Source organism: Carassius gibelio, chromosome A16 (genome assembly GCF_023724105.1).
Source record: "Carassius gibelio isolate Cgi1373 ecotype wild population from Czech Republic chromosome A16, carGib1.2-hapl.c, whole genome shotgun sequence".
In the NCBI taxonomy this organism is placed as follows: Eukaryota; Metazoa; Chordata; class Actinopteri; order Cypriniformes; family Cyprinidae; genus Carassius; species Carassius gibelio.
In genome coordinates, this window is record NC_068386.1 from 25474652 (window position 1) to 25595889 (window position 121238).

Sequence of the window (121238 nt, forward strand, 5' to 3'; positions counted from 1 at the left end):
ACACTGTAAAAACGCCTAAAATGAAATATGGTACAACATGAGCAAATCATTTACACTTTATTAGCAACAGATGTAATTTGTGCATATTTGTTTATATTATATTTGTTTGTGCAGTGGCATTTTTGTTCAATTTAGTGCCATTTTTATCCCCAAGACCCCTTGGCCAGGGGAACACATGCTCCGCCTATGTGGACATCATAACCTTTACCAAAATTAACCATGGTTTTATCGTAGTAAAACTGCTTAATTTTATTTCGTAGGTTTTCTGAATGCTTGAGACTATAAAATCAATCAGACAACTTTATTAACAAAATCATAACCATAAGTAAAAGTCGGGAGCTACAATTGTAATTTATAAATAATTCAGTTTAATTAGAATTTATTTATTTACTTTATTAGCGTTCTATTTTGAGCCCTTTAAAGTAGTGTAGTTTTTGTTTTTTGTTTTTTTTCACAGATCATAACTTTTTGACAGTTAAATACTAGTTTGGCCAGTCTGAGACTAGTTTAAACCAGCTTTTTGGGATGTTTTTTACCCGAGTCATAAACGGATGAACTGTCTTTCAATTCTTGTGGGCACACAAACAGAACTAAAACTATACTGTGAATGTGATTTACAGTAATGGTGTGCAGGCTGTCGGTCTGCAGAGATGCCTGACCAAACAGAAATACCAGTGTGTGCTAATGCACAGCAGAGAGATCGGAGTCAAGAGGCTGATAATGTCTGGCAGTAAAATTATGTTCATTATATTCCCACATGATTCTTTCTCAGATAAATAAAACACTATTTTCTTCTGAAAAGAATTGCACTGGTTTATAACGTTCAGCTTCGGATGCAAATGCTCAGAAGTCTCTTGTCTGTTCCAGCATGGCGTCCGGTGTGAGTTTTGCTTTACTGTTGCTGGGTAACACTGACCTTAGTCCAGGACGGATGGTGTATTTATCAGCCGACGACCCGTCTGTGACTCATGTTCCCATTGACCACAGGGTCTGGCTGACCACACCCTGATGTGGTATCAGACCATCCTGCTGACTCACTGGACGCACATGCCGTTTGCTTTGTGCTTTCTGCTGGGATATTTCAGAGTGCTGCGTTCACAAAACACTTTTTTTCTTATATTACTTAGCCAAGTTTTCCTATTATAGCTTGCATAGATATCAACCAACAACTGTAGCTGGTGCATAGAAACTGTAACTGTTTATTTGTAAGACTATGGCAACCAAAGGCAAAAAAAAAAGAATGACTCCTAAATATAGTCACGATTAACTATGTGCACGAGCGAGGAATGAGATTACACGCATAGTTGAGAAGTTTGCAATCACAATTCTGGACAAGGGAGAACAGAACGGGCTAAAACTCAAATTGGGCAAATAAAGAGGGGCAGACAGGTGAGGAGAATAACTAATAATAACAAACAACTGGAACAAATGGAGCTAAATGGGGACAGGGACAGGAACAGGAAGGACCACATAAAGACAAGGAAGGCACATGGGGAACAAAACACACACAGAACAAGAAACAGAGTCTTACAAATATCTGTTTATAATAATAGATTTTGTATGCGAGCACAGATTTTACTAAAATCATAATAATTTTTTCTACTCAAACCTTGATTTTGATTTCACAATGAATGTCACAGAAATGTATCTTAAACAGACTGAAATCTGAAGAATTTCAGTTGTGTTGTGGTGAATGACTTCCAGGTGTGTTTTTACACGTGAAGTTAAACTGCATATATATATAATTATTTTCTTGAATATTGAGATCATAACTATTTAACACCATTACTTGTAATAGCCTTAATTTCCAGGTCAGTTCTGATATGAGAAAAACAGAAATAATAAATGCAAACAAAAACTTGCACTCAACCATATAATTACAAATAGTCTGGATAGTACAATTCATAGAGGAGAAAACCCTTGCTTTCAGTCACACTTTACAGTATTTTTGTGTTATCTGTTGACAATATGAGTAGGCCTATGTATCATACACTATTTATCACTTGTTATATGTTGGTAAATGACACTTTTTTGCCTTTTTTTATGTATTTTTGTTGTATACAAAGCATGTTGGTACTATGATGGGGTCCATTGTAAAATCTGGGTGTTGAAGTGAAAACCAGTTGAGAATCAACAGCCTTTAAAATGTAAAGCTTTGCAAAGTTAGCACTGTAAACACCTTAAGAACAGCAATGTGCAAAGAAGCCTAAAGATGAGGCTTTTCAGGAATATCTAGCAAATAATCCTCTCATTGAAGACATAGAAAGCTCTTAACTTGATAAATGAGATTCAGGCAGTGGTAAATCAGGGAATGAGGTTGCTATGGGAAAGCCACAAAAGCCGCAATGCCTGCTCTCTAATAATGCATATAACCCACCCTATTATCCCAAACACGGCAGAAGCTGATCAGCCAGTGACTGGTTATTCGTTTTATCCTCCAAAATGCCTTGGCTAATGCTGGATATCAATCCTGCCTCTTAAAAACAGTTTTATTTGGATGTGCTGCCAATTCAGGCTCTGAAACGCCAGACAAGAGTCTGCTCTCTCTTTCACAACACACCAGTAAACCTAGCCCCATTGATTGCTGGCTGAATTTGTTGGTGTGGCAGAACAGGCCAGTGTTTGTGTAGAAGTAAGTGTTGCTGGGACTCTGGGAGAAACGCGACAGATTTATAGACTTTGTGTGTTTGTGGGAAGAACATGAAAAGAAGCTCTTGTTTCTCCACTGCGTGCCCCCCTCCGCTCTGCTTGCCCCGTCCTGTGTGTGATGGGGAAATGGGTTTCAGATGGGGTGGTGGTGTCCACATGGGGAAGACGTGGTGCTCAGACTGCTAGACATGCACCATCAGATGAGTCAAGATGTGGGCGATATTCTGGGAGACCGCTTCTGGCGCAGCAGCAAGAAAGGTAGGTGATGACCACGGTGTAGTGTATGGATGGACATTCACATCATCCCAGTTAAGGCTTTAAGCTTCATTTTCTTTAATTCAGCTTTCTTTACTGCTCTCCGGATGAACACGTGATTGCATCACGTGATTGTGTATTAATAGTGTTTACTAAAAATTGAAGGAAGTTGATTCATTTCCAGAGGCTGGAATATCATAGAGACTTGACGTTCGGCTCTTTTGACATGAAACCACCTAGCAACCACACAGACACCGTAGCAACCACCCAAAACAGCCCTGCATCTAGGGCTGGGCAATATGGCTAAAATAATATCAAAATATATATTTCATACATTTTTATACAGTTACTATTAATGGGCAAGGAAATAATTCAACCTAAATTCTGTTTTCTGTTTAATTTTTTTCTGATTTTTGTTTTATGATTTAATACAAATTTATCACCAACAATTGTCAAATGAAACAAACAAATAAAACTCTAACAACTTAATCATTTGTTTAAAGTGTATAATAATAAAAATGTAACAATAAATGTTCAACAAAAAGTTGCATTATTTATTTATTTATTCGGTCAAATAAGATGCTGCACAACAGAACTGTATAGATTAAAAATGGGTGAAAAATATCTTGAATGCATCTTCAATTTAAAAATGATTGTTACTTTGAGAAGTGCATGTATAAAATAGTGATATATTTCTGTCAAACCAAACTTTAATTTTGGCGGTTTGTCAGGAAGATCTTTGAGTTTCAGTGTGTATTTACTGTAATAGTATTTTTCTTAAATGAAACAGTGATTTTTAAATCACATGACATCGCTGTTTTCTGTCAGGCAGCTCTATAGAAGTATCAGATTTGTTTCATAATCGCTGAATTTCACTACATCAATTGAGTTATTGAGCTGAATTGAACTTGAGCAGAATAGGGACACAATAGTCTTTTAGAAGCTGAATATGAATTGGAGTTTGCAGGATTGATTTGGTTATTTTTCTGTTTAATACTGTGAAGCTGCTTTGTATTGTATTGAATTGTATCGGTATTGTATGAAGCGCTATTGAAACTATGACATTTGTAAAGACCGTCTCAGACTTCTGTGAAATCCCATGCTGGTTTATGATGGAGCCGCTCAACCAACATGATCTTTCTCATGATGCTGCTTGACTAAGTCTTGCTAGTTTGTTGGAGTCATGTGTGCTGTGACCAACCATAATGGTTTTTACTATGCTGTCATGAACTAATACTAATGACTATTAATCCTACAGATCAAATTGGTCTATCCGGTCTTTTTCTAATGGATCTGGATCTTTTCCTCTCCCACACGGATCTAACTCTCCTGCTGCGCACACGCAGGGGCAGCTGGGAAATCAGGCCTGTTTCACATTCCCAACAACCTCAATCTAGAGTTTTTCCTCTGGAGCTGTTTACTGCTTACGAAGCGTTCTTGCCATTTACTTCCACAGTATCATGTTCCAACTCCAAATCTGGGATTCATTAGGAGAAATGTAACCGAAGATTAGATTAGATTGTTGAAAATAGACTATAATAAGAGTGAATAAATAGTTTTGGATATGAGTATTGTTTTCCATAATGACTGGTGAGCTGCTGAAGCTCTGAGTGTTGGCCAGACGGTTGACGGCGCTTAAAGAGGAATAATCAGAGACTTTGTGTTTCTTTCCATTTAGGAAATGGACAAGCTGGGTTGATGCATGACTCATGCTGTGGAGAACACAAGGGAGACTTTTCATTTTTGAAATGTTACATAATTTTACTACTTTTCCATAGACACGTGTAGCCAATGAGAGAAGGAGCTTTCATTGCATCAGAAGTCAGAGCTGGTCTAAACGTGTGCCTCACCTACACATGAAGACATGCCCACAAACAGTGCTGTTCTAACTTTTCATGAGTCTTTCCTAAAACAATGTGGCTTTGTTTGAGCACGTGAGGAAAATGTTTTGGAGAAGATGACTAAAATTAAACCTGTATGGTTCAGGTACAATACAGTATGCTGGTTTCTACTGTTGCACCTCTTATATACTCTAGGGGCCCTATTTTAACGATCTGAAACGCAAGTGTCAAAGCGCGACTCGGAAGTAAGTTTGTGGGCGGGTCTCGGCGCTGTTGCTATTTTCCCGGCTGGATAAATGGCTCTTGCGCCCGGCGCAAATCTAAAATGGGTTGGTCTGAAGTAGCTTCATTATTCATAGGTGTGGTTTGGGCGTAACGTGAAATAAACCAATCAGAGCGTCACCCAACATTCCCTTTAAAGCAGGTGCGCAAGTTCCATTATGGATTGCTATTATTATGGCGTATTTACCAGGCGCATGCCAGGAGCGGTTCACAGCCGAGGAGACCGATGTTCTTGTAAGAGCAGTGAAAGACAGAGAAGTTGTGTTGTATGGGGATGGGAGAAACCCACCCAAAATAGTGTCGGTTAAACAGGCGTGGGAGGAAATAGCCACAATTGTTTCATCGATTTTTTTTCCTGGTTCTTGACGGACAAACCAATTTGTCAGATGTCCTTATATACATATATGTCTTGCCACTATTGGGCAAACAGGTCTGATCCTTAATTGCTACAATTAGCCTGAATAATTTGTAAACTAGATTTATGCCTATTTTTTCACATCTTCGTGGCACACCACAATGATTTCCGTCATCTCATGTGTTAATATTTTTTTAGTGTAACAATTTATGATTTGCAAAAATAACTGTTGCATCTGTGTAGATTACATGAGCAAAGTGTATGCGCGTTGTGCACGCTATACATTATGGTCAAGCATGCGCCCTTAAAATAGCATAATGAACAACGCGCAACGCGCCACTGACTTTAGACTAGGTTTTTTCAGGTCAGTGGCGCAATTGTTTAATGGAACAGCAAAATAGCACCAGGGATTGTTTGCGCCGGAACACGCCTCCTTTTTTGCGCTAACTGCCCAGGGAGCGCAAGTTCATTCACTAGTTTAGCGACACATGCGTCGGTGTACAAAGTCAATTGCGCTGGGTGCAAGATAGGGCCCTAGGTCTCAACTCAAGTTGCTTGTAGCTGGCAAAACTACTCACTCAACTACCTATGAATGCATTTATTATGAACACCTGAATCTCTCCCACGCCCCTATAAAGTGCAATCTTTTTTGGGGGGGAGAGGAAAAAAAATCTGTTTTTAAAATTTGTCAGCTTTTCACAAATATTTATGAGCTTCATTTTGGAATCAGCTCTTTGGCTTGGACCAGGTTTGGCAGGAAAAACTCCTGATCAGCATTTACTGGTTCTTATTCCTGCTCACAGGCCTGTATGATCAAGTCCTCTGGATCATAGAGCACACAACAAGTTCTGAGTATTTTAGCTTTAGAGAAAATGTAAAAAATGTGCTTTAGTACAGTTTCTCTTTTACTTGCTGGTAAAAATACTTGCTTGACGTTGATCTTATTGAAATGAACATGTCAAAGCATACCCTGGAGTGCTGGTTAGCCGTGCTTGTTCACATTGAGATGCTTCGAACAGATGAGCATCGTCTCTTTAGTGACGCTTTGTAAGCCAATAATAACTATCACTATTACTATAACTATAGCTATTACTGTATGCCTCGTTTAGCACCAAATGACTCTGAAATTGGTTGTTGCAAAAGGCAGTAAAGTACAGCCGGAAATTAAAAGAGCATGATAAGAAATGCTTGACCTCAGCTGGTTGAAGATGGTTCAACATAAACATATTCAGGGCAATGTTTACTTCCTTAAGATTATATGATAAGCTGTAGAACCAGATTTGGGAAGTTATTGGAGTTTTGAGCTCTCCAGATGTATCAGAACTCCATAGAAATTTTCTGATCAGCTGAGAACAGAGTGAGATTGGGTTTCCTCGGGTCGTGAACAGGTGCTGGAGGTGACACTATGGACACTGTCAGTGTTGCAAGGGACCGCTAAAGCCCTGTCTCCAACCTTTACGGCACTAGTCACAGGCTAAGAGCCTGAGCTTTTATAAGTCTGAATGTTAAAATGTTCTGCTTCCTGATTATAGTGTGCATAACTTCATTTATTTGAGTGAAGGCTGATCTAACGATCATGCAGCAGTTTTTCCTTGTTTAGACTAAATGAAAAAGTAAAAGCGACTTGTTGACTTTCCAGTGTTATAGATATGGCTATGAATGCTCAGTTGTGTAGTGTGTACTTTAGAGAGACTGTTAATTGAAGCGGTGTGTTCAGTGCACTCAGACTGATTCGCATTCTACATTAATATTGCAAATTATATTCAGCCCAACAGATCTGAAGAGTATTCAGTTCAGATTCTTCAGAAGATGAGCTGGATACAAATCAAACACAAACTCCAGCTCACTTTGTTCTCATGTACATATGGAGCTCTAGAGTGACAGATTCTCACAAGTGACTGCCAGTCATATCTGATTACATCGAGTTTTTCGAGTCACAATTTGAATATTTTTTTTTAGAAATGAAATTGAGTGGAAAGCGTCACGTGAAAGCTAAAATGAAATCTAATTTGAGGATGTTAAAAAAAGGACGAATTTCTTTAGTTATATCCCAGCTGGCTTGTCTATCTGTTGTCAGGGACACATGCAAATCTGACCTCTGGGGCACGTCGACCTTTGTCAGCAGGATGAAGGAGGAAGCCATGTGTTTCTGAGCACTAGTGAACACTTTACTGTGGGAAGACAGCCAGATCATGTCTATTCTAGGCAACACACACAAAGAGCTCAAATGATTCCTCACTAAGTTATTTCAGGTGACCTCAGATTCATTCTCCAGCCTCTTTATGGCTTGTCTTTTAATTCATGTTAAATAAAGAGGTTTTTTTACACTGAATACATCCATTACAACGTGAATGTAAATATGTCTAATGACTCACATACTGTAGGAATAAATGAGGAACAAATAACGATCAGTGAATCACCACTGTTTAGTCATTATGAAGAAATGTCACTTCTGGAGGATGTTTTTTTTCTCTCTCTCTCTAGGTAGAGATTATGTTTATTATGATTATGTGTCGTTGCTAACTCTCACTGATTACCTGAAGATGGATTTGAAACAGTCTTCAGCTCGTGAAACCTTTCAAACAAATGCTGGGACTTTTTTTGTGCACCTAGATACAAGTCTTGAAATGTATACTGTTATAAAATGGAGTACATCTTTTGTTTTACAGCCTCGGCTAATTATAAAACCATTAAAGTCATTCTGGCTGAGGCCGGACAGAACCTGACAGACTCATAATGCCAAGAAAAAGAGAGAGAGAGAGAGAGAGAGGAGAGAGAGAGAGAGAGAGAGAGAGAGAGATCCCTTATTGCTCTTCCTAGGTCTGCTTTTTTTCTAGGACAAGAATATGTTTTTAAAAAGACATTCAATTAATGACATTTTAAATAATGCATGTTCAAAAGTTTGGGGTCAGTAAGTGTTTTTTTTTTTTTTCAATGTTTTTGAAAGATGCATTTATTTGATTACAATTTAACATCACATATTCTTGTCCTACGAATAAATTATGTTATAATAAAATAAATTAAAATAGAAATTATAAACAAATAAATTTTTTTACTGGAAAAGCAGTTTAATAATGAGTCAGATAAATGATTTTCTCTACAGTGCCATACACACTGATTATGACAGATAGGTTAAGATTGCTGTGACTCCCACACAGCTGCCCAGAAGTTATTTTCATGGCGCTGGAGCGACGTGAATGAGGATATTTGAGTTCCCCGGCACTGTTTCCATGGTGATTAAAACAAAAACATTTGTCTGTTTGAGGTATGAAGTGCTGCGTATGGCATATCCTTACCACTTATTCCTACCCGATACACTCAGAAAATCGGTAACTGCAGCAGTCATAAAGTTGGATCTATGTCGTTTTTCCAGAAGGCATTAGAGACAATCAGTGCAACTCTACCCCTCTCCCTTTCTGCTCTCCGTATCTGCATCTGTCTGTGTCTATCCCTGCCTTACTCTCACTCTCAAATCACACACCACGTTCTTGGTTCCTTCGAAAGGTTAGCTGTAAAGCAGTTCTTTATTTAGTAGGCTCTGTCATAGGAAACTCAAATTCAGCAGCTATATTGAGACTGAGATATATAGAGCTGTAGATGAATTCTTCAACCGTTCTTTCAGTCTGTTGCATCGTGTCTCTGTACTGCCAGCAGTGTTTGTAAAAATGTGCTTAGCGTAAGACTGTGTGTGTGTGCAGTCTTTTAACATCTTTAAACACCATAATTAACCATGGATTTTATACAAATGTATCATTGTGCAAAACAATAACCAGCTGCTCATTTCAAATTAGCCATAGTTTAAAGTTAAACCGTAACACGTGTTTTGTGTTTGCACTTATAATAACATTAATAATGGACAGGATGTTCTTTTTTTTCACGAGTCTCTGCTGTCTCATGCTTTCTTCCTGTGCAGTATCCGCACTGATTCATCAGTTAAGTCAGTTATGCGTAGTCAAATTTTCTATGTCAACCTATTTATCTCCGATCCAAAGGACTTGCTGTAAGGACCGTTTTGAGGAATTCAAGTGCCTGTAGGGCAAAAGGAGTGTCCCATCACATGATATGAAGTTTGTGAACCTTGCTTGCCTGAGGCGGGTGTTAATAACTGTATCTTTCACCTATTGGATGACATACATGAAAGGTGCCTCCTTCATGTGATATGGCCCAACACACCCGGGGGGTGTGTAATGTGTGCTGTGCACCACTGTGGGTGGTTCCTCCTAGACTTTGCAATACATATGCCTCAGTGAGACATAGATTTGCTGAATGGGCACTTCTTTTTTTTCTGTTCTTAGAGTTCTATTTTTGCTCCCTGTACTTTTGGTGAATGTCTTTGCAAGTGCTTACTTCAAGCCATTCACAACTGTTAAGAGTCTGTCGACAAGGCAGTTTGATTCTAACAGTTTCATCCTTGCTTGCCTGAGGTGGGAGGAGCCGATGGGATCATAGTACTCTCCCTCTTTCTCTCTTTTACACACACCCCCTCTCATTGCAGCTCTGCCAGTCCAGACTGTGCTCACTTCCAAGGAAGGCTGAGTAAAGGAGAGCACAGCTTTCCTTTCCTAAGTTTTTTCTTTCCCTCTGAGAAGGTTTGAGAAGAAAGAAGAAACTCTTTTGATTAGGAGGAAAGTTCTGCGGACAAACACAGAATAGCAGGTTGTATTAACTTTTAGCGTCTTTTTTGATCAGATTGGTTGCACGTGGCTGCAGGCTGTGCCACAGGACTCTGGAGAGTGAGGTCACTCAGTAACTTGTTCTTCTTTGGCATAGCTGTTCTTGTGTATACAGACACCGCACGACTAAGAAAGCACAATGGTTGCAGGAATGGTAATGCCCCTGGACAACCTGAAGGCCATCTATGAGCATCTGTTTCGGGATGGTGTCATGGTGGCCAAGAAAGACAAACGGCCTCAGACCAAGCACCCTGAGATTCCTAGTGTGGATAACCTGCAGGTGATAAGAGCCATGGGTTCACTGAAGTCCAGGGGGTATGTGAAGGAGACCTTTGCATGGAGGCATTACTACTGGTACCTTACTAATGAAGGGGTTGTCTATTTGCGTGATTACCTGCATTTGCCTCCGGAGATCGTTCCCACACCTCTACAGAGAGTTCGACGGCCAGCTGCAACTCTGGCCATCACCCGCAGGGCAGAACATGTTCAAGCTATTCAGGGCCCAACTTCTTATGTTCCTAAACCAGGCAAGATGGGTTCAGAAAAGCAGGAGGCTTTGCTTGATCGACAGGAGTACCGTCGCAAAATGGCGAGCGTGGATGAGTCTGAAATGATTGAATACAGGGAGAGAACACCAAGATTTAGAGGTCGTCCAATGGCTAGCTCTCAGATCAAGCCCAAAGGATCATGGGAATCCAAAGAGCAGCCATTGCTTTCTGATACTCAAGATTACACCAAAGAGATTAAACCAAGTGTGAAGAGGAAGGTCGCTGTGCATCCCGTCTGCCATATGCCTCCGATTGAAACTTACCATGCCAAGCCAGTTGAACAGGAAAAGATGGTGGAACTCAAAGAATGCACCAAGACGGCATTCATTCAGAAAACGGTTAATGTGAGCCCAGATGTGGCAGCTATTTTTCCAAAGGTGGGTGAAACAGCAGCAGAATCAACATCCACAGCAACTGGCGAGAGCAAAATGGCTAAGGATGCTCATCATCCTACTACCTCAAAACCGAAGGTGGAGAAAAAAAAGAAAACTTTTGTGACAAAAAATGTGCAGGATGTGCCAGCTGTTTCATCAGTGGAGAGAACAATTGCAGTGAAATTCTCTCTATACTCTGTTCATGCTAAAGCAGTCAAAGAAAAGCCCAAGGAAGAGGTAGTCTTCCAGCAGACCTCATCCACAGTAACAGCTAAAGATGCTGCTCGATCTACTCCCTCAAAACCAAAGGTGGAGGAAACACAGAAAACTACTGTGGCCAGAAATGTGCAGGATGTTTCATCAACATCAGGTGCAACATCAGACGAATCCTCTGTGTCATCAGTTCCTGCTGAAGCAGCAAAACAAAAGTCTGAAGAAGAGGTGTTTATTAAGGTCTCTAAGAAAACCACATCCACAGCAGAAGATGATAGCAAAATGGCTGAAGATGCACTTTATCCTATTCCATCAGAACTGAAGATGGAGAAAACACACCAATCCTTGAAGACGAAAAAAGTGTCAGCTGTTTCATCAGCAGTGGAATTATCTGTCTCTTCTGAAGAAGTGTGTGTCAATGTCTCCAAGGAAACCACACCCAAAATTGATTGCAAAATAGATAAGGATGCTACTCGTCCTGTAGAGTCAAAACCTAAGGTGGAGAAAACACACCAAGCCCCTGCGGCCGAAAATATACAGGATGTGCCTATTGCTTCATCAGCAGTAGAGACAACTGCAGTGAAATCCTCTGTCTCTACTGAAGCAGTAAAAGAAAAGCCAAAGGAAGAAGTGTATGTCAAGGTCTCTCAAGCCGCACTCACAGGTGATAGCAAAAGAGATAAGAATGCTCCTCATCTCACTGCATCGAAAACAAAAGTGGAGAAAACACAGAAAACCACAAAGTCCAAAAATGTGCAGGATATATCAAATGTTTCGCCAAAAGCAGTGGAATCCTCTGTATTTCCTGTCTCTGCTGAAGCAGTCAAAGAAAAGTCCACAGAAGAGGTGTTTATGAAAGTCTCCCAGGAAACCACATTCACAGTCACTGGAGATATCAAAATGGCTAAGGATGCTTCTTATCCTACACCGAAGGTGGAGAAAACACAAAAAACTAGAAATGTGCAGGATGAGCCGGCCGTTTTATCAGCAGTAGAGACAACTGCAGTGAAATCCTCAATCTCTTCTGGTGCAGACACAGAGAAGCCTAAGGAAGAAATGCATGTCAGTGTCTCTCAAGAAATAGCATCCAATGGTGATAGCAAAAAGGATAAGAATGCTCCTTGTTCTGCTCCATTAAAACCAAAAGTGGAGAAAAAGCAGAAAACCACAAAGACAAAAAATGTGCAAGAAAAACCAATCAAGAATGAAAAAGCAGATGAGACCTACATTGCCGTTCATGCTGATGAGAAGAAGCCATCTACCTCCATTAGTGCCCGGGTGTCTGTCAAATCTGTAGAATCAGCAATCCCACTTCTACCTGAAAAGGACAAAGATTTGGCAATACACATTGCTGAAAAGAAATCCAAGATTAATCTGCCACTGCACCCTTCTGAGCTTCCTGTAGAGGAGACAGCAGTGCCGCCTACAGCATCTAGCACTGTTAAAATGATTGACAAACAGCAGAGAGCACCTGATTCCCAAAAAACAAAGGAAATCCAAGAAGCATCTAGAGATGACAACACTAGTCTGTTGAAAGTTCATGAAAAGGTGGAGATTCCGTGTGCCATTTCTACTGCCGAGGTCAAGGCGGAGGTCAAAGTTCACAAGCCTGATCTGAGTCATGAATCTCAGCCCCCATCTACAGCTGCTAAAGTAAAGACAACTACAGCTGACTCCAGCAAGATTTCACAAGTGGTTGTGCAAATGCCGAAGAAACTTGATTCTAATACAGATTCTGATTCTGTTAAACAAAAGCCATCACCCGCAAAACTAACTGAAGAACCTGTAGTCACAGGAGAGGTTACAGCTGCAACAGATGGAGATACAGAGGATGCCCCAAAGCCTTCAAAACAAAAGAAGAAAAAGCAGAAATCTGCAAACAAAACTTCAGCTGTAAAACCAGTCCCACCGCCTATAGCTGAGACAAAGGTGATAGAGGTAAAGACAGAGAATGATTGTCAGGTTGACCTTCTTAAGTTTGAGGGCCCTGAGAAAGTTGCAACAAATGATTCTGCAAAGACATCCCCTGAAGGAACGCACACTTTGGAGAGCGTGCAGCCAACAGCTGTACAGAATGAGGACCCGACTCACAAAGGGGAGGTGGAGCCTGCGCAGCCCTTGCCTGAAAAAAGGGAGGTTCTGAAAGGAAAAACATCCTCCTCGCAGGGACAGTGGGAAGCACCGGCAGCATCAGCGTCAGCAGCAGCAGCCTCGGCCCAGCTAACCCCCCTCCCCGAGCACGGGGAGCCTCCCAGCGCTTCACAACACACGCCTGCTCCTGACACACAGCAGAGCACAGAGAAACATAGCAGGCTCTCGGATAGCAAGGCCCCTGCACAGCCTGTCATCACTGGATCTCTTCCTGCTGATGAGAATTCCTGTGATGCGCAAGAGCAGTCCGTAGACGCCATGCGGAAGAAGATCGTTGTGGTAGAGGAAGTGATTGAAGTGCAACAGATTGCCAGTCCTGTTACAGGCCAACCTGTTACACCCCCAGTGCCAGAGATTGTAGAAGATGAGTTGGACTATGATGTCTTGGAAGAACTGGCCATAGAGCGTGGCCTCCTGCAGGGTGCCATTGAAGAGACTTCTACAGATCAAGAGCCAGAGGAAAAAACCTTCTCCAACTTCATAGAAGGTATGAGTCCTTTACAGTTCTACCATTCTGTCTTTCTCTGAAATGGTTCGACGTAGGTAGCACTGCTCCGATTTACATCTGTATTTGATGTGTGGGAGGTTCAAGGTGACTGGTGTAGTGTTGGAATATTTGTGCTGTCATTAGATGCTTGTGCATGCTTTGCTTGAGAGGCGCCAGCGTTTTATGTTGAGTGAATTAAGCATTAATAAGTAGGTTTATAAGTTTTGCAGGTTGTGCAGAGAAGCATATACTACAGTGCAGGAAGATTAATATAACGTTAACTTGCATTAAAACCGTGGAGCTTTTTTCATACATGTTTTGTCTATGCAACAATGCGCATGTCTTTTATTTGTTATATTTTTCAGTTTGTCCTGTTTGTCACTGCTGTTTTCCACAAGCAGAAATCTGGGCATAATTATTCCCAGTTATTTTGAGAAATTAATTTCGAGAAATTTACACCACATCCACACCTAAAACATCAAATTATGTGTACAATGTTTCACAACCACCCATTTGCACTGTAGGACTATCTAGTGATTTTGTTGCAGGTTTTCATTCTTCAAGGGGAACACCAGACTGCTGGTAATGAGCAGTTATGCAGCACTTGTGTTTCTGACAATGAAAAAATGTTTGGAGTCATTCTCCCTGCTGCCAAATTCAACCAATGCTATAGTTTTTCTGTTCTCTGAATAAAACAAGAGCGTTTTTAAAAATCTGTGCTGTGCTTAGATGACCCCATGTGCCACTTTTGCAGGAAGCTTGTGTGTTTGGTTATTTCCCCTTGTCTCTGGTTTCCACTGGACAACTATTAGATGGAGACTTCTGCTTTGTCACTTTGTGTATTATGCAATGGGAAATACCATAGATAAAGTTGTCCATCCCAAATTCCACCACTGTCTTCTTTCCCTAGTGCAACAGAGATCTCTGGGATGTTTGTATAGGTGTGCATTTCCGTTAATGCTGTTAGAAATTCAAAGACATTTAAAGGAACTATTGATTAGTGCTTCATTTTGTACACTGAAACGATCCACTTTTTGTAGAGTTGGGTCTATGCTTTGCAAGAAATGACAGCAACTATTTAAAGAGTTTGCAGAATCTAATGGGTGTGTTAAGTAAGTGTATCACAGAGGAACGATCCAAAAACAATTAGCCTTCTGTTTGAAGGTTTTTGTTAGTCACTTCGGCATGACCGGTCTTTTGGGAATCCACAGTTCTCATAGTTCCCAACCAAACGCAATTGGATTTAATGAGAAAAAAGAACTTAAACAATATTATGGTCTGACTAACTAACTTGAGTCAGATGTGCTTGAGGTTACATCTGTGTAATTTTCTGCTGCCCCCTACTGTATCTCTACAGATCTGTCTGTAGAAAGATCTTTTCGATACAAGTTCTGTCACATGTTTTTAAGTCATTTTAGCCTACAGCTAGTATGCAAATTATTATTTTTGTACCTAGTACCTGTTCTTCTGTATTGGCATAGAATCAATACTTTATTCACTAGTAATATTTGAGTAATTCTCTGGGAATATAGGAGCAGAAGTCTGAGCTCTCCATCTGCACTGTTCTCTGTTCTGTGTTGTGCAAGTGTCCGCCTCCACCATAAATTCCTGCATGCTTGTGACAGGCACTCTCTGATGTTCTCAATGCCACATGATTGTGGTGAAGTTCGTGAGTCATGCAGTTATTTCAGAGGAGCCAAATGAATCTGACTTTTAAGAAGTCTTATCGGACACATTCTAGTGTCTGGTGCTGTGACCGCTATCACTGGCCCTTTGCTGAGACCGCTCTATGTTCTTGGAATAGATGGAGGCTAGTTGTTGTAATTATGACTCCAGTGACATTTTCTGAGAGTAGGGTTGTATTTGAAAGTTCATTGTAAACGCATTTTAAAAAATATGATATTGGATTTTTTCGCATATACATTATATAATTGATACAATCTGTAACATTCTAAAACATGGTTAACATAAAACACACAATATTGCACACATTTGTATTGGTTCTATTTATAAGTATAATATTAGTCATTGTTAATTCTTAATGTTTCAAAATGTAAAAATATGTACTGTTAATGTAGAAAGTGTATTTAAAATGACATTAATTTCATAAACCCAGTTGTGCAATTGGACTTTTGACTCAAAATGTTTTAGTTACTGTTATACTAGGCATAGTTTCATCATTTGAAGACTAGCCCTGTCTCCCCTACATCTGCGTTCCTGTTTGATCTTTATGGATGGGCTACTCTGACACCTGGTTTGCTAATGACAGCTGTTTGCTAATGTTGACATGCATTCATATATGAAACAAGTAGCTCCATTTTATTCTTGCTTTATACTGTCTCACCTAAACCAAGAGATTATGCACTTGCTCGGAGATTAACTCTATGGAATAGGAAAACTAACTTGGAGATCTGATAAATAGCCTACTTCATGAAATAATTGTAATGGTTCCCGACATGCCCCAGTAAATCATCTGTACTTCTACAGGCAGCGATATGTAAAAGATTTATGAGACATTCCTCTGAAATAACAGTTGTTAGAGTCTTTTCTATCCACATCATTCAAACCCCCCAGGTGAATGTATAATGACACACAGTATAACCTTTCACAGAGGAACTGCTTTTCCTCTGCTGTATGAGCTGCTGTTTGTTTTGTTGGTTCACTGGCAAATGATTGCTTGAATCATAAAGTGACTCATAAAAGTGATTGTTTGAAGTCGTACGTAAAACAAAGATTACTTGAATACAGGAAAATACTGTTTCAGTCTTTCCACTTTCCACAAGCAGAAACATATGTACACATCGACAGGACCGGACCACCAAACACTGAACAGGGGAACGTTAATGAGGGTAATTGACAAATCAACACAATCAACACGAGACAGAAACTAGTTCACACAGAGAACATGAGGAATGAAAACAGTTCAGGAGTGTGACAACATCGCTCTGTTATTTATTTATTTCAGTGTTCAACAGGGGTCTCGGACTTTATAATACTGTCACCTACTGGTGTGGATGAAGCATCCTGGAAAAGTAAAAATGAGTTGCCATGATTTATTTATGCATTTAATTATTTATTTTTCTCTGAGGTCATACTATAAAAACGGAGTAGTATTTGATGTCATGTGATTGGCCAAAAAACATAGGTCAACATCTTGCATCTTTCATTAGTCTATCATTTGCATGCTCAAACAAGATGATTCATTTCAGTGCACATTATTTAAGAGGAAAGCTGACCCACTCATTTTTTGACATATTTATAGTGTATCAAACCGCCTCAGTGGAGTCAGACTGGGACTGATTACTAGTTTTGATCAGTCACTACTCATCTTATTTTCTAAATAGTTCACATGCCAAGTCTTGCATATAAGATGCCTACAAATACTTAAAATTGAAGCATGGTCATAAGCGCTGTAAACATGTGAGGTAAATGAAATTGACCCTCTGTCAACACCGTAATTCACAATGCCATATGGTAATTTCAGTGGATTGCTGTGTAAAACTCTGCTATATTTAGCACATGTCTGGCTTCACGGGTGGCCACGGAAGACTTGTGATATTGCACAAGAGATTTCCAGTCATGCCAGGAATCCCAGTCCATATAGAAATGAAAAAAAAAAACAAAAAAACATGAGCACTGGTAACACAGTGCTTTTCTTTAAAAAGAAAAAAAGAAGTATTTATATACTTTAAAGTAATATACTCAAGTGTGGTCTTAATGTAATGTGTTAAGACACGTATTGTTATTTTTTAAATGAAAATGTGTTATAGTTCAAATTTATATTAAATGCAAATGTTTTTTGACCCACTTAAGTAGGATGTATGCACATCTTTATATGTAATTTCATAATCACATCTGTTGTGTTTGAAACATGTTTAGTGTTTCTGCTGAATGCACTGACAAACATTTATGCTAAACTATAATATACTTTAATGTCGTTGCTGTTCAAACTTGTAATAATGATGCTGTTGTTGCAATTTAGAACATTTTAAATATATTTAAATATAATATATTACCTTTAAATGAAAGGGCACATTGAAGTTAAAATGATAAACAAGTATTTTTGTCAACACATCAAAATAAGTGTTCTTCTTTAAAGCACAACAAATGACTTTTAAATGGTTTATACTGTTTAAAAAAAACGTTTAATTTGATATTATTACTGTTTAAAAGTAGAAGTGTCTCTCTTTAAGTCAATTAAGTGGCCTTTTATTTCATTAATATCATGTTATCTGCAAGTACAGTTTTATTTAAATACACTTTTAAGATTTAAAGTACAAGTGTACATTCAAATCAATTAAGTGCACTTCTTTGGCACAAGGGTACATTCTTCCAGTTCAATGCATTTTGCCCATTATTTCTCCCAACCTTTACTGAAACTGGCGTGTTGGTGTCTGACAGCAGTATGGAAGGGAAATGTTGAGGGCAGATAAATCCAACAGACTGTGATGCAATATCATAGAATAACTCAATCATCATCCAGGAACAAACTGATCTCTGTTCAAAGAGGCCTCCATGGGTTTCATCAGTTTCTATCTGTGCCCAGGCTGATATTTATATCCAGAGTGAGCTGTTTTCCCCTTCCCCACTCGCCCCGTCCCGTCCCGTCCCTCAGCCTCCTCCCTCCTAATTGCAAAGCCACCGGGAGCAGTGCTGACATATCCACACAGCAGGCATGGGCCGTCAAAAATAAGAAGGGGACAGCGGCCACCAAACAAACCCAGACTCTTTTTCTTTCTTTATTGACACGCTCTTGTTCTGGTCGTCTGCCTTTGCTGTTCCTCAGACTTTATGAAGATCATACCTGGTAGGTCACAACATCAAGAGTTTGACTATGTGTGTGTTTTATTCTGTGTCTGTTTGTGTATCAGACATTGTTGGCCGAGGTGGGATGGGAAACTCTCACTGTTGACTTACAAAATGCTTCTCAGTTCTATTCCATATTTAAATCTGTAATGTGTTTTCATTTTAGTTTTGGTTGATTTGTTAGTTTCTGTATTGTCTTGCCGTCCCGCGGTGGATGAGGTGTTAGCGCTCTTCCTTCTTGGGTCTGACGGATGGTTTTGTGCTGCTAAACAGAGTTGGGTTTCAGAAGGAACTTCTCTGTGTCTGCGTGGGAATGTGAAGTGTCCCGGACCCGCGCTATTTTTGAGAGCTGTAAAACGCTTCCACCTGTTTCGGGCTTGAAGCAGGCTTCTCTCGCGCTGTAATAACAGAGAGCGACAGGAAATACAGTACTGTAACTCCAAAAAAGTCGCTTTGGCTTCAACACCCAATGCTGAATCTTACAGTGTCCAAATCTACCAAAGGAACCAATCATTTCCATTTAAAGGTCATTCGGTTTTGTGTTTAGCTTTGTGGACAGCATCTATGATGACTTGTTTGTAAAAACACTTTGCATTGCATATGTCAACTAATTATTATTATTATTATTTATTATTTTATTTTATTTTTTAAAAGTGCAAGTCAAAATGATTGTCTGTGGCAATCAACAGCATATAAGAAGTGTTATTCTAGTATTATTTATACTCTATTAGTGTATTTATTTATTTATTTTTATTTGATTTTATTATATATTATATATATTTGTTTTACTTATTTTATTTGCTATTTTAATTAACTTAATATTTGTATTTAAATTTAAAGTATTTTTTATTTCAGTTTTAGTTTTAGTCATTTTTTTTAATTTGTATTTAATTGCCAAGTCAACATTTTACATTTTTCAATTAAGTGTTTCAAGTTTTTCATCTGATATTTATATTTATAATTGATTTCAGCTTTATTTCAACTAATGTCAAGTATCTTTGATAGTTTTGGCTGTAGTTAACAACAGCAACAGAGCTGTCAACATCATTTACAATCCCAGAAGACCTTTCACACAGAATGGAGCTAAATGATCGGAGGGGATGAAAAATAAGTAATCAGTGATGACAACAAAAAGTTTCAGAGGCAGAATAAAATAAATTAAAGAATTGATGGTTACACTTTATTTCGATAGACATTCTACTAACTATTAGTAACTTATTAACTCATTGGAGTACTAGTAGACTGTTAGGGTTAGTAGAAGAAGTTGACATACTTGTAAAGTTACTTATAGCTGTCAAATATCTGTTGGGAGCCATCAAAATAAAGTGCGAGGGGATATTATACAGCCAGTGTTGTAATCCTCTACTAATACTCTGCTCTAAATATAGAAGCGCTCTGATGAATCCCTCAGAAGAACAGGATTATGTGTTAAGAAAGTGAATAGAGTCGGTTCTTGATTTCATGTTGATCTTCACTGTGTATTGTGAAGATGGGCGGCTGTTTTAAAGTGCTAATGATTGCCTTTGGTGGATTGATGAAATACTTGAACTAGTTTGTCCTGAGAGACCAGGTGTGTTCTTCCAACCCTGGAGTCATGTTAAATGTTCAAACACTGGTTTATGAGCTTCCCAGATAGATTATTATTATTTGATTCTAATGAAATCTTGGTTTCAGAGATTTTGAAGAAGACTTACATCAACATTTTTTTTTTAGATATTGAAAACAAGATTTGAAGTGTTTATGAGCCATTTAAAAACATTTATCGACTTCTTAACATATTTTTATTTTTACGTATTTTCCTAAAATTTCATTACCACAACATTCAGAAAAAAATCTGAAAAATGTATTTCTAGCAATAATGCACAGTTACTTAAAACTCTGAAAAATATTTATTTTTAATTTAACTTTATTATTTCGTTTCTGTAATTAACACAACACATTCCAGATTGTGTATATATATATATATATATATATATATATATATATATATATACACACACACACACACACACACACACTGTATATATAATTGAAATCTTTTCAAGCATTGTTTATGACTCCTTTTTGTACATATTTTCTAAGCCATTACAAATCTGATTACCAAAACTACCATTAGGAAATTGAATACATTTCACATTTTTAGTAATAAGTCATTATTAACAGCCATGCACAGTTACGTAATATAATCTATATTTTTAAATTAACATTTTTATTTGATTTTGACTAATTTCTCTCATTTCCGCAACACCTTATACAATTATATTATTTATATTATTATTATTATTATTATTATTATGTGTCCCTGGAGCACAAAACCAGTCTGAAGTCTCTGGGGTATATTTGTAGCAATAGGCAACAATACATCTTATGGGTTAAAATTATACATTTTTCTTTTATTCCATTATAATATTTAGTAAAGATTATATTATATAGTGTAAATCTCAATTTAGAAATATTTACACTTAAGACAGGTTCTGTGGTCCAGGGTCACATAATGTTTTTTTCTAAATAATGAGGGCAAAAATGAAACATAATGCATTGGTTCTGCACATGCAAATAAGGATGGAAATAAGGTTGATGATTTTGATAATTAGAAATAAGTTTACATATTCCATTCTTATCTATCCTATGAACCAGAAAACAGTTTGTTCTTGAATATCCACATAAAATCAGAATGATGCTACATGTTATCCTGAAATATTATTTGTGCAAACTCAGAAAAAACGAGTAATGTATATCACATCTGCAGGTAATATTGTTTGTTTTTTTGATCTGGTTACAGATGATTCCTTCATGGTTTTGAAATAAATCAGCTGAAGACGGTAGCTGAATCTCTTGGTCGTGTGGGTTGTGTGTTTTGTAACGGGAGAGTGATGGTGTTATATGACTCTGTGTTTACATGCATGACAGATTCTGACCTCTGTCCATCGCTACACTTACAGTACGTGAACTTAACCCTTCGTGCATCGACATTTCTATCACGCTAGTAACTAGACCTGCCATACAGAAGACAAGATGTTCATAATAAAATGTATTTATTTATACTTTATTTATAATTATATTATAATTAAATGCAGGTGTAAATGCAAAACATTTGTTGGTTTGTTTTGTTTTGTTTTGTTTTAGTACACTATAAATACTGTATTGTGCTGATAGAGTTGGTTTTGTTCATGTAAATAATCAGGAGACATGAACACAAGGCAGACTGTGGTTTCATTGTAACTAAGGGTAATTTTAAGGCTAGTTATGTTCAGAATTGCATACTATTACTACATGATTTATATTAACTTGAGACAGAATTCTGAATGTCTAAATGCGCAATCATTTATTTCTAAAATGACTATATGCCATTCATAAACAATATGGTGAGGTCATGTGAACACAGTGTAGATTAGTACTGTTTAAATACAGTGTATACCTCATTGTGTTGAGTAGGAGGCTATTATTTTATGGATGTCAGTGAAACTAACGTGCCAGAGTGATTGATTAACACACCGTTACTAAAGCTGGATCAGAAGAAACGGCTGGTCATTTCCATTTCCATTTCACAGTCACACCTTTTTCAGTGAGATCTGTCAGAAAGCAAGTGATGCATGATATTTGAAAAAGAAAATGTATTGTAAATGCACAATGCATGCATTTTTTTCTCTCTTGTGGATGTAGCTTTTGTGGAAAAGTCTCAGTTTAATACTCCAGTGCTATAACTTTGTTTCACTGAAGATGTGTTACAGCATGAAGCTTTAAAAATGTCCTTCACTTTTACTGAAGCTAACATTGAAATGTTCATCTGACATTATTCTCTTCCTCAAACACACATTTTATTATTAATAAAACAGGCATCTGAATGTAATAATATGCACAAGGTGATAAAGCTGGAATATTCTGGGTGCTGGAGAAGCCCATGGTTACATGGCTCTATTACTCATAAACACATTTGGATTTGACGTAAGAAGCTGATGTATTTTGGTTTGTGAAGTAATTTGACAGTAAGTGTTGAATCCTCGCCCCAGTGCGGTCAGACACGAGTGTTTTCCTCATCTGCAGCCATGGCTCCTGTGTGTTTGGAGTCGGTCAGCTCTTCTCAGATATCCTCCTCTCTGCTCCGTCAGCTTCTCTTATTGTGTCACCGAGCCAGAGCCGTCAAAGCAGACGTCGTCTCATAGTTTTCAGCTGATCTCATGCAGGTCAATCACACTTTTATCTTCTCTAGAAGATGTTTACCTCAGCTGTTCAGATATCTCAGCTATTGTAAAATTACCTGCCAACTGTTTTACGGTTAGGTCCTAATTATTGTCCAGAAGAGGGAGACAAATATTTAAAGTCAACGGGAAACCCTGACCAAAGCCAATTTATTTTAATAAAGTAAATGATTTCTGAGAAAACTGCAGAAAAGTCAAAGCAAACAGAAAGTTTTATATATATATAAATTTTTATAAATTATGAAAAAAATCACTAATGAATCATGCACAGAACAGGATGCATTAAAATCATAAATAAGGTAAATTTTGGTTGCATGAACACTAAGAGAGATATGTAATTATTTTATATAAATGAATGTAACAATTCCATATTGAAAATTAAATATTTTATATGAATATAAATTGTTTTATATTAGTCAAATGTATCAATTAATAAATGATTAAATGTATCTTTATTGAACTAATTTTAATGTATAAAAAATACTAGCAAAACTCACTTCTCCTTGCAAAAGTTTGACCTTCTCTAATATTTCTCACGTGTGAGCAGGTTAGTTTGGAGACCGGGAACAGGGCTTTTGAAATAATTTCATATTTATTTATTTTATTAAGTCCCTCCTACTAATTTCACAAGACGTGCAGGATTCATAGCAGACAGACTGAAACATGTTTGACTTCAGGGGGAACATAAAGTTGTGTCAGAGCAAGTTTTTACACGCTGATTAAAGATTTCAGAGAAAAAGCTGCTTTATTATTACTTGAAATGACTGAATCTGATGAATCGTTCAGAGGTGAATGTGCAATAAGAAAGTTAATCTAGTGACTCTGATATGTGTCTTATATTACGCGTTTGAAGTGCATGTCATCATCTCAGAGGCCTGTGAGTGAGTTTGCAGAAGTGTTTGGCAGCTCTGTCTGTTTTCCATGCGCAGAAGCTCTGAAGGGTTATTTTAGATCTCAGCTGCTGCTGTTGATGTTCTGTTGTAAACTCAGATTTCCCCAGTGCTGGCTTTCACATCACAACATGTAGATACGCACTGATGCTCTGAGCAAAACTGCATCTGGAGTCGCAGTGCTCCTTGTCTCTCGGAACGGAGCGAATGGAAATCACATAAAACAGTAGAAGCATGTTCTGGAGCGGGAGAAGAAGCGCTCAGGTGTCCGTGTTGCTCTGGTCGGGAAGGACAGGGTGTGTCTGTGATCGAAGCAGATCTGCACACATTCCTCTCAGGCGTGACACACACTCCATCTACACACTCTCTCTCTCACACACACACACACACACAGATCCAACGGGAAAGGGATTGGGAGGCACTTTCACTGCTAATGTGGTTTGGTTACACCTAACACGGGAATGTGTGGAGACTCTGTGATGTTCACTCTCAGCTCTGCCTGTACCTGAAGGGAACATGATTGCTTAACCCCGTAAAGCTCAGTGGATCACATTTCTAAGGCCTTTGCTGTTAAACCTGTGACACTCCATGCCTTCTGGTGTTTGATTTACAGCGTAGACTTTTATCAAGTTAAAGATCTTTTTGTCTAATTGTGCAGAAGTCCAACTTTAGCTCGTGCTTCACGTGGCTTTTTGCTGTCAAATATTTACTGATTTTTATCAAGTAATCATCAGAATAAGTGCAGTAATGTTTCCAGATGAACACTTGAAGCAGCTCAGCTTTACTTCATTCTCCATCAATCATGTTTTATCTCAGATCTGATCCTCAGGATCTTTAGAGGAGCGTTTGTTTCTTCATCTCTCAATCATTACTGGATTGCATTGCATTATATGTCTGGATCATTAAATCTCATCTCATCCATATCCTCTAAATCATATATAAGACAGTTTGGTGCACACAGTTTGGTGTGCATGTGGTTCATAGCAAGACCTGGGGTGTGTGTGTGTGTGAGAGGCTGAAAGATGAATACTTGTTACTGATCCAGTAAGAGCATCATGCTTCACGCTGCGTGTTTGAACGATTGGTCTTGTGTAGACTTGACTGCTGGAATAAAGCCTGCTCCACACTGCAGCTCTGGTCCAGAACACTTTTGTTTTAGATGTCATTTAAGGACGAGTTCATCTGAATATATGGGTGTGCTGGAGGATATCACGTGTCTCAAACAAAGCTCTTGAACATCTTCAAAGGCTGTATTTGTATAAAGCCGTGTATCTTGTGAACTAATGTCTTCAGAAGCACTCATTGTTAATCCGGCCAATCAGAGCTCAGCGATGACGATCAGCTGGTCTGTGAGTGATGTCATGCTGTGTGGAAACTGCGGGTTATCAGTAACACATGAAAAGAGCATCACATAAATAAAATCAATATCATTATATAATTGACCAATTTGAATTAAATCTCTAGTAATTATGAATGTGAATGGGTCTATAATAAATTATTTAATTATAAGATAATAAACTTCATAAACAAAAAGGCCACTGTGATTAAATACATAAGGAGGGTCAAAGCTAATATGAGGTTACATACTTGTGTAATTATAAAAGTAGTCAGTATTATTTGGTAATATTATGAAACACTATTACAATTTTAAACAGCTGTTCTCTATGTGAATATATATATTAAACTGTAATTTATTTCTGTGATGCACAGCTGTATTTTCAGCATCATTCCTCCAGTCTTCAGCGTCACATGATCTTCAGAAATCATGAAAATATGATGATTTACTGCTCAAGAAACATTTCTGATTATTATCAATGTTGAAAAGAGCACAATATCTTTGTGGAAACTGTGATGCATTTTATTTTTCAGGATTCACAAATGAATAAAAAGTTCAAAAGAACAGCATTTATTTGAGATAGAAACCTGTACTGTCACTTTTGATCAATTTTATGTATCTGTGATGTATTAAAATAAAATAAAAAATCCCAAAACATGCAAACATACATATATAAATACACAGATAAATAATTTTTTACTTATTTTAGGTTACATAACTTGAAATCACTAAATCTTTTAAATCAGTAACTGAAGAAAATGTAAAAAAATAAAAAATAAAACAAAGGTTGTGAATGCTATTATAGGTGTTGGTAGTTTTTCTGTGCCACACCTTAATACTTTCTCCATTATCAACAGACATTTAGACGTCTATAAAATGAAGGCGTCAGCTTCCATATCCGCTAAGGAGTATGTCAGACCTCGTAAAAGATCATCGCTCCTGCAAACACTGTTAGAGTTCAGCGAGCCTGGACAGATTGTCATACGAACGGCTTCTCAGAGTTCAGATGATGAGCCTCATCCTCTAGGTTTATGTCTTTATGACACGAGCAGAGCTGTCACTCGTCACCTGTTGTGAGTAACACATGGGATTACGGTGAAATATTGAAGTGGAGAGACTGAAATAGTATTCTGTCTCTCATTAGTGATGGAAGACGGTGCACGTGCAGCTTCAGCACCAGCACATAAGCACACAGGAAAGAAATGATTCTTATAAAGAGTTCTCTTAGTATTCCTGGCTGTTGATTTTGCAGCCTCTGGTTATGTATTTTCCTGTTAATCTCCAGCGTGTGTAGACCTGAGCGGCCCATCCCAGAGCCTCACCCTGCCTCAGTTACTCATACTTGCCCAACCGCTCAGGTATGTCACAGTGGTTAATCATTAAAGAGGCGCGCGTGTATATGTGTGTGTGTGTGTGTGTGTGAGTCTTAGAGCATCTTTGTGCAATCTTGTTCCTGTAATGACACTTTTGATCAGTGCTACACACTCGTTTAGTTACACAACTCTCAGCTTCCTGTTGCGTTATCCTCTAGAGACAGATGATTTAGTGTGTGTGTGTGTATGTGTGTGTGTGTGTGTGTGTGGAGAGGGTGTGGGATTCTAGATGAGGCATGCTGGTGGACACACCTTCCCACTCACTTTCCCTGACTCCACACCTTCTTCCTGCCTCGGCTCCACCAACACGACAATTTGGGGCCGAGGCGGAGCCAAGCGTATCCCACAATGCCCTCCGTGTCTCTCTGCAGTCAGAACAGCTCAAGAGATCAGCACAACCTGTAGCTGGTGGCATCATTTACAAGAGCTTGAAGATGGACAGCAGGAATTAAACTTAAAGAAAGCAGAACGGAGAGTCTGAACGGGAAACATCGCATCACTTGGAGAAGTGAAGATAAGGAGCTTGTAAAGAGCTGTGGTTTGTGACTCTGTATTAGTGAGACGTAAAGAAGATGAGTTCGCAACAGAGACGGAGGGAATATTCGGCAGACAGCCTGGAGAGGGAGAGGATCCCTTCAGATGACATGCACTATCAGGGGATGCTGAAAGCCCTGGATGGCAGGAAAGGTACTTGGGAAGCTTTCTGATACACCTGCTCATGTGGGAAGAGAGATTTCTGCTGTGTAGAAGCCAGATCTCTGGGTCACAGATTTATGATCAGAGAAACAGTCTTTTTGTTGTGGTTTCTAGTTAAATTATTGGAACATTCTTAGGATATAACATGTCAACTTACTCTACCAACACTAACCTGACAGTCTACTAGTACTCCAGTGAGAGTTAGTTAGAAACTTACCTACAGTTAGTAGCGTGCGTATAACAAGATGAATCTGATTGAGAAGTGAAACTGTGTAAGATTAAGACCCTAACTTTGGACTTTATTTAAGAATTCATTTCAATTTCATTCCTCTGATGTCAGTCTAGGGTCCAGGAAATCTAGGATGTTTCGCCACGCAATGCATTATTCTCATTCACCAACCATGAGAAAAATATCTTCCCCCTCTGTGAATGCAATCTTGTGAGCAAACAGGATTACATTAGACCTTATTATAAGATAATTCACATGAGATCTGTAATAATAAACCTAAGGTTTAGCACTAGACTTATAGTGTTTGTAAAATGTCATTGCTCTGCACACTATAATCATCATCTCATACAGAATCTGTCCCACAAGGCCGTTTCCTCAAGATTTAAACTGATGACTTGTATTCACCAGTGATAGATGTGTTAAGTGGGACTGAGGTTGCATCTGATTGGCTCGTTCAGTGTGTCATCAGCGAACAGTGCTGAGCAAACAGAGAAAGTGCATTTGACACTATATCTGTATACTTATCACTGCATTAAATATCAGCTGATAAAAATAAATGTTATATGCATGCCTCACACACCCCAGAGGGCAGGAGTTGTGCGCTGAATCACAAGGGCGTTGGTTTAAACATAAGTGCTGTAACTTTATACGTGTGAGAGGATAGAAAGATCCCCCGTACTGGGGCTCATCATCATCCACATCATCATCATCATCATCATCATAACCCGTGTAAGACTCTTCAACACTGAAGGGGAGGCAGAGGTCAAGGTTCACTGCCTCCTCCCTTGGTAATGATGTTTCCTAATCTGTTCATCAAGCTCCACCCAACAGAAGCAGAAGTCCTGCGGGCGCGTCTGAGGCTGAATCACTCAGCAAACATATTCCTATTGTCTCTCATATTGTGCATTGAAGTATTGAAAACATTGCTCCAAGTATTGATTCCACTGCATTCTACAGAAGCACAAATGAATGGGATTTAGGTGTGGGATAGGTTATTACTCTATGCTTTGGCTCATGCACTTCTACAGGATTGCTTGATGCTTGATTTCTATTGTATCTTTAAACGTCTTTCAGTCCTTGCTGCAAAATGCATGGGGCAAAAGAATGATCAGTCATCAACATCCTTCAAATCAGGGATGGGGTTGGGATGTCATCAGTTCAGTTTGGTCTCTTCCCAATCCTGTTCACGATTAGACAAACTCCAGCTGAGATATGACTGGAGTTTACAGCTGTTTTTGTACTTGAAGAGGTATATCACAATCTCTATCACAGACTCTTATTTTTCATGCTTTTGCATGCCGTTTTGTGTATTTTTCTACACACATTTGTTTTTGTTTTTTTTCACAAATGTGTATTTTTTCACCTTGTACTTTGAAGACTAACTTCAGTCGCAGTTTACAGTATATGATGTGGCATTAACTACTATTTACTAGCAATAAATACCCCCCAAAAAGTATGGATTTACTGTGTAAGTAAATGCTCTGAAAAATTCCCAAATTTTCTGCTGATGAGTCCGCAGTGTGGTTAGCTTTAGAAGTAAAGTTAGGGTTATGAGTGGTGAGGGTTGAGTTACAGTTAGGGATAGAGTTAACATGTAATTACATGTGTCAATGAAGTACTTTTAATGTAATTACAATGCACCGCCATGTATGTTTCAAATGGTTCAGTACATAATTCTGTAGTTAAGGCCACCTTATAGAAAAGTGATCAACTTTACTAGCAGTCTTTGAGCTGTGTTTTCTCTGGTAATGGTGAGAGGTGCAGGTGTTGGCAGTGTGTTTCACGCTGCTGGAGGAACAGGATTGTGCAGGCTGTGGGTGTGTCTGTGCTCTTCAGTTAGTCATGAGTGATGCACACTTCACGGTTAATTTTCCCAGCCCGAGGCGTCTGAACCTGTGCTCCGTCTTCACTTGACAATGGAGCTGCCCAGACATCTCCTGCAGTCATTCCTCTGCAGCTTTACTCAGGCTTTCTCACATGGGTGTGCCTCAGCGGTGCTGGGATGTAATCGTTCGGGAGGAGATGGGAGGCATTCCCACACAAAAACAACTAATAATAAAAGAACAAGTAAAAAAGCATTCTCGTTGGGTTTTTAATTTGTTGCACTTCTTTCCTCTCTTGCAGTTTGGCTGTTTCTTTATTAAACAGTCACAGTAGTGGTTGCATTGCATCAGTGTTGTTTTGGGCTGAGATACGGTATTGCACTTTTCAGTGAACTGAACCTGTGAATTGTTTATCTATAGGGATTTAGCATTTTAAACATCAAAAATTGAAATTAATAAAATGACACATTTACTCTGAACACTGCTGAATCCTGTTGAATCTTCTCTTTTGTTTCAGATGAACGGGACAAAGTGCAGAAGAAGACTTTCACAAAATGGGTGAACAAACACTTAATAAAGGTACATTCATGTAAATTATTTCCTGCAATTGTTCAAGTTAAAATGACCAGTGATTCTTGATTCTGTTCTTCCATTCATGTTCAGATTGTGATTTTACTGTAGTTTAAGTACAGTCATACTGTCATTTCCACAAACTAATCCAATGCAACTTACATTACACTTCCGCAGCACAAGTATCATATGTTCAGTCCTGTAATTCAATCCATGGACCAACGCAATAAACCATGAGAAATAAATAGTTTAACACCGTGTGATAAGGTTTTGTGGGAGTGCACACATAGACAGCTGATTATAAACCTGTTGTTGTAGTATCATCCAGATTCTTTGGTTTCAAACATTTTTTTTTCTATGTTCATTTGATATATATATTTGTGATTGATATAATATATATATATATTAGTTTTAGTTCCTCGTCTATTTCAAGAAATAAAAAATATATTTTTTTTATGGCTTTAGTTGTAGTTTTTATTTCCGTTAACTATAATAATCGCAGTTGTAACAGTGTGCGAGTGTCGGGTTCTCTCATGTTTTATTGCACTATAATGAATGATGTAACATTGCTTTAACAAAGGCTCAAAACATTTCAACTTTTATTACAGTGCTTCACTGCAAAGTCATGTGAGAATAACCACGATAGAGAGATAATACTAGAGAGATAACCATGTCTATTGCCAACCCATATTACTACTATTGGTTACCAGTACAATTTTTAACCTTGATATCACAACACCCAGTTTAGAAACGAATGTACCCATCTTAAAGTCTCTTTCTTGTTGGAGCCATGACAGCTGTTGGGCTGAAGATGATTTCAGTGTGATATTTGTAGAGAAGCAGATCATATCCTGACCACACAAGTGATAAATCTACACGCAGCTCGTCCATCGTCGTCTAGTCTGAAATGTCTAGTATTTAGACAGAAAGGTCTGTGTGTGTGGAAAAACCAAACAAAAGATAATGAAAATGTAACGCTGGACAAGACTGAAGGTTATTAGCACCTGTACAAATCAATCAAACCATCATGAACATCTGAATTCATTTTGCAGCATGCATAATATCATATTCAGGGTATAAACACTTGTCAGTCCATGCAGCCAACACTAGCACATGTGCACATGTGTCGGAGTAAGACAGTTGTTTTATATACTGCTTGTTATATTAATTATAATTGATTCACGTATAACTGAGTGATTTAACGATGTGCATTGATCCAGGGCACAGCTACATAAACCTATCATTACACTTGGCAGCACATGTTCACATCAGTTGTATTTATTACAAACACTGAGTATGTTTTCACCCTGTGTACTCTCAAATATGAGCCCTTATTTTATAATAATCATCACTGACACATCTATATTTGCTGACTTAATGTTAGAGTTTGACCTTGACAAACACTTAGAGTTTGCGCTGTGGTGTGTCGCTGTCGTCAGCTGTTATCTAGCACTTATTAGAGGGTTTTATTGCTTTGTGCTGATTGAGCTGAGTAAGTGTGAGGATTGAATACATGGAGATAGATGGGACAAATAAGATGCATTTGTTAGGGGGGGACTCTTACACAGACTGTGATATTTTAGCAAAGAGTCATTGACTGTGATGAAACTCATTGCAATCGTAAGAGACAGTGTGTGAGGTTATAGAGTAGATGCGTGTGTGAGGTTATAGAGTAGATGTGTGTGTGAGGTTATAGAATAGATGCGTGTGTGAGGTTATAGAGTAGATGCGTGTGTGAGGTTATAGAGTAGATGCGTGTGTGAGGTTATAGAGTAGATGCGTGTGTGAGGTTATAGAGTAGATGCGTGTGTGAGGTTATAGAGTAGATGCGTGTGTGAGGTTATAGAGTAGATGCGTGTGTGAGGTTATAGAGTAGATGCGTGTGTGAGGTTATAGAGTAGATGCGTGTGTGAGGTTATAGAGTAGATGCGTGTGTGAGGTTATAGAGTAGATGCGTGTGTGAGGTTATAGAGTAGATGCGTGTGTGAGGTTATAGAGTAGATGCGTGTGTGAGGTTATAGAGTAGATGCGTGTGTGAGGTTATAGAGTAGATGCGTGTGTGAGGTTATAGAGTAGATGCGTGTGTGAGGTTATAGAGTAGATGCGTGTGTGAGGTTATAGAGTAGATGCGTGTGTGAGGTTATAGAGTAGATGCGTGTGTGAGGTTATAGAGTAGATGCGTGTGTGAGGTTATAGAGTAGATGCGTGTGTGAGGTTATAGAGTAGATGTGTGTGTGTGAGGTTATAGAGTAGATGCGTGTGTGAGGTTATAGAGTAGATGCGTGTGTGAGGTTATAGAGTAGATGCGTGTGTGAGGTTATAGAGTAGATGCGTGTGTGAGGTTATAGAGTAGATGCGTGTGTGAGGTTATAGAGTAGATGCGTGTGTGAGGTTATAGAGTAGATGCGTGTGTGAGGTTATAGAGTAGATGCGTGTGTGAGGTTATAGAGTAGATGCGTGTGTGAGGTTATAGAGTAGATGTGTGTGTGTGAGGTTATAGAGTAGATGCGTGTGTGAGGTTATAGAGTAGATGCGTGTGTGAGGTTATAGAGTAGATGCGTGTGTGAGGTTATAGAGTAGATGCGTGTGTGAGGTTATAGAGTAGATGCGTGTGTGAGGTTATAGAGTAGATGCGTGTGTGAGGTTATAGAGTAGATGCGTGTGTGAGGTTATAGAGTAGATGCGTGTGTGAGGTTATAGAGTAGATGCGTGTGTGAGGTTATAGAGTAGATGCGTGTGTGAGGTTATAGAGTAGATGCGTGTGTGAGGTTATAGAGTAGATGCGTGTGTGAGGTTATAGAGTAGATGCGTGTGTGAGGTTATAGAGTAGATGCGTGTGTGAGGTTATAGAGTAGATGCGTGTGTGAGGTTGTGAGGTTATAGAGTAGATGCGTGTGTGAGGTTATAGAGTAGATGCGTGTGTGAGGTTATAGAGTAGATGCGTGTGTGAGGTTATAGAGTAGATGCGTGTGTGAGGTTATAGAGTAGATGCGTGTGTGAGGTTATAGAGTAGATGCGTGTGTGAGGTTATAGAGTAGATGCGTGTGTGAGGTTATAGAGTAGATGCGTGTGTGAGGTTATAGAGTAGATGCGTGTGTGAGGTTATAGAGTAGATGCGTGTGTGAGGTTATAGAGTAGATGCGTGTGTGAGGTTGTGAGGTTATAGAGTAGATGCGTGTGTGAGGTTATAGAGTAGATGCGTGTGTGAGGTTATAGAGTAGATGCGTGTGTGAGGTTATAGAGTAGATGCGTGTGTGAGGTTATAGAATAGATGCGTGTGTGAGGTTATAGAGTAGATGCGTGTGTGAGGTTATAGAGTAGATGCGTGTGTGAGGTTATAGAGTAGATGCGTGTGTGAGGTTATAGAATAGATGCGTGTGTGAGGTTATAGAGTAGATGTGTGTGTGAGGTTATAGAATAGATGCGTGTGTGAGGTTGTGTGGCTGTGTTCATCATATTTAATGCATCACCAGAGACCTCTACTGGCTCAATATGAGCTCTGCTTCGTAATAAATGTAATAGCAATACTGAACATTTTATATCATATTGATAGTTGTAAAAAAGTTATGTTTTCAAGATGGAAAAGAGCATCTATTTACTCACCCTCATTCTTTGATATTTATTTTTCTGTAGAAGTTTTCAGTCATATACGTAACTGATGTCATTCCAGCATCAGTTTTAAATCACACTAATCTTACTGTTGTCCTTCATCATTCAACTTTCCCTTCTTTCTTCCATCTCTAATCATTGTAACTCCATTCATCCGTCTGCTGTTCACTCCTCGTCCTCCAGCACCGGAGAGCTGAGGTAGGTCCCTCTGTCAGCGTGTCCCAGCATGCTCTGCTCTCTCACACACACGTTCAGTCCTCCCGAGGCTCTTCTGTTGTCACATGATGCTCACAGCTTGAAAAATGACTCATTAGTTGCCATTCGTTTTAGTCTTTAGGCTTTGCTGTGTTCCACTTTTAGTAAAACAAAAACAGTTGATCCTAAAATCCTGTCATCATTCATTCACCTGTCATGTTGTTCCAAACCCATATGCAGTTATTTTTCCATACATTACCATGACTGTCACAACAAAAACATTATAACCCTATTATAAACTGTTATTTTCCATTAGATGTTTAAACTTCTGTGTCACATTTGACACAATGCAGTTTGCCGTACATTTTTGATTTCATGATTTCAGCAGATAATATTTGAAGAAATGTAGCTCTTTTCAACTTCTGGAGTACTATACACACACACACACACACACACACACATATATATATATATACACACACTTTTTTGTTATTTTGTCCTTCCTGAAACTTGAAAGATTTGATTGCAATTATAGTAAAAAAAATTATAATAATAACTAAAACAAAACAAACAAAAAAAGTTACTTGAAATAAAATAAAGGTAATGAAAATTAATAAAAAAAAAAAAAACATTTTATTTCAGCTATATTTCACAACATTTCTAATTTTAACACAAATGTACTAAAATAGCTAAATAAACGTATAAATAAAAAAATAATAAAAACTTAATAGACATATTAAAAAACTAAAATAGCAAGCAACAAAATTAATAAAACTTGAACTAAAATGACAGAAAATAAATAATCCAGTCTAAATTAAAATATGAACAAAACCTGCAATATACATCAATGATACTAAAATAACACTAGCAACGTGAGGGTGAATAAATGATCACAGAACTGACACTTTTAGGATTTTCAAGCGAGCTGCTGAGAGCTGAGTGTCTTATGATATAAACCAGAGGAAGCCCAGTCTGTCTGTCATCCACCGTGAATCTGTATATGTTTTTATAATCGAAGCAGAGAACCTATTTTATAAAGCAGCTGTACCGTGGTTGAGTGGCTGATTTAGAAAAGCTTCAGAATTAAATGTGAACTTTGTCACAGATTGTTTTAGTGGTGAGGCAGGTGAGCCATGCGTCTCTCTGTCCTGTACTCACGGAGCAAAACACAAATCAATCTCTTTGAATTCAGGGTCCCGCTCTTAACAAGAGACACACATACTTGTGTTTATGTCCGTTGTATTTTTGGAGACTGGCTTCACCTTTCACTTTACTTGAATGGAAGAAAACAACTAGCTCAGCATTTCTGCCTAACATCTAACATCTGTGTTTCATGTGAAGGAAAAATATATTCATATACGTGAGGATGGGTGAATTATGACAAAATGCCGTCAATAAAATATAAGAAAGTGGAAATTCTAGCTGTGTGTTTTAGTCCTCCAAACGAATCAAGTGCAAACCTGCAGCCAATATCATTGGTCATCTAAATCATGCATTAAGAGTTCAGCGTTCAGAACAATCATGGCTGAATCTGATCGCATCGAGCAGTAATCAAGAGAGCTACAAACACAATATGATGCTTAGGATTAGGGTTGTAAGTTAAGTAAGTCAGCATTGTGGTTGAGGAATGAAATCTTTAGATTTGGGTTTGCGCTCACATATTCTGTGTTTTCTTTCTGCAGGGGTGATGAACTGATCTTTGTTTGTTTTTTCTCTCAGACCCAGCGTCATGTGAATGACCTGTATGAAGATCTCAGAGATGGACATAACCTGATCTCCCTTCTGGAGGTCCTCTCCGGAGAGACGCTGGTGAGTGTCGCCCAAACCCAAAGTCCTGACCCAGACCTCCAGGTCAAACACCCCACCGTCTTCATACTCAACGTTTGGATGAATCACACCCAAAACACTGGGTTCAGATATTCCTGACAAATTCTTGACATCTTTCCATCAAACTGCTTGATCTGTTGGCTGTAGCTCAGACATTAACGTCACTCTCTGGCTTTTCTTTTGAATCGGTGTGGCGCCTCCTTGACTCTTTCTGTACCTTTCATTCCACCTTCCTTTGACCCTGATCCACCTCTCTTTCCTGACCTTTGCCCTTTGACTTCTGTCTGCTCTCTTTGCACTTCTCTTGTCAAGCCGAGGGAGCGGGACGTTGTGCGGAGCGTGCGGTTGGTGAGTGATGCAGATGCTTCATTGGCATGGGTCACTCACTGTGGCTGTCCTGCGCATGATGTCACGTCCGCCACTAGTCTTGTTTACATTTGTTTGCCGACTTACTTTGATGCTATGTCTCAAGATTATAACATGCTAGGTATCTCAGCTGATTAAAGTAATAAGGGTAATTATTCAGCAGGTTGGTAGATAAATGTTGAGAGACTTCATTAAGAATTCTAAATTTAGGGACTTTTATTTTGAAAAACGAATTACATTAGCTGTTTCATTTACTAATATTCAACAGTCAGCGGCTAAATATTGACATTTTTATAAATAAACCTATGTTGTGTAAAACAGCATTACTTTCTTAATAAAGCATGTTTTTGCTTCTATCTTTTATTTCGAGATTTGACTGTTGTGAATAACATTGCAGTAGCCCTGTTTCATTCTTACTCGGTTCTGCTTGCACATGACTGACGCTGTTTCTCTTTATGACACCATCTATCTGAACCTCGTCATGGTTTGGGTGTGTGACCGATACAGCGAATGAATGAAATCTAAGTGACTGCCAAATAAATCCACATTCATTTTGAAGCAATATATGTAGAATTGAATATAAGTGTAGAGCAAAGTGTTTGTGCAAGACATGCTTTTTTAAGTTAAAGTTGTTCAGGTCATAAAAACATATTGGAGTGTGTTTGGCAAATCAGATGTTTTGATAAATATATATACATTCAGCATATAAATACATGCATTTGCATTTAGCAGACGACTTACAGTGCATTCAGGCTTTAAATTTTTACCTATCATGTGTTCACGGGGAATCGAACCCCCAACCTTGCGCTTGATATCGCAGTGCTCTACCAATTGAGCTACAGGAACACCAGTGCAACATTCAGCAGTATTTAGCATTCATCCACAATATTATACCATGTTAAATCCACAAGACCATCAATTCTGTCAAATAGTCTTGAAGACCCCATGAAATGACTCAATGTGCATTTTATAATTTCTTTAATTGCATTATCTGTGTTGACATATTTCCTACTGAAACAGGAAGTTGGGGCGTGGCCTATCACAGCAGGTATTATTTGTAGCGGATGAGCTCATTCTTGTGTGGAGCTAATTGGATTTGTTGTTCATGTTCATGAATCAGAAAATAAAACAAAGTATTTTAAATGCAGATTTAGTTTTTCTGTCACCCAGAATACAGATGTGCTCAATGCTAACAGACATGGACTGAAAAACCCCCAAAACACATCATTTAGATTTCATTGGGTCTTTGATGTCTTTTCTTAGCGTGCTCATAAAGGTCATCTTGTTTTTCATTCTTCCTTCCATTAGACCAGCTTCTCTGGGCACTCAAGGACACGTCTCAGTCTCATCCTTCCTGTCAACTATGTCATGTGTCTCATTGACTCTGTGTCTGTCTCCACAGCCTCGTGAGAGAGGACGCATGCGATTCCACAAACTGCAGAATGTGCAGATAGCACTGGATTTCCTCAGACACCGGCAGGTACGAGAACATCTCAATTTAGCAGATTGTCCTAGCTGCTCCCTTACATAAAGTATTAGTTAATTGAGACCATATTCTAGTCACAGCAAAACTGACCATCAAAGAATTGTAAAAGCCCATTTGCATCATCAGTTCCTAGTAACTGTTCACTTTCATGGTGTGGAAAAGAGCAACATGAGTATTTTGCTTTAAATGCATCCTTGAGTGTCATTTCAATTCATCATGAACTCAAATGTGAAATGCTCTTCTCTGTAAATCACAGGTGAAGCTGGTGAACATCAGGAACGATGACATCGCCGACGGGAACCCAAAGCTGACACTGGGTCTCATATGGACCATCATCCTCCACTTCCAGGTCTCCTGTTCTGTCAGTGTTGAGTTCCCACACCATTTACCTCCTCCTCCTCCCCTGGGCTTCAAATCAGTCTGATTAATCACTGATTCAATTGATTCTTTGGGTCATACTGATTTTATGATTTCCAATCAAACCTCAATGGGGTCAATAGTTTTTTTGCTTCAAACCAGTATCTGCCTCATGCAAATAAAATGTTGTTGATTTAATTCCTACTTTAATCAGGAATGTCCATTATGATCCGACCACAACAGTCTTAGTATGTGAAAACGAAGCAGTTTGTTTGATTCTCTTGACGAATCTGTGCAGTGTCTCAGGCGCCATGAGCAATTGAGAGTCTTTGAGCTAATCTAATTTCATAATCTAATATTCAGGATGGTTTGTAGATCTAAATTACGTGAATCTGTTGTTCAAGGTGTTCAATTACAATCACACTCAGTCACAATACAGCTGCCAGGAGACTGACACAAATTCAGCCGATTGTGCTTCTTGAGTATGTTCTTCACGCGTTTGAGGGAATTTAATTTGCTTGGATTGACAAAATAGGTTGGCAGGACTTCTGGTTCGTACAGCAGAAGTAGAGAGGTTTGTGTAGAGGTGTGGTGTATGGACTCCTGCCCACTTCCTCAAGAAATAAAAGAGGTATGGAGGTAGCCTTACCAAGAAGAGAATCACATGCGCAGGGATTTACTGAAGATGGTGCCAACATTCTGCTTAAAGATTATTGTGCTAAAATATTACATTAAACATTAAACAATATCTAATGATTTCTTATTAACATAGAGGGCATTTAAAAATAAGTATAGAAAAGCAGCATATTTAAAATATGTTAATTTCCTTAAAGTTAAGTTTAAATATCACATTTGGTCACCATAATTTGTTAAAATTGAAGCCTTAAAACTGTTTGTCATTGTGAAAGCGTTATCAAAATAGCACGATTTTCAATAAGAAGCTACTTTTCTGATGTAATATTGTAGCAAGAAAGAGTGCACTGTTTTCAGTGGCATGTTTTATTGCACATGCACAATTACAAAACTGAAAAGAAAATTCAAACACACTCTTCTAGTCTGAGTTTGTTGTCTGACATTTATTTTAGTCAACTTAATTATTCAGACGGTTTGTTTTGTAAATGGGTCATTGAAACCAAATTGTCAGATTCTCTCAATGTTGTAGTTTTTGTCTGTTTTTTTTTTAGTCTAATGCTTGTTTTATTAACTAGACTTAGACTAAAAATGCACAATGTTTCCAAGTTTTTCTGTTTTAGCTCTTTGTTGTTTTTGTGGCAGATACTGTTGTTTAAATGCTTCAAATTTAGCTTATGGCTCGGCAAGTTAAATGTACAGCTTACCCAAACTGATTGGGTTTTCCTTCAATGAACTGCATTGTTTTCTACACTTATTCATGGATTAAGTATAATAACCGGCCTCAGAGGGGTCCTAGGAGGTCAATGGTAATCATTGGGGCTGAATTGTTATTGCATTGCATGACTATAATTTTTGAGTAAAATCAACTAGTTTAATTAATTATTGATTTGCATATGATAAACATAAGGCTGCTGCTGCCACTTGTTATTAAATCCATGCAACTCATTTTTGTGGGCTGGTAGATTTCAGATATCCAGGTGAACGGTCAGTCAGATGATATGTCAGCGAAGGAGAAGCTGCTCCTCTGGTCTCAGCGGATGGTGGACGGTTACTCCGGTGTCCGCTGCGATAACTTCACCACTAGCTGGAGGGACGGAAAACTCTTCAACGCTGTTATACACAAACACGAGTAAGTGCCTCTGTAACACATCTCAAGATCGGGGTTTGGCTAAAGTATTAGATATCGCTGGTGCATTGTTACAGAATTATTATTTTTTGGGGGGTGTTTCTTGATATTTCCTTCAAATATTTATCATTAGTCTCAGAGGTTCTCAAAATTACCTCCACTCTCGATCAAACTTGTCCTTGATGCCATGGAGTAAAGTCTTCTGATCTGAATTCAGCATGTATTTTTGTGTAAAACAATGCTCTGAGCACAGATGAGTCAAATCAGTGCTTATTCTCACAGTCTTCTAGAGTTTAATCAGCCTTTGAAGTTCAACATTTCAAAGGACTTGTAATGCACATTATAATGCATCATATTATCTCAGAAATAATTGTAACCACAGTTATAATACATTATCTATTCATTGTTACCCCTATAATGCATTAAAGAACAAGAAAAACAGACATATTATAATGCATTTTAACTTTGGTTGCAGTTATTTTTGAAAAGATATAATGCATTACAATGTATGTTATTAATACTTTTATAATACATTATACATAAAGCCTTTTATTTTTTGATGAATACCAAAAGAGATATAATGCAGTGGTTCTGAGCTGCTCTTTTATATACAGTATAATGGTGATGATGGGCTCCTGAGCTCAAGAAACAGTTATGAGATATACTAGATGTGCCTTGACACTACATTTTCAAGTGTATGCAAATGTAAAAGAGATTTGAGAAATACAGCAGATGACAACTAGATAAACAAAAGTTTGTCCAGACAAACTTTATGTTGGCTTGAGAAAGCCTCATTAGAAAGTATATAAATTAAAGTCAGGATGTTTTAAGTAAAAAGCAGTAAAGGTCAATTAGTAGCAGTTTTAAAAGCTTACATATATTAATGTAATTTTGAAGAAGTTGTAGGGACTACTTTATATGAGCATCAGTTAAAAAAATGACACAGGTTTTTTTGTAAATGGTAGACAACTGTTCACACATGCCACACAGATCCAGGCTTAATGAAAGCAGGTTTTCTATAATGAGGGTGTGTTCTGTATGCAGACGCGAGGACAAAAGAGAGCAGGAAGAGATTGAATAAGAAAACAGTCTTAGATGAAATGTACAATGAAGGCTGAAAGATAAATAGTGTGAGGTGTGGTGCCTGTCGGAGTGGAGACTCCCCGCAGGGCAGCTTTTCTGAAACGTTAACATGTACCTGCAAAACATGGGAACGCCCGACTGACCCTGACATGAAGAGAGAGGATTTGATGCTTTTGTCAGCCAGGAACACTCATAGGATCTGCCTCCTTTCAGAAATGAGGAAGAGGCTCTTACAGGCACCACACTGCAAGTACAGGTTGATTTCTTTTTTGAAGCTCTCTGAAAACAAATGGATTTCAGAAACTGAAGCGTGACTAATACCATGCAGAGGAGTTATTAATATTTGGAAATTCAACATAGTTGTATAATTGGAATTGCATTGCATTGGGCCACGATGTTGCTCAACATGAAGAGGCGTCTGTCCTTTAAGAAGCGTCGCACCGGCTCCAGCAGCACCATGGCTTCTGCGAGTGACGTGGAGGACCGTGTGGTCATGCTGTGTGAGGATATTCCCTCCGAGGACTCCGGCCGGGGATCCCAGAGTCCAGGCGCTCGCTCCAGCGGAGACTCTCAGACGGGATACGGGCCGGACTGGAGCTCTGTGAGCCATGTACCAGAGAGAGACCTGAGGCAGATCCATGCGGGCTTCAGGACGGATGATCTGAGCATGGTGGAAGACGTTCAGTGCCACGCTGGAGAATCTGATGTCATGCCTTCCAGCATACATTTCTCAGAGATGCCTGGGTGCTTGCTTAATTTCTAACACCTTTTAATGTTGCAGAAGCTAAGGGTTGTGATGTTTGAGTCATTTTGATGTTTTAATCATTGTAAGTGTGTAGAAGTGTGTAGAGTTTGTTGGCTCTCTGTTGTTTGGAGCCGCTCCCAGCACTTGGTATTCATGGCATGTGAGTTATGGCTCCATCCCTCCGGAGACAGATGTTTTTTGGGATTTATGGAGCAGGTGGTCACCTTACCTGCGTCTCTGAACCTGCGTCTCTGTGATTCTGCAATATTCAAATCCACTTACTCCAATGATTTTAAATGTTTTCATTCTGATTTCATTGCACATATTTTTTGGTAACATTATACAGTAAGGTTTCATTTGTTAACATGAACTAACAAGAAAAATACTTCATTTATTAATCTTTGTTAATTTCAACATTTAAAAATGCATTACTAAAATAAAAAAGTTGTATATGTTTCTTTTTGTAATGTACCTGAGCCATCATGAACTAATAATGCAGCAAAGTTAACAAAAATGAAAGAATACTGTGACAAATGTATCGCTCATTGTTAATGTTAGTTAATGCATTAACTAATCTTACCTAATAAGACCTTATTGTAAAATGTACCATTTTTTATGCATTAGATTGCATTTGCAATTCATGTTTTGTTGACTTTTCCAGTGATTTAAACTTTTGACGCTTAATATCTTTCACACTTTCTTTCGTTACTCTTGATTTCACCAGGCCCAGGCTCATCGACATGGGGAAGGTGTACCGCCAGTCCAACCTGGAGAACCTGGAACAGGCTTTTTCAGTGGCAGAGAGAGAACTTGGGGTCACACGGCTGCTTGACCCAGAGGGTAATGTTAAAGCGCTACAAGCTGATTTTGAAGACAGTTATTAGATATCAACATCCAGCGTTGAAGCGAAATCCTGATTAAATGTATTAGTTCATAGTTATTAAACTGCAATTCCTTCCATTGCAGATGTGGATGTGCCTCATCCTGATGAGAAGTCCATCATCACCTATGTGTCCTCCCTTTACGACGCTATGCCCCGTGTCCCAGATGTCCAGGATGGCGCCAAAGTCAATGTGAGTTTTTCACTCATTTCAAAATGATGTAATTCCCATTTAACAACCCAGTTCCAGACTCAGGCAGTCAGCAAATAGTCCAGTTAATATCCCGTTGGACCAAATCTAATAAAACTAATGAAGCAGTTTTATGAATGAGGTTTCTTTAGGCTTCCTACCCTTGCTCGTTCCCACTCTCCTGCTGAATAGCATCAGTGTCCAGTCTCCCAGACAATGACAAGATGATCGTCATTTACTCAGCAACTCATTCCAGACCCCATGATTGTGTTTCATTCGTGCAACACAAAAGAGAAGTTTAGCCGAACGATTGGTTAGAGGTGCGATTACATTTATTGCTGCTCAGAGAAATCTCATGGGGAAAATCCGGTCTTTTTAACAGGAATCCCACAATCTGGGAAAAAGTTCCCCACACAGGTTGTGCTCATGCTTATTCATGCACATTCAGTGCCTTCACCAACAGAAAGATGCTTGGTTTGTAAGTGACTTTTGCTTCATACATCTCTACTAACAGTAGACATTGAATTTTTTTTTTTTTTTTGCATGCAAAAATTTGCTGACATGACCACACTTTAAGATTGTTGAACTCCTAAAATGATCTATGATTATATTCCAAGATGTGTAAAACAAAACACTCAAACACCAAAAAAAGGGATTTTTGCAGTCATGAAGAACCATTTTTGGTTCAGTGAACAGTTCCTAAAAGAGCCATTTTTGTTCTTAGTGTAAATAATTGTTTAAATATATTTTTTTAATAATCTTCTGTGCAATGAAAGTTTCCTTGGATGTTGAAGTTTCGAACCATCAGTGTCAATAAAGGACCTTTATTTTAAACAGTGTAAAAAAAGCTTTGTGTTTAGAAAAAGCACAGAATTAAATTATTAACATTTTTTCTTCACAAATTCATGTGCTTGCATTCAAATATGGTGAACCGAGACCCCTTTTGACCCTCATCAGGTTTTCAAAATGGCAGTGGGCTCCTCTTTCACCTCTTTGCTTGTTTACACCTTAAAGAAGGAGAGAAGGTTTAGGAATATAAACTTGACGAGGTAATAGATGTTGTGTGATCTGGATCTCTGCCATTCACCCTTATATAACAGCATCCAGCTGCTGTCAGACGCAGATTATTTCATTCCTCCTTCACACCATCAGCCTCTGCTATGAGAAGAGAATTAGATGATCTGTGAGCGGTGTCACAAACTATCAATAAACCTGTATCAGCTATTTCTGTACTTTGATTCATCCCTCCCTTCACATGCTGTTAGCAGACAAGGCTCTGATTGAGGACACCTAATTGAGGGAATGTGGTAAGTGACTTAAGGCAAAAGAGCTGTCCTGTTCCTCTCTGAATAGTTTTTGTGTGTTTTGTTCCCGGCTGCAGGAGCTGGAGCTGCACTGGCAGGAGTATTACGAGCTGGTCACCGTTCTTCTGCAGTGGATCAGACATCATGTACTCATCTTCGAGGAGAGGAAGTTTCCCAGCAGCTATGAGGAGATCGAGGTGAGTCTGGGTTGCTGCTCTGTTTGTGTTCAGTTATCGAATGTGATGCATTCTTCATTATCTGTTGTGCTGTGCTGTCTGAGATTTGCACATTGGTTTTGTGTTGAATTATCTGGGTCACTGTCACTGAAAGGACCAGCTAAGTTGGTCACCAGCATAAGCTGCGATTTGGAAACTACATATAATGGTGGAGTTTTAACTAGTTTGACCATAAAAAAAATCCAAACTGGTCAACCAGCTTCACTAGTTAAGTTTTTCATGTTAGCAGCATGCTTATGCAGATTTAACACTTAGACCAGCACCAAATTAACACTATTATAGCCAGCAGAGAATTTTGAAAAGGTCTAAGCTAGAATTTTATTTTATTTTTTATTTTAAATTTCATGGTTCAGGCAAATATTTGCATTGCAATACTTAGTTAATTTTATTATTTCATTATTATTTATTTGACATGGTATTTCAAAGTGTATTTTATTTTATTTTGATTTATTTTATTTTATTTTTTATTATTGCAGCAGTGCATTACTCTTTGTGCCTGTAAATTAGATTGTCTAGTTTATTAGTTGTATTTAATGAATATGAATCTGTTCAAGTAACTCTAAATCACCCTAAATAATATCCTTATTGTTTTATATAATAATATATACATACATACAGTATATATTAAAGTTTTGGCACTTGAAATTGCTTGAATGTATTTTTTTAAATAAAATATAAATAAAAATAAAACGTAATTAGCTTGTAGCTTGGCATGCAATGTAGAAGTTGATCCCATCACTGCCAGTAACATCTGATGGCATGTTACTGGAAGAAACCTTGTTTGCAGAGCATGAGTCATGTCATATGACACTGCATCACGAAGAGCAGTGTTCTGCTTTGAGCTGCTTTGTCTGAGTTTCTATGGCTGTGTCTCATCAATGTGGAGTGGTTTTGTGATGCGTATCATCTTCATCTGAGAGCTGCTAGTTATATTACCAGCTTTGAGCTTATCCTCAGTCATTCCACGTTATGCTAGAGGAATAACAAAGAGCAGGTGCTTTAGACAAATGCTGACTGAACCATTCAGATCTACCAGCTCAGGGTTATCGAGGGTCACACTGTATCTTGGATACTTTATATTCCAGCATCAATTTATCACCACGCTGTTTTAGTTTATTTTCATTTTGGATTTTGTTATTATTTTGACGTTCTGCTTAAATGTTAATTTTAGCAGAAGTTTTAATAATTTTGTTGTTAATTTTGGTCATTTTTATTTATATTAATTTTTATTTTATTTAAAAAAAAAAAAAAAATTGGGGGGGGGGGGCTTTACGTTAAACTACCTTAGTTAGCCTTTGTTAATGTATTGCACTAGCTTTAACTAGCACTGAACAATACATTTGTTAGAGTATTTATAAATCGTTGTTATTGTTAGTTAATATAAATACATGTTCATTGTTAGTTCATGTTAGCTCCGTTTCATTAAATAATATTGGGCACATTTTAGTTTAATGACCAATTCTCACTATTAACTAACTATTAACAATGACTTTTTGTATTGCCCCATGACAGATTTCTGTGTTTATTTATTAATTTGCTTGTTTGCTCGTATTGTAGATTCTGTGGCGTCAGTTCCTGAAATTTAAAGAAACAGAGCTTCCCGCCAAAGAGTCAGACAAGAGCCACTCCAAACACCTGTACCAGTCCTTTGAGGTTGGTACACAGGATCCCAATGTGTTCTGCTACAGTCATGGAGAGTTACACATGTAGCATGAGATGCGAAAATGATTTTAGTTTAGCAGATGGTAAAGTGAGAGATTTTTAAATCTTTATAATGATCAGTTTCCTCTGTCTTAATGTGTTTTGCCATCATTTACCCTCAGAGTGCGGTTCATTCTGGTCAGATCAAGTTTCCTCCCGGTTACCATCCCATTGACCTTGAGAAGGAATGGGGACGTCTACATGTGGCTATTCTGGAGAGGGAGAGACTGCTCCGAATCGAGTTTGAGAGGTGAGGAGCACATCACCCCGCAGTCTCAGTTCTGTCATGGCTTTTATTTTGTGGTCTCCATGAATATGTAGTGTGTAAAGAAACAACAGCCTGACTAGAATAGAACCAGTCATTAAACGTACAATACAGACCGTTCTAGACTAATGAGAGCTGCGTGAGAATGATATGATGCTACCCATCTCTTCCAGATCTCAGTGTGGTCTTCAGCACTTCAAATTTATGAATTTATTGCATTCAATAGAAAATAGAAAATATCAAAAAGTGACATCCACAGACAGAGCTTTTAATTTTACTCTTCTTCATCTTTTAATCAGCTGGAGTTTTGGTGATTTTTTTTTAGTTTATCACATTAACTGTGAGCAAGTGATGACACTTTATATCTGTATTTTAATCACTAGATTTATTGTTTAAGAATTGAAAACTGTTGCAACGAAAAACTATGTTTACATATTAATACGTATTAATAGAAAGAAACATTGAAAGAAAACTTTTTTTGGTGATGAAGAATGAAACATTCAACAGTTTTGGTTTGGCTCTGTGTCATTATTACACCATTAATGACAACTCCAGACTTTGAAAAGCTCTTTAACTTTCCTAGTTCTATAGAGAATAACGGATCTGTATTCATCATATAGTGACTTCCAAATAAATGTGTTTCCATCCAGTTTCAGTGAAGCAGTGTACTTTAGCAAGTTTACTGTCGGTGTGACCGAATGAGATCGTTGCATTTATATTCTGCATATACTGGTAAAAAAAGAAAGAGTAATGAATGAAAATAGTTAATAATAGTAAATGAAATAGTTATCGATATCCATCATCTTGAAGTAGAGGGAGTTTCATCCAGAACAGGACACGTCCCCTGTCACAAGACAATGCTGGACACGAGTAATGTGCAGCACACAGTTTCTTTATGGACTGGAATGGCTGACCAAGCGCCACAACAACTTCATCCTGGCTCGGGTTTGATCCGTCCGAGTCCCATGACAGGATTAAAACACGAAAAACATGTTTTTTTATGCATTTTTGGGAGATTCTTGCATGCTGTTGGAGTGTAAAAATGGCCTTTTTGACAGATCCGTGTCGTTTAGAGCATTTGCTTCGTTGTGAAAAACAGTGAGTTTCTTGATACATGCATCTTTGTGGCTTTTTTTGTCGATTACTTTAAACCGACTAATTTCCAGGTGATTTTAGGGTAACACTTTATTTTACAGTACGCGTACTAACATGTACTTATAGTGTACTTACAGTGTATTTATCTAAGAAAGTTCTGGTAATACTAGGTAACTACATGGGGTAGGGTTAGGTTTAGGGGTAGGTTCAGGGTTAGTACCTAGTTATTACATAGTTATTGTAATTACTATAATAAGTACATAGTATGTACATGAGGAACAGGACTGTAAAAAAAAGCTAACGATTTTAGGGTAACACTTTATTTTAAGGTGTCCCTGTAACAAATATACTTTCTATTATAGTAATAATTAATTATGATTATGCATAATTACATGCATGTAACCCTAATTCAAACCCCTACCATATAGCAAGCACATATCATTCAGTGCTTAAACAATTACAATGTAACTAGGACACCTTAAAATACAGTGTAACCGATTTTAGTTATTTGAAGTAATTTCACAACATTTCTTTCTAATTTCTTTCAAAATGAAAAAAGTTTATGCTTGAAAATGTGCTTCTTTTATTGTTTTGAAAATCCTGTCCCTTCATTTAAAAAAAAAAAAGTAATTGAATTGTCTGCAAACTCTGATCATTTCCAGGTTAGAGCGTCTCCAGCAGATCATCAGGAAAGTGCAGGTGGAATCAGGCTTGTGTGAAGAACAGCTCAAGCATACCGAGTCCCTGCTGCAGATGGTGAGATATACATCACTCACACAGCTACTACTCGCTCTAACTGTGTAGCTGCTGTATAGACTTTGCATTGTAGTGACTTTGACTTTTGCTGCAGGATATCCGTCTCCTAAATGCCAGGAAACCAGCGCAGCACACGGTTGAGGTGGAGAGGGATCTGGACAAAGCCGACGGCATGATCCGGCTCCTCTTTAACGACGTTCAGCTGCTCAAAGATGGGCGCCACCTGCAGGCTGAGCAGATGTATCGCAGGTGAGTCCATACAGTGGGAAACCTTCTTCCAGTAGCCTTCAGTATATTAAAAAGGGATATTCCTTTCCCTTTGTCATTCTATAACGTATAATTAATGTAAGCAAACCGAATGACAGCAGTTTTCTTTTCTCAGGGTGTACCACTTACACGAGCGCTTGGTGAACCTGCGCAGCGAATACAACCTGAGGCTCAAGTCCAGCGTCAGCACTGTGTCTCACGTCTCCATCACATCCCAGGAGACTGTGCAGCGCTCACGGCCCGAGCTGGACGAGGTCACCCTGCGTTACGCGCAGGACCTGTTATCCTGGGTGGAGGAGAACCAGCGGCGGATCGATACGGCCGACTGGGGCATCGATCTTCCCTCTGTGGAGTCTCAGCTGGGCAGCCACAGAGGACTTCACCAAACCATCGAGGACTTCAGGGCTAAGATCGAGCGCGCACGGACAGATGAGGTACTTTTGTTTGTTTATTTATTTATTTTTTACTCTTAACTACTTTTACTAAAAACGTGTTTGCATATTAAATATGCCACGTATGTCAGAGTCCTTAAACTCTGAAGCATATTTTGATGGACTGTGATGTCTTGAACTACACTAGGACTCTTTACTTTTCAGATGAAGTGAAACCAGATTTATATTTTGAATAATGTATAATGCATTATAGAATAGGGAACACTAATTCTCTATTAACTACGACTTTTCCCTCAGTAAATCCTAATTTGTTGCTTATTAATAGTTAGTAAGGTAGTTATAATGTTTTTGTATTGGGTAGGCTTAGAGATGTAGGATAAGGTCACGTAGAAATTGTGCTAATTTAGTACTAATAAATGGCTAATATTTTTGTAATATGCATGTTAATAAACAACAAGTTAAGAGATCAAGTGATAAAGTGTTCCCAAAAGTAGTTAATACATTAATTATGCCTAGTAATACAGCTTATAATGCATTCATGATGATCAATTGTAACCTCAGTTAATACATTATAACACTTAGCAATTCATTGTTACACTATGCCTTTTCTTTTCTTTTTTTATTAATGCCTTTTTAATTTGGTTGTATTTCTTAACAACCAATATATAAAGTATTACAACAAGCATTATAATTAATAATAATGCATTATAGCCTTTATTAATTACCTCTTTATAATGCATTATACATAAAAGCTGAAAATTGAAATTGTTATATTTTGTCATTGATTAAACCTGTTATTTAAAAACAACAATGTTTTTATATGCCTTTTTTATTGTTTTCTTATAAAGTTAAAAGCTGTTTATTTATTTCTTTACTTTTTCTATTTCTCACTTGTTTCTCACCATGAATATGCTTAATAATCTTTAAATAAACCATTAATCATACGTTATGTTACATTAGCCAGAATTACACTCCTTTCTCTCAAACATATTTTTAATTTCCCCACTAAGCATTTCTTTAAAATAAATTGATGTGAATTATTAACTCAAATTAATTAACAATTATACTGTTAAATATATCCAACTTTACCCACATACATTTTTTATTATATCATGTAACTATATTATCAATGTAAAGTTGGATATATAAATATATGCACTTCTACCCACATATGCACAGTGTACTCATGTAAAGCAGTTATACTACTACATAGATTATTTTAAAAGCTTGATTGTTTATATTGACCTGTAATGCAAACTATATAGTGGAACAGATTTAATCTGCTAAATGCAATAATATAGGCCCATATACATTCAGAATGATAACTCCATAGATAAATAGAATAATAGCTACAATATCACCATTGGATGCTAATGTTCTGGCACTTTAAATGCTTAAATTAAGAAATGGTTATTTTTACCTTCTAAGATGGTCTCTTGTGACATCTCTACCTGCTCGTGTGTTTCAGAGCCAGCTCTCTCCTCTTAGTAAAGGCACATACAGAGACTATCTGGGCAAACTGGATCTGCAGTACAACAGACTGCTGGTGAGTGTCTAAACCGGTGACTGTTATAAACCACTAGGCCTTGCAGTGTCAGCACACATCTCTCTTCTTCTCTAGAACTCCTCCAAGTCCCGTCTGAGAAACCTGGACCAGCTGTATAACTTCGTCAGCGCCGCCACCAAGGAACTGATGTGGCTCAATGACAAAGAGGAAGAGGAGATCAACTACGACTGGAGCGAGCGCAACACCAACATGACTGCGAAGAAAGAGAACTACTCCGTAAGTGCAGAGCGTTTTATAATCCTGACGCTCTGCTTAGAGTTGGGGTCTTCCTGTAACTGGTTAATAAACAGACTGCTGCAACCCCAGGTGTAAATGGAGAATGTTGTACAGTTTGGATTGTTCTTCATGGTTTGATTAAATCCTCAGGGACTCATGCGAGAACTGGAACTTAGAGAGAAGAAAATCAACGACATCCAGGCCACTGGAGACAGACTGATCAAAGACGGACATCCGGGCAAGAAGACTGTCGAGGTACAGACTCAACTATTAACGTTTTGAAAGAAGACACTCACCAAGACTGCGTTTATTTGATAAATAATGCAGTAGAAATATAAAAATATAACCTTTTATGTCAATCTGTTAAAGTGTAATGTATTCCTGTGATGCGCATCATCATTCCTCCAGTCTTCAGTGTCACATGATCTTCAGGAATCATGAAAATATGATGATGCTTGCTGCTCGAGAAACATTTCTGATAATTATAAACCGCTGTGAACATGTTGTAAGTGTTACGTGTGTGCCGTGTTGTGCTCTTCAGGCCTTCACCGCAGCTCTGCAGACGCAGTGGAGCTGGATCCTCCAGGTGTGCTGTTGCATTGAAACTCATCTCAGAGAAAACACTGCATACTTCCAGGTACAGCATCATCAGATGCCTGTCTGATATAGTGTGATAACCATGTTTCAGATCGTTGTGGGTCAATCGTGCAGTGTGTAAGCAGTATTCTTCTCTTTCTCCTCCTGTCCTCTTTTACCCGTAGTTCTTCGCTGATGTGAGAGACGCTGAGGAGAGGATGAAGAAGATGCAGGAGACCATGAAGAAGAAGTACATGTGTGACCGCAGCACCACTTCCACTCGACTGGAGGATCTACTGCAGGACGCTGTTGTGAGTCTGCCTTTCATTGCCAGTGCAAGCGTACAGTTATTAGTAGAGATTGCTTACTACAAACATCTCCTGTAACACTGCAGCACTGATGGCACAGTATTCTAGCATGAGTTAGGAAATAAATCGAATTGTACATTTTTGGATAAAAATTGTGATTTAAAATGCAAAAAAAAAAAAATAATTATAATAATAATAATAATACAGATTTGCTGTGTTTGTTTGTAGGGGTATACAGTCTTGCCAACATTTTGTGAATATATGTAAATATGGCTATAAATAATAATAATAATAAATTATTAATTAATAAATAAATAAATATATTTTTACAAAATAAGAAATATTACTGTTGTAATATTTCATTAAATTAAAAATCAAGTATTTATGAAAAAATAAAAATAAAAATAATACAATTTAGTGAATCAAAATAAGAAGTATTGTTACTGTAATATTTAACTAAAATAAAAAATAGTATTTAAGAAAAGTATAGTTATTATTATAATAATTATTATTATTATATTACAAAAAAAAAAGAAAAAAAAAGACTGAATCAAACAAAATAATAAATAATAATATTGTAATATTTTACTAGAATAAAAATGAATATGTAACAAAAATGCATAATATAATATATTAATATGTTTATTTGACAACACACCTGTAATATTATGTTGTCTTAATTTCTTTGTTTTCAAACGTTAAACCATCAAACTTGTATTTTAATGAAAAACCGCAGGAGCCCTTAAAGCTCGCCTTTTGTTGATAAACTTATTTTAAAATTTAACAATAACTATTAAGATACGATCACTTGAGTCTTAGAAAAATAGAAGGATATTTTGACTGTTTCTTGAATGCAGTGCTATATAAAACATTTCTTATAACGCTATATAAAGAAAAAAGTCAAACGAATGAGCCGCTTTAAGCTGACTAAGTGAGTTTGACCACAGGAGGAAAGAGAGCAGCTGAACGAGTTCAAGTCTGACATCGCTGGCCTGAACAAGAGAGCCAAGTCCATCGTCCAGCTGAAGCCGCGGGACCCCACCAGCCCCTCCAGAGGAAAGCTGCCCGTCCAAGCTGTGTGTGACTTCAAACAGATGGAGGTAGAGTCCGTCCCCGTCGCTCTGTCTTCTGTGCTTGTGCTGCATGCTCAAACCCCTGTGTCCTCTGACAGATCACCATGCACAAGGGCGACGAGTGCGCGCTCATCAATAACTCCCAGCCCTCCAGGTGGAAGGTCCTGAACCGCTCGGGGAACGAGGCCGTGGTGCCATCCATCTGCTTCCTCGTGCCGCCCGTCAACAAGGAGGCTGTGGAGAGCGTGTCCAGGTGCGTTACACACACTACACTTTAAAGACATTGATTTCTGAACACACACTGCTGCTGACTGCCTTCCACTCTCATCTATACACTATTACAGGATCACACAATGCTTTGAGTTCGACTTACATTTTATGTTTTGCCATTTTTTTTATAAAGATTAGGGGTAACACTTTAGAATAAGGTTCCATTAGTTAATGTTAGTTAATGTATTAATTAACATGAACAAACAATGAATAATACATTTATTACTGTATTTATTCATCTTCGTTAATGTTAGTAAAAATACAGTTATTCATTGTTAGTTCATGGTAATTCACAGTGCATTAACTAATGTTAACAAGCACAACTTTTGATTTAAATAATGCATTAGTAAATATCAAGTTTTAGTAATTTTGCTTTTTTTGTTATTTATTTTTATGTATTTGTTATTATTGTTTTTCGTTTTTTATGCATATATAGTATTTTTTTGTTTATCTAGTTCAAGTTTAATTATACAAATATGAGAAGTTTTTATCATTTCTGTTTTCAAGTTTTAGTCATTTTGTTCTGTGTTTTTAATATTTTCATTAGTGTTTTTTATTTGTCTAGATAGTATTTATTAGTTTTAGTAGTAATTTTTTTTCAGTTTAATGTGTTAAAAAACTTCAATTTACCGTATTTTTCAGAGTATAAGTCGCACCTGAGTATAAGTCGCATCAGTCCAAAAATACGTCATGATGAGGAAAAAAACATATATAAGTCGCACCGGACTATAAGTCGCATTTATTTAGAACCAAGAACCAAGAGAAAACATTACCGTCTCCAGCCACGAGAAGGCGCTCTATGTCTTCAGTGGTAGCAGTGAGCAGCATAGAGCGCCCTCTGGTGGCTGGAGACGGTAATGTTTTCTCTTGGTTCATTTCTCTCGGTTCATGTCAAATTAATTTTGATAAATAAGCACATGACTATAAGTTGCAGGACCAGCCAAACTATGAAGAAAGTGTGACTTATAGTCCGGAAAATATGGTAAAGTAAAAATTTGAAATGTTGCCTTGGCAACGAGCTGGAATTAAATATTACTATAAGATACTAATATAACTTTTTAATAGCTTTTTTTTCTGGTTTCTGTCATTTCTTATTTTTTTATGTAGTTTTAGTAATTGTGTTGTTTTTTCATCTTTTTTTGTAATGTCTAATATTTTAATTAAGTTGTAGTTATTTTAGTACAAGTTAAACTAAAAAAAGACTGTTGTTTTGACAACTAGCTGAAATAAAATACATTTAAGTTTTTTGTTTTTTGTTTTTCAAGTACTGAAATTATTTTCTTATGATTTTAGTTTAGTGATTTCATTAATAACTTGTCTAACAAGACGCGTGTGTCTGTAAAGACTCCCAGATTCTCTTTTGAGGTGTTGTTGTGTGGTTGTTTGTGTCAGTCTGGAGGCCGGTCAGCAGCAGACTCTGGCTCTGTGGCAGAAGCTCCACGCTGACCTCAGGAGTCTGCTCTCCTGGCAGTATCTGATGAAAGACATCCATCTCATCCGCTCCTGGAACATCACCACGGTCCGTTCTACACCTCACTCGTAGCATATATACACATTTCTGTGGTTTAGTCATTAATTTGTGATGTATCCATTAAGCTGACGAGTCAGTGGTTATAGGAGTGAATGTACTGACTGGTTATAGCACTCTCTCATATGCAAAAGCAAGGAAACAGTAAACACCACCCTGTAACTAATTCAGTAACTTGATTGTTGCAGACCGACCGAGTTATATTTAGGAAACAGATGGTAAACAAGGCCAATTGCTTTATTGAATAACAGGGTAGACGTGATTCTGCTGTTTCAACATCTGAGAATGGTTTTGCAACACATTTCAGATGAAAAAAAATTTTTATTGAGATTTTGTCACTGCAATAATCATAGTACTTCAAGAAAAGATGAATAAATCTAACCATTCTGAATGTAAAAGCAGCTAAGAGTCGTCTTATGTTTCAGTTCAAGACGATGAACTCGGACGAGTACCAGCTGATGCTGAGGAACCTGCAGCTGCACTATCAGGACTTCCTCAAAGACTCCCAGGACTCCAAGCTGTTCGACTCCAGCGATAACCTGCAGGTGGAGAGGGACTACAAGGAGACCGTACAGCACTTCGACAGCCTGCTCCGTACCCTGGAGAAAGGTACAGACACCAAGCCCCGACAGAGCCCACTGATGCCATGAAACGCTGAATTTATGTTGTGTAACTGTTGAATTCACGTTTCAGGAGCAGCTGTCAGAGCGCAGGGTGAGTCTTGTGCTCCTGCTGGCCTGATCAGCAGGGTTTGGTTATCACGGACGAGCTGCTCTATAATGGAAAAACATGTTGTGTCAGCTTTTGTCGTCGTCCGTGTCCTGTGCTTTAGCTAATGGCACATCTCTACAGAGTGTGCATGTACTGAAACACTCAACATAGCAGCACAGTAGAGAGGAAAAACACAGCCTGGTCAAACAATGCCTTTCTGAATCTGCGTGGTTCATATATGGCTGCCATCCACATGGATGAAATATGTGATATATCTATTTTGCATCATGGTAGTGCATGTTTTTTTTTTTTTACATACAAAATAATAATAATGCAATGAAACATACTGTACTGTTATATTTTACAGTTCTCGAAATGGGCCTCATTTTCTTTATGCACAGTATTTTTTTTTTTTTTGCCTTTCAACTTTGGGATGAAATGTGAGCCACTAACACAGAGGAATGTGTGTGACGTGACAGAGTGTCGTGAATGTTGGCTGCAGTGCACCGATAAAGGGAGAGATGAACTGTTGTCTGCCCTTAGTGTTGTTTGAAAGCCATAGTAAGAAATATGTCTCTTCACAGGTGAGCAGGATGAATCCGTATGCAAGACGTACATCACCCAAGTCAAAAGCCTGCGGCTGCAGATCGAAGACTGTGAGTCTCGTACGGTGGCTCGTATCCGGCAGCCTGTGGATAAAGATCCGCTCCGAGACTGCATTCAGAAAACTGGTGAACAGAAAGTACGACACAAAACTCCTTTGTTCCTTTTATTTGATCCAGTTAAAACTCTTTTGCAACGGAAGTATGTGTAAACATATTTAAATCATATTTTTAAAATGGGTGAATTTTAAGAACACATCCCCAAAATCATAAAAATATTTTTTGCTTTGTGACTTTATTTTTTAAGCATGTTTTACTAAGTGTTCTTATTATTGTAATGGATCCAAAAGAACATTGTCAGCTTAGTTTGTGTTACTGATTGTGATTCTCATTAAATGCTTATTAATGTAATACAGAGTAAATTAAATAAGAACAACAAATACTAATACAATATGAGATATAAATGAATCAGATTAATGAGATTTTAACCCATTATGGTATTAAAATTTGTGCTTAATGGTCTTGAAAATAATGTCAAAATGTGAAGAAGAAAACTCCAATATATTATGAGTGTTATTTTAGTATATCTGAAATGCAGTTATAATATATAAAATATATATTGTTATGAATATTTTGAATCTGATATTTTTCCATTTTCTTCTTTCATGTTAAGTTTAGTTAAAATTATAGTGATATTTGTCTTAAGTCACTGGGGTATATTTGTAGCAATAGACAAAAATACATAGTTTGGGTCCAAATTATCAGTTTTCTTTTATGCCAAAAATCATTAGGATATTAAGTAAAGATCATGTTCCATGAAGATATCTTGTAAATATCCTACCGTAAATATATTATTCATTTGATAAACTTTAAAGGTGATTTTCTCAAGGTTTTTTTTTTCTTTGCACCCAGATTCCAGAATTTCAAATAGTTGTATTTAGGAAAAACATTGTCCCCCTAACAAACCATACATCAATGAAAAGATGATTTATTCAGCTTTCAATTTCTAAAAATTGAGACTTAAGACTGGTTTTGTTGTCCAGGGTCCATATATATATATATATATGTGTGTGTGTGTGTGTGCTTTTTTAAATAACTGTACCCTGAATATATTTCCTTATTTTCTTCTTTTGATTATGATGTGAACTATGATTGGACCATAGTTTTTTCATATTTAACCGAATGAATCATTGTGTTTTTGTTTCTGGCTCAAACAGAAAGTGCAAATAGAGTTGGAAGGAATTAAGAAGAACCTGGACCGAGTGTCCCAGAAAGCTGAGGAGGTGCTGTCCTCTCCGCAGCAGTCCAGCACTCCAGTCCTGCGCTCAGAGCTGGACATCACCCTGCAGAAGATGGACCAGACCTACAACCTGTCCTCGGTCTACCTGGAGAAGTAAGAGGCAGTATTTGTCTTTGCATGGCACATCCACTGCTGCTTGTCATTCATGTTTTGGCTCATATTCATTTGCGTGCATTATTATGTACTAATAATCTTCAATTAAGCATACGATCAGATCAAGGCAATTCTTTTTTCTGTAGACTTAAGACAATAGAGATTGTGATCCGTAATACACAAGGAGCAGAAGATGTGGTGAAGAAATATGAGAATCGTCTACGTGAGGTTCACACGGTTCCTACAAACGTCGAGGAGGTGGAGAACTACTGCTCTGAGCTCAAGGTAATATTTAATGTTCACTTACTGATTGAACTGTACCATTTATTTAACATGTAAAACAATATAGTGCTTCTCAACCATAATCATATTCAAATGATCGACATTCCTAGGTTCTGAAAATTTCTGTTTTAGGGTTCCTGAAGTTTTAAAGGTGTCATATGATGTTGCTAATAAAAAGAACATTATTTGGTCTAATGAAATGTGTTTGTGCGGTTTACGGTTAAAAAAGCACATTATTTTTCCTCTATGCCCAGGCTTTCTGAAACACGTAGATTTTTACAAAGCTCATCGTTCTTTTTATGATACAAATCATTGCAAAGAAACTTTACAGAAAATTTAGTTTCTACAATATTTAGTAGTAGCTTATCAGTGGTGACTGTCAGTTTATGTGCATATGACAGGAATTTTCTGAAAAATGAATACAAGACGTAGTCAAACAGACGATGAACACTATTAACAGCAATTTTTATATGAGGCGATCACACTTGTAGCAATATTTGGTAGTTCTGTATGTTGTTTCAGGGTTAGCATCATCTGAGGTCCTCTGAGGGTCAGCATCATCTCTTCTCAGGTGTTCTGGATTTAGACTGGAGCTTGTGTAAATCCTATGTAAATCAGATCAGATACAACTGCAGTCACAAATTATGAGATTATTCTGCATTATTCGAATGCTTGGCGAAAGAGATGTGTTTTTAATCTAGATTTAAACAGAGAGAGTGTGTCTGAACCTGAACATTATCAGGAAGGCTATTCCAGAGTTTGGGAGCCAAATGTGAGAAAGCTCTACCTCCTTTAGTGGACTTTGCTATCCTAGGAACGACCAAAAGTCCAGCGTTGATGGGTTGTAGCGTGGTAAAAAGCTAGTTAGGTACACAGGAGCTAAACCATTTAGGGGCTTATAGGTAAGTAATGATAATTTGTATCTGATAAGGAACTTAATAGGTAGCCAGTATAGAGACTGTAAAATTGGGGTAATATGATCATATTTTCTTGACCTGGTAAGGAGTCTAGCTGCTGCATTTTGGACTACCTGTAGCTTGTTTATTGACGAAGCAGGACAACCAGCTAGAAGTGCATTACAATAGTCCAGTCTAGAGGTCATGAATGCATGTACTAGCTTTTCTGCATCAGAAACAGGTAACATGTTTCATAGCTTGGCAATGTTTCTAAGATGGAAGAATGCTGTTTTTATAACATGGGAAATATGGTTTTCAAAAGACAAGTTGCTATCTAATATAAGACCCAGATTTTTGACTGTAGAGGAAGTAACGGTACATCCGTCTAGTTGCAAACTGTAATCTACGAGATTCTGTGTAGTGTTTTTTGGTCCAATAAGTAATATCTCTGTCTTATCCTGAAAATAGCAGAGGACCTAGGACAGATCCTTGAGGCACTCCATATTTTACTGGTGATAACTGAGACTCCCCATTTTAAATTAAATTAAATTAAATTTATGCATTTAGCAGACACTTTTATCCAAAGTGACTTACAGTGCATTGAGGCTATCAATTTTTATCTATCATGTGTTCCCGGGGAATAGAACCCCCAACCTTACACTTGATAGCGCAATGCTCTACAAATTGAGCAACAGGAACACTGAAAAATAAACAAAATTTAAATAAACAAAATGGTAGACCTAAAACATCTTGGAGCCTGCCCTTGAATACCTGTATAGTTTTGTAATCGATCTATGAGTATGTCATGATCTATGGTGTCGAACACAGCACTAAGATCAAGTAAAACTAGCAATGAGAAGCAGCCTTGATCTGACGCAAGATGTAATTTTAACAAATGCGGTTTCTGTGCAATGGTGGGGCCTGAAACCTGACTGTTCTGTATGAACTGTATGAAGTTCTTCATATAGATCTTTTTTTATTTTTGCAGGAAGGAGCCTAATTGAGCAGACATAACTTTGTCAAAAATGTTGGACATAAACAAAATATTTAAAATGGGTCTGTAATTTGTCAGTTCACTAGGATTTAGTTGTGGTTTCTTAATAAGAGGCTTGATAACCGCCAGCTTGAATGGTTTTGGGATGTGACCTAAAGATAACGACGAGTTAATAATATTAAGGAGCAGTTCTTCTGCTACAGGTAACAATTCTTTCAGTAATTTAGTTGGTACAGGATCTAATAAACATGTTGCTGGTTTAGATGCAGTGATAAGTTTATTTAGCTCTTCCTGTCCTATAGTTGTAAAGCACTGCAGTTTATATTTGGGTGCGATGCATGAAACTGAAGTGTTAGACGCTGTAGAATCTACATTTGTTATTGTATTTCTGATGTTATCTATTTTATCAGTGAAGAAATTCATAAAGTTATATCATGAAAAAGTCATAAAAATTCATAATCCGTTTCTGTCAGACGCGACCGATTCGAGAACCGAGGAGCTGATGATACTGCGCATGTGTTGTGTGATTCAGTGTGAAGCATAATGATGCACAGGGCGTCTGAACCGAACTGTTTTTTTTGGTGATTGATTCTGAACTGATTTTGTGCTAGTGTTGTGAACGCGGGTAAACCACAGGTTTGAATGAAGGGCCATCATCGCCAATGGCGTCATCACGTTGAGCGAACTATTTTCTTCAACCAGTTTATTGAATCGAACTGTCCGAAAGAACTACTGGTGATCCGAAAACCGATGCAACCGGTTCTTGACTCGAGAACGACTCGGTCGTTCATTCGTTATCTGGCTAGGCTTGGTGTTCATCTTCAGTTCTCTCTTCACAGCAGTTCAGTCAGTGTACTGTTTGAGTGCATGAATTACTCCGGGATATTGTTTATATTAACTCAGAGGGAGTGTCAGCCACATTAAAAAAGTTAACAGCTTAAGTCATTTGTGGATTAATGCTCATTGGAGACGCGAACCATTTCAAACGATTCAGTTCGATTTGGTGAACTGGTTCAAGAAGATCCGGTTACATCGAGTGATTCGTTCGCGAACCGGATATCACAAACTGCAGTGTTTTGAACTCACTCACAACAGACCCGGAAGAGGAGACAATGCTGAATAAAGTAGTTGTTTTTACTATTTTTGGACCAAAATGTATTCATGTATTCATGTATTCATGTCACATGGACTACTTTGATGATGTTTTTCTTACCTTTCTGGACATGGACAGTATACTGTACAAACAGTTTAAATGGAGGGACTGAGAGCTATCAGACTAAATCTAAAATATCTTAAACTGTGTTCCAAAGATGAACGGAGGTCTCACGGGTTTGGAACGACATGAGGTTGAGTTATTAATGACATAATTTTGATTATTGGGTGAACTAACCCTTTAAGGATTTTGTTATTTTACATGACTTTTCCAGCTTTAGAAATGTCTTCAGTATTTTAAGTATGTTCAAACCAAGCTTGGTAGACATGATAGATGGTAGATATGACTGGTTTCCCAGTCTGCCATTGGTCGGAAAAGCAGACTGTCCTGCCCCTTTATTTGTAATTGACTGATGTCATTGATTGTGTCAGGTTGGCATGTGTCGACTGATTCTTAAACATAAATTATTATTTACACTTGCTTTTGCATATTAATTTAAAAAAAAGCATTTCAACATGGGAAAAACACCCTACGTCTTCAAGTATTTTTACTAAATGTTGGGATGTTTGATCACAGTTATTTTAATGAAAATCGTATATACCTGCTAGTGTACAGCATGTTTAATGTAGTTACATCAGATTTACCTTGGGATTAAGTCAGTTTATTCCTTTGTGTTCAGCGAATGCGTTCGGAGGCAGAAACCCAGCGGCCCGTGTTTGATGACATGGAGAGTGAGCTGGCCAAGGCCACGGCGGTCAGTCATCGCATGCTTCAGGTTCACTGCGAGCGGGATGCTGAGCTGGATCACTACCGGCAGCTCCTGGGCAGCCTCCAGGACCGCTGGCGCGCCATATTCGCTCAGATCGACCTGCGGAACCGTGAGCTTGAGCAGCTGGGCCGTCAGCTGGGCTACTACAGGGAGAGCTACGACTGGCTCATCCGCTGGATCGCAGACGCCAAACAGCGGCAGGAGAAGATCCAGGCCGTGCCTATAATCGACAGCAAGACTCTCAAAGAACAATTGGCACAGGAGAAGGTACTGAATGACACAATCTTTCTCCAGAGGGGTTTTCACACGGCGCTTAACTCCAGGTTAATCCTTTGGTTATGGGTTGAGCAATACCTCATGCTTGTTTGAAGTTTGAAAATACAGTAGGTTATCAATAAAATGTCTATGAGGAGACTTTTTGATTGGTAACAACCAAAACCCACTTATGAGCTGCCCCACTTTACCATCATTTATCATTTAGCTTACTTAGATATCAATATCCTAGTAAAAATATAAATAACATTGACTGGAAACATCAAGTTATTAACTGCAGTGATGAACAGTGTTATTGCAGTAACTGTCAGAGACTTTGCCAGTTATTAACCAGTTAACAACCAGTTATTAAAAATGTGTGTAATACAGAACAAGCTCAATAAAGATCTTGTGAGAAATGTTTTACATCTTGGAAAAATCTTGTTTCGTTTCTGGAATATTAATTTACATGCATTAGTTCTCTTACATGCATTGCATTAAGAATTCTTTTGTTAACCCATTGCAAAGGTATAAGCATAATATGCTGACATATTATTTTACAGAAACTGCTTGAAGAGATTGAGAAAAACAAAGATAAAGTTGATGAATGCCAGAAATATGCCAAAGCTTACATTGATACCATTAAGGTAAGAGAGAGTATATATATTAATTTATTTATTGTATGTACCTACAAGTTGTGGTTAGAGTACTACAATCTTTATTTCTTCCAGGACTATGAACTTCAGTTAGTTGCCTACAAAGCTCAGGTAGAACCTCTGACTTCTCCTTTGAAGAAAACCAAGATGGAGTCTGCCTCTGATAACGTCATTCAAGAGGTTAGAAAACGCTCACAAATCATTCACATTTATACATGTGCATTATGTGATTACTCATGTTTGCGCAGGTTACTATGGGTTTTATCATTTAAGTACACTCATGTTATCTTGTAAACATCTAACTGATAGAATTTCAATGATCATTTTTCAAAATGCTTTGTCTTTTTCATCATAGTATGTCACTCTGAGAACTCGCTATAGTGAGCTGATGACACTGACCAGTCAGTACATCAAGTTCATCACAGACACGCAGCGGCGCATCGAGGACGAAGAGGTGCGTGACATCAGGGGACCCTATACCAGACTAACCCAAAAACACACTAACATTAACCAACCCAACCAACCACTCTCTAGAAAAACAAAACATCTAGATATACTTAATTTATGGGTGACTCAAGATTTTTCTGTGTCACTTTGGACACAAATATATATGAATTCAGTAGTATTTTACTGCAAGCATTTCAGAAATGTGTAACAGGTCGAATAAATTTGCCCTGTCCTAATTATATCTTACTTAAACTATTTAACATAAAAAATTAAATTGTCTTTTAAAGGCAGTTTCATTATTTTATTTTATTTTATTTTATTTTATTTTATTTTATTTTAACACATTTATTGTTGGAAATAAATACAATAAAATAAAAACAGGATAGCTTGTAATTATTAATTTGCAGATACATATTTATTTTAAAAAGTGCCAGGCCACTGTTTCGTCAAACCTACTTTCTTTCAGTCTGTGTTCCTCTGACTTTATTTTGTAGTAAGTAACAAATATGCTTCGGGAAAATGTATCAGAGTAAAAGTATATATTTTTAATTAGGAAATATAGTGGAATAAAGTTTAAAGTTGATAGAAATATTAAAACAAGCGAAGTACTGTACATATTCTCTTAAAAAATATTTTGCAAAGTATTATTATCTTGTTACATTACACCACTGATATTTGCATGTCAGACAGTGTCGGATGTACACTAGGGAAAGCAAGTCATATGAGGCCTACTTTTCCTATATACTTTTCTCTTTTCTCACTACTGTATGTCTTTTAAACTCTAACCTTTCATTTCTTTGCTTCTCTTAACTGCTTGCCAGCGCTTTTGTCTTGATGATTGCTTGATCTTTTCTGAGCTCTAAAGAGGTAAAACTTTTCATGACACTCTAGTAATTCTTTATCCATATTCCAGTATCCATTTTCATTAATATACTGCATTTCCTCCCATCAAGCTTATATGAGTAACACTTTCTAGTTAAATGTTATTCTACTTTGGTTCATTGTAGTTTTCTGATTCTCTTTGCTCATGATGGTAGATTGTTAATTTAATTGATTAATTGACTTAAATGGTCTTCACACTGCATAACTTAAAATACATAACTGAAATATAATGTGGTAGTAGTAGTTTTAATGCATTTATGTTGTTAAGATTCATGACTGTTAAGATTTAGATGAAACTTTATAGTATCATCTACATTTCCAATATAATAATATATTGTGTAAGTCTGAATAATCACATTTGAGAATCAGATTCTTACTGCCCTTTTTTATACTTTAAGGTCATTTAAAATGTTCTTTTCATACTAATGTTTCCTCTTTATCTGTGGATCTGGACCTGCTTGTCTGCCTGAATCATTGCTTTAACGCTTATAGCTTACTTTCCATTGCTAACTGGAGTTCTTGCTTGCACTATTGGTTTTTAGTTGTTCTGTTCTTCTCACCCTTTTTTCAGGCCACCAAATCAAGTTCTAAAGATTTCTAAATCTTTAGAAAAGGAATGTTATTTATTTATTTATTTATTTATTTTGAAACACACTTAAAGGTGCCATGGAATGCATTGATACAATCGTTTTTATTGTTCTCTGATGTCCCTATAGTGTGTATGTGACATTTTATCTCAAAATACCCCACAGATAAGTTTGTATAGCTTCTTGAAATTGGCACGTTTAGGGTATGAGCCAAAACACTCTGTTTATGTGTATTTTCCCTTTAAATGAAAATGAGCTGGTGCTCCCGCCTGTCCTCAAGCATTGGAAAGCCCGTGGTTGGGCTACTTTAACCCGCTGGAGTCTAAGGGTAATTTTGGGGCCTGGAGAAGTTTTGTGCTTTTTCATTTGGTTATAAACATCTAAATGGTTAAGTCTAATCTCACTGTAATCAGCACAACCTGGCCTATAATAATATGTGAGCAGCATGTATGTATATGATTATGTTTTTGAGAAAAAATAATGTTATGCATGGTTAGTGAAAAACTTGAATAAGGCCATTAACACATAAAGAACATTGGTTCCTGGGACTTTTGAGAACTGGAGCTTATAGCCTAGAATTGTTCTTTCTAATTTATGTGAAAACCATCGTGTTTACTCACTCACAGAAAACAATATATTGATTTAAATTTTCTAAGACACTTTTTGTTGGTAAAAGTCATATGCGAGTAGGTGTCAACTATCATGAATATCATTGTGATTAACATCTGAGAAGACAAAGGCTCGCATAATGAGCTGCATAATGATCCTTTCAGTCAGCTGTGTCACTGAGAAGGAGGAGTTACAAGAAAGAATGTGAGGACAAAATAAATGTATATAATTATATTTTTGTAGTTTATTTATAATATATTTAATTATCCCACAACATAATTTAATATCCACTTGCAAGTGCAGTTAAACAGTTTATTAGGAAAAATCAAAGCTTACTTTCAAACAAATTGTTTGCATCATTACTCCAGTCACACAATCCTTCAAAAATCCTTTTTACAATCAGATTTTCTACAAAAAATAAAAATAAAAAACCTTTACTGTTATATCATTATTATTATTATTAATGTTGAAAAGAGCTGAGAATATTTTTTTCAAGTTTGACGTTTGATTGCTTTCAGAAGCAATCTTTGCGTAACTCCAGCAACTCTGAACTGCCCCTCGATTGTGAGGCAGTAGAGTCCAGTGGACATTTCCTTCGAAGGTAAAATGTAACCAACGTCTCCTCAGTGTTCTATGGAGACTCCTATGTTCGTTGGTGCATCCCACCACACAGCACTTTTAATGGCTCTTTGGCTCTGACATTGTATCTCCAGCAGCTACAGCAAGAGAACACTAATGGCAGACCACAGCTTGTCAGTCAGGGCTGTGTATATGTTAATAGGGCAGAGAGCATCACAAATGGGCGGAACTTTCACACATTATGTTGTCATAGTCTGGAACTGCTTGTGTAAAGAGACGGTTTATAATTTTTTGCAATAATAAAACACAGAGTGAGTGGATTTTTAACCATTATAGGCTACTTGTTTTCACAAAACTGTGTTCAAACACCTTATAAAAATGACTTGCATTCTATGGCACCTTTAAAGTTTGTATTAACTGTATTTTCATCCAGTCATCTAGTGTATAGCAAAAGCATATTGATTACATTCTATTTTGTTCAGCAGAATTTTTAAAATAATTTTGATTAAATGGAATGCTGTATATGGTTTACATAGAGCCACCGTCTGGTAGCTTCTCCCCCATGCATGTTGTGAGAGTATAGTGTTTTAAAGCAGTCTTGTGTCTCCATACATTAATCATATCATCTTACTTAATCCAAATGATTGCATATGATATGATGATTGACTGTTAATTTACCTTAACCCTGTTTGTCATGATTGCATCTAAACCTGTCTTTCATTGAGCTAAATAATAACCTTAACACTTAAAGACTTAGTTTACTTAAAAATGCAAACTTCTGTCATCATTTGCATTTCCTCATATTATTCCAAACCGCAAATGTGTTACTTGTCTCCATGGAACACAAAAGAGAAACATTTAATAATAAATGGGATCTGAAGTTTACAAGCTTCAAAAGTGATGAAACACACTAACAGTCATCCAACTTGTGCTGTCTTCCAAGATTTCTAAATATACAATAGCATAAAAAATTGTCACTATTCACTGAAAAAATACAACAGTAAATACATTTTCAGTGAATAGCAACTTGTTGATTTCCCCGCTCCTTCTGGCTTCAGAAGTCAGATAATGTGCACAAGTCATAAGTACTGCTATTTTGTTTGAAGAACAGAGGGTCATCTCAGAGGTATATCAAGATTTTGACATCTCTTGTTATTATTTACTTTTATGTTAAAAAGAGTGGCCAATATATATCACCTTTTGTGTTCTATGGAAAAAAGTAAACCTATAATATTGTAGACAGTCAATACAAGTTTGGAATAAAAGTGAGTAAAAAATGACAGACTTTTCATTTTTGGGTAAACTACTCCTTTAACACCCTGTCATGATTGATCTTAATCATACATTTCTTTACCATTTACCTCCACTAATACAGAAAGCTGCTGAGAAACTAAAAGCAGAAGAGAGGAAAAAAATTGCTGAGATGCAGGCAGAGTTAGAGAAACAGAAGCAGCTAGCTGAAGCTCATGCCAAGGCCATTGCCAAAGCGGAGAAAGAGGCACAGGAGCTCAAGCTCATGATGCAAGAGGAGGTTAGCAAACGAGAGATTGTTGCTGTGGATGCTGAAAGGCAAAAACAGAACATCCAGCTGGAGCTTCACGAGCTCAAAAACATCTCTGAACAACAGATGAAATCAAAGAGCCAACAAGTGGAGGAGGCTTTACAAAGCCGGGTCAAGATAGAGGAAGAGATCCGCATCATAAGACTTCAACTAGAAACTACACTGAAACAAAAGTCCACTGCAGAGGATGAGCTGAGGCAGCTTAGAGACAAGGCTGCTGAGGCAGAGAGACTTCGTAAAGCTGCTCATGAAGAGGCTGAGAAACTTCGTAAACAGGTTAACGAGGAGACCCAGAAGAAGCGGATGGCGGAGGAAGAGTTAAAGCTGAAGTCTGAAGCAGAAAGAGAGGCTGCCAGGCAGAAGCAGAAAGCCCTGGATGACCTCGCGAAGCACAAGATGCAAGCAGAGGAGGCAGAAAGACACATGAAGCATGCTGAGATTGAGAAAGCCAGACAAATCAAGCTCGCTCAAGATGCAGCTCTGAAAAGTGCTGCTGCTGAGTTGCAGAGCAAGCGCATGTCCTATGTTGAAAAGACATCTAAACTTGAGGAGTCACTCCGAGAGAAACACGGGACTGTCGTTCAACTGCAGGAGGAAGCAGAACGCCTCAAGAAGCACCAGGAAGAGGCAGACAACGCAAGGGAGGAGGCTGAGAAAGAGCTTGAAAAGTGGAGGCAAAAAGCCAATGAAGCCCTTCGTCTAAGGCTCCAGGCAGAGGAAGAAGCCCACAAAAAGACTATTGCACAGGAAGAGGCTGAAAAACAGAAAGACGAGGCTGAGCGTGAGGCCAAAAAACGGGCCAAAGCTGAAGAGTCTGCCCTGAAACAGAAAGACATGGCTGAGCAAGAGCTAGAGCGGCAGAGGAAGCTGGCAGAGAGCACAGCGCAACAAAAACTCTCCGCAGAGCAGGAGCTGATCCGCTTGAGGGCTGATTTTGATCATGCTGAGCAACAGAGATCACTGCTCGACAATGAACTGTACCGTCTAAAGAATGAGATTAGTGCTGCAGAGCAGCAGCGGAAGCAGCTTGAAGATGAGCTTTCCAAAGTTAGAAGTGAAATGGACATACTTTTGCAGCTGAAGTCTAAAGCTGAGAAGGAGAGCATGTCCACCACTGAAAAGAGTAAACAACTCTTGGAGGCTGAAGCTGCTAAACTGAGGGATCTTGCAGATGAAGCAGCCAAGCTCCGTGCCATTGCTGAAGAGGCAAAGAGACAGAGACAGGTTGCTGAGGATGAAGCAGCGAGACAGAGAGCAGAAGCTGAAAGAATTCTCAAAGAGAAACTTGCTGCCATTAATGAGGCCACTCGCTTGAAAACTGAAGCAGAGATTGCTCTAAAAGAAAAAGAGGCCGAAAATGAACGCCTGAGAAGGCAAGCTGAGGATGAGGCTTACCAGAGAAAGGCTCTTGAAGATCAGGCAAGCCAGCACAAGCAAGACATTCATCAGAAGATCGAACAGCTTAAGAAGTCCTCTGAAATGGAATTAGATAGACAGAAAACAATTGTGGATGACACTCTTAAACAGAAAAGAGTAGTTGAAGAGGAGATTCGTATCTTGAAAGTTAACTTTGAGAAGGCTTCATCTGGCAAGCTTGATTTGGAGCTTGAACTAAATAAACTGAAGAATATTGCAGAGGAAACACAACAAAGCAAACTGCGAGCTGAGGAGGAAGCTGAGAAGTTGCGCAAGGTTGCCCTTCACGAAGAAAACAGAAGAAGGGAGGCTGAAGAAAAACTGAAAAAGATTACTGCCGCAGAGCAGGAAGCAGCTCGACAGCGCCAGGCTGCTCAAGAAGAGGTTGAGCGTCTCAAAAAGAAAGCTGATGAGGCCAGAAAGCAAAAAGAAGATGCTGATAAAGAAGCTGAGAGGCAAATACTTGCTGCCAGAGAAGCTGCTGAGAAAGCAATTACAGCTGAACATCAAGTCCACAGTGTTCTAGTTCAGCAGAAAGAGGACAGCCTGGTACAGAAAAGGCTCAAGGAGGAGTTTGAGAAAGCCAAAAAGCTTGCCCAAGAAGCAGAAAAGGCCAAAGAAAAGGCAGAGAAAGAGGCTGCCCTCCTCCGCCAACAAGCAGAAGAAGCAGACCGTCAGCGTCAGGCTGCCGAGGTTGAGGCTGCCAATCAGGCCAAAGCCCAAGAAGATGCTGAGAGGCTCAGAAAAGAGGCAGAGCTAGAGGCAGAAAAGCGAGCCCAGGCAGAGGCAGTAGCATTGAAACAAAAACAGCTAGCTGATGAGGAGATGGCTAGGCAGAAGACACTTGCAGAGCAGACACTTAAGCAGAAATCTCAGGTTGAGCAAGAGCTTGCCAAAGTGAAACTGCGACTGGATGAGACAGACAAACAGAAGACTCTCCTGGATGAGGAGCTTCATCGCCTGAAGGACGAAGTCAGCGATGCTGTTAAACAGAAAGCCCAGGTAGAGGAGGAACTGTTCAAAGTCAAGATTCAAATGGAGGAGCTCATCAAACTCAAGCTCAGAATTGAAGAGGAGAACCAACGTCTCATCCAGAGGGACAAAGATAATACTCAAAAATTCTTGGCCGAGGAGGCTGAGAACATGAAAAAACTTGCTGAGGAGGCTGCCAGGCTCAGCATTGAGACCCAGGAGGCTGCTCGCATGAGACATATTGCAGAGACTGACCTTGCTGAGCAAAGAGCACTTGCTGAAAAGATGCTAAAAGAAAAGATGCAAGCCATTCAGGAGGCCTCTAAACTTAGAGCAGAGGCAGAAATGCTACAGAGACAGAAAGACCTTGCCCAAGAGCAAGCTCAAAAGTTGCTTGAAGACAAACAACTGATGCAGCAACGGCTTGATAAGGAAACTGAGGTCTTCCAAAAATCATTGGAGGCTGAGCGCAGAAGACAGTTGGAGATAACAGCTGAGGCAGAGAAACTTAGACTTCAGGTGTCCCAGCTCAGTGATGCCCAGTCTAGAGCTGAGGAGGAAGCCAAGAAATTTAAGAAGCAGGCAGATGTAATTAGCGCCCGACTTCATGAGACAGAGCTTGCCACCAAAGAGAAAAATACAGTTGTTGAAACATTGGAAATACAGAGATTGAGGAGTGACAAAGAAGCAGATGACTTGCGCAGAGCTATTGCTGATCTTGAAAAGGAGAAGAAAAAATTGAAAAAAGAAGCTGAAGAGTTACAGAAAAAGTCCAAAGAGGTATTGTGTAAAAGATGGCATAAATCGCTGCTTATGCCATTGTTAACCCTATCTCCAAAAACTAACATTGCTTTAATACAGTTATTTTTTTCTTTTTCTTTTTTTGTTAAGAATTTTCCAATCTTGAATTATATTCTCTAATCATTTCTGATTAATCTTTAAATGGATATTTACATAATTGAAAATTATTTGTTTGAATGTTTTTAGCATTGTTTTAACTTTGTTCATCGTCTCTTTTCTTTTACAGATGGTGAATGCTCAGCAAGAACAAATTAAACAGGAGAAAACTATTCTGCAGCAGACATTTATGTCAGAAAAGGAGATGCTGTTGAAGAAGGAAAAACTAATTGAGGATGAAAAGAAGAGGTTGGAGAACCAATTTGAAGAAGAGGTCAAAAAGTCAAAAGCCCTTAAAGATGAGCAGGAACGTCAAAGAAAACAAATGGAGGATGAAAAGATTAAACTAAAGGCCACAATGGATGCTGCTCTGATAAAACAGAAAGAGGCTGAAGAAGAGATGCTTAACAAGCAGAAAGAAATGCATGAACTTGAGAGGAAGAGGCTTGAACAGGAAAGGATTCTTGCTGAGGAAAACCAGAAACTGCGTGAGAAACTTCAACAGCTGGAAGTTGCTCAAAAAATCACCCAGGAGATTCACATTCACACTAAAAGCCAAAACGTCCTCAATGGTCAAAGTATTTCTGATCAAGTTGACAGCACACACAGTTTCTCTCCCTTATCATTTGATGGCATTCGTGAGAAGGTGCCTGCAAGTAGACTTTTTGAAATAGGTATTTTAAGCAAAATTGATTATGATAAGCTTCAGAATGGTGAAACCACAGTCGAAGAACTCAGCCAGACAGACAAACTTAAAACAGTTCTTGAGGGCAAGAACTGTATCAGTGGCCTGCTTGTTCATCCAAATCAAAAAATGCCCATCTATCAAGCCATCAAGGAGAAGAAGATTGCTCCTGGGACAGGGCTTGTGCTGTTGGAGGCACAGGCTGCTTCTGGATACATAATAGACCCAGTTAAAAACAAGAAACTCTCTGTCAATGAGGCAGTTAAAGAGGGTCTAATTGGACCTGAACTTCACAACAAGATGCTGTCTGCAGAGAGAGCTGTCACTGGCTACAAGGATCCATACACAGAGGCAAAGATCTCCCTCTTTGAAGCTATGAAGAAGGGTCTCATTGGGGAGGATCATGCCATCAGGTTGCTTGAGGCTCAGATAGCAACAGGTGGCATTATTGATCCAGTAAATGGTCATCGTGTGCCAAATGAAACAGCCTATAAGCAGGGTCAGTTTGATGTGGCCACCAGTAAAATCCTACAAAATCCAACAGATGATGTCAAGGGATTCTATGACCCAAACACCCAAGAAAATATGACGTACCAGCAACTAATAGAAAGGTGTGTCACTGATCCAGAAACAGGGCTCCTTCTTTTGCCCATTTCTGAGGAGGCTGCTCTAAATGCCAGGGTATTCACAGATGAGGAAACAAGAGATGTGTTTGACAAGACAACAGTGTCTGTGCCATTTGGCCGTTTTAAAGGAAGGACTGTGACCATCTGGGAGATTATAAACTCTGAGTACTTCTCTGATGACCAGAAAAAAGATCTTATCCGCCAGTACAAAACTGGAAAAATTACAGTTGAAAAGATCATCAAAATTGTTCTAACTGTGGCAGAGGAAAAAGAGAAAAAGAATGAACTTGCCTTTGATGGCCTGAGAGCACCTGTACCTGCTACAAAACTTCTTGAATCAAAAATCATTGACAAAGACCTCTATAATAAGTTGCAGAAAGGACAACTGCTTGTAAAAGATGTGTCTGAAATGGAAAATGTGCGGATTGCCTTGAAAGGCACTAAATGCATTGCTGGCGTAATTATTAACTCAACCAAACAAACAATGTCCTTTTATGATGCTATGAAAAGAGACATGATGAGACCTGGGCCTGCTCTTAATCTCTTGGAAGCACAAGCTGCCACAGGATATATCATAGATCCTGCTAAAAACCAACAACTCACAGTAGATGAGGCTGTCAAAGCAGGGGTTGTTGGTCCAGAACTTCATGAAAAACTACTGTCTGCAGAGAGAGCTGTCACTGGCTATAAAGATCCTTACACTGGAAAAACAATTTCTCTGTTTGAGGCTATGAATAAAGACTTGATCATGAAGGAACAGGGAATTCGACTGCTTGATGCACAACTAGCAACCGGAGGCATCATTGATCCTGTTCAAAGTCACCGCATTCCACATGACATTGCCTGCTTGAAGGGCTGCTGTGATGATGCAACTCACAAGTTTTTGACCAGCCCAAGTGATGAAGTTAAGGGATACTTTGACCCAAACACTCAGGAATATCTCACTTATCCACAGCTTTATAAACGATGTGTGACTGACAAAAAGACTGGCCTTCAGCTTCTGCCTTTGTCTGAACAAGCCATCAATGCCAAAGAGGAGATGAAGTACACTGATGCCCAGACCAAAGACGCAATGGCCCAGGCAGCTGTTGAAATTCACAGTGGACCTTTCAAAGGGAGAAAAGTTACCTTATGGGAGCTCATTAACTCTGACTACATCACTGAAGAGCAAAGGCTTGACCTAATAAGGCAATATAGATCTGGGAAAATGACAATTGAGAAGATTATAAAGATTTCAATTGAAATTGTTACTAAGAAAGATGCCAAGAAACAAGAAGAGGGATGCTTTAAAGGACTTAGGGCACCAGTTCCAGCCAAGTCACTATTTGATTCCAAAATCATTGACAAGGTTACCTATGATCTGCTGGAACAAGGTAAAAAGTCTCCAAAAGAGGTCAGCATAAACAATTCAGTCAACAAGTATCTCCAAGGCTCTGAGAGCATTGCTGGAGTTTACCTTGAGCCCACAAAAGAGAAAGTTAGCATCTACGAAGCAATGAAAAAGAAATTCCTCAGACAGAGCACTGGCATTGCTTTGCTTGAAGCTCAAGCTGCCACAGGATTTATTGTGGATCCATCAAGAAATGAATGTCTCACTGTGGATGATGCTGTTAAAGCAGGTATTGTTGGCCCAGAGCTTCATGAGAAACTTCTCTCTGCTGAAAAAGCTGTCACTGGATATAAAGACCCATTCACAGGCAATAAGATCTCCGTATATCAAGCCATGGAGAAAGACCTTATCCCAAAAGAACATGCCATGCCACTCTTGGAGGCCCAGCTGGCATCTGGTGGAATTATTGATCCAGTAAACAGCCATCGTATTCCTGTTGAGACTGCAATCCAGCGTGGATATTTTACCAAACATCTGGCCAGCAGTATTGCTGAAAGCAAGCACTTCTCAGACCCTGCATCTGATGAAAGCATATCATACAAACAGTTGAAAGACAAGTGCATGGCCGATCCTGATACAGGCTTAAATCTACTAAAGCTCTCCAAACCACAGGCCCCAACTGTTGTGGAGAAGACGTACCTTTACAGTGAAGAACAAACCCAGAGTGATCTATCTAATACACAGATTGATATACCCATTGAAGGTCAGGGCTCTATGTCTCTCTGGGATGTCATGAATTCAAATTTACTACCTGGAGATCAGAGGGATCGGCTTCTAGAAGAATATCGCTCTGGCAATTTAACAAAGGAACGAATGATAATCATTATAATTGAGATTCTGGAGCAGAAGGAGATCATTAAAGGGGGGAGCACCCAGACTGGCAGCACAAGAAGACGTCAAATAACTATTGAAGATCTGTACAATGCCCGCATTATTGACCTTGAGACCTACAACCTGTTGAAGAAAGAGAATAAGACTATGCGTGATGTCATGGAGATGCAAAGTGTTAAGCAGTATTTGTATGGAACTGGAAGTGTTGCTGGTGTGGTAACTGATTCAAAATCCAAGATCAGCATTTATCAAGCGATGAAAAGAGAGCTGATGAAGCCAGACATTGCAATTGCCCTCTTGGAGGCTCAAGCAGCCACTGGATTCATTATCGATCCCATCAGGAATGAAATGCTCACTGTAGATGAAGCAGTGCGCAAAGGTGTGGTGGGCCCAGAACTTCATGATAAGCTCCTGTCTGCAGAGAGAGCAGTCACTGGCTATAAGGATCCATATAGTGGAAAGGTTGTCTCCCTCTTCCAAGCAATGAAAAAGGACCTTGTCCCAGAGGACTATGCCCTAAGGCTTCTTGAAGCTCAGACAGCAACAGGTGGTATCATTGATCCAGAATATAACTTCCACTTGCCAACGGAGATTGCCATACAACGTGGATATATTAACAAAGAGACAAATGAAAAGCTCTCAGATGAGGTTAAAGGATATGTTGACCCATTGAATGATGAAAAAGTTTCATATTCTCAGCTTCTGAAAAGATGCAAGTTAGACAAGGATGGTTTATATCTGTTTTCTCTAAGAGACAAAAGTCTGGTCTTCAAAGGTCTCAGAAAAGAAATTACAATAGAAGAGTTATTCCGCTCAAAAATCATTGATGAACAAACAGTCAGAAAACTTAATGAGGGACTACTAACAGTGGAGGAGGTGAGCAATAGCTTGCGAAAATATATTGAGGGCTCAAGCTGTATTGCTGGTGTGTTTGTGGAGTCTACTAAAGACCGTCTATCAATCTACCAAGCCATGAAAAAGAATATGATCAGGCCAGGCACTGCTTTCGAGCTGCTGGAAGCTCAAGCAGCCACGGGTTATATCATTGACCCTATCAAGAACCTCAAGTTAACTGTAAATGAAGCAGTCAAGATGGGAATCGTCGGCCCAGAGTTCAAAGACAAGTTACTGTCTGCCGAGAGAGCTGTGACTGGCTATAGAGATCCTTATACAGGCAAAATGATCTCACTGTTCCAGGCAATGAAAAAGGGCCTGATTTTGAGAGACCATGGAATCCGTCTTCTTGAAGCCCAGATTGCTACTGGAGGAATCATTGACCCAGAGCAGAGTCACCGATTGCCGGTTGAAGTGGCCTACAACCGAGGCTTTTTTGATGAGGAGATGAACGAGATCCTCAGTGACCCATCAGATGACACCAAGGGCTTCTTTGACCCAAACACAGAGGAGAATCTTACCTACCTGCAACTGATGGAAAAGTGTTTAGAGGACCCAGACACAGGTCTTGTGCTCTTGGTTCTTAAAGAAAAGAAACGCGAGACAAAGGCTTCGTCCAAATCCTCAGTTCGCAAACGCAGAGTCGTCATTGTGGATCCAGACTCAGGCAAAGAAATGTCTGTGTATGAAGCCTATCGCAAAGGGCTAATTGACCATCAGACTTACATTGAACTTTCGGAGCAAGAGTGTGAATGGGAAGAAATCACAATGACATCATCAGAAGGGGTAGAGAAGTCTATACTCATTGACCGGAGATCAGGTCGACAGTATGACATTGATGATGCTATTGCAAGAGGCCTTATTGACCAGAGTGCAATTGAGCAGTACCGCTCCGGCACCCTTTCTATCACAGAATTTGCTGATATGTTATCTGGAAACATGAGTGGCTTTCGTTCCCGATCATCTTCCATTGGATCCACCTCCTCTTATCCAATGAGCCCTATACCTTCCATCAAAACACCTGCAACTGTATGGAATGATCCAACTGAGGAGACTGGTCCTGTGGCTGGAATCCTTGATACAGATAGCCTTGAAAAAGTTTCCATCACTGAAGCCATGCGTAGGAACTTAGTGGATTCTATAACTGGTCAGAGACTGTTGGAGGCTCAGGCTTGCACTGGTGGCATAATAGACCCATCTACTGGAGAGAAATTATCAGTTGCCGAAGCGACAGAGAAGGGTCTTATAGACAAAATAATGATTGACAGACTCAACTTAGCCCAAAAAGCTTTCCATGGATTTGAGGATCCTCGCACTAAAGTCAAAATGTCTGCTGCTCAGGCTCTCAAGAAAGGCTGGCTCTACTATGAGGCAGGGCAACGTTTCCTGGAAGTGCAGTATCTCACCGGTGGCCTTATTGAGGCAGAGGTTGAGGGACGAATCTCCCTAGAGGAGGCAATCAGGAAAGGTTCTATTGATGTCCGTACAGCACAAAAGCTCAGAGATGTGAGTGCTTACTCTAAATATCTTACGTGTCCCAAAACCAAACTGAAGATCTCTTACAAAGATGCCATGGACAGAAGCATGGTTGAAGAGGGATCTGGCCTTAGGCTTCTGGAAGCTTCATCAACATCCAGTAAAGGTCTCTACAGTCCCTACAATGTCAGTGGTTCTGCATCTGCTTCTGGTTCACGGTCTGGATCCAGGACAGGCTCTAGGTCAGGTTCAAGAAGAGGGAGCATTGATGCTACTGGCTCTGGATTCACCATGAACTTCTCCTCATCCTCATATACTTCTTCTGGTTACAGCCGCAGATTTTAAAGCCGGACCTCCCAATAAACCTAAAACATGGTCCTGCAGCTTTCATATGAGTTCTGACTCTGTCACTACACTTACATAATACACAGATATTAATTAGAGAAAATATTAATCGCTTTATTCATCTTTGCATGTGTTTGGTATAGGAAAATGCATTCCAAAAACTACCAGTATATTTTTGTCTGATTATGGTTAAATTCCCATTTTATGTATTTTGGATGCTTAATAGCTATTTCCTGGTCTATTTTTGGTTTACTTCAGTTCATACAGTTATTCTTTCTATTCGTATTTCTTTTCTTATTTTATACTTAGTACAGCATCTAAATAATAATAATTATTATTATTTTAATCAAACTTATTAGACTGTATTTAATATCACTTATTATTGCTTTTTTATGTGCTATTTTAGGAAATTCTTTTTATACTTGGGTTCATTTCAGGATAATGTACCAGAAAATATACCAGGTTTTACAAAAAAAAAAATAATTTGATTAACAAAGCGTGTGATTATGTTACATATTTGTATAGATTTGATAGATGGATATATTAGAGGCTGCTAGCCATCCTAGCAAATAAAAGTTTGTAAAAGAATGTAAAACAACACTACACCTTTACATAAACATACATAAACATTAAAGGAGGAGCAAGCACTTTGTCCAACAAGCCAGTTTTACTGTCCCCTGAAACTGGATGTTTTTTGTTTGTTTGTTTGTTTTTTATTATGAAAGTCCATTTTTCATTTACTGGATCCAGTCCCTCCGTAAAATCTTTTTTAAAACTCCTGACTTCCCCATAAAGAAGTCCCCAAGGCCCAGTTTTACTGTCAGTGCTCCACTGATGTGATATCCAATGAAGATTTCAGATGGCTCAGGTGTCTGATCCATTCCTCACTCATAACATCTGGACAGATCTGGATGAAATGTAGTACTTGTAAGTTGAACTAAATTTACATTTATTGCTGCTGTTTCCTAATGACCACACTGATTTTACTTTTCAAAATTCTTTGTATTGTTTTAACACCTATTTTAATCAGTTCTACAATTGTGCTTTCAAAAACCGCTGCTGTAGAAGAAGTTTGTGCAATCCTGAGAAGCTTATTTTTTATTAAGTTTAATGGCATACTATATGTCTGCTTTTTCTAAAGGATTTTTTGACAGCATTAAGCCATATAATAGTTCTTGTCATTTATACTGTGGGTTTTGTCTTTGTTTTCTCTCTCTCTCACAGAGATCATCAAATACAAAATACAGACAACTTGATGATTCCAAAAATTTGGTCTTGGATTGTGAGATAAATGATGCCCATCAGCAGCCCACATCCTTAAATATTCAGGTATTTATTAAAAATTCATCACCTCTCTATGATTTTGTATTGTATGTACCTACTGTATGTTTGATACCAAGTATATTTTTGTTTCCCTTCATGCACTGTTTTGTTTTCCTTTTATCATTTTGTTGCTTCATATTATATTTTTAATGTTGTTTTTAGAGCCTCACTGAGGGTTTCCTCCTACCTTTGCATCTGCCATTTGCATGAAGACACTAGAGGCTAGGGCTACCTTGAAGTTTGCCTTGGAAATCATATCAAGAACTGACACTTTAGTGGACTGCTCCTGTTTTCATCAGATGGGAGCTGGACTTTGGAGTTTACACAAAATAATTCAAAACAACAATAGAATTGGATCCATTAAATTTATCTTAATGTAGAATCTCTGAGTTCTACTGCCTACATGGTTTCTAGCCCCAACGTGAGTTTTAAAATAAAACATTTAATGCATTGTGCAAATCCTTGTATTCCATTACACATTTACATAATAGAAATAAATGCAGATTACATCTTTAACTGAATGTATTTTGGCTCATTTAGTGTACGACAACTTCATTTTTCATTTTTACATTGCCTGTGCCAAAAAAAAAAAAAAAAGAAAGAAAAAAAACATGTTTTGGTCATTTGTTGCCTCCCATGTATTTCTTTGCTTGTTTTTATATTAATTGAACTGTTGTGTCTTTTGAAACTACTTGACTTTTTTCTTTTCTTTTCTCTTCTTATTTTATTTTGATTTTTTTTTTATGTTTATGTAAAATATTTTTTTTGCATGTTTTACTAACTCGCTTTAAAGTGTTCTAAAAAGATGAAGAATAGATTTTTGAATTTTCACCATGATTTTATGAGTAAAAGATGTATGAATACTACTGTAACTGGTGGAAGAACTTTTCCCTTAGTAGAGACTGGTAATAAAGAGTTAATAACACTATACACTGTAAGTGTAAATAAATTTATTTTGGAAAGATCAGTTCCAGACTTCGTACAGTTTGTGTTTTAACTTTTATCCTGTGCTTAATCTAGTTAATCATTCATATCACCCGGCCAATAAACAGTAAATACACACATTTTTAGCAGTCATGTATCAGAATACTGTTACAAAGTGAGAAGTTAGAAACCAAAGGTGAGCAATCACCAGATTACTTAAACATACAGATAGGAAGTATGATGGTGTTGGTCGGAGAAACGGATGCTGTCCTCTGGTGGCAGGGAAGTTGATTGACAGGCTCAGATGACACTATGTTACATCTGTAGGCTGAAAGACAGAATCCAGAGGGAGACACATTTATGGATGGCCTGTCTTTGTGTCATTACACTGCCGACAGCCTCTCTGCTCCTCCTGCATTAACTGTGCCCATGCCGTGCCTTTCTCCGCATGATGGCAGCGCTACGGTATGTCTTCACTTCAGCAGAGAGATGGAATTACATACAAAAACTAATAAGCTAGATGAAAATATTTCAATAAATGTGTGTTTGGTTGGTGTCCCTCTGTTTCAGGAAGCACCTGCACAGAAAAGAAGACAGTATGGGTAAACTAACCATAAACTGTCCATTTTGCATTTTAATTTAATAATAAAGCCCATATATATAATAATAATAATAATTAAATTCCACAAATGTAATGCATTCAGAATATACAGTAGGTCATGTCTGAGCTTACATCTAACAGTGTTTATAGCTATATTAAACATTTGGACATGTCTACTCGTCCTGTATGATTATTTTGTACATTTAAGAGTAACAGTAAAATGAACAAAAGTATAATTCTGATGTAGTGACCAGAACAGGTGTCTCCAGTGAACACAAAACCGTATATTTGATACACATACAGTATTTTGAGCGTCTGTCTTCTTCCAGCTCTGCTCGCTGCACTTAGTGAGGTGTGAATGTGTTCTTGTGCTGTTGCTAGGATGGATTCAGAGGAGTGGAGTCAGTGGCAGAGTGAGTTCAGAGGTCAGATCAGGGCTCTGCGACACTGGCTGAAGACCATGGAGAAGAGACTCCCTCCAGCGGATCCTGCTGTGAGTCTCTCACAGACACTGGCCCAAGTCTGACGACACTCCTAAAACACTCCCTTTTCAAATGTAATATCACTTAATACAAAAATTCAGCCGATTCGCAAAAAAAAAAAAAGCCTGATGTTACCTAATTTGATGATGCTGAGTCCAAAAATATCAGTAAAAACTTACTAGCAAAACTTACGAGTTTCTGCAAAGGGTAAAAAAGGGAAAAGGGAAATCCAGCTTAAAAATAGTGTCTTCAGATTCATTCATAGATGTGAAAATGAGCTGAGAATTAAACAGATAGGTGTAATCTGGCTCAGAGATAGACAGAAATCATGTCTTTGAGACAGATTTTTCCACTGATAAATAATCATTAAGACTTATTCACCTTACAAAATCTTGTTAAAAGCAAAACTGCTGTGCAGTGCATCATTTTTTGTTAGGAACTGTGACATACTTTAACAAAACTGGCAGTATTTTAGGGAATCAGCAACCTAAAATTAGTAAGAAACAACCACTAGATAGTCTTCAGTAAATACAACTTCAGTAAATGTTTTCTCTTTTAGACCTCTGGGTCCCTCTTCACACCTTCATAGCCCTTTTTTCATTTTCTTCGGTTACTCGTTATACAACAGCTTTTTATCTGAATGTTGAATAAGCTCAAGTTTCTTTTGTGCCATTATTGAGACAGCCTTTGACCGTCTCCACCCAGGCTTTCCATCCTTTTGTCTTGTGATGAAGCATCACGTCTCATTTCTCATGACATCATACTGTAAGGAGATGAAGATAAAGGTTTGGAGACAAATGGAAAGACATTTATGCCATGTGGCTCATGTCTTCAGATTGAAGACTAATGATCCTAAAAGTAAGAAGTTGACTGTATGTTGTGTTTGATTTTGTTTGTATTTTTTTTTTCTTTAAGTATGAAATATTCTTATAACATGACCACCTGGATAAAAATACATGAAAAAGAAAAAAATCTCGAGGACATCCGGAATATGCAGGCCTCTTTGCTGTGGGGTAATTGTGTGGGCAGGGGCCTTTTTTGATGAGAAAAGGGCTGATCAAAGGCGGTGATGTGAGGCTTGTAACACACTGACTGTCCCCATGGTGATGGGATAAGCATCCCTATCAAATATGCTCAGAGAATATGCTTGAGCTCCAGCCATAAATCCCCAGCCCTGGACCCGTCCTGCGAGAGGGGAGCGAGGTGCAGCTCCTCAGAGGAGAGCTCTTTTGTGTTGAGGCTGCTGGAGGAGAGCGGGGTGCAGGTTTGTGTGGGGCCCCACACACACATGAGAGAACACTCTGAAAGCACATTAGACTCTGATGAGACGCTGACGGACCGGAGAAAACACACCATCTTACAGTGGACCTTCTCTTATCTGTCCACAATGGCAATGTTGTAACACTCCTCTGTGTTTCATCTCTTCACTGTCTCTCTCTCACAACAGTATTTGAGCCGTCCACTGCCAGTCTTGGACTAGTTTTGCTCTACAGAGAAACATATGGAGGCTTATTTCTGCCAAAGGATTAAAAATAAATAAATAAATAAAGTTATAGTAAGTCTTTATCTCACAATTGTGAGAAATAAACTGAGAATTCAGACTTATGAGAAATAATATCTCAATTACGAGAAAAGTCAAACCTGTTTGTTTCCACCAAGGAATAAAAAAAAATAAAAAAAATAATAAAAAAAAAAAATTAAACCTTTTATCTCACAATTCTGAATTGTGAAAAAAAGAAAACAAAAAAAAAAGTCAGAATTGGAGGAAATCAGAATTTTGTGATAAAAGTTGCAATTATGTTTATTTTTTTTTATATATTGAAAACCTACAGAAGCCTGTTTCTACAACTGAATAAAAATAAATAAATAAATAAAAAGGTAATTGGGACTTATTTCACAATTCTGACATATGTGACTTTTTTCTTAGAACTGCGTGATATAATTGTGAGTTTATATCTTACAATTCAGACTTTTTTTCTCAGAACTGCACAACATTTGACAAGCAATTGTGAGTTATTAAAAAGTCACTCTTTTTCTCAGAATTAGATTTTATAACTTACAATTGTGATTTGAATTGCAAGAGGAATCCCCTTCATATCACGCTGCTGTGATGCTAAGCTAAACTGCTGAGGATAGTTGGCAGGGTGTTGCTAAGGTGTTCTGATTGGGATTTTATCAGGTTGCTATGTGGTTGCCGAGGTGTTCTGTGTGGTAGCTTGTTCAAAAGTGTTCCTGTGATCTGTGAATATGGCTCAGGTTCCTCTCTCTGTGTCAGTCTGTGGGATTGTGGCACGTTGTTTTGTTTGCAGGTGAATAAGTCTGATCACTTTAAGTCCCAACAACAAACGTGATTTAAGGAATCATCTGTCTGTCTAAATGATTAACAGCTAAAACTCATTGTTAGTATGAGTAGGAGCTTTGTCACTTGTCTTATCAAATTTAATTAGCAAAACGTTCTGTTAGATTTTGGTTTTGGCTAATTGTAAACTTTAATTTCAGTTTTGGTGCTTCGGTCAATCACTAAAGTGTTGTTTGCTGGTCAGAGTCAGTGGCTCTGATTCTTGCCCAGGGCCTCATCCATTGCTTCCTAACGGTGGAGTCTTTGTGTGTCTGTGGCAAACTCTGCATCTCAAATGAGCCTCGCGCACATAACCTGAAACAGAGCAGGGTGAAGGGTTACAGCACAGCGTGGTCTCCTTTAGCCCGTCTCTACCCTTATAATGACAGCCACAAACATCAGCTCTGCACAGAAACACACTTCACCACTCCTTTACTTGCATACAGAGTTTTTCAAACGTGTTCACTGTTTCAGTAAATAGCCTATTTATTGTTGTATCCTGACTACATAAACTTTGGAGGGGACACAAGTGCATTAGTAATGTTCATGCACCTTTCAAAGAAAATTGGTTACTTTACGATAAGTTTCCTGTAATTAATGATGCATTAACTAACAGACAATGAGCAATACATGTATTTTATTTCATTTTTGTTATAATCTGGTCATTGTTAGTCCGTGTTAGCTCAGGTCCATTAAATCATATTAACAGATACAACTTTTGATTTTAATAACATAATATTAACATTTTAGTCAATTTCATTTTAGTTTGTTAACTAATGTAAAAATTGATTTCAAAGTGCTACCAGAAAAGAAATGGGTTAGAGGCAAAATAATTGCTTTTACTTATTATTCATAACTATATTATTCATGCAACACTGAACATACAGCAACCATATAGCACACTGTATTTTATTGCTCATACTAACATTTTAATTATTATTATAATTATCTTTTTTACATTTTTTGAAAACTTATTTTGTTTTCTACATTTTTTGGGGCAATTCATGTAAATGAAGCTGTTCAAAAATTGATTTAGTGACAACGATATTTTGATTCCTTATGTAGCATTTTATAAAGCAATATATATATATATATATATATATATATATATATATATATATATATATATATATATATATATATATATATATATATATATATATATATGTGTGTGTGTGTGTTTAGCAATGCATATTACTAGTAAAAAATAAAGTTTTAATATATTCATGGTAGGAAATTTTTTTGATCTTTACTTTACTGATGATTAATGATTTTAGGCATAAAAGAAAAACCAATAGTTTTCACCCATACCATTTATTTTTTGCTACTCTTACAAATATACCCCTGTGACTTAAGACTGGTTTGTGCTCCAGGGTCACGTTTAAAAAAGGTTATTGGCTCTTAAATTGTGTCAATATATCCAGCGACTGTCTTAGTAGCTTGTAAAATAACTCAGAAGGGTAACATGACTGTTGTTTACTCACTACTTGAGCGTTCTGTCAGCCTCTTTTGTCTCCCCATGTGTTTCATTTCCAGTATCCCAGCAGGGAAGCCCTTGACAATGAGCCAGTCAGCATCAGTGTGTTTTGGGAAGTGACCGTTACAGTGACACATCCCTGTGTTTGTGGACTGACACTTTGATTTCGCTGCCCAAAGGAGATCAGTGTGTAGTTTTTCATGAATCTTCAGGCAGGCTCACGGACTGAGGTGCTAATTATGTACTGGAGGAGCCACTGTGTGTTATTTGATTTGAAGCAGGAGTAGTGGGGGAGGAGAACATGTCAGTAGGATTAATCCACTTTAGGGCTCTCTGGGTACTTACACACAGGGGACCCGTGATCACATTTGGCCACATCTGCAACCCATTTGGCATTACGCTGATTCATCTGAGCTCTCTGAACATACGAGCCACATGTGCAGCAGACAATAGATCTGAGCTGAATTAGCTGAGCTCATATCACAGCTTGTATAGAGTCATTTTTAAAAGATATGGATTTTGGGGGAAACTACAAGTATATACGTTATATATAATGGTTTATTATGGCAGTACAGCAGTGCCAAAAGTGGAGATAACTGTACTCTTTCTTTGATTTTGTATCTGTATTATATCATATCATTATATCATAATTACTTAAATGGAATTCTTTGTTTATATTTATCATATGGGTTGTTATATCATGAAACTACCATTTAATGAGCCATTTTTAGTGTCCAATAAAACACAAAACATGATAAAAGAGCTATACCCAAAAAATGCAGAATAAGAGAGGAAATCAAAGACTAATTAAAAGCTTGCCTTTAATCAGTAAGTGTCTTCTGCTCAACAAGACTGTATTTATTTGATCAAAATACAGTAAAATTGTGAAATATTATTTATATTTAAAATAACTGTTTACTGTTGTATTGTACTGTAAAATGTAATTTATTTCTGTGATGTACAGCTGTATGTCACGCGGTATTCAGAAATCAATCTAATATAATGATTTACAGCTCAATAAATATTTCTGATTATTATTATCAACGTTGAAAGCATTTGTGCTGCACAATATTTTTATGAAAACCGTGATGCATTTTATTTTATCTCACAATTCTGACTTTTCTTCATATCTTGCGATTGCAATTCTTTTAAAATCTGATCTAGAAAATGCAAATTCTTGCCGTGTGAATCACAAAAACAGAATTTCAGAGGTGGTCTGCTTTGGGACCATAACTCAGGACAGACACTGATGTCCTGTCTCTGTTTAAGAGCCCGGTCAGGTTAAATATCTTGACCTCCTGGGTTCACAGCGCTGAATTCCCTTTCCCAGGACAGTCAGGGTGACAGGCATTGTTGCTCCTCTTTTTTTCCTGGTCTCCTCCTTTTGTCTGTTTTATTTTGCGGGCTGTCTCAGTAGGGGGATGGGACGGGGTTAATAATTGAAGTGCTGTGGTTAGAGTAGTGGCCGTGTCGTCCCCTCTTCTGCAGGTCCCTACTGAATTAGAAATACACATTCATCATCATAAAGAGGATGTGTGCACTCTGCTACTCTCTCATGAGCTTCCATCTCTATTCTCCTCTCTTCCTCATTCCACACCCCTGTTTTCTGGGCAATGCCCCTCTCTTCAGTCGGGTGGGTGTGTGGGTGGTGTCTTCTCTCACCATCATTACGCTCAAGGTCAAGACTCACATTCTTACACTCACTGTATTCTGTGATCATTTACACTGCCTGTCGACAGGAGATGGAGCAAGACTATAACACATTTACACCAACAGAAGAACACACTCGGTGCTGTGACACCTGACACTGGCAGCACAAACCGTGTTTTCTTTCTTCTTTCTCAGAATTTCAAGATATAATGCCAAAATTTAAAATGCAAGATATATCAACTCACAATTCTGAGAATAAATTGAGAAGAATTGTAAGAGATAAACTTGCAACTGTGAGGAAAAAAAAGTTGTGAACTACAGTAAAATGTCACAATTATCTTTTTATGCCTTGGCAGAAAGATTTGTGAGATGAAGAATTATGAGACATATACAGTCATTTAAACTGTGAGAAAGAAGGATACAAACCAAGAATTCTGAGTTTAGAATTGCAAGAAAGGGTCAGGAAAGTGGCAACATTCCTCCTTTAATATCATAACAGTAAAAGGTAAATAAAAATAAATTTTAAGAACCAGATTTTCTTATACCAAAGGTTTCTTATACCAATGTAATATTAGTAATTTTTTATTATTTATATTACAGTATTCATTCATATCTGGAGTCAGCTTTTGGCTTTATAATTTTTGCTTTAATTTAAATTTTAGTTTAAGTGATTTCAGTAATTTTGTTGTTTTTCATTTTTATTCGTTTTTTTTTTAGATATTTACATCAGTAAGTTGCCAAGACAAAATTTTTTACGTTTTCTTATAATATCTATATATATTTTTCTATTTTTAGGTTTATTTGAATTAACAACATTTTAATAGTTTTAGTTCACAGTTATAAAAACACTGTAATCCATTTTATTTTTTATTCGTTTTATTTTCAGTGTAAAGTATGTGCAAGATTTACAGTTCATTATCCGCTATGGGTAAATAACTAAAAGGATATCAAAATGCAGTAAGCGATAAAACTACCTGTGCTACAAAACAGTGCTTAGAATTCAGACAGTACCTTATACTACAGAAAATAATATAATAAATACCAGTGTGCAATATCAAGCAGCATAACAAGTTGTAAGCGGATGAGACTGGAAGCCATGCTCTTATGTTAAAAGGAAGGTGGATACAGTTCTGAATCAGTTGGTGGTTTTTAGAGGATGTATTGAAGTTCACTCTAGTGTCCACTGCTAGACAGTCATTTTGGAAAGCACATTGTTTATAAGTATATTGCATATTTGTAAAATAAAAAGAGTATTTTTGTAGAATGCTTTGCATAAAAGTTTGCTTGTTTTATTGTAATTGCTTAAAAAAAAAAAAGTCTTCTTTGTATCTACTGCAATGACATCATGCATTTTGAAGTGTGGCTTAAGGGCCCCAGTATGTTTTAGGGCCACTGAATGTAAATTGACATAGTGGCATCACAAGGACTTCCATTTCTCTCTCATATGTTAGTGACCTGTTCTATTGAGCAATTGAGTCTTGTGTGAGATGGGGGATAAGTAGCTGTGCAGGGGTTGGGTAGTCTCTTTGTGTGGTAAAAGAATGGGGGGATTGTGTGTTTGTTACACACCTGAGTCTCCTCCCCCTCCCCGTCCTCCTCACTGCACCTGCTATATACACCTGTCCTCACTCTCCCTCGCGTCCCCCATGGGAACCAGTCACAGGGATTATTTGAGATCTGACACCTACAGACATAGTGGCGATTGAACCTTCTGTTCTCGAGCAGCAGTGGAGCAGAAAAGACTCCAGAAGTGTAGACGCAGCATCACGCGACTCCCATGAAACTCATCCAGACGCGGCCAGGTCCTCCGCTCTACTGATTTCTCTACTGTTCTTTGTTTGTTTGGCAATTTCGGGACTGAAAGTGACTTGAAAGCAATCAGAGATGTCTTACAGTAATTAGTCGTCTTTGTAGCTGTGGCGGGGGCTTTGAATGGTGATTGGGGTTTTGTTGTCCGGGATGGTTGGCTCAGGGTCCCTCCTTTTGTAGCCCGCCTCGGTCTGCCCCGGAGAAAGAGGGAAAAATGAGAACGAGGGGCTGGAGGCAGCTGTCACTTAACATGTGAATGTTCGGGAGCAGCCTGGGGGTCTTTAGAAAGCTTTTTATCCTCCTCGTTTTCATTTGAAGCAGAGTTTGTGAGCCAAAAGAGGAGCTGGGGGAGGGGCTAACGCTGGGAGGGAAAGAGGGAGGTGAAGGGACTGCTCCTCTGTCTAAATGCCTGGCACAAGAGTTCACACAACAGGCTGCCGACTTATAACTCTACCAAAACCTCCGGATGGGGAACACCTACTATCCTGGACCTTGAAACACAGCATACAGGACTTTTCCAGCATCTGAACAGCTTCAGCGAGGAATTCCTCTATGGGACTGTGCACAACAAAGGCAAGAGAGAGAGAATACCGCTGATGGGAGGGGGCAGCCGGAGGGAGAGAGGGACATTGTTTGCTTGTGTCTGTGGGCGACGGAAAAGCATGGGTCATCTTGCATAAAGTGTGTGTGTTTAAACCGGGATTTGTGAGTAAGTGAAGTCCTGTTTGAGCAAGTGAATGTGAAGGTTTCGCATGTTTATACGTCTGCAAAGGAAGGCCTCTGAAAGGATGCTGAGAGAAGACAGGTTTTTTGTTCTCCTGTTTGAATGATGACGGAGGAACTTGTGGAATTGTCCAGTTAGCCGTTTGTCCTCCTCTATGCACAAGAGTAAGTATGCACCACCGAGACTCCAACCGTCACAACGGCCACCTCTTTCTGGGCTCATTGAAACTTTCTCACTGAAACCAGCAGATACTCTGGATGCAGGGAGACAGTGATGCTAACAGAACCACTTGAATGTCACTGAGGAGGATTATGGCTCAAAATTGGTGTGGGTAAAACAGCTTGCGAGGATTTGGATGTTAATAGTTTATTTGCTGCTGTGTGTGACCGCGTTCACTGTTCTGTGAGTATCTTTTCATTGTTTTTAATTAGAACATTCACATGGTTTATTCATTGGACCATCATCATTGGATCCATTCAGATTCATTATTAGTATAAACCTTATGAATAAACTTTTAGATTTTATTTCAACATGTTGACTAAAGTATAAAATCAGTTTAAATAAAATATAGTGCAGTAATTATGCCTTATAATGGAGTTAATTCATGTTATGCATTTATACATACACTTAACACCAGATACTCTTATGTTTCTAGTGGTTCTCCTCTTTAATTAGAGAGACCATTATCATGATCACTCCCTAAACAGAAAGCGTTGATTTATGACTATAAGAAATCCATAAAAAGACATAAGTACATCCCAAGAGAGCCACCACTCTCACTGTTCCATACATGAGTTAAATCGCCAGCAGAACGTGGCATTACACCAGTATACACCGTCTGTCTGCCATACTGAGGTCAGATTAGGATTGGTCATGGTGCTTTCTGACAGTACACACACCCATTACAGGCAGAGTGGAGCATGTCTGCTGCCTTTATTTGTTTGACACACCATTAATTATGAATATGACAGAAGAATCTTTCCATTTGACTCAGTTGTTGTAAGAGATGAGACTATATTAACCAAGCTTTATGGATTGTTGATGCACAAAGCTGTCCATCACAGGGGTTTATCTAGCTCACTGGGGGGCCAGTCTGTGACATGCCTCATAAATCAATATCAAGAGGCTACACAGGGTGGTCTTAATTGAGAGAAAACATTCAACCGGGTTAAGAGGACGGCTGGTTCAAATAAGCATGGATAAACATGCAAAGGTGGATCAATCGGTATTATTTATCTCAAGCTTTGATTCATTTCATTTATTATTTGGAGGTTGGTGGATGTTAGTATGCTACTACAACAAGGTTTCTTGATAGGCTTAACCAGCGAGACTTCAATGGTCAAGACAGAATCACCAGAAAGACCAACATCATCTGTTCAGGTTTACAGCAGCTAGACCAGCACCATGCAAACATCCATCATAAACCTGTCTGGAATTCATTCTACCCTAAACTGGTCTTTTGAGCAGGGGAGTTAGCAAATTTAGCTGTTCACATGCAGAAGACGGCATCACCACTATTAAAATATTCAACACTGGGGTGTATAATGTTATTTAACTGTCACAGCAGGTTAGATAATGCTTGTAAATCTTAATATTCAAATGATTGTTGTGTTACTGCTCTTACATCATCACTGGCTGTTTCGACATTATTGCTTAAACCTCACTCCCATCCTCCTTGAGTAATTCATCAAGGATTTAGACTGGGTGTGAGATGGATGGAATGACTTAATATAATTAAACTTGATTTGAGGAAGTACATTTGTCAATGGTGATGCTGTTCAGATTGATTCCATAGATTGTATAGCTTTATGTACTAATTTTATGGAAACCGAATGAAGATAAATGTTTCTTACAAGCCATATGTTTAGTAATCACCAGTATCTCTGCTAGTGTTGCAAATGCATGACCATTGAGTCTCTTGAATAAAGCAATTTCATAGAGATCTCAGTAATTGTTTAGTTCAATCAATTTATAAGCTAGAGCATCAAACTCATCATTACAGTATTTCCTGTCACGTGTTAGCAATGTCAATTCACACATTATTCAAACTAATCCACCCTGCTAGAATGTGGGCTGATACTAAGTCTTCTGCTCCAGTGATTTAGAAACACTGGGTCTGTCTGCTGTCTGGAGCCAGATCCCTCAGCACCCGCTATTAGCATGCAGTGAACCACAATGACCTGGACTGACCCAGATCACCTGTGCAATTAACAAGCACTCTTATCTGGATTCAACAGAGCTCTGTATTTCCTGCACAAACAAAGCCTTCAACCCAAAGGCCAACATGTCATTGCATTCTATAAAATAAAAGCTTTGTGAATTTGTAAGGTATTTTTCTGATTTTGTCTGCTTTTGTCTGCCATTTTAGCAAATGGAGACTTTTCTTAGATTTTTCTCTTTCAAAACAGTCCACGTCTCCAGTACTTTCAGAAGAGATCTCAACAAAGACAAACTGTGTGCAGACAATATCAATATGAACGGTACATTTTAGAAGATACATTTGCAACAAAGAAAGCAATCTTTCTTCTCTGAACAGATTGCATATTCACTTACCACCTGCAATCTTCAAACAGATTCCATGAACACTGAAACAGCACTGTTTTTTTTTATTAATTTCGGTATTGCAATTCACACAAAGCAGCATGTAAAATTTTAATTGGCAAACATGTACATTTCCTGTTTGTCAGGACAGTAATTTGGCCAAACTAGTAAATCCCTAGTAAAGGCCTGCATGAATTTCAACCACACACATTTAAGTAATATATATATATATATATCACTGAAGAAGTGTTTCTGCACATTAAACTCGGTGTGTGTCTACGTGTTCATCGCTGTCCCGCTCCTCAGGCATGTGGTCTGTGTTTCCCAGTAAACCATGAACACGTGCACTAAAAAAAACACTGTTCATTCTTTTGTGGCAAAGAAATGAAGGAGCATTTCCATGCCTGTCATATTTGATCAGGAGTTGAATGGTTTCCCAGGGCCATCCCGGGGATAGTCTTGGCAGAGGACCGGGGCTGTGGCTGCCAGGAGGAGCTGTGGGTATTCTGGAGGAGACTGCCCTCATAAACAGGCTTGTCAGTTGAATTTGTATGGATAGTACTAGCAATTCTGTGTTCATGTTGTAGTTCTCCCGCAGTAATCTGGCCCCTCTTGGTCAGGACAGAGCCTCAGTCAAGTGCTACTGTCTCTGCCGTATAAATAATGATGGTGGTGTTTGTTGGTGTGACATTGGTAAAAGACTCTCCTTTGTAGGGCAGCAAGGAATCTAATTGAGATTTAAGCTCAGAGGTCTTTGTCAGAGCTGGATGAATCTCTTTTGAAAACTGCAGTGGAAACTAATACTGTTTCCTTGAAAATATCTAGGTGTTTTCAATGTTTAAGAAAAGTATCTTCTCATTTTAAACTTTCTTGTGTTGTAGGTAGTTTAGGCAACACCTGTATGTATGGCACAGGGACCTGATTAACCCGTGGATTTGAAGAATCATGGGTAACCTCATTAGCAGACCTAGCTGTTTGGGACAAAAGTCCAAACAAGTTAAGTCAGATGAGAGTGTCTTGAAAGAATGCTACCAGCAAGGGAGAGAATGGCCACTCCCAGAGCCTCCTAAAGAAGAGACAAGAAAAGAGGACGTGGAAGAGGCTCTTCGACAAACTCCAACACCGGAAAAGCAGAGGAGTTCCCCAGCCCCTACTGTCACCACGACCAGCACTCTGGACAACGCCTGGCGAAGCACTCCATCCCCAGTAAAAACACCAAGAAATGAGTCTTTGCCCAGAAGGTGTAATATTCCGGAGTATAGAAGGTCCCCCCTGAGTCAGTATGGGTCCGTGGACAGGAGAGGCAGCCTGCAGAGAAGGGATTCTGGAAGTCCCTGGTCCTGGAAGCCTCTGAACACTCGAGAGGTCACTGAAGTCACAGAGGTGACAGAGACGATTGTTACAGAGATTGTGGAGGTGACAGAGTATCCTCCTGCGGGCAAAGGAGGCGACCCTATTGTTACTAGAACTGTTAGAGTCCTTACTGGAGCTGCTGAGGAACTTGCAGAGGTTATTCAGTTTCATTTTCATTTATTTTAAATTTTAAGGTTCTTCATCAAACATATTTTCCTTCATTTTATCATCATTTACCATTTTTATTTAATTGATATTGGAGTCAATGTATCAACAATGCACCACCGATTTATTCAGAGCAGTTAAATAAGTTGTTCTGATTCACAGCTGCAGAAAGATGGTCAGTTCAGTTCAGACCAGCAATCAAGTCTAGATCAATTGAAGGTACATTTCAATGATCTTTTCTTAAATTGTACTTCATAATATATATATTAAGAATTAGCATATTTTCTGGTCTTATTTTAAGGATGGCAGTAGTGTTTTGGCTCTGAAAGGTGATTTCAGCGATCCGTTGAAATTCCTGCAAAATCTGGAAACACTGTTGACATGGGTCTGCGAGATTGAGGAGCTGACAGCCAATCAAAAACCACCATCCTCAGAGTTTAAGGTGGTGAAAGCCCAACTGCAAGAACAGAAGGTATGTTAAAAATGCAATTGGGGCTATATTGACAAACAATAAACTAATACATGAATATTTACATAAATTATTAATAAAAAAGGCTATCCTATTTTATAAGCCTTGTAGTGTAATTTCTCATCGCATTCTTTAACTTTTCTTGAACTGATAAGCATACAAGTTCATGCATATAATAAACTTTGAACGCCTTTGTGTGTGATATGAGAATGGGTGAAGAAGAAAAAAATCACCTTTTTGTGTTATGCATCTGTTAGCTTAGTGAATAAGGTGAAACTTACCTGAATGCCCACAATGCTCCTCTGACACATGATACAAGCATCTGGCTTAAGCGCCACAAGAGAGAACAATTTGCATTATAAAGTTTGTAGATTCTCAAAAGGAGCAATACCTATATGAATAGCAGCTGTAATAAAACAGTTGTAACAAAAGCAGTTGTAATAGTGGCCGTATTAACAATAATATAATATAAGCATGAAATTTGCCAAAGGGCACATAGGAGGTGATCATGACCACCTTACACCACAGGTCTGCAACCCTGCTCCTGAGGACCCACTGTCCTGCAGAGTTTATCAACAACCCTAATCAAACACAGCAGAACCAGCTACTTAAAGACTTCAGGATCTCTTGAAAAAAAATCACAGGCCTTGTCTGCTGGAGATAAAAGTTGCAGGAAAGTTGCAAGAGTTGGTCTAGGCCTTACACCATAAATTGACAACTGGGACACTTTTTCCAGTGTCTCTCAATTATTGTCATGGAGAACCACAGAACTGCACATTTAGGTGATTTTTTAGATTGGATATTATTTTGGATCTGGCACTTTAGGTCTCTGAGCCTATGCCTTGCTCTTGGAGGGAGAACAATACATTTCTTCAAGATACGTTTCTTGTCCTGCAGCTCTTACAGCGCTTCCTAGCGGACAGGAGACCCAGTATGGAGACTATGATACAGGAGGGTCCACACCTAGCAGAGGGGCTTCAGGGAAATGACAGTGAAAAGACCAAAGTGCAGCTTGCACAGCTCAAGCTCAAGTGGGAGGCTCTTCTTCAGGGCACCAACAGCAGGTCAGTCTGGTCCTCACTGCAACTCATTCTGCTCCCAGAAATACCCACTTAGATGGGGCTGTCGGACTGACTTTATTACAGGATGTTTTGGGAGGGTAAATCTGACATTAGTGATGAAATGTGAGTTCTTTTGACAGACACAAGATTCTGGAGGACATTCTGCCAAGAGCTCAGCTATTCCAGGAGAGGACAGACAGACTTCAGCAATGGCTGATATCTGTGGATCAGGACTTAGCTGAGCTCCGCGCTGCAGAGAGAGGGATGCTCCATCTACAAGAAGCTGCATTACAGGCCAAGGTTAACAAAACACTTTTGTTTTCCATTAATAAATTTGCAGACTACAATATTTCAGTGTGAAAGAAAATTTTGCATTTCTTTATCACATTTTAGGCAGTCATGGAAGAGATAAAAGCTAAGAGTGTCGACCTGGGGATACTCCAGCAATGTGCTCATGACCTCATGGAAAAGATTTCAGGTGGTGTTTCCTCCCAATTTATTTCTTTGAATGCACTAAACCATGCACATTACCACACAAGAGCACGAAACATGTTTTGGTCTTTTGCATGTTAATCTAAAGAGGAGGAAACCCAGCTGGTGCAGGAGCGGGTGGACAGTCTGCGTATCCGGTACTCAGTGATGAGTCTGGGTAGTGCTGATGTCCTGCAGAGGCTGGAACAGGCTTTGGAAGCATCTAGTCGATGTACCTCCAGTCAAGAAGACCTCCACCTATGGCTTGGGCGCATTGAGAGAGAGCTGCTGGCTCCTGCTGCCCAGACTGAGACTGGGGATGCAGTTTTGTGTTCTTCGGAGAGGCAGAAGGTAAAAAACAGATGGGTAATTGTCATACACAGAATATAATTCTGGAAAACTGTGATGTAGTGGTTTAAAGATAAGAGCTGGCAACCAGAAAGCTGCTGTTCCCTAAGCAAGGCATCTAAATCAGTTTGCTTGAAATGTACTCTAAGTAATTTGGATAAAAGCCGCTGCTAAATGCTTACTTACCCATCACCCTGTTTGCATTTAATCAGCTGGAACAGGCTGTTGAGAAAGAGTTGGCTTGGTTTAGAGACACCTCACTGGCATTAGAGGAGCTCAGAGCCATTAATCTGGACCAAGATGTCATTACATCCCAGCTCAATGAGCAGAAAGTGAGTTTTTGCACATTCACAAAGAGTTTCTCTGCATATCTATATATACAGGTGCTTCTCAATAAATTAAAATGTTGAAGAAAAGTTCATTTCAGTAATTCAACTCAAATGTGAAATGTATGTATTAAATAAATTCAGTGCACACAGACTGAAATAGTCTAAGTCTTTGGTTCTTTTAATTTTGATGATTTTGGCTTAAATTTAACAAAAACCCACCAATTCACGATCTCAACAAATTAGAATATGATGGCATACCAATCAGCTAATCAACTCAAAACACCTGCAAAGTTTTCCTGAGCCTTCAAAATAGTCTCTGACAATCATTGACACTTTTCACAAGGTTTGTATGTCACAAAAAGTAATTGCCAATAAGCTGCCTGTTCACAGAGTGCTGTATCCAAGCATGTTAACAGAAAGTTGAGTGGGACTAAAAAGTGTGAAAGAAAAAGATGCACAATGAACGAGAGAACCACAGCCTTGTGAGGATTGTCAAGCAAACCGGATTCAAGAATTTTAGCGAATCTCACAAGGATTGCACTGAGACTGGGGTCAAGGCATCTAGAGCCACCACACAGAAGTGTCAAGGAATTTGGCTACAGTTGTTGTATTTCTCTTGTTAAGCCACTCCTGTACCACAGACAATGTCAGAGACATCTTTCCTGGGCTAAGCAGAAGAAAAAATAGACTGTTGCCATTGGGCTATAGTATAGTATATTATATATAGTAAGTAAGGGCCATATTTATGATAGTAAGTTTTGTATTTCATTTGGAAACCAAGCTCCTAGATTCTGGAGAAAGGGTTGAGAAGCTCATAGCCCAATTTGCTTGAAGCCCAGTGTTAAGTTTCCACAGTCTGTGATGATTTGGGGTGCAATGTTATCTGCTAGGGTTGGTCCATTGTTTTTGAAAACAAAAGTCACTGCACCCCTTTACCAATAAATCTTGGAGCACTCCATGCTTCCTTTTGGTGACCAGCTTTTTGAAGATGCTGATTTCATTTTCCAGCAGAATTTGGCACCTACCCTCACTGCCAAAAGCAAATGGAGCCCCTACCAAGTATTGAGTACATGTACAGTAAATGAACATACTTTCTAGAAGGCCAACAATTCGCTAAATGTTTTTTATTGGTTTTATGAAGTATTCTAATTTGTTCAGATGTGAATTGGTGGGTTTTTGCTAAATATGAGCCCAAATCATCACAATTAAAAGTACCATAGATTAAAACTTCTTCAGTCTGTGTGCATTGAATTTAATACAGGAGTTTCACAATTTGAGTTGAATCACTGAAATGAACTTTCCCTCGACATTCTAATTTATCGAGAAGCACCTGTACTACAAATGCTGTAAAAAGCTTCAAAATGGTTCAAATAATGTCTGTTTTTCTGCAGATACTTGCTGTAGAGATTCTGCAGCACAAGTTTAACATTGAGAAAATGGTCAAGATTTTGGAACTCCTGCAAACGTACACTGAGGATGGGGAGACACTGAGACTCCAGGTAAGCTACGTTCATTCTTAGTACCTTTTTTAATATTTTGGCATAAGAACCTAGACAAGAACCAACATATTACTAATATCTTTTTTTCCTACAAAGTCTTCTATAGACACCTTACAGGAGCAGTGTCAGGTCACTACTGCTACTAATTCGCATGTCGTGCTTCAGCTGGAGCATGCTCAGTCGCTCTTGTCTCAGTTCTCAGAGGGCTATGCTGAGGTGTTACCATGGTTACAAGAAACCAAAGCCCTTATTGGTCAGTTTACACTGAACACCATCAGCTACGAGGCTTTCCGAGAACAACAGGACCTCTTACAGGTACTAAACAACCTGCTTCTTCAGAGAAATTGTTAATAATTGTTAATAATTGTTGTGTAGTATACAGTATTCACTCAAAAACTGAATAACCATCTGACTATGTTCAGTATCTTAATGGACACAGTTCATAGGAAAATTATTTAACTTTATAATGCAATCATTAGACTTAATTAGTAGTTTCATGTAAAGTAATATATAAACCAATGGGTAGCACTTTATTTTACAGTCCTGTTCCTCATGTACATACTATGTACTTATTATAGTAATTACAATAACTAGGTACTAACCCTGAACCTACCCCTAAACCTAATCCTACACCATGTAGTTACCTAGTATTACCAGAACTTTCTTAGATAAATACACTGTAAGTACACTATAAGTACATGTTAGTACACGTACTGTAAAATAAAGTGCAACCAACCAATGTTTGATCATGGGGCTCCATTACTTCTAAACAGGGCATCAGGGAGTCCATAGCAGAGCATAAGCCGCTGATAGCACGACTGATCATGCTGGCCCGGCGTCTATCAGACCTGAATGCAGCTCAGGGACAGGAGTTCTGCCAGAAAGCTAGGGACACTGAAGAGCAGCACCTGGCAATCAGAGACAGGGTTCGAGAAGCTGCTGGAGTACTGGAGGAGTCTCTGCCCCGCTATACACAGGTGACACACATGTAGATTCAATGCTGATTCCTGGTGCATATGATCAAATATTTAGTTTATCCTATTGAAATATAGAAGTACTGTAGAAGTAGTTTAAATACTGTGAAAGCCAGATGTGTTTTGAAGGCCTCATGGCCAACATGACTGTGAGAGAAGTCACACAGGAAAGAATGGGATTATAGCTTGAGATTTTAGCTATTTACTGATACTAAGTTGCTCTTTTTTTGAGCCACATGGCCTTCTGCGTGTTCTTTGGATAAAAATGATTGGTCAAATACTCCAAATAATCACTTTGTGATATGTTTTGACATAGGCTAGTTGGCAGTCTACAACCCTTACACAGAGAACAAGAGTATTGGGAGGAAAACACCTACAATAAAATCATTGTAAACTGTATAAAACTGAGCTGAGACTGAGATGGTCAGATGTTATGCAGACATCTCAGCTTTATTGTCTTCTTGCAATAAGGTATCATTTTGACGTCTGAAACTCTGCCTTCTGAGCATTATTTTGCAAGACAGAAAAGACCTTTCTCCACAATACATACTGGAGAATGCAGCTGTAGTTTCGCTTAACATGGTTTCTAGCTGTAAATCAGATGTTCTTGAACTTGAATAAGTCACAGAGAGGACCTACTTCTAATGAGTGTCCTAGAACCCTATGGTATGAGAAGGGAAGAACCAGAGGATGAGATTACTGTACCAAACATTTGTAAAGGATTAAAAAATTAACCTGTTGTTAAAAGCTTTTTGAATAACATTTATCAGTTTATACCTTTCCAGGGATTCAAACTCATGAACTTGGTGTTGCTAATGCCATGCTCAACTGAGCTACAGCAACGCCACCTTATACTGATATAAATTGTTTTCAAAGAAGCCATATGTTTTGCTAAAGTGGAATAGAAAGACATTATTGTAACAATTTGGCTGCATAAATGCTAGTTCGCTCCTGACACTCTGTATGTCCATGTCAGCTGAATGAGAGGATGACTCTGATTGGAGAGAGACTGGAGCGTCTGTGTAGTCACCTGCAGGCCTCAACAGCTCTTCAAGGCCTCACCCCAAGAATTCAGGAGCAGCTACAGGACAACAAGCACACTTTGTCTGAGCTCTCCAAAATGGATCTGGACCTTAGCAGTGTGAGAACACAGGCCCAGGAGCTCATGACCAACACAGGGGCTCTTGGGGACAGTTCCATTGGCACAGGTACCTCAAGCACTTTATGTATCACATGCATCTCCTGGCACATACAGCATTACATGACAAAACATGTCATAAGCACTTTGTTTCAAAAGCATTGTCTGTCTGTTATGATCTTGGTCATTTCAGCTATTCAAGAGCGGGTTTGCAGTCTATCAAGCCGCTGGGAGGAGGCTCAAAGGCAAGCTCAAGAGAAGGAGAAGTGGCTTCTTAATCTCCTGGATCTGGCAGTCAGGTTCTGGAATGAAGTGAGTGACACGACAGCTGGACTGAATGATGCCCAGCAGGCTGTTCTGGACCTCAACTCCAGTCGATCAGATTCAGAAACCATCCGACAGAGCCTGGAGACCATGCAGGTAGGATGCAAACATGATACTGTTGTCATTATTTCCCTGCTCTATGCTGGTCCAGACTGGCTGGTTTATTGCTATTCTAGCTGGTGAACCAGAAATGCTGAAAATACTTGTGAGGCTGGTTGACCAGAGTAATCTTACTAGCTTTGCTTTAGTATGCTGGGGACTAGCGTCCAAAACAGAACATATGCGCATTGCCTGGTTTTGGTCTTTCAGCAAGGTTATTTAAGGATATTTCCTCATTGCGTCCTGAAAGTTTTGAATCAACTCTTTGCCTCACACCATCCGAACTCTCTTATCCTGCCTTCTCAGACACTCAGGGAGGACATTGATTCTCTGCAAGGTGACCTGGACACACTGGGAATTCTGGGAATGGAACTCATGTCAGCTTGTGGTGACACAGACAAACCAGAGGTCACCAAAAGTTTGGACGAGGTTTGTATTTAAAATTGAAATCAGACTAACCCCCCTAGAAACTGCTGTAGGATTACATAATGCACTTAATTGTTTATATTTCACTATCCAGTGGTCTTTCTCCGCAGCTTTATGGCACATGGAACAATCTCAGTAAGATCTGGACAGAGTGCAACAGAAAGTTAGAAGAATGTTTGCGAATGGCTCTTCATTACCAGGACAGTATGCAGGTGAGTTAGCCACAAGAAACAGACCTCATTTCCTTTCAAAAATTCCAAATGTAGGATGAAATCCTCTTTTTAATGGACGCCGTGGCTGGGGTTTCTAAATAACTTAAAATGTCCAGGTTTTTTCCCCATACTGTGCTCTCTACAGTCCTCATAAATTATATGCAGAAGTATTTACATTGCTTTTATTGTTCGTTGTAGATCTGTATTTCTCGCAAACCACAATTGGTCTATTATATACAATGCTATGCATACTATAGGGCTTACTAATTTTCAATCGTTACCTTAAGTAAGTACCTTACGTTAAGTAAGGTATTGTGTGTTCACTGCTCTGTGTGTGTGCATTTCGGATGGGTTAAATGCAGAGCACAAATTCTGAGTATGGGTCACCATACTTGGCTGAATGTCACTTCACTTTCACTTTTTAAGGGGCGGTCGTCTCTTGTCTCATCCAGTGATGTTAGTGTTGTAGTATTTCAATATGCATGCCTCTGTGAGGTTGTAGTGATGAGTCTCTCACAGACTGGCCAGTTTCCTGCCAATTGGCAGGGCTTTTGGCTGCCCTTCTGTGAGAGGCCAACACTAGCTGTAGAGAATTTGGATTAAATTCAATGAAATCTCTTGCTGGTTGCACTGACTTTATGAGACCATGCAAGAAACTGTATTCATATGTACTGTAGGATGGGTCAAGAGAATATTACAAATGTTTAAAAATAAGTCCTTCTCTTGAAGGGACTCTTTGAGTGGCTGAAGTCTGCAGAGCTGAAATCCACCGAGGAGTTCTCAGTGGGATCTGACCTGGGATCAGTTAAAGAGCAGCTGTGTGACCTGAAGGTTAGATCACACTTACAACTTACCTTGGAAACTGAAAACTGAATTCTCACAATCAGATTTCATCAGAGCTTTTATGGTCATGCCATCATCACCTCTCTTTCAGGAATTTAAGCGAGAGCTCTATCAGAAGAAGATTGAGATTGAGAGTCTAAACCATCGCTTTGTGTGTCGTCTCTCCCCGGGCACCGAGCGGCCTGGGTCCATCTCTCCACTGGGTGACTTCCGCCAGCGATGGGACAACTTGGAATCAGAGACTGTCAGCAGACAGGTAAAATCTCAGCTAAATGGAAATAAATATATACTGTTTCATCAGAATGGTACTTCAATGAGAGCCCTGTATTTTCGAGCAGCACCAGTTGGAGTGTGCACTGCTGGGCTTGGGTCAGTTCCAGAACACGCTTGATGAGTTGCACGCCTGGCTCTCCCACACAGCTGACCTACTGCAGGCCTTTCAGCCAATCAGCATTGACCTGCAGACCTGTGAGATAGAGCTAGCCAAGCACAAGGTACAAACTCAAACTCCAAGTTGTCTTAGGCATGTTTTATGTGCACATTCTTGCGCCAATGTCGTGTCCTCACTTTCACAATGATTTATGCTTGTTTCCAGTGAAGCACTAGTTTGACTTAGTTTGACTAGTTAGAAACACGATACTTACTGAATGCTGCATGGTATTTACTCTATCCCAACTAACAAGGAATGTTCTCGGTTCGTTCTGGAAAGGTTCTCTCAAAGTTATGAGCAAAAATCCCACAACAGTTCCAAGTACAAAAACTCATGGAATGTTTCATTTCAGGAACCTTTTAGATGGATGTTTATCTAGCATTTTATGTTCCTACTTGTTTCAAAATGTCCAGAGAACATACAAAAATAACATTCCCATAATGCTTGCAAGCAACGTTCGCATAACCAAGAAAAAATTATAAAAAATACACATACCTAAACTGAACAACTACCTTACAAACTACTAAAAAGCAGCAAATGAGGAGTTTATTAAGGCAAAACTGGATGTTTTCCTAACTAAATGACAACATTCTTAAAACATGTTTTGCTAGCTGGGATAGTGGCTACTACTTTTAGAAATAGAAAGTGAAAGAGCCACGTAAGACATATTCCTGGATCAGCATCTTTTGTTAATCCTGGAACAACATTACTGTCCAAAAGCATAGACCTTACCCTATCCCTACCCATATCTTATCCCTAATATCTGAGGGAAATGATAGCTGAATAGCAAAGGTACAGAAGAAGCATGTAACCCTGGTTGAAAGACTAAAACTGACATTTCCGACAAGGATGCTGATCCAGAAACACATTATACTTGGTGAAATCATGTTTACCTATATGGTCATAGAATAACAAAGATTAAAGTCATCAGCTAGCCAGCATTCATTAATAAAACAAATTAAGCCCTATATGCCAGCATCTGCTTGCTGCTTACAAAAGTGCTTTGTTTTGTGCATTTAGGTTCTGTGGAATGATGTGATGTCCCATGTGCACACGGTAGACTCTCTGAACCTGGCTGGCAGAAACCTGATGGAGTCTGGAGCGGGAGAAAGTTCACATGTCCTGCAGACTCGTCTGGAACAGCTGAACGAACGCTGGGAATTTGTGCGCTGTGAGACAGAGCGCAGACAGCTAGAGCTGGAAAATAACCTCAGTCAGGTGACCAGCAAATACAAGAGATTACAGAATTCAAGTTTCAGTCCCATTGTGCTTATGTCTCCATTCCCCTTTCTTCAAAAAACATGATCCTTAACTGTGCTGAAAATCCTGTGGTGTATTTTATAACTGGGTTTCAGGTTCAGGATGTGACCATGGAGATCCAGGATCTCCTGCAGTGGCTGGAACACACAGACCTGAGGCTGTCATCCAGTAAGACGGTGTGGGGAATGCCAGACTCTGCCAGCGAGAGACTGAGCGCTCATTTGGTATGAGGACTTTAGTTCTGCATGCTGAACATTTGGAGTCTTAACCCTGCAAACTCTGTTTATAAAACACAATCTTACACTGAAGTCTGACTTGTTTCCCGCGCTGCAGGAGTTGTGTAATGAGATGGATTCTAAAATGCACGCCTACACAAATGTGCGCAACGCCATCCTCAGGATGCTGGAGGGCAGTGAAGTGGCCCGGGGCTCCAGCACGGAGCATAGCTTATACATGCTGGAGCAGAAGTGGAGCGCTGTCTACGCGAAAATACAAGAAAGAAAGGTGATGCATAAGTATAGCCACCTACTGTATATCTACAGGTTTACAACATAGTATTGCATACAGTTTGAACAGTTTAATTTACTTGAATTTAATAGCATTTTTACATATACATTATTGTTTACTGTATTCATAATTAAAAAGAAGAGTAACACTTCACAATAACAACCTAGTAGTTAATGTCAGTTAAGACATTCACTTACCAATTAGCAATACTTTTGTTATAGTATTTATTCATCTTTGTTACTTATATTAATGTTAGTTAATAAAAACACAGTTCCTGCCAGCCCAGGTCCATTAAATTATATATAAATATACATACTTTTCATTGATAGTTCATGATAGCTTATGAAGTCAACTAATGTTAACAAATGGAACTTTATTACAAAGTGTAACCAAAGAAAGTAAAAATGTTATTTACTCCAAAAGTATGACTATGATGATCGGCTAACACTTCTAAAAGTAAAACGATTAAAATATTTATTTCTACTGGCTAAAAAAAAAAAAAAAAAAAAACTAAAATACTTTTCTATTAACGTTTAAAGTATATATATATATATATATATATATATAGAGAGAGAGAGAGAGAGAGAGAGAGAGAGAGAGAGAGAGAGAGAGAGAGAGAGAGAAAGAGAGACAGATTAAATTAAATTACCTAAATTACTTTTTATTATCTAAATTGTGTAATTATTATTTTTTATTAATTTAGATTTACAGCTTTATGTTATGATATGCAATTGCTTGGAAAGAGAGTGTGTGTGTGTGTGTGTGTGTGTGTGTGTGTGTGTGTGTGTGTGTGTGTGCGTGTGTGTGTGTGTGTGTGTGTGTGTGCGTGCGTGTGTGTTTGTTTTTCCCCCAGTTGTTTTTAAATGTTTAAGTATTTATTTATTTTAGTACATCAGGTTTAATAAAAATGAGAAATGTTGCTTGGGTAAGTTATTTTATTTATTTATTTCATAGTTTTATTTCAGGTAAATTTTATTTTATGCCAAGTAACAAAAATATTTTTATGGTCTTAGTTTAGTCAACTATAATATCCTTGATTTTTTTAGGCAAAGTTAACAGAGGGTCTTGGTCTTGCAAAGGAGTTTAACAGTAATGTCCAGGACCTGCTGACTAAAATGGCCAAGTGTGAGGAGACCATAAACACTCTGTCTGTGCCCAGCTTCATCCTGGACACCGTCTGCGCTCAGCTTCAGGAGCACAGGGTACGTGCGTGTGTGTGTGTGTGTGTGTGTGTGTGTGTGTGCTGCTGTGAGTGTCTGTGTGATCCAGTCGTTCTGTCTCTAGGTGCTGGTAGGTGAGGTGCAGTCTTACGGAGAGAGGAAGACGAGCGTGGAGACCGCTGCCACACGTCTGTCGGAGCTCAGCAGGAAGGAAGACTGCGATGTGGTGCAGAACCTGATCATGACCGTCCAGGACCGATACAAGAAACTCCTCCAGCACACCGCAGACCGGGGGAAAACACTCGAGGACGTCAAAAGACATGCTAAACAGGTATGGACTTCTCATATGAACGCAACACTGACAGAAAGACCTGTTTCCAGGAAATCACTTGGCAAATTCTTAAGGCCTGTGCTTTTGACCTCCACAGTTCAGTGAATCATGGCACTTGCTGGTGGACTGGATGACGGAGGTTGAACAGACGCTGGACACACACAAAGAGATCTCTGTGTCACAGGAAGAGATCAAACAACAGCTCACTGAACAGAAGGTACTTCACATCTCAGACTCGGTGAGGACTCTGAGGCTAATGTGAGAGGGTTTCGGCTCAGGAGACGGTTTGCCCTTTAGACCAGCACTGCATTGACACTGCAAATAATTTCCAACAAACATTGGTTTTCTTTGAGATATCTTAAATTGTGTTTAAAAAAAGTCTTAGTACACTATAAAAATGATTGACTTTGAATTAGCACTTCTCTACATTAAACTGAATTTGTTAACATACAATTTTGAAGTAGAAAGACTGAAATAGTATTTTATAGTCACATACTCCAATAATTTTATCTCTGAAAGTCATTTCTACAGTGTAGTTTTGGAAGCATCTGTGTGTTGGAAAAAAGTTATATACTTAGTATGTATTTTGTGAGATATAAACTATATAAAAGTTGGGGGAAATAAATGTCAGAATTGTAAGATATAAATTTAGAATTGCACAATGTCAACTTATAATTCCATGAAAGAAAAAAAAATCTAAAGTGTGAAACATAAACTTGCAAAAAAAAAAAAAAAAAAAAAAATGAATTGCATAATGTAAATCAGAATGCACAATTGCAACAACTGTGAGAACAAAGTCCAAAGTGTGAGATATAAACTCAGAACTGGGAGGAAAAAAGTAAGAATTGTGAGTGGATTTGTGTGTTTTCAGGAGTTCCAGAAGCTGCTCCGCTCGAAGCGGCCGATGTACGAGGCCTGTCTGAAGAGTGGCCGCTCGCTGCAGGAGAAAGCCCAGAGTCCTGAAGACACGCAGCACCTGGAGAACATGGTGTCTGAGCTCAGAGACTCGTGGGACACCATCAGCGGCAAATCCAGCGAGAGGTGAGCAGACCGGAGCTGTGTAGTGTGCTGTGAGTCTGTTTCTGAGCTCTGAACTCTGCTCTTCTGTCCCAAGGCAGCACAAGCTGGAAGAGGCTCTGCTGTTTTCAGGCAGATTCACTGACGCTCTGCAGGCTCTTAATGACTGGCTGTACAGAGCCGAGCCACAGCTGGCTGAAGATGTGCCTGTCTGTGGGGAAAAAGAGCTGGTCAACAATCTGATGGACAAGCACAAGGTACAGCACGTCTCAGCATATACTGACTCTGAGTGTTTGAGCTGCTGCAGGTGAGCTCTGCTCCTCCTCTGATGCGCAGGTGTTCCAGCGGGAGCTCGGGAAGCGTGCCAGCTGTATCCGCACACTGAAGCGCTCGGTCAGGGATCTGACGCGGAGCAGCACGGCCAATGCACACTGGCTGCAGGAGCAGATGGAGGAGCTGGAGAGCCGCTGGGAGGCTGTGTGTAAACTCTCTGTGTCCAGACAGACTCGACTAGAAGCCGCGCTGCAGCAGGTGCCAGCACACACCCCGAGAGGACACACACATTTACATTACAGTCATACATTCCCCTGACACTTTAACCAAACACATTCAGGGTACTGTAGTGTTGTTACTGTCAAACTAAATCTATGCTTTTTAAATGTACATTCATTGAAATAAAACAAATTTTAATAGAAATTAAATCAAATATAATTTTTATTAATTTTATTAATTTTATTGCAGATAGTTGCAAAGGTAAAATTTTTATTATATTAAATACTAAATTATTAATAATTAATTAATAATTAATTAATTATTAATTAATATGAAGTATATTATACTAAAGTAACTGATAGTACTGATAGTGATACATTTTTATAACATATATATATATATATATATATATATATATATATATATATATATATATATTTTTTTTTTTTTTTTTTTTTTTTTTTTTTTTTGAATCCCAACATATTGCTCACTACCGAAACTTATTAAGTTGTTAGCTGCAAAGGCAAAGTTTCTTTTTTTTTTTTTTTTTTTTGTTTAAATTGAAGAATGTCTACTAAAATGTCTAAAACTAAAATAAAAATGATTAAAATACATATTTAAAAAATATATATTTATAAAAACAACTAAAACAGATTACTACACTGAAAAAGATACATTCATTGAAATAAAACAAATTTTAACAGAAATTAAATCAAATATAATTTTTATTAATTTCATTAATTTTATTGTAGATAGTTGCAAAGGTAAAATTTTTATTATATTAAATACTAAATTATTAATAATTAATTAATAATTAATTAATTATTTATTAATATGAAGTATATTATACTAAAGTAACTGATAGTACTGATAGTGATACATTTTTCTAACATATATATATATATATATATATATATATATATATATATATATATATATATATATATATATATATTGAATCCCAACATATTGCTCACTACTGAAACTTATTAAGTTGTTAGCTGCAAAGGCAAAGTTTCTTTTTTTTTTTTTTTTGTTTGTTTAAATTGAAGAATGTCTACTAAAATGTCTAAAACTAAAATAAAAATGATTAAAATACATATTTAAAAAATATATATTTATAAAAACAACTAAAACAGATTACTACACTGAAAAAGATTACTAAAACTTTAACTACAATTAAAATGAAAATGTAAAATGTGAAAATATAAACAAATTCAAAATATTGAGAAATACAAAGTATGGTAATACTAAAATAACATTCAGTTTTTGTACATTCAGACATATCGTACACTATAGAAATAAAACAGAATATAAATAACTTATTTAATTTCTGTTAGTAGTGTAGGCAAAATTTCTACTTTTCTTTTAGTTTAAGTTGAAGTACTAAAACTGAAATATAAATTAATTAAATACATTTTTAAAATAATAAAATTACTAGTGCTGTCAATCGATTAAAAAAAATTAACTAATTAATCGCACAATTTTTTTAAATTAATCGCGATTAATCGCGATTAATCGCAATTAAAAGACTGAAACTTTTTGGATATGTAAATGTAAAATGTAAATAATTAATGTAAACTCAAGACAAAGAAACTATTTAAATTCAAAATATGATTGTTTATTGGAATTTTTGTTTAACTTGTAACACAGATTTTCTCATGTAAACAACATACCTGCAATAAACCATCAATATCCTCCAAATTAACTGTTGGCTTGAAAGCCATATTTATTACAGAAATAAAAACACAGGCATGTAAGTACCATTTGAATTTCAAAACAATCAATGCCAATAAAAAACAAAAATGATTTCCATGTTGAATTCTAAGTGGACTGCAAAAAAAATCCAAAGTATAGTCATTGCCAGTGCTTTAAGTGGGCCAGTACGCACTGGTACCGCCACTTCCAAATATAGCTCTTGAGCGTACCGCCACCTCTCCATGCGCCCAGAACGTGCTTGTAAGCGGTACGCTCATTTGGACATCTGTTTTAATAGAGGTTTTAATCTTTTACCTGCACTGCCGATTTTCAGAGCGCCCTTCACAATGCAAGCTTCCTAATTCATCCCACCCAGAGCAGAAACTACATTACCCATTCACCCTTAAATTATACAAGTGAATAGCGCATGTGTCGCTTTTCCCACTGTTAAGTGTCAACAACTCAACGTGGCCGGAGAAGGTGTGTGAAACTCGTTGTGAGTTATACTAAAGCAAAATCGTGAGTATTTATTGTCTGATAAACATTAAAAACTGTCTGTGGAGGTTGAGTCGTCCTGCAGCCCCCGCTGGCTGCTCATTGGCTGCAGCATCTTTTTTCTAAGTTCTAAAAAAATACCGTAGACGCCGGCAAGGCACAAATTTAGATATTCATTTATCTAATTAATCTATAGCCTATGCACAAAGACAATATGATCTTTTTGTCCCCTTTTTGTTTTAAAGCTTGATGAAGAGAGAGAGCGCAAGTTGCTGCAGCTGAGGAGGACAGTGATGCACGCGCACAGGAGTGATTGACAGTTCGCGGCACTGTGTACAAAAAATACTCCGCTACACAATTATTATGTTATTTTCGTTTAAGCTTATTAACGTTAGCGTTACAGAAAGGTCTGATTTACGCACTGTTACAGTCATTGTTTTTTTTGTTTTTTTAAACAATGACATTTGAGTTCATGATTTTAATGTTGCTGTTTCTTGTGGCAGACTAAATGAAGAGTAATGTTTCTTGTGGCAGACTGAATGAAGAGTAATGTTTCTTGTGGCAGACTGAAGAGTTTTATACTGAAACTTTCCGTCTAAAAGTCCTTCCTTGGTCTTATCCATATTTCTTTGCACGTTGAACACACATAGGCCACAACTGGAAATAAAAAAAAAACTGCAACCGCGTTAATTGCGTTATTTTTTTTTAACGCGTTAAATATTTCAAATTAATCGAATGCGTTAACGCGCTAATTTTGACAGCACTAAAAATTACTAAAACACACAAATGACTAAGATTTTACTACAATTAAATTGAAAACACACAAAAAAATAAGTTTGGTAATGCTAAAATATCACTGTACATGTTTTCCCCCTTACAAGTCACATTGTACATAAATATTTGATAATAAAAACATATTGCTGCACTAAAATAGAATAAAATAGAAATTAAATATAATTTTTTTTTTCAGCTAATCATGAAGACAAAATGTATCTTTTAATTTAAGTTGTAATACTAAAATTAATAAAATCATAATAAAATTATAAATTATAGACATTATAAAATAATTTTTTATATAAATCTACTAAAACACAAAATATACTATTTCTAACTAAAATGAAAATGAAAACGTAAACCAAAACAAAAATTCAATTGATTAATTCCAGAAGTATAATAATTCCAAAATAACACTGTACTGTATGTCTTTTTTCCTTGATGGTGATGAATGTTTGTGAGGTAGATTCAGACATATTTGATAATCCCAACACATTTGTTCTCAGGCGGAGGAGTTCGATGGGATGGTTCACTCGTTCCTGGATCATCTTTCGGATGTTGAGAGGGTCCTGAAGTATGGAGTGCTGCCTGAGGAAGAGCAGGCTCTTCTGGCATTTCACACCTGTCACCAGGTACAGAGGACATGTTTTTTTTAAAAAAAGGGTCTTAAAACATACCTTTTTAAAAATAATTTTATTGTTTAGATTTCTAATATTAAAATCATTGTTTAGTTTAAATTGCCGTCATGAGTTTCACATGAATCACATGAGATTCATATTAGTGTCTTTGTGATCTGTAGGAGTCGATGAGCTCCTTGAACGCTCAGCAGACGGAGCTGGAGAACATTCACAGACTGGGCGAGGAGATCCTGTCCTCCTGCCATCCAGACTCTGTCATCACCATCAAATCATGGATCAACATCACAAAGACTCGCTACGAAGAGGTGAGACCAGTTATATGATTATAGTTAGGTTTACTTGATTTTTAGAAAAAAATTAAATCTAAGCTATTAATCAGACAGCAGAAAAACACTGCGGTCTCTGTTGTGTTGAGCTGTGCTCTGTATATCCTGACTGTGTGTAGAGGTACGAGTGTGTTATATGAGTGTGATTTCATGGCTCAGGTCCAGACGTGGGCGAAGCAGCAGGCCGAGAGGATCCAGAGCACGCTGTCTGCTCTCGAGGCAGAGAGAGAAGAGATCCAGCGATTACTGGACTGGATCTCCTCCTCTGAAGAGACTCTCAGTCTGAAGGAGCAGGAGCCACTGCCTGAGGACCTCGAGCTCACCGCAGATCTCATCACACAACACACCGTAATAACACCCAATTACTATCCATTCACATTAGACTTCAAAAATAGATGGCAATTGAAAATAAAAAAAATAAAGTCAAACAGCTGAGTAAATGACAGAATTATCATCTGTTTAAGAAAAGCAGAAATATAAATATGATCAAAGTCAGTCTTTATCTTGAAAGTCCTCTTCCTATTTTTTTTACCTTCTTTGAGCTTCATAATTATTGCTCTGATTGCTTTTTTTATCTAAATGTTATATGCCAACATTTCCTTTTCTTTTTCTTATTTGGAATTATGCTCTTTTTTTTGTATCCTGTTTTCCAGTGTCAAGGGTCTCAAAAAAAAAAAAAAGTGAAGTTATCAATAAACAACTTTTCTAAATATAAAAAAAAAATATGTAATCTCAAAAATGCTTATGTGAGATGCACTGTCACAATCAGATGTATATACATTAGAGTTATAGTTAACAAAAAATAACATAACAACTGTAACGAGGAGTCAGGGACATTCGGATCCATGTGCAATGTTTATTAAGAACTCGTTGTGATAACAGCTAGGGTTCAGACAATAGCGTCAGCAATATCAGAGACAATCAAAGACAGGGTCGATTACCAAGTCGTGCGCAGAGCAAAGGCTCAGTAAGGCAGGCAGCAGAGAATCATCAGGATAAGAATGGTTCAAGGTAATACATGGAAAGTCAGGCAGGGATAAACGCTCAGAAATGTCAGACAGGCAAAACAAGACTTCGCACTATGTGTGTGTTTGGGTGCAGCTTAAATAGGGCGTGGAATGAGGAACACCTTGCGGTGATTAGTCCGAGGTACGGGGCCGCTGGGTAATGTAGTCCATAAGAATGTCAGTATTCCGGTGAAGGTGCCCTCCGGTGGCTGTCGTTCCTCCGGGCCATATCCCTCCCAGTTGATGAGGTATCTAGGATCCTGCCTCGGGGCCGTGAGTCGAGTATAGCTCACACCAGATATGCCTCCTCGCCATCGATGGTTATGGGAGGGATACTCTCCTCAGGGGCCCACTCCTGGTCCCTCTCTCCTCCAGGACCACCGGCGGGCTTAAGCAGGGAGACATGAAAGGAGGGTGAGATATGGTAACTGGCAGGTAATGCTAAACGAAATGAAACTGGGGTTATCTCCCAGATGATTTTGAAAGGACCCATTCTGGAGAATGACTTTCGCTGTCTCAAAGGCGGTGGGCAGTTTGGGAAGAGGAACCAGACGGCAGGATTTGGAGAAGCGGTCAATTATGGTGAGTTTGGTGGTGAAACTGTTGGAGCTGGGCAAGTCAGTCACAAAGTCTACAGCAATATGAGACCAGGGTCGTTGAGGTAAGGGCAGAGGTTGGAGAAGACCCAATGGCCGTTGATGTCCAGGTTATTATGGTCGGTGAGTACCAGGAAAGGTAGTTTAGCCCCCTCCAGCCACTGATGCCACTCCTCGAAGGTCGCCTTCATGGCTAATAGTTCCCGGTCTCCAACACCGTAATTCCTCTCAGCTGGGTTTAACTTGCGGGAGAAGAAAGCACATGGAAAGAGTTTAGGTGGGTTACCGTGGCGTTGTGAGAGGATTGCAGCAATGCCCGTGTTGGATTCGTCCACCTCTACCACAAACTCCAGCTCTGGATTAGGATGATGCAAGACGGGAGCGGTCGTGAATCGTCGCTTGAGTTGCTGGAAGGCCTGCTCGCTTGAAGATATCCATGTGAGACATTGGCTCTTTCCCTGTAACAGAGAGGTGAGAGGTGCAGCTACCACACTGATATTTCTGATAAAGCATCGATAGAAGTTTGCAAACCCTAGGACGCGTTGGAGCTCCTTGATTGTGGATGGTCTAGGCCAATCTAACACCGCCTCTACCTTCTCATCCATGGCTACTCCCTCTGCACTGATATTGTACCCCAGGAAGGAAATTTGTGTCTGGTGAAACTCGCATTTCTCTAACTTGGCATAGAGTTGATGCTGAATGAGTCTCTGCAAGACCGCTCTGAGATGTTTGACATGGGCTTCCATGGATTCGGAGTATATCAAGATGTCGTCGATGTAGACGATCACACATTGGTAAAGCATATCCCGAAAGACATCGTTAATGAAGGCCTGAAACACAGAAGGACTGATGGCATGCCCGAACGGCATAAACCCGGTACTAGTAGTGCCCGGATGTTGTAGAGAAGGCCGTCTTCCACTCATCCCCCTTGCGAATGCGAATCAGGTTGTAGGCACTGCGTAGATCTAGTTTAGTGAAGTACCGGGCATTGCGGAGCTGCTCCAGGGCCGACGGAACCAGAGGTAGCGAATAACGGAACTTCACACTCGTTGAGTGCACAATAATCCATACAAGGCTGAAGGCCTCCATCCTTCTTTTTGACGAAGAAGAAACCCGCTGAAGCTGGTGACTTGGATGGTTTAATGAAGCCCTTGGTCAACTCCTCCTCTATAAACTCCTTCATGGCTGCTGACTCGGGTTGTGAGAGAGGAAAGATTCTGCCCTTGGGAGGAGTGGAACCTGAGATGAGGTCAATGGCACAGTCAACGGGTTGATGAGGTGGAAGCTTGGAAGCATTGGTTTTGCTGGAGGCTTCAACTATGTCCTGATATTCGATCGGCGGGCCTGATATGTCAAAAGGGTTGCGCTCCTCCTCCTGCATCCTCTCCACTGGCTGAATGTTCAGTAAGTGAGGGGTTGCTGGTTGATGCAGATGTAGCATTGCATTAGGAAGCCCTTTGCACTTGCCTGGGAAGCCGTCATATTTTTCCGGAAGTGAGAGACGGATGCCATGAGATGCGCGAGTCGAGACAGTAGTGTTAAGCATGGCGGCTGGTGTTGAACTCACTGCTGGGGCGGCCACATGGAGAGTTTGTAGCGTCTTTACTAGTTCCTCTGTGAGAGAGGTGAGTCTCTGTAGCAGCACGGAGGCCTGAGCAGAAACCTCGGAGGATAACTGGAAGAACATCCCTGGATCCTGAGGTGGCAAAGTCTTCTGTAACGAGGAGTCAGGGACATTCGGCTCTATGTGCAATGTTTATTAAGAACTCGTAGTGATAACAGGCAGGGTTCAGACAACAGTGTCAGCGATATCAGAGACAATCAAAGACAGGGTCGATTACCAGGCTTGAATCGGGGCATGTGGCAGACAGTAGACAAGTCGTGGGCAGAGCAAAGGGTCAGTAAGGCAGGCGGCAGAGAATCGTCAGGATCAGAACAGTTCATGGTAATACACGGAAAGTCAGGCAGGGATAAACACTCAGAAATGTCAGACAGGCAAACACAACAGAATAAAGAAAATATATATTTAAACACTTGATAAAAAAAAAACTATAACTGTGTGTCATAATGATACTAAATTAACACTGTTGTGCATAGAGCCACAATTAAAAAATCTGAGCAGATTTGCCTCTAAAAAGTTCAAAACTAAACCATGATGAAGATTTCAGGTCAGGTAATCCTACTGTTTCCTTTTCAGGATTTCATGGATGAGATGAAAGGGAAGGTACCAGAAATTGAAAACGCCACAAAATCCTGTAAACACAAGCTGGTTCCCAAGCAGCAGGTTTCTCCCAGTCGCAAGGCCCCGGCAAGTGAGTAAAGAATCTGTGAGATCCGCTGCTGTGATTACTGTGTGCATGTTTTCGGCTGTAATCTCTGTGGACTGTATTTACTCATAGAGAGGAGAGGCACAGCGAAGCCCCCGCCATCTGTTCCTCTTCCACTGGAGAAGCTGGACCCTCAGACACCTGTGATGTGTCAGCTGGTGAGTCAATGGAGGAAACTCTGGCTCCTGGCCCACGGCAGACAGAGCAGACTAGAGGAACATCTGCAGAGGCTGAAAGAGGTGATCAAGACTGCTCTGTAACTTTGATAAAAGAATATGTCTGTGTTTGAATCCATGTGGTTGTTTAAGAACCGTCTCTTTTACTCATGCAGCTGGAGGAGTTTGCTAATTTTGACTTCAACATCTGGCGGAAAAGATACATGCAGTGGATAAGTCACCTCAAATCCCGGATACTGGATGTTTTCCGTAGCATTGATCGAGATCAGGATGGCCGGATCACTCACAAGGAGTTCATCGACAGCGTGCTGGCCTCTAGTGAGCATTAAAACTCTTGCTTGCTGATTTTAGTTTTTTGGGTGGTTACCCTTATACAAATGATATTTGTGCATGTATTACTTTTCCATACATTACATTTATTATCATATGAAGTAAAAACATATATGAACGTGTCAGAAATTGGAACAATTTAATTTGATGTATATTTATGATATATATATATATATATATATATATATATATATATATATATATATATACACACACACACACATACAAACACATATAAATGACTCATAGAAGTATGTATATGCTCGTTCTTTTTCAGATTTCTTTATATCCATCCTAAAACCAATCAATACATGCTGATAATATTAAAATAGTCACTTATTTATGTAACTGTTTGCAATATTTGACTTTGCATATGTACAGAGTTTCCCACCAACTCTCTGGAAATGACTGCGGTTGCTAACATATTTGATGTTAACGCCGATGGATTCATTGACTACTATGAATTTGTGAGTGCCCTCCATCCAAGCCGAGACCCTTACAGAAAGACGATAGATGCAGACCAAATCAATGAGGAGGTGTGTGTAATTTCTATATTCTATCTACATTGAGTATTCCTGAAAAAGACAACTAACAGAAACCTGACTTCTGCAGGTGAGTCGTCAGGTCTCTCAGTGCAACTGTCCAAAGAGATTTCTAGTGGAGCAAATTAGCTCAAATCGCTACAGGGTGAGTGGAAATCTAATCTCAGTACAAATAATGCTGTCAATACCTGATATTTACACCTGGTCTTGGGTGATCTGTTCACAAATAATCAGGTGACGTAGATCGCCACTGTGTCTCCCCATTTGTATACATGTGAACGCTGCCATCCAAACAAGAAGAAGTCCGCTTTCAAACAAACTCTGGTGTGGTTTAACTGTTATGTGAACATAACGTGGACCAAATACATCTAAATTAACCAATCGATCCTAAAAAGTACAGAATGCTCAAGCATACCTGGTTTTTCTCATCACAGGAGATGCAGTTTAAATGCAAAACAAACCTGGGCTAAATGGACTAAAACCAGAACCAACGAGTATATGCATGCTCAGATCAGATGTTAATACCAGGTGTAAATGCAGCAGCGCAGCTAAATATTCATGACTGCATGCCTGATGATATCAAATGATGCTTTTCATTTAAACCTGTGATCTTCACCAGTTTGGCGACTCTCAGCAGTTGCGGATGGTTCGTATCCTCAGAAGCACTCTGATGGTTCGAGTAGGCGGTGGATGGACGGCATTAGATGAGTTTCTAGTGAAGAATGACCCCTGCAGAGGTGAATATCTCACAATAATTCAAAATCTGCTTATTGTGGATGAAATCAGAGGTCAAACAATATACTGACAGCTTGTAATATTACCTAATGGGTCGCACTTCAGAGCAATTCTTACTATTAACTAACTATTAACTACAACTTTTGCTTCAGTAAACTCCTAATTTCCTGCTTATTAATAACACTTATTTAGCAAGTGTAGTGTGAGTAAAGATTTTATGCATCATTCCTTCTGCACACACAGTAAAGGGACGCACAAACCTGAAGATAAAGGAGAAGTATCTCTCCCCGGACGGGTTCGAGGCGTCGGGCCGCAGAGGCAGTGCTAAAGGCCTGACCGTCAGCAGATCTAACTCCAGCCTGAGTTTATACAGCAGCGCTTCGGCTCCCAGCAGCCCACTGACACGCAAGGTACAGCAGCTAACCGCTCACTAACCAACCACATTCATACAATAGTGAGATGCTCCAAATGTTTCTATGTGTCACTGATTTTTATGAAGTAACTCCATTTTTGTCCTGACATAGGCATTGCTACGCAGAAGTTTCTCTGGTGAAAGGTGCATTCGACCCAGGAGCTCTATCGCAGCATTAGGGAGCGACCATTTCTCTGCCGACATCGACTCTCCTTCACCTACAGGTAAAACTCACAGCTCTGCTTCAGACTGCATTTGCTATGTTTTATGTCTGGGGATATGTTTTGGGATATGGTTAAAAGAAATGAAAGAAATCTGTCAGTTTAATTTATTTGATAAAAAAAAATACATGAAATATTATTGCAATTTAAAGTAGCTGTTTTCGATGTATGGTATTTTGTAAAATGTAATTAATTTTATGTATTTTCAACATCATTGCTCCAGGCTTCAGTGTCACGTGATCCCTCAGAAATCAGTCTAATATGTGACCTGAATAAATAATCTTTCCATTGATGTATGGTTTGTTAGGAGGACAATATTTGGCTGAGATACAACTATTTTAAAATCTGCAAAAAAGTCTAAATATTGAGAAAGATGCCCTGGATAGTTGTCCAAATGAAGTCCTTAGCAGTGCATATTACTTATCAAAAATTTGTTTTAATATATTTATGGTAGGGAATTTACAAAATAACTTCATTAAACATGATCTTTACTTAATACTCTACTGATTTTTGGCATAAAAGAAAAATCAATAATTTTGACCCATAAAATGTATTTTTGGCTATTGCTACAAAAACATCCATCATACTTACGACTGGTTTTGTGCTCCAGGGACACACATTCTGATTTACTGCTCCAGAAACATTTCTGATTATTATCAGTGTTGAAAACAGTTGCGCTGTCGAATATTTTTGTTGAAACCGTAAAGGATTTTATAATTCAGGGTTCACAGAAGAATAGAAAGTTCAAAAGAACAGCATTTATTTGAAATGGAAAACTTTTGTAACATTAGAAATGTCTTCCCTGTCACTTTTGATCTTTTAATGCGACCTTAGTGAACAAAAGTATTAATATATTTAAAAAAAAACAACAAACCTGTTCTAATCCTAAACTTCGGAACATTAGTGTAAATTCTCTAAAAAGCTTTAATATCTCAAGAACATTATTACCGTTTTTTTTTTTTTTTTTTTTTTTTACATATATTTTCACGATCAAAACATTATTCTTAATTCACATTTTGTGACCTTTAAGACTTTTGGGACCTTTTTCTCTTCTTTTTTTAAGCCGAGTCCAAATAGGTTGAGTGATTTTGTAATTTGTTTTCTTTAGAAGAGGCAGAAAGACCACCAACATGACTACATCTTGTCCGATACCATGAGCTCAACCAGGCAGGCGTTCCTGATCCACAGGATGGACAGAAAGCACCCGAGCAGGCCTCAGATCAGTGGACACGCTCAGACACAGCTCTCATGGCTGATCACTAGTGCTCTGAGGTGTGTTACACCAAGCCTTTCATAAAACATTGGTTTGTACCTTCACAGACTTTGTTTTTACAATAAGGACTCCTTTCTTTGTGAGTAACGAGAGACCGCTGGAATGTTTTGCATGGGATTGAGCAGCACGACGCCTGTATTATCAAAGAGCAATAGCTTATGTAGTGCTTTACACAGCATATATCCACAGATCTCTTTCTTTTCTGTAGTTGCCTGATGTAGGGACACATGTTCAATCTGACCCTGCATCCTCAAGAATAAAGCCCAGTTTCACCCCACAGTTAGTGATGCAAAATACAAACCAAAACACTGCTGTCTTATGGGTTAGGCTTTATGATAAGCTCTGCTTTTGGGGTCTATTTTATCGTTTTGTGTAAGTGTTGCTATTCTATCCTCAGGTTTGAAGTGTTAGAATATTTTTAGAATATGAATTTAAAGACCACATTAAATATACTGTTTGACACCATTAGCGATAGCAAATAGTAAGAAATGGTTCACGGTGGTGAATGAGCCCATGAAATACATGACTATGCCCAAATAGAAAAAATCATTTTTCACATGACATGTTCACAAGAGGCGCTATATAATTTTTCTTTCCAAATAGAACGGTCTAAAGTTTGATGCTATATAGTGTGTTAAAATGTCCCTGAAAAAGTTAAAGGTGATGGTGGCAATGTTTTATTATGGCATTTAGTCAATGAAATCAAACCTATATTGTTTACAAAAGCAAATGTGAGATAAAAACACATTTGCTGAAGCATGCATGCCAGTTTAGCTTGCTAATTACTTTACCAGGTGTGCTACCGAGCAAGTTTACTGTATCAGAAATGCCACACATATGGAGCTGTTTATGTGATGCAAATGTCAAAATGTATTAGTTTACAAATAATGCAATATATGTTAAATTAATTCTGTATTCAACAGAGTACTGTGCAAGAACCCATGCAAAAAAATGCATTTATTCATTAATATAATCATGATTTGTGTGAAAAGCAACAAAATTGTTGGCGTTTACTGCCTCTAGTGTTCATTCATTCATCTGGAAACTGCAGCAAAATGTATGTATAGGTACCTTTTTGCAGTTTTAGAGACATGTAAGCAGAGTCACGTTTAACTGTACTGTAAGTGTTGTATCTGCCATGATTCTTTTGATAAACACTTTACCAACTCTGAAAGTTGGAGCTTCAGGAAATCCACTTACTACTGTAAACATGGTGGTGTAAATTCAATCATTCCAACATGACTTGGACGTTGACGTAGAAAAGAAACCATCATTTCATGAGGTCTTTAAAAACTTGATTGTTCTTGAGCTTTGAGTCAGTTTAGCGATCTTCTTTAGCGTTTTAGTATTGTTTACTGTATGCCTATCTAAATTTCCACCTCAGTGTTTGTAAAATGTATTTTAGTGTAATTTCCGGTATATAGACATCTGTAGAGTAAGTTTTTTTTTTTTTTCATTAAAACTGTTTTATTTGATTTTGAATAATCATGCCACCGGTTGTAATAACTTCCTCTGAGGATATGAAAGTGTAGGTCTCAATGAGATTAGCTGAATTAATACTCATTTCAAATGCTCCTTTATCAGCGCCAGCTATGATATGATTTTTTTTTTTTTTTAAAGCCAAACAAAACCACATTGATATGACCTGCTTTTTTACAGTGTCCTGCTCAGGGCAAAACCTGCTGTATACATTTTTTGCCTTAAACCTATTTGTGAATGTCCTGGGTCGAATTCTTATACCATTGTACCAAGTGTTATGGATATAGCATTTGATTCGATTACATATCAGATATGTGTGTCTTTTAATTTTGTGCATATGCAGCTCGGTTCTCTTAATTTTGGAGAGTCAAAATGGGTTTTGAGGGTTCGGGATTGCAGCATTTGGGTTTTTCTTGGCAGATGTACTTTTCGCTTTGCTTTACTCTGTTCCATCTGAGAATCATCAAATGAAGCCATTAATATTAAAACATATGTCCAGAAATAATAGGCCAAAAATATGGTGTATATATTTACATATTGAGGTGGACAGTGTTTAAACACTGAGCAGTGCTACTGTACAAAGTAAAATGGACTGTAATGATTGTCTTATTGTCAGCAAAAAATAATAATGTCTGGCAGTGTTTGATTATCCATACAAAATCCATTTGACACTCAAAATCCATTTCACGTCTGTGATTATTCATCAATGCTGGTTTATATAATCCATTTCTGGAAAGAGATCCGGTTCTGCTATGCACCTGCTTTTATTGTACTGTATATCTCTGATGCTGTAAATAATGGTATGTTCAGTAGCATTATTGCTTGTTTACTGTACGTTTCTGATCTTGTAAAATAAGGTTATATAGAATTTGTGTTCAGTGCTGAATGACTTTTAGAGCCTAGTTGTGGAATGACACTAATTATAACATTATATATGTGTTCAAATAAAATGTTTTATAGAAAGTTGTGTATAAAATGGTCTTTAAACTGCTTGTGTACTTTTGCAAAACACAGAACTAAGAAAAGTCCCAGGTGATGAAATGTGAAGGATATATATATTGATTTTTCACTGCTGTTTTTTCACACTTTTCAATGTGTTGTGATTTGGCATTAATGGAAATGTGTTTAAACTTAACAGACAATGTCCTCACAAGAAAATTACAATCTTACGATGAATGACACCAAATGCTAAGTACAGAATATGCAGACTTTTGTTCATTTTAAACACAGCAAAGAGAATTAAGTGAATTTGGAAGATTAAAAGGAATATTCTACATAAAATCATGACTCAGGTGAGTTTTCTGCACTGAAGACATAGAGAACTAATGTCTGTTTGACAGATGCCTTGTGTTCCTGTCCAGTTTATTATGATATTTAAAGAAAACATTTTACTGCATTAAAAGCACTGAAAAAAAAAGTTTATTTTAACTTTAAATCAACAGTAAAATCCTGCTAAACTGGTTAATGGTAGGTTTCCATAATATATATGTTTAAAAACTGTAAGAGATCTAAGTTGCATTTAATGCAATTTCACAGTAAAACACCATTATATTTACAGTTTTTGGCAGTGAATAAGAACAAGGCATCTTACAATGGGAAAACTGTAAACTGACATTCCCAGAATTCCCTGTGTGGCAGCCCTACATTTTATGGTATTTCATCAAATTGTTTTAAATATTTGTTATCAGACATTTACATTAGGGTTTAGTGTTACGTATTATGATGTTTAATGACTGTTCACTGCATTATTTTAGTGTTTTGATGGTGTTGGTTGTTTGTGTTCGTTTATTTTAGTGTTTTAATGCTGTTCTGTTTATTGGCACCATCTGTATATTTAGCTTTTGGAAAGCTATTTGTGATGAGCTTTCATAAATCTTGTGTTTTTCTCTTTACCACCTGTTTTTTAAGGTGATTGTCAGTATATTGTAAAGGTAAGAGCAGATTTGATAACACTTTATTTTAAGGTGTCATTGTTATATACGTTACCTTTACTTACAATTATAATAACAATCAATTACGCACAATAGCATGCAAGTACCCCTAATCCAAACCCTAATCCTAACCCTAACCCCGGAGTAAGTACATGTTAATCAATATTACTCAGTACTTATATGTATAATTATACTGGAACAAGGACACCTTAAAATAAAGTGTAACTGCAGATTATAATAACAGCGTAGCCTTGGTGATTCAGCAGAAAAAGACTTTAGATCATTTTAAATGTAACTTATTTTTGTGTTTGTTTTTTACAGTTTTTGCAAATATGTTTACAAAGCAGCCAGGTGTTGTTTTTTTTAGTTGTTTGTTGTTGTTGTTGTTGTTGTGTTTTGTGTTTTGTTTTTCTTCAAAACTTGCTCTACAAAGTGGGCTCATAGTATGTGCTAATTCTGCTGTGTCTCACACCGGACTGTTTTAGGTTTATTGGGGGATGTTATATTCTCATACTATCTTCTCTAGCCTCAACATTTTTTGTGTACTCCATGCCGTTCAAGGGTATTATGAATCCTAACAACTCTCGCTGCGAGGCCTTGGAGCAGCCGATCTTAACAAATGACCAAGGAGCTGGACTCCTGGCAGATATGAAGTTCAGAAAAAGTGTCACAGATAATACTAAAACAATTTCCATATGTACCAGAATAGAATAAAAGTGCAAAAAAGACTCTTACTTTGACTGGAGAAATAGTGCAGAAATAGTCAAGATTTTAGTCATTTTTGCAATGGTGCAATACATGAATGAAATGTTATCCTCAATGAAATGTTGTCCTCCAAATGAATGATTACATTTATTAGTAATCCTCGGGAGTAATGGAGTACAAATCAGTGATCAGAGCAGTTCCAATGACTCTCATACTAAATCTTGACAAACAAACTTTATTCCCCCTAGCAAATGTCTTTTTAAAATGCCAGTTTCTAAATAATTAATTATTGTGCTTCGCATGTGTGTAGGATCCTGTGTGTAGGATTATGTGACCATAAAGGCTTTCAGGATCTCATTAAGCATGCATATTTTATAAACTAGTGATTTTTGTCTTTTGTCATAATAGAGGGACAGTCAGCTTCAGAAAATAGGAGTGCAGTGTTTAATGGACATGCAATCCATTCAGAAAGACAGATCTTTAAAAGCCTTGCCTGACACATGACTTGAGTAACAGGTGGTGAATGACAGAGCCAGTTTAGACCCACTCTAACCAATATATTATATAATGTAACTACAATAAATAATTAAATATTTGTTTAAAAGACATTTAAAGAGCAGTTAGTTGTTGTTTATTTTTGTAATGAAAGCAACAAAAGATTTTGGAAGAGATCTATGACAGTATGAACTAAATATGCAGGTTTAGTGCAAGGATTTTGAAATTTAATGCATTTCATTTTCATTAATTTATCTCTCACAGACACAATTGTTCATACTGATTATATACAAACATAATGTAATGACTTCAGGGGTTAATTGTATGTTAATTGCAATTAATTAAAAAAAAATAGTTTAATTTTAGATTAAATGCAATTAGCAGATCTTTACAATGCTTTATGAAACACTTAAGTAGGACTTATTTACAAGTATTTTTTATAATCATTTCTATTGTCTTTGAAATATGTTTAAAATGTACTGTTTAATATATACTGACAACTGTATTAAATTTCTAATTATACATCTGCATTAAACTGCACTTGTATGGTGTTCAACCCATATTTAGTCAATTAAAAAGATGAATTAATGGTGCC

At 38.3% G+C, this 121238-nt stretch overlaps 1 pseudogene; it reads left to right on the forward strand.

Moving 5' to 3' along the window:
- Window positions 1-9866: 9866 nt before the first annotated feature.
- On the forward strand, window positions 9867-118464 carry LOC128030597 (plectin-like; annotated as a pseudogene).
- The last annotated feature ends 2774 nt before the right edge of the window (window positions 118465-121238 follow it).